The following is a 121,896-nucleotide window of genomic DNA, read 5'->3' as shown; positions in this document are numbered from 1 at the left end:
CCCTCGCTCTTGCCTAGGGGACAAGGCCCCCAAGTGCACATCCCACTTGCTCGGCAGTCTGAAGTCCAGGGCCACCTGCCCGACCAAAGGCTTGGCGCAGCTTCCTGCCCCTCATAGCTGTGTGACCCTCCCCAGGCTTCTTTACCGACCGGTGCTTCCTTTTCCTTATCCAAAAAGCGGGGCTAGTAACTGCACTTCAAGGAGTGGTGTGAGGATGAAGCCAGTGGATTCGCGTGAAGCCCTGAGCAGAGAGCCGGGGGCCTAGTCACACAGTGCGAGTGTGGCTCCGTCTGTGCCTGCGGTGTGTGTTGTGGAGTCACGGGGGGTGGGGGGTGACCCACGCCATCAGAGGAAAGAGAGGCTCCATCTGTCTCCTGTCACCCTTCCTGCCCCAGCGCCTGGCAGTCACCAGCCTGCTCCCATCTCTGTGGATTTGCCTGTTTTGGAAATTTCACATCAATGCAACGATATAATGTGTGGCCTTGTGTCTGATGCAGAGGAATTAAGTCCTCTTTGCAGTCAGTATTAAATATCAGCCATTGTTTTTCTTGTTTTGTTACCCCAACAGCTGTCTCAACTCCCTCGGCCCCAGGAAACAGTAACCACGCAAACGCACCCACAGGTAGGTCAGCGAGAGAAAGCAGCGAGGAATGGGTGTGACGAGGGAGGGCAGAGGCCACTTGGAGCACCTTAAGCCTGTGAGAAGGATAAGGTGAAGTTCAGAACTGGAGGAAACTCACTGGATAACCTGACGCCCGCCATCCCCTCCAGCCCCAGAGTTTAAGCCGCACAAGGGCAAGGGTTTCATGCCTTCCCCAACTCTGGCGCCTCTCGCTGTGCTGGGCAGTGACGGGCACCCAGCAAAAGCTGACTGAGTCAGTAAGTGGGAGGGAGGTGGTGAGGGTGTGGGCAGGCTGCTGGGTGCTCCTGGGGCAGCTTCGGTCTTGGCAAAGAACCCGCTAGACAAAGAGATAGAAGGCCGCTGTGCTCAGGGAGAGGCATCGCGCTGGAACACGCCATGCTGTACCTCCTCTGCGTGCTGCGTTGCCCGTGTGAGCAAACCAATGAAGCCAAATTCTAACAGCTATTTTTCTTTTCCAGCTTCAGCCGATCGTGAAAAGAAACCAACTGTCACGTCAGGTACAGCAATGCTCGTCGCCGTCCTGTCCACACCCAGACTTGCCTTCCAGAGGGACGCCCGGGGAAGTGGGTCATGTCACCGGTCATGTGATGTCCTTTGGGGGCTCACCCAAGATGACCGGCGTCCTTATGAATGCAGTGATCTTGAGACTTTTATCCAGTTCTTCTATGACTTATTTCACTAGTGCTGCATAGAACCTGGGGCTCATGTGGGGTTCCCACGGGGGAGGGAGTGCAGAAGCAGCAGAATCACCTTTAGGAGCCTCTGTTAGCCCCTGCGCTTGACTCAAGTCTCACGAGAAACTGGGCCATTCTGTGAGCTTGTGGCCAGTCCTGATGTTTGTGGCCACCGCAGATGTTCTGGGAAGTTGTGGAACAGCTGGTGGCTCTTCAGTTGCTGCTATCCGAGTCCTTTTCCAATGAGTTCTTGTGTCTGTTCAGGAAAAGCAGCCTCAGTGCTAACCACGGTTTCCCTGTTGTTCTAGTTTTACCCAGAGTCTTCTCAGCACTGTCCAGCCACAGAGCACAGGTGCCCCGGCCCAGCCCCTCAGGTCAGCAAACTCCCCCCGGGATGCACCACTGCTCTCCTGAACCCCAGGGGGGCATCTCAACTGGGGAGTGAACCCAGGAGATTTGCAGAGTTAGCAGCCACTGAGCACCCGGGGAAATGACAGAGGGAGGAAGAGGACCATGGCCTCCCACCAGCTGAGCCTCTGGATCCTCGTCAGGGTCCACCTCTCTCAAACATTTTGAATTCAGAAAATGCAGAGAATAAGAAAGCAGTGACCACGCCCCTTGATCTGGAGATGACCATGATTACATTTGGTTATGTTGTCTTTTCTAGTCTTGTCAAGAGATGAAACATCATGGATAAACTTGAAATTCCCCAGCCTCAGTCTCCAGTCTCTCCTCTTTTGGAGACGCTCTCTTGAGCTATATCATTATAGTTCATCTTTTTTATATTTTTACGGATATAAATTACATGATCTCTCTGCAGTTGACTATTGAATAAGTTGGGGGATTACAGAGCCCCAGTAATCAAAAGATCCTCCTAACTTTGACTCCCTAAAAACATGACTATGGGCCTCACTTGGAAACTGTGGAAGGTCACAGGACCCCCCACACCAGCGTCCACAGATGCGCAGGTCCCTTATAATCAGCCGTTCCAAGCTTAGTTCACCTGTGAATGTAAAATAATAAATCCACATACAGGTGGACTCACAGGTCAAACCCATGTGCTTCAAGGCTCAACTATATATGTATTGTGTTTTTCTTTTGCTCAAATTACATTAGTCCCTGTATGTCATTTGATACCTTTTATTCTTTACTCGATGTCACATTTTTGAGATTTACCCATGTCGATGCACATATGTGGGTGTAGTAATTCTCTGCTTTTAACTGCTGTCATGCTGTGGTTCTTTCACTAGACCATTTAATTAATGCATTTCCCCAGTGATAGAATACAGGTCTCAGTTCTTCATGTCTGCTCTGCTTGTGTCAAGTTGGAAAGCACCACTGCAAAAACCAAAAAACAAACAAGACACATATTTGCAATCTAATCTGCAAGATGCAGTGGCTGGTAAAGAGCATTTCACACTGTGGTGTCAGTATCAAGCAATTGTTCCCTAGAGTGTCTTATACCTGTAGAATAATCGAAAGGTCACTCTTAATTCACACACCAGGCAAATACAGTGAGCTTAATAGGTGTGTGACAAGACTTACCTTTGTATCTGTTTCCACAGAAGAACAGCTCCCACTGAGACTGGTGAATGGCACTGGGAGGTGCTCTGGCCGGGTGGAAGTCTTCTACCGGGACACCTGGGGGTCAGTGTGTGATGGTGGCTGGAGTCTGCAGCAAGCCCAGGTTGTGTGCAGGCAGCTTAGGTGTGGCCATGCAGTGTCTGCCCCCCAGGGCGCCCACTTTGGCCCAGGCTTTGGGAAGATTCTCCTGGACAATGTGCACTGCAGCGGGGAGGAAAGTCACCTGGCACTGTGTGCCCACAGCCCCTGGTTCACTCACAACTGTGGGCACGAGGAGGATGTTGGAGTCATCTGCTCAGGTGAGGGGTCTTTTTGTATCTAAATGACTGATGAACAGAGCGTGTCATTACAGAAAATGAGAAATGAGCCAATGATCTGGTCTGGGAGGGCTGATGTTTTCCTTTCTCAGAATTAACTGGTTCTCTAACCACAGGTCCCTGCCCTCCAGATAAGACTGATTTGGGATATTCCTAGGTCCCATTGTACTTTTCATTCTGTCTAGTTAGCATTTATTCTGTGTGATTGAAATGGAGAGAAAATGACTCAGTGAAATCAAGCTGTAAGCGGTTTGCTGAGGTTGATTAGAATGGTCCGTATTGCCTGGGCCTGAAAGGCTTTCCCAGTCTAGAATTTAACACACTGCAATAGATGGAACTCAGAACACAGAGGAGCAGTGCTGACCTTGCTTTCATGTGCTCCTGCTCCCCCTCTCCAGGAAACCTCCTAATCCTGGCCTGAATGGACCCTTCCCTGAGCAGCTTCCCCAGGGTAGATCCCAGGCAACATTTAGGATGAAGCGTCACAGATTGCTCAACACCCAAGAGCAACATCAGCTAAGAGGGATGTTGGCAATTAGCCAACAAAACCCAATCACCCAGGTACAAAAACCTTCCCAAATCAGAATTAATTACCAGGTAATTGCAGGCAAGTCAGGACTCTCCTGAGGCTATTGAGAACTGTAACTAATAGTCACTGATTAGGATAGTTTTCTATGACAATACTCATCTATCATCACAAATTACTTATTTGAGAGAAAATTGTCATTCACTTTTCAGAGTGATTAGATCAGAAAATGGTCCCTCTGGAGTACATGAAATCTGATCCTGCCTAACAGGCAAAGAAACATCAGTTGATCTATTCAGACTTAGATGATTTAGAATACTTCTGCCACCAGGAAAAGTCACAGGGTGATTTCAATCATTTTTTCATCCTAAAGCAGTGGTTTTGGAGCTTTACTATGCACCAAAATTACCTGGAGGGTTTATTAAAACACAGATTGCTAGATCCCAATCAGAATTTCTGATACAGTAAGCCTAAGGGTGAGTTTGTATTTCCAAAAAGTTTAGGTTGTTTATGCTACTGTTCTGGGGACCACATTCTCAGAAATATTTTCTTGAATTTATAAATAGAAGCCATCTTCTATTCATTAGAAAAACTGATTCCACCTTATTCATCATCATCAACACCATCTTTGTCATCTTCATCTTCACCACCATCGCCATCATCTCCATTATCACCATCTTCACCACAGTCATCATCAACAGTATCACTGTCATCATCACCATTGTTGTCATCATCATCTTCATTACCACCATCATCACCACCACCATCATCACCATTGTCATCATCAACATTATCATCATCATCACCACCACCATCATCACCATTATCAACACCATTGTCATCATCATCACCACCATCATCACCACCATTGTCATCATCATCACCACCATCATCACCACCATTATCATCACCATCTTCATCACCATTGTTATCATCAACATCATCACCACTATTATCATCATCATCACCATTGTCAGCATCAACATTATCATCATTTTCACTGTCATCAACATCATTGTCATTATCAACATTATCACCATCTTCTTCATCATCTTCATCAGCATTATCATTACCACCATCATCATCGTCATTGTCATCATCACCATCATCATCTTCATTATCATTGCCATTATCATCATCTTCATCAATATCATCACCATTGTCATCATCAACATTATCATTGTCATCATCATCATCACCATTATCATCAACATCTTCATCAACATCATCACCATTGTCAATATCAACATTATCACCATCATTATTATCATCATCATATTCAACATCATCACCATTGCTCTCATCAACAATGACATATATATCAGCATCAGTGTTACCAGAAGCATCACCATCATCACTACCAGCAAAAACAAGTCCATCTAGTAAGTTGAACTTTGTACTTATGAATCACTTCTCTGTTTTTAGATTGTGTTTTCATATATAGAGAGACAGAAAGACAGAGAGAGAGAGAGTGTACATGCAAAATATCCAAATGAAAATATTTAAATATAATTTCTAGATAGTTGTAAACATCTGGCTATCTAGCTGTATGCAAATAGATCTCTTTGGGTGAATTAATTTTCTATTTATAACTAGGAGTCTGAGGTTACATTCATGGTCTCCTCTTCATCACTGTTCCATCCAAATCTTCATCACTCTTTCTACCTACATGACCCCAGACTTCTTCTAAATGGCTTCTCTGCCTATTTATTACCTCAACTCCTTGGTATTTAAATTTGAGGTCCTCCAATACCTGTGCCACCTGAAATTAACTCCACTCCTTTCAACTGTAAAAGCACTATCATGTTTTAAGGCAGAGTTAGAGTGGGAAACAGCCCACATACAAACTGTGGGATTTTCTTGACCTTTCTTAGTCTCCATGTCTCAATCTATAAAATGCGGCACTTTTGAAGATTAAGAGAGACAATGGTTAGTGTGGTGACTCTCCGACACTGGCACCTAAGTCACAAACAACAAATGTCAGTCTCTGTCTTCAGACTAGTCTCCTTTACACAGTAACACCATAAAGGCTTCTGGAAGCCAAGTGGTTCAGCGACTAATGTAGTTCTGGGTGACAAGGGTCTCGTTAGCTCTGATCTGCCTGTTAATTGTCTAGTTTCTTATTCATCAGATATTAACTTGTTATATTTCTATCCCTGTCCAATGAACATGAAAAATATATGAACAAAATGGTTGTGTTATGAGGAGACCCATAGGAGTTCTGGATATATCTTAAAAGTATCTACTTTTTGAAAGGGGGTAAAGTTGCATCAAAAAGACTCAAAATTGCAAATTCTTCTGCTTCTGCCTTTCCTTAACCATGGGTGTGTGAGGATGATGTGACTTTAAGGGCTTGTGAAAGGGGGACAGGACAACCTACAGACATAAAAGAATGAAGGAAACCTTCAGGAGATGGTGTGCAGGCCCCCAGTGTCTCTTCCTTGTGCCTCCCAGGAGCCTGGATAGACATGAGGCTGGTGAACAGCACTGGGTGTTGCTCAGGCTGACTGGAGGTCCTCATCCAGGGCACGTGGGGGACCGTGTGTGACGCCCTCTGGGGCCTGGCTGAGGCCACTGTCATGTGCCGCCAGCTGCAGTGTGGCCAGGCTATGGTGGCCCCCACAGGGGCCCACTTTGGGGCTGGTTCTGGGAAGATCCTGCTGGACAACATGCAGTGTGTACACAGTGAGAACCACCTGGGGCAGTGTGCTCACGGGCCCAAGTCCGGGCACTACTGCGGGCACCTGGAGGACACCAACATTATCTGCACAGGTGAGGGGGAGTCACCTCGCGGCTCCCCCTGACTGTAATAAAGGTCAACTGTCAGGAGCACCATGTCACTAACAGCACCACAGAGCTGAGCCTTTGCCTTCTGTGTCCCCAGGTGCTGCCCTATCCCCAGGCCCCACTCCAGCCTTGGAGCCTGAAGCTGCCACCTCGTCACACACCCTGGCAGGTGGGTCCTCTTGTTGCCCAGCTCTCGGGCCTCATGGCCTCTTCTCCCTGCAGTGCCCCTTCCTAGCCAGGCAGCAGGCTGTTGCCTTACACAGCTTCGGGGCCCATCCCCCAGGCTGCTCTGTGGATCGCAGGTCACGCATGGAGGTGAGTGGTGCCCCCTGGACTTGCTGGTCCTACACAGCTGAGTCTGCCAGGACAGTAGGTGAACAGACCTTCTGCATCACCCCACACCCCACAGGGGTGCCCCGGGCAGCAGAGGGAAGCAGGTTTCTCTTTCCATTGCCCATATGTCTCAAATAATTCCTCACTTGTCTAAACTTATCACAACAATGATGACTAGTCAATAGTGAAAGGAATGTTATGAAAATTTCAGAGCTTGCAATTGTTGAGAACAGCATAATGTACTTGGGGGCACATTACTGGTTTCATCAGATCCTAACATTTTGTTTTCATTTTCAGATCTCTTTTAAATGAAGCAATCTAATAGCAGTAATAGATCATACAAGATCTCTCTCTATTTTACACTTAAACTTTTTGTATGTATAAGAAATCCAGTGAGTATTGGGTCTGCTTATTGCCTGTTTGTGTAGATAACTGAAACATCATCATCGGCTTAACAGAGAAACCTCATCAGTGTTGCTAGAATATTCTAGGATGAAGGATGTCATAACTATCATATCCAAGTCAGCAAACTACTAAATAAAATAATCATCACAATTGCAAACCATTTGGAACTATTCTAGACAGAATTAATCTGTGAGATTATCTCTTCTTTATTAAAAAGGACATTTGCAAAGACAATTTCATGGTGCAGAATAATATCTATTTTATTGAATCAACACTGAAAAGAGAACATTTTCCCCTGTAACTGCTGAGCTCTTTCTCCTAAGCAACAGTTAGGAGCTATTCAAATTCTTCTAGTTAGCAGAAACAGATTAAAGAAATGAAGGGAAAAAGCAAGTCTGAATAACTCAACCTACAATAAGGAATAAAATATAAAAGAAAGATTTTTGTTAAAGGAGTGTGATCATATATATTTTGCCTCTATGGAAAAAGATTTTCATCTCCAGTAAATAAAAATTCATGATCAATATTGATTTGAAGCAATTCACTAATACCTTAATAATTCCTATGTCGATGACCAACATCTCTCCCCCCATAAAAAAATTAGAATATCATTCTTTTAAGAATATGACTTTTTTTTTCACTCAGTAGGTTTGATTTTGGTCTTTTGATCTTTTCCTTTAAAGTTTTTTCTATAGGATTTTAGCTCTAGCTCAGCGTACACTCATAGTAATGTAATTTTAAAATATAAGTTGGTCATTTGTGACCTGTATGTATTTTCATTCTTACATGTTTCAGAAAAGCGTGCAACTTCATCCTAAAGATAAGAACAGAAAAATAATAGCCATAATAGTAGCCAAAATAATAGCCACTAGCCATTATTTCTTTTTTTTTTAATTTTAAGATTTATTTATTTATACAAGCACTGGGTACAGTCAGAAGCGCGGGAGGGTGAGAGAATTCACCAGAGCCAGAGCGGGGAGCAGAGCAGGCAGAAGGACCGAAGCACACTGCTGAGGGGAGCAGCGGGCGGCAGGAGAGGTCTGCGTGCCATGCGGGACCCTCCTCCGGTGGCCGGGGAGCAGCTGGGGATCGAACCGGCGCTGCAGAGGCTGCGGGCAGCTTCGCAACCCAGCGCTCAACCACTGCGCCACCGGGGAGGCCCACTAGCCATTATTTCTAAGAAATATTTTATTTTGGTTTTGTTAATAGGATTTGTCAGTGTTTCCTAAAATAGGTCGTGTGGAGTCTGAATTCTTCAAGATTGTAACATTGACAGACACTCAACAATGTTCCAAACCACTAGAAGACTTGGGTTAAACTAGTAGGACAAGTTTTGGGGTTTGTCGTAGTTTTATTCCAGGACATCTAAGGGATTTTAGTTTGTGAAAGAACTTGTGAATTTCCAAAAGGAATTAAGTATCAATCATTTCCCAAAAGTATCTAACCAGACAAAATTTTAATATATCATGAAGCATCTTTCAAGATAAATATTTAGAATGATCACATTTTGGAAAAAAATAGATGCTGAGTAACTGGGTTCCTACCGGCCACTGTGAAAAATTCTACACATGTTCTAAACCCATCCAGTCCCTTGTGAGCAGATCAACGACATATGTGAACTCACGCCACAGTGAGGGCCTGTCACCTCTCAGATGTCGCTACATTTATGACCCTTCAGGCATTTCAGCCTGAGTTTGCACCCGTCATTAAACAATTGATTAATCAAGCCTTTTATTAGAATCTTTTTATAGTCATTATAAAGAGCATTAATGATGTCTCCACCCCCAGATGCTGATGATCTGCCAGCTCTCACGGAAGCTGCTTCTTCAATGTACGCGCACTCAGGTCAGCCATCCCCACTGGCTACACCGGCTTTGATTCTTACCCTCTGTATGACTTGTTCTCCACCAATACTCTGGTGCAGATACTTAAGGGACAGCACAGTCGCCCAGTCTCTTTTTACAGGGGGGATTGATTGATTGATTGATTGATTGATTGATTTATACAAGAACCGCGGTACAGGCCAGATGCGTAGGAGGGTAAGAGGATTCACCAGAGCCAGAGCGGGGAACAGAACAGGCAGACTGACAAAATACACTGCTGAGGGGAGCAGCGGGCGGCAGGAGAGGTCTGAGCAACATGTGGGACCCTCGCTGGCCAGCCGGGATTGAACTGGCGCTGCAGAGGCTGCAGATAGCTTCACAGCGCTGCACTCAACCACCTGTGCCAACAGGGGAGGCCCAACAGGGAGGATTTTTGATTTGATTAAATGGAGCAGACTTTGCTCAACATGTTTATCCATCACCTGAACTGAAAAATATTCCTTTCCCTGCTGATCAGTAATTATTGTGGGAAATCCAAATTGTAACCAATGATTCATGAGCCCAAGCCATTGTTGTAGAATCAAGTTGAAAAGGGCCCCAGGGAGTTTAAAAGATCTGTCTACTGACATACAAACCAACAGGCTGAAATCACCATGTGTTGGACATTCGATTTCCTACACCAAGAAAAGCAGGGGAGTTAGTGATGTCAGGGGAGAGCGGACGATGCACAGTAGACTATGCACCTGCCAGATGCGGTCCTGGGGACTCCCCCACCCTGAGGCTCATGGAGCCCAGAAGGACGGGCAGGCTGATGCGGGTGTGTTCCCCATTTCCCCAACCTGGGCTGAGCTCCATCCTCTCCATCAGCAGCCAGGGCATTTGCATGTAGTTACAGGAGGTGACAGCTGCCTGTGGGCACCACATCACCCCTGCAAGTGGTTCTCCCCACTGAGAGTCCAGTTTCTGGCTTAATTGCTTGATCACTATTTTGTAACAAAGGACAGGAATCAACAGCCACATGGAAAAGAAGCTGAGGGCAAGTCGTAGGGAAAGACATGGAGTTTCTGGCCTTCTCCAGGCTCTCCATTCTCCCCCATGTCTTCAAGTGTTCACCTGCTATCGGACATTTAAAAAATTGATTTGATCACACTGGTCACACCCATAAATGGGGAAGGCTGGGAGCACCCAGGCCCATGTGAGTACAGGGAAGGGGTTGGTTTCTCCGTGCCCTGTATGGTAACCGTGAGCAAAACTAAACCGGGTTTGAACAAGGATTAACTGCTCACACCAGGACTGTTGAGATCGGATGAAGATGTCAAATGCTGAGCACAATGCTTAAGCATGCTCTGACAGAGAATTGATTATAATAAAAGATATGAAAGGTAAAACATTCTCTGTTAATTTGGAGGTCCCAGGTTCCCCTTGTGGCTTCATTGGGATAAACTGACCATCTCGGCCATATCCAGTCCTACCCATAAGCCCATAAGCTTTGCCTATAACCACTCATAGACTATTTCCCCAAATTTAACCTAGTGCCAATCTCTTCAGCCTGCATGATACTAGTGAGATGTTAGCACCTTTAGAATGGAAGAGACTGAAGCTCAGTTGTAATAAAAGTTGGTTCAGGCCAGCTGTGGATTAGAGACACCCCAACTTCATGTGGAGAGCTCAATTGTTTCTCCAGACTGAAATTTCTGGGCCATGTGCCCAGAACAAGGCTAGGTACACAGACGGAGAAGCAAACCCCCTTTCTTGCACATACTCTGGTGATTGTCCACTTGAAAATGACTTTTTATTATCACTGGGGGTGCCTCTGTGCTTGAAGCCGCTTAACTCGCGTCCCCATAATCTGGGAGTCATATCACCAGTCATCAACAAAAATCCTTTCAAAATTACAGGTGTGACCACATCAGCTCTGGAGGTCTAGACTACAGAAGGCAAGTTCTCTCAGTGAAAACAAAGAGAAAAGCCAAATAACACAGAGACACAAAGGTCGTTTTTTTACTGTAGAAGAAGGTGGTACTGCAGACACAGCTTTTCTCAGCATCTGAGACAGGCTCTCCAGCCAGGGACACAGGAATCTCCCTGGCCTTCTGGAGGTGGTCCCCAGTGTCTCTTCCTTGTGCCACCCAGGAGCCTGGATAGACATGAGGCTGGTGAATGGCACCCAGCAGTGCTCAGGCTGACTGGAGGCCCTCATCCAGGGCACGTGGGGGACCATGTGTGACGCCCTCTGGGGCCTGGCCGAGGCCATTGTCATGTGCTGCCAGCTGCAGTGTGGCCAGGCTGTGGCGGCCCCCACAGGGGCCCACTTTGGGGCTGGTTCTGGGAAGATCCTGCTGGACAACGTGTAGTGTGTGGGCAGCGAGAGCCACCAGGGGCAGTGCGCACACAGGCCCGAGACCTGGCACAACTGCAGGCACCTGGAGGACGCCAGTGTTATCTGCACAGGTGAGGGGGAGTCACCTCGCGGCTCCCCCTGATTGTAATAAAGGTCGACTGTCAGGAGCACCATGTCACTAATAGCACCACAGAGCTGAGCCTTTGCCTTCTGTGTCCCCAGGTGCTGCCCTGTCCCCCGACCCCACTCCAGCCTCGGAGCCTGAAGCTGCCATCTCATCACACACCCTGGCAGGTGGGTCCTCTCGTTGCCTGGCTCTCAGGCCTCATGGCCTCTCCTCCCTGCAGTGCCCTTTCCTAGCCAGGCAGCAGGCTGTTGCCTTGCACAGCTTCGGGGCCCATCCCCCAGGCTGCTCTGTGGATCATGGGTCATGCATGGAGGTGAGTGGTACCCCCAGACTCTCTGGTCCTGCATGGCCAAGACTCCCAGTACAGAAGGTGAACAACCCTTCTGCATTGCCCCACACCCCACAGGGGTGCCCCGGGCAACAGAGGGGAGCAGGTTTCTCTTTCCATCGCCCAGATGTCTCAAATAATTCCTCACTTGTCTAGACATTGCCTGGATCCTGGGAATGCAGAGCTATCAAATGACTCAGGGCTTGGTCAACTCAAATAAAATCAGTAAATACTTTTATCTCCCAAGGAGACTGACTGGTGGTCCTCGTCCAGAGGACTACACCCTCCTTACTCACCCCTGTGTGTGTGTCTGGTAACAAGTCAGGGGATACTTGTACCCCCAATATTTGATTATGGATATTTTCAAAATGCACAGCAAGGTTGAAGAATGTCACAGTGAACTCGGATCTAGATTCTGGGCTACGTTATCAAACCATTTATCATTCTTTATTCACCCTTCTTATTTTTCATAAAATAATATAATTAATATAAAAGATTATAAAACATATACTTTATCACTTAGGTTTGATTTGTGAACCATAGAAGCCACACATTTTAAGGTCCACCTTGATGAATTTTGGGGATCGGCTTCTGTTGTGTCCTCACCATCACGGTCAAGATTAAACAGTTCCCCGGCCCTAATACCCTCTCCTGCCATCTCCAAGTTGATGCACCTGTTTCCCACAAGGGAAGTGCTGTGTGACTTTCCTTGCTCTGTCCGGCTGAAGTCAGGACACACCTGGCGTGTGGCGGCACAGAGAGAGATGAGGCTCTCAGAGAGCTGCCATGTGGGGGAGATTGCCCGCGCACCTGCTGTTGCTGATGGTCCCGTGGCGGGTATCAGTGGGTCTGCCCCAAATGGAGGTCTTGGGGAGATGAGGTTCCTGACCTCAAATGCAGCCTCATCCTGATTCCTGCTGAACCCCAGGAGGAAGCAGCACCCCTTGGAGCTACTGTGTATTTTGTCCCTGTTCTGACTGTTCCCCAATGAGGGTCCTTCCTTTTCGCCCACCAGCAGGCTCTGAGAACCTGCTTCCCACACCACCAGAGCTCACGGTGGCTCAACGACCACCTTCTCCTGCATCTTCAGGTAAGGCTGTGCCTCTTTTGTGTTGTGTCTGTGAACAACTTCTTTCAACCACAAATGAATATTCATGAAGGATACACAGCGGTAAACAAAGCAGGCCCCTGGGTGCCGTGTCCACGGGTGGTGAGTGTGTGATGGAGGCATATGGTGTTGGGGGGCTAGAGGGGGTCTTCACCCAGACCTGGGGGGTCAGGACAGGAGGGGTAAGGACCTAAACCAGGACCTGAAGGGTGAGGAGACAGTGGGGTGGTACAGGCAGGGAAGAAACTAGATCGTTAGACCACCTGTGGGGTGTGGGATGGAAGACACTAATACGCTTCCCAGATTAGGACATGACCAAGAACCGGACAGCCTTAGTGAAGTGTAAAGTGGCTGCAGCCTCTAAAATTTTTTTTGTTTCTTTTTTTTTTTTTTGCGCTGTAATCAGGGTGAGTAGTGTTTCGGGATATTTGGTTGAGTTCGGCTTTGGTTTTTTACAGTCTGGTGTCAGAAATGGCAGGAGTAGAACATTGGGCCCAGGAGTCCCCTAATCTAGCTGCTAGACAAGAAGATCCAGGGAGGACAGAGGAGGCTCCGTCCCTTCCCTGGGGTCCACCGCCCGCCCCCTTGCGGATAGATGCAGGTGCCCCCAGGGTTCCCCGACACTGGCCAGGGTTTGGGGGGCAAGGTGATCACCAGAGGTGCCATTATCGACTCTGTGAGTTTCAAGTGCCTGAATTCAAGCTCCCTGTCCTTCTTTTTCTTCCTTTGCTAAGTATTTTTTGAGTTAAGTATCTTGCTCAGTAGTAGCTAAGTAGTATTTTTTGCTAAGTATCTTGTGAGCCTGCCATGAACAGCACTAAACAGGTCTCAGGTTTCCGTAGGGACCCTGACAAGGTCCCAAAGCCCAGGGGGTTCACAGTCTAGCAGACAGATGAGTCCTGTGCACAGAAGTCTCAGCATTAAGTATAAAGGGGCTGTACTGTGGAAGAGGCCTGTGTGCTCTCGCACCCCAAACAATGGAGGACGCCTGTGAGGGAGGCAAAATGAGAGAGGCCTGCGCCGCAGAGACGTTCTCATGGAATCCTCTGTCCTTTCTCCCTCCTTGCTCCTCTCATGCACCGTTATTCTCAGCAGCTTCTTGACTCGCCTGCCCACCCACACTTGCTTCCTCTTAGCCCCTCCAAGTGGGTGATCACACCTACCTCCCCCATGGCTTCCTCTCTCTTTCAGATTCCAAGTGGCCCAGGAGCACATGGTGGCTCCTCTGGGGTTATTTACAATTGCTCATGAGTCTGTGGGTTGGCTGGGCGGGTCTGCCCATCTGGAATAGGCTTGGCCGACCGTGGCTGACTGTGGCAGAACTTGGCAGGGTTTGCTCTTGCAGCTGAGGTTAGCTGAAGGCCTCTTGAACCTGTCTGATCTGCAAGGCCTCCCCTTCGTGTCTTGGAGCGCCGTAGCTGTGACCTGAGGTGACAGAGCCCACGCGTCTCTCATCACCCAGCAGACTTGCTCAAGCTTAGTCCCGTGATTGTCTCAGGAGTGACCTTGAGACTCCTCTCAGCACAGGCACCCCGTTACTTCTGCACGGTATATTGGCCAGAGAAAGTCCCAGGCCACCAGCCCAGAATCAAGGAGTAGGGCAATAAACTCAACCTCTAGATGGAAGAGCCACATCTTCCAGGATTTAAGGAGAACAAGCGTGGCCTTCTTTGTGAGGCAGCCGTCAGGCAAGCTGTCTTCAGAAGGGTGTGGAAAGGAAGATGTGGCAGCCTTGTTAGGGCACCCTGGGGGTTGGCCTGGGCTCCCTGTGGGAGCAGGGGTATGAGGAGCAGGTCCTGGGAAGCGACAAGCAGGCCAGGTAGACCCGAGCCCACCACCCACAGGCAGAGGGAGCAGCCTGACCCCTCGGCCTCCTGTCCCTCCCCAGGGGACTGGGCCCCAGTGCGGCTGACGGGTGGCAACGGGAGCTGTGCGGGCCGAGTGGAGCTCTTCTACCAGGGCGTCTGGGGGACAGTGTGCGATGACCTCTGGGACCTGCCAGAAGCCAACATCGTCTGCAGGCAGCTTGGGTGTGGCTGGGCCATCTGGGCCCCAGGCGAGGCCCACTTTGGGGAAGGTTCTGGGAAGATCCTCCTGGACAACGTGCACTGCATGGGAGATGAGCAGCACCTGGAGGAATGCTCCCATGTGGGCTGGTTTTCCCACAACTGCGAGCACAGTGAGGACGCTGGCGTCATCTGCTCAGGTGAGCCTCCCGACCGCGCCTGCCAATGGCAGTGGGAAGCAGCTGCGGAAAATGAGCCAGGACCTTATTGGCTCACAGATGTTTTGGCCCCTCCTTACAGATGCTGAGAACTTGCCGGTCACCCCACCAGGTAGGAAGGGGATGTCTGCCTTTGCACTTTCTCCAAATCTGGGGGAGAGGTTGTGCTGGGAATCAGATGTCCTGTTCTCCGAGTCAGCAGAGGGGCTGCGCTCGCCGAGTCGCCTGGTCGTCCTGTGGAGAGATGGAGAGTACCTTAGAAAGCGTGCACCAGCCTCACCCCCAGTCTCTCCTACCCTCTCTCCTGCTCCACTGCGGCTTTGACACACTGGAAGCAGGTTCTAAAGTTCTCAGTCTCTGTATAGCACTTTGGTTTGTCAGTTCGGAGCTTGGTAAGGGGTGGCAAATAGCTATGGGTAGGGAGTGGTCTAAGGTAAGAGAGTGGCTAAGGACACTTCTTCCTGGGGACAGTGGTTGGTTAAGGATTCTTCCTGGGGACAGTGGCTGGTGGACCACACCTGGGCACAAAGTGCCCTCTCTCCCCGCTCTGTCGTCTTCCTGGTGCAGCCTAGCCCCACAGAGCTTCCCCTACTCTTGGTTTCCCCACATGCCCCCATTACTCACACCTGGAGCTATCCAGACCAGTGCCCGTCTGCCCTCATCAGACCCCAGCACTCAGCCAGCTTGGTCACAAAGAGAGTCTTGAACAAAGTTGAGTCTGGGGTCTAGTGAGGTCTCTGCAGTCCCTTCTAAGGTTGTCAGTGCCAGCAGGTGGGAGTGATCATCCCTGGAGAGACTCTCCAGAGGCAGGTGCTGTGCCGGGTGTCACTGGAGGTGAGAAGTTGGGGACACAGAGGACACTCAGCACTCTTAGGTCCTGACTCACCATCTCTAAGCAACACAAGGTGAAAGGAATCAGTGAATCAGAGCCCTCTCCTGTTCTTACCTTGAAGCCTCATAACTCCCGAACCTTCAGTGACTGGGATTAGCTACAGGACCCAGAACGTCATAGCTTTGCTTTTCTTCAACCCCAATTTTTAAAATATCTCACTTGTGCATGTAACAAGAGAATAACGCATCAGAGTCTGGGGAGGCTCCAGATCAGTGCTTCCTGCCTCCTGCCCATTAACATCTCCTGCTTGTTCTGGCTACACTCAGAGGCTGGCTCAGCAGTTCTGGGAGAGCCCAGAACCCCACGCTCGTTAGTAGCTCCTTGGAGTCTCGTGTGCCAACAGGAGTGAGAAGCTCAGTGCCAGCTGATGGTCCCTTGTCCTCTGTGTGATTGACAGGTCGCCCATTGGCCATCCTGGCAGGGACGATGGCTGCAGGTAAGATTTTTGTGTCCTCAGAAACATCAATTCCGAAGGGCACCTGCACCCCTATGTTTATAGCAGCACTGTTTACAATAGCTAAGCTTAGGAAACAGCCCAAATGCCCAAAAATAGATGACTGGATCAAGAAGATGTGGTCCATATACACCATGGACTATTACTCAGCATTCAAAAAAGATAAACACATGCCATTTGCAGCAACATGGATGGCGCTGGAAGGGATCATGCTCAGCGAAATAAGCCAGAAAGAAAAAGAAAAATACTGGATGGTCTCACTCATAGCAGGAATCTAGAAAACTTAAATAAGGGACCAGGAAAATGAATAACTATAAGAAAATGAAAATCAAAATCAACAAAAAATATCAAGCCCTGAAAAGATTCTTCAAGGACATTGAGCAAAATACCGCTGGCCCGTCTGGGTCATCCCATCCCCTGGGAACCTGTGTTCAGAGTGGAGAGTCCACTAATGAGGTCAACGAGCTTATGGTTCCAACTCCGTTTCTATTTAGTCCAAAGAGCAAGCCACGCCAGCCTTCTTGGCCTCCCGGCATGGAGACCACATGTGCAGGACAGGCACATGGCCATTAACCGCAGCGTCGCCAGCATGCAGCCGCGTCCACCATGACAAGCACCTTGTTTTCCCCCTTTCTCTGCCAACCTCTGTCCTCCTCCATCCTCTTTTTCCTCTTCCTTTTTTTCCCTTCTGCCCTTACCCTGATCTTGGGCTCTTAGAACCTCCACTAAACTTTCTTAGCCCCACTTGGAGATAAAGGGCTAAAAAACTACTGATGCCAGAGCGCCTGGCTGGCCATTCTAGGGCTGAGCCATTGCTGGATGCCCAGGGCCAACCAGCTGTGGGCCCCATTCTGACGGCCCGGTAATCCGATGGGGAAGAGCCAATGGCACAGGTAGTCCTTTGGGACTGAATGTTGGAAAGTGGAGAGGCAGACAAGCAGGACAGACGGAAACAGATGGAGAAACAAATGGACAAAGAGATGGACCAGGGACTCGGAACTTTGTCATCGTCGGAGGGGCCGGTGATGCGGGCAACTGCTTTCTGCTTGGCGGTGGAGATTAACTGTGTGATTTAATAAACGGCAAGCAGCGATAGACGGAGCCCTGCCATCTTCACACACACACAGGCTGCACCTAGTTCAGCTGTAGGAGGGAAAGTGGAGCAGTTCACTCATTAAACTGACAAACATCAAAACTGCGGACCCCAGCGCCAGGGAGCCACCAGGGGAAATCTGCAGATAGTGGGTGACAGCTCGTTCCGGCAAGCCGCAGTTAGTGGTAGAATCTTCAAAAGAAGTGAGAGAAGTTTCCAAGTTCAGCTGCTTTCATGCCCTAAGCTTGTGAGACCTTTTAGACTCGGGGGCGTAGGCCCCCAAGACACAGCCACAAAGTAATGAAAGCTCTTGGAGAAAAAAAATAACAAAAGAAAAAAGATGTGAATTACAAAACTAGCGAACTGAGCACTGATAAAAAGTAAAATCCTAAAATATCTTTCTCATTTAGAAAACTCTCAGTGTGGCGGTGTCGTCACTAACTCATCTGGGGCGATTCGGAACCCGCCGCAGAACACGATGCATGACAACATCACCTGCGTGTGGGAAATCAGGGCAAACGCATCCGAGCACATCCTGCTGGCCTTCCCGTATCTGAAGTGAGTCCCAGCTCCGTTACTTAAGTACGTTGTGCGGTTTATGAAGCCAAGTATTTATTCCCATGGTAGATTTTCATGAGCAAGAGTCCTTTGTGTCTTTTTGAAGTTTTTATTTTGAAGTCACGGAAGACAGACAGGAAGCTACAAAAATAATGCAAAGTCCCATGTCCCCTCCACCTGGCTTCCCCTGAGGCGGCATCCCAGGGCCGTAGAACGTGGCCCAAACCAGAGGTTGACATCATATGAGGTTGTTCTCTGGCTCTAGATCCTGCATGCGTGTGTTTGCACTTCTGTGCAACTTGACCCCATGCGTAGATGAATGTGGCCATCATCACGACCCACCTACAGAACTCTCCCACTACTCTGGAGGAACTACCCGCTACCTCTCCCTGTCCTGGCAACTGCTAATCTGTTCTCTGTGTCCACAGTTTTGTCACTTCCAGAAAGTTTTGGAGTCACAGTGTATACATCATTTTGAGATTGACTACATTTTTAGCCTGACTTCAAATGGATACAGAGAGCAGCCAAGCAAGCCTATTAAAATTCCCTGCTTTTCTGTGTTAAAAATCTCCAAATACCTCTTTCACTCTCATCTGTTGACAACATGTCATTCGATGACACTGAGCTTTTTAATGTTGGTTTCCACGTTGGTTATTGTCACATAGAAATAATATTGATTTTCGTGTATTTCCACTGATTTTTAAATTAAAATGAAGTCCAATCTATGTTTTGGATCTGTGAGAGAGAGAGAGAGAGAGAGAGAGAGAGAGAGAGAGAGAGAGAGAGAGAGAGGAGAAAAGTGTGAGGATAGCCTGCTGCCTGCCTCTTGACTTGCTGGTTAAAGATGCAACTCCAGGCAACCCTCAACCTAATAAACCAGGAAAGTGTAGATTTTAATGTTCCCCAGGAACAACTTAAAGTATTTCTTACTCTTGAACGTGCTCGATCCGAATATGCCTTGGAGGACAGCTCCTTGAGCTGCGGTGTGGAAGGAAGGGACTTCCTGGCTCTAGCAGTCTCTGGACAAAACTTCCAGGGCAGAACAGCAGCCGGCAAATCAGACACTTCCCCACAGCGAGCTTCGGGCAGCTGGACTGCCAGAGCCCGGGGAAGGTTGTCTGGCGGCAGCTGGAGCTGAGCCCCTCTGGTGGGGAGGCAGCCGCCAGCCTCTTCTGGGCTTTCCATCATTGCCTTGTTGGGCCTGGCCCTGCCCTTGGCTTCAGGGTGGCCAGGGGGCCTCGGCAGTGGCGGCTCCATTCCCTTAAGGCTTGACTCCCCAGGGAGAAGGCATCCTCAGGGTGCTGGACTGTGTCAGCACAGGCCCTTACCTCTCCCCACACTCTTCACAGTAAAATATATGGGGTCTGCCTCGCAGCACACCCCTGGATCTGTTGCCGCAGAGAGTGAGACTCACCCCTCCGTGTCTGTGCCCCCAGCCTTGACTGCACCAACGAGTATTTTGAGATCCTGGATGGGCCGCCAGCCTCGGCACAGTCCCTGGGGAAGACCTGCTCCGGCTTCTACCTCACCTACTCGTCCTCCTCCAGCTCCATGACCCTCGTGTACTTCCGCAGCTTCAACAACATAGGGAAGAACTTCATTGCTTATTACTACTCCGTCGCCAAAGGTGAGAACGAAGATGGCTAGCGGACTCTGGAGCTGGCCTGTCCGCGGGAGCCAGCTATGGTCCCTCCACTCACCCTGGGACTTTGGGCAAGAGCTGACCCTCTCGGCCCCCAGCTCCCTGGGTGATGAGGACCCCGGCAGAAACTCCCTCCTCCACCTACGTGAGGGTTTCCCGGCCTGACGCAGCAGCAAAGGCCTCGGCTTGTGGTCGCTCATCCTAAATGCTCGCGGGCTGCTTAGGTTCACACCAGCACCTCACGGCAGTCAGTGAAGCAGCCATTTCGGAGGTGTCTGAATCTAATCATAGTGGTGGCTCCCAACCTCCACTCCGGCCCAGCATGTGCGATCAAGACAAACATGTGGCAAAATGCAGGGGCAGGACAAGTTACTGAGCTCAGGCCAACAAGCCGAAGCGCTGACGCGGGCAGGCCCCGCAGCAGAGACACTGGGAGAGACGCCCCGGAGGCTACGCTAGTGAGGAAGCCGCGGTGGGAGCCACCCATACAGCTGACTTGAGAGCTGGCTGGGAGGGGAGTGGAGAGATTGGGAGGGGACCCCACAGGGGAGAGGTCTGAGCAGGGGAGAGGTCTGTAAGGTGTGTGGGGAGAAGGCAGACGGAAGCTAAGCCAAGGGCTTCTGGTGAAGCGCTGTGGGCAGGGGCTTAAGTAGAATCAGTGAGCAAAATCTGATGTTTACCACATGCCTGTGATATGCCGGCGACATTTTAAGCACCCGACATGCGTTATCGCCATCATTCTCACCAACTGTGGCTCATCCCCGTTTACAGATGAGGAAAGTGAGGCTTGAGCGCATCAGTGATTGCCTTGTGGTGCCCCGGGGTGTGTCCTGCAGTGTTGACCACTGAGAGGAAAGAGCTTGGGCTGGTTGGGCTGGGGGACTCACGCAGAGTTCCCTCCAGCATGCACCGTCCAGATGCTGTGCAGAAGTCTCCTGTTCTTTTAGCAAGCTCGGAGTGACTCGCAGGGAAGCGTGAAAAAGGGCAATGAAGCAGGGGAGGGGCTGGGTCACCGAGGGGACCAGGGAAAGTCAGGGTCATGGGCGTTCGAGTTATTGACCATATGTTCGTTCCTGTACTTGCAGACGCAGGCTCACGGCCCCCACACCTGATGTGTAAGTCATGTTTAATGTTACGTAATCCTCCCTCGTCTGTGTTTCTTCTTCTGCCCCCACTCCTGTTGACTTCCCGTATGTTTCCTGGTTTCCCGCACAAATCTGCTATAGCTGAGAGATCCTGTCTGCACACTTTTTGCACAAGTCTGACACTGGGACCCAGTTACATGCACAGGCACCTTGGAGATATTGCAGGTTTTGCTTGAGACCACTGGCAATGTGGCGAGGCATGCATTCTGGGTTCCCAAAGTGTTTGCATGGGATTGTAGCCTATTCAGTAGCAAAGGCTGATGTCCAGCGTAGCAAGGAACACATCTTAATTGAATGGGACCCAAAGACACAAAGCCAGCCCATGCTGCTGGAAAAACAGTGCCAGTAGATCTGCTTTGTGCAATTGCCTCACACCTTCCATTTATAAAAATGCAATACCCGTGATGCTCAAGAAAGTAAAGCAATAGAGCAAGGTGCAGGGATCCAGGGGTGGCAGGGATCCTGGATCCCTGCATCTTCTTGATTTCCTGACTCTTTGGTTCTATCAAAGACAATCAAACACGCCACGATTTGAGAAAGTTCCCCAAACAGAAGCACCCAGCAGAACCACTGTTTGCCCCAAAGGCCACTCATTGTGAATGTTTGCACCTTGGCACAGAGGGCACAATTTAAATGCCATTGTATTTCCAGTGACAGGGCAGAAGAAGGGAATGCTATTGCTGTTGGATCCCACACAGTTTTTCCCACCTGAGAAAAAACAAAACCCACCTATAAAAATAAAGTTTGATGTGGGTGGGCTACAATGATAAAGGTGTAGGCAGAACAATTAGCAGAATCTTAATGGACACATCTCAGGGTGCTGCATCTTGATGTGCCCAGTGTCACCGAAGTGTCCCCTTGTATCCACAGCTCTCCTGACAGCAACACCCAAGGTGGTGACCTCCAGGCCAGGTAAGCCCTGGAAATGTCCCTTCACTATCAAGGGTCCTCCCACGCAGTGGCTGTATTTGTTTCTGTGTGTGGATGTTTCGAGGGCAGAAGGCAGACCAAGTCGCACAGCTCAAATGTTAGCCCTGGGCCAGCTGACTTGATGCCAACTTTAGAGGGCCACCCACAGTCTTTCTGGTTGACTCTGACCTCCCAGAGTGAACAAAGTTCATTTCTTCAGAGTCCTCAAAGCCTGGGCAGCTTACGGGTGCCTTGGAGGGGAGGACACCTGCCTTTTCTTTATGTGGCCAGTCCTGCTCAGAATCAACTTACCTGCATCACTAATAGACTTTTTTATTGATATATATTTTTACATCATTGTTCGTTCTTTCAGGTGTAATCCCCACAAAATTCTGACCACCAAGACACCCGTGACCCATCACCATAGTTTCTTTTTTTTTTAAAAAAAAGATTTATTTATTTATTCATACAAGAACTGGGGTATAGGCCAGAGGTGTGGGGGTGAGAGGATTCACCAGAGACAGAGTGGGGAGCAGAACAGGCAGATTGACTGAAATACACTGCTGAGGGGAGCAGCGGGGAGACAGGAGAGGTCTGCTGCGCCATGTGGGTAGCTCCCTGGCCAGGGATTGAACTCGTGCTGCAGTGGCTGCGGACAGCTTCATAGGTTGCGTCTTAACCCCTTGCACCACCACGGAGGCCCAATCACCATAGTTTCTTGTGCTCTTCCCGCCCCTGTTTTGATCCCTCTCCCTCCCTCTCCCCAGATGAATGTCTCTGATTTATTGTCTGCCCTGCTAGTTTTATCTTTTTTCCCCCCGATATCTTGTTTAGTTTCCCTATGTCCCTCCTATAAGTGAAACCAACCCATCTTTTTCTTTTTCCTTCTGGCTAATTTCATGGAGCATGATCCTTTCCAGCTCCATCCATGTTGCTGCCAATGGCATGAGTTTATCTTTTTTTGATTGCTGAGTAGTATTCCACCATGTATATGTGCCACCTCTTCTTGAGCCAGTCATCTGTCTTGGGGCATTTAGGTTGTTTCCATATCTTAGCTATTGTAAATGCATCAGTATTAGATGTTTGCAAAGCAAGGAGTGTGCTAGCACCATTCCAGGGACCGCGAGATGGACTAGCAAAGGAAATAATAATGAACTTTGGAGCCAGGAGACCTGAGATTAGAACTGCTACTCACCAGATGTGGGGTTGGGGTGGCTCCCTTCATGTCTCTAATATTCAGCCTGTTCACACATAAGCCCATCAGACTGGTACTCTTCTGCTCGCCTTCCCGAGTTACTATAAAGGTGAACATACACTTACACACACACACACACACACACACACACACACGCATGCACACACATACCCAAATCACTCCACAAAATAACAAATCACTGTGCAAACTATTTACAATGATTTTCTGCATTTAGTCACAGCAGATTGGCATACACATCTGGCAAAATTGTCCCCATCCAAGTATGTTTTAGCCTGAATATTATTTTGACAATCTTAGGGACTTACCAGCCTCAGCTAGGAGTCTGGCTTGTTGGCTGACCTTTTATCCAGTTCTCCATCCCTCGTGGTCATGTGGGGTTGGGGTGCTCCAACCGCTCCTGGGGTGTGAGCAGCACCCAGGGGCTTCAGTCACCCGGTCTCTGTCCACAGGAGACTGGCCGGAGCTGCGGCTGGTGGGCGGCTCGGGCCGCTGCTCCGGGCGCGTGGAGGTCCTCTACCAGGGGGCCTGGGGCACCGTGTGCGATGACCTGTGGGACCTGAACGAGGCGGAGGTCGTGTGCCGGCAGCTGGGGTGCGGCCGGGCCATGTCTGCCCTTGGCAAGGCCCACTTTGGCCCGGGCTCTGGAGACATCTTCCTGGACAACCTCCAGTGCGCGGGGGTGGAGCATCACCTGGGCCAGTGCGCCCACTCGGGCTGGCGGGAGCACAACTGTGGCCACCACGAGGACGCCAGCGCCATCTGCTCAGGTAACCTCTCCTCTTCCAGGTGGTCACTGCCAGTCCCCAGGTGCTCCAAGACCCCATGCTGGAATTCAGAGGCAGCCGGGGGCAAAGACGGGATCTGCAAACACATGGCACTAGATGTTTACTTCATCTCTTCTAACTTGGTTAATTATCTAGCAATAAAACCCACTCATTTTCTAATTGGTCGTAGGAATTGCCAAAGGTGTGGGTGCTTTACTAAAAACAGACATGTGCAAAGAGCATGCTTGGCTGTGGGGACTGGCAAGACACTTACCTTAAAGGCCAGAGGCAGACAGGCCTGAGTCTGGACCTCAGGGCCAGTGACAACCCTCAGTCTGCCTTTGGGTGACACGTAAACTCTGAGAGCCATTGCATCATCCTCTGGAAAATTAGGACATGAATTGCTTCCTTGCAGGGTTGCTGATAGCCTGACACCATCTTTGTAAAGCTCTCGGTAGTGCTGACAGAAGGGATGCCCGTCTGTGACTTCTTTCCCTGCCGTGTTTCTCACTCAATCCCAATGCCAAGGAGACCATGACTAAAAGGGCTACTCATCTTGTAACAATTCCTTTAAATGCTTTGGACTTTCTCATGTGCAAAAAGCTAGCTAGGAGTTAGTCACCTCTGGTGTGTCTATTAATAATCTTTTCCATAATGAGATGCTTATCATAAACTGACAGCTGTAACACCAGGTGTGAGTTTAAGGAATCAGTAACTATAAAATGAGGCTGCATGTGTTTCCCTGAGATGCCATATAGGGAGCAGGTCGGCAGGACATCGGCACCTGCTACCTGAGGCTTAACCTGAGGTGAGGCCTAAGGGCCCTGTTGTGTTTGTGGATCCATCCCTTTACTCTGTGACGTCTTGTTACACAGCATGTCTAACTTAGTTACAGCTTCATGGGCTGCCTGTTATTCCAGAGATTCAATGTTCTGGAGGATTGTTGTTCAAACCTGAAGTCCCCCAAAGTGAAATTCACATGGTACAAAAATGCGTAGTTCAAGTCATGTCACCCCAAATGTAGCCTTCGAATCTGGCCATTTTCTCATGACACAGTAACACCAATAACCAGAGAAAGGCGTTGTTTTGTATCCAGGGATGAGTCTGGTTCTTTTGGTTCTTTCAAGGGACTAATTTTTCTCACATCAAATGAATAATCTCTTAGAAGGATGTAATTCAAACCTTTGCTTCCAGTGATTAGAATCAGGATTTCTGAAAAATACTGACATGTTGATTCTCTACACAAACAGATGCTGAAGAGTCAATTATTAACAGTCCAGGTAGGTCACACGTTTTTTATGGGACTTAAAAAATATCAGCTGTTTTTCATTGCCTTTGGGATATTTGTTCTTATGGCTGAGTTCACTGTCCAAGCAGCAGAGTTTTCACCACTGGAGATGGCTTTGGAAAGTCTTGTTTGACTTACTCGTGGGTTTTGTCCATGTGATGATACCTCTGTGTGTGCGTGTGTGTGTGTGTGTGTGTGTGTGTTTGAGTCCCTGTTTTTAAGAGCACATGTAAATGTGTGTGTCCATCCATGCACTTTAAAAGTATGGGTAAGTCCATATACATTTTAGAGACACATGCAGAAGTGAAGGGCCATCTCAGGGCCCGCTTGTATAAGCTGTTCCCTCCTGCCCAAGGCCTCTCCCTGCCTCTCCCCTGCAGCTCCATCTGCCCCAAGAGGAGACTTTCCACCCCCACTACTAGTTTCTTTGGAGCACAGCACCTGTTCTCTTTCTTCACTGTGTTTATTACCATGTTGAGAAACCATTGTGCCGGTGTTTATATTTAACTAGTAATAGACTGTAGGTTCCCTGAGGGCAGGAGCCATATCTCTTTGGTTGATAAGTATGGCATCAGCACCTAACCTGAAAGGCAATGCTGCTGAACTGAAATTAAACTGGCTGAAGATCCCGCAGCGCTAACTCAGGAGCACACAAGAAGTGGAGGAACGAGTCCCGAGGTTCAAGACAGTGCATGTTACTTCCTGCCCACCATCTTGCTCCCAGAGGCCTGGTGGACCAGAGGCGCCTCACACACCCCACCTCTGTCCACAGGAGACTGGCCGGAGCTGCGGCTGGTGGGCGGCTCGGGCCGCTGCTCCGGGCGCGTGGAGGTCCTCTACCAGGGGGCCTGGGGCACCGTGTGTGACGACCTGTGGGACCTGAACGAGGCGGAGGTCGTGTGCCGGCAGCTGGGGTGCGGCCGGGCCATGTCTGCCCTTGGCAAGGCCCACTTTGGCCAGGGCTCTGGAGACATCTTCCTGGACAACCTCCAGTGCTCAGGGCTGGAGCACTACCTGGGCCAGTGCTCCCACTCCGGCTGGCATGAACACAACTGTGGCCACCATGAGGATGCCGGCGTCATCTGCTCAGGTAGCCGCCCCGGCCAGGGAGGCCATTTCTGATGTGGCAGAGGACATTTTGCAACTATGCAGCCCAAATGGGACTTTTGACCATCCCTCCGTGTGCCCATTCTTTCATCAAATAATCCTGGGGCACCTACCCAGCACCCCTGCCAGGGCAGCTCCAGGTTGACTGGGGAGTCTTGAAGGTTAGTGTGCACCAGCACTGCCTGGGGCACTGAAGTGCAGATTCCAGGACCCCCAACCCAGAGACTATGACTAATGAGGTCAGATTGGACTCAAGTTTGGCACAACAAGCCGTCTGGGTGGGTCAGCATGAGGGGAGGGGCCAAGGGAAATCTAGCCCTGGCCACCCTGCCATGAAGCAGAGTTGACCTAGTTCTGAGCCTCTGACCTCCCACCCCCCAGGCCAAGGACCCTAACAGAGGAGGCTGGGGTTGCCCAGGGGACAGCTCAGGTGTTCAGGGTTCCCCTTCAGCCCTCACCTGCACCCCAGGAGGCTTTGGATTTACTAAATAGAGTGAATGACTTATCGCCTTTCTTTGTACATTCAGATGCGGAAGACCTGCCCCCTCCCACACCTCCAGGTAAGTGCTTATGTTTTTCCCTAGTCCAGACAACTGTTGTAATAAAAATTAAAATAATAATAGCATTAAATGCTATTATTTCAGACGCTAAGAACCAGGCACTGCTGAGCCTTCACGTACACATCTCATTTAATCCCTACAGTGATCTTTTGAGGTAGGGACTCTGGTTTGTCCTGCCTTCCAGAGAGCCACACTGAGACCTACAAAGTTAGTCCCATGCCCAGGGCTGGCCTGGGCTCAGATGCCAGCTCGCCAGACTCTTGGCACCAACCTCACTTACCACCCTGTGCACTGGTCCCAGCTACCCACAGGCCAGGCCAAGTTAATGCAAAAATAGGGAAAGAGTCACTCCAGTTACAGCTAATGCACAAAACAGTTCTGGAAAAAGGCACTTTCTATTCTATTTTGTGAAGAGGTGCAAAAATGTTAAAGCACTTTCTTGAGCTCACTCAGCAAGTTAATGCAGAGCCAGTTTTGATGCTGACCCATCTCCCCCCAAAGTACATGCTCTCAGGGATCTTAAGACTTTTGCTATTTCAAAGATAGTTTAACTTAAGGACTGAACGGTGTTCATCTGTAATGCAAACCAAAGAATAGAGAAAGCAGAGCAGCACATGCAGTGCGACCCGGCGGGGTGCCGAGGTGAGTGGCAGGCCCCTCGTCTCGTGGCGATGCACAGAGGCAGAGCAGCAGGCCAGATGCGGGGCTTTCTGATCCCTTTCTGAATCCTCGCAGCTGAAAATTAGGGCAATCGAGAAACTTGCTCAAGGTAACTTGATTACACAGTGACAGAATGGGACTTGTAGATCTGGCCTTCTGTCTGTGAGTATCCCCATAGCACCCAGAGGCCACCCAGAGGCTCAGGTCATGGGCAGAAGCACCTCTCGGGCCCCTGCCTAGAGATACCTTGATGTGACCTGGCGTTTCTGGGGAAGGGCCAGCTTTACACGTAGGGGTCACGGGTGAGAGGGCAGGACCAGCTAAAGTTAGTGTCAATGGCGGCGACTATGCCAGTGAAGGCTCCCCTGGGAGTTCCTCATGGAACTCAGCTCAGCTGAGACCTATGCAGATGATGGGAAGTGAGGAAGACCGTGTTGATGGAGAGAAGCCATTCTGGTTACTATGGCTACTTCACAACCCACTGGTTTCCAACCAGCATTGAGGTGTATGCTCTGGTTTGGAATCAGAGATTTGAGGAGAGATTCTGCTGTCCCACGTGGTGCTGAGCAGGGCTCCTGGGGCGTCCACCTGGAGGGTCCAGGACGGCTCACTCATGTACCCCGCTCCTCCGCGGCCCCTCCTGTCCAGGTGGTCTCGGGGTGTCTTCACATGGTCTCCAGCAGGGAGTCAGAGCCTGTGAGGAGGCCCGGGGAGCCAGGAGCACCCAGTGGTCCAGGGGCAGGAAGTGAAGCTGTTGGTCTCGTGAGCACCGTGTCCTCTTGCCCCAGGCCATGGGCTAGAGCAGCCTTGGAGCTCACCCAGGTTCTGGGATGGGGACCTCGACCCCACCTCGTGACAGGAGTACGCCCCAGACCTGAGGCCTCCTTCAGTCTGCCACAAGAATGTGGAGAACACAGTAGTCTCCCCACTTTCCACAGCTTTGCCCTCCATGGTTTCAATTGCCTGCTGTTAGCTGCAGCCTGAAAATATTCTGTACAAGAAGATGTTTTGAGAGACAGAGAGAGATGAGCCCACATCCACATAATTTTTTTACAGTACATTGTTGTAATTGTTCTATTTTATATTCGTTATTGTTGCTAATCTCTTATGGTGTCTAATTTGTAAATTAAACTCTGGTGTAGATGTGCACAGGTAGGAAAAAACAGAACATGTATATTAATAGAGTGGTAGTATCTGCACCCCTGCAACTAGGAATAGGCACCCCCTGGGGACCATGGAATGTATCCCCCACAGATAAGGGGGGACATCGTGTTCCCCCAGCACCCTCAGGCTTAGTGCACTAGGTCCATTGATATTTCTAAGGAAAATCTTTCTATTTCACTGACTTGTAGATGAGACTCAGTCCTTTTCCCCTGCATGTCATCATCATCCTTCTTTTTTTTCCTTTTCAGGTCTCCCTCCAGTTTCTCAGGATCATATTCCAGGTAGTCACTTGTTTTAAGTTGGAATGGTAACTCCACACCTTTCCCGCCTCATGCCAAGCTGTGGGCATGCTGCCTTCTGGGGTGACGTGAGTGGTTTCGTGTGGACACAGGACGACGGTCTTTTTCCTGTTGTTTTAGGAGGAGACCATTCTTGTGGCGGGGTCATCTCCAGCTTCTCTGGCTCGTTTTCCAGTCCGCTGTACCCGGACAACTACCCAACAGACATGCAGTGTGTCTGGGAGATCCATGTGGATAAAAACTTCCGCATAGAACTTGTGATCCCAAGTTTGAAGTAAGAAAACTCTTTAAGGGAAGATTCTAAGAATATTGGTTTGCAAAATCATAATTAACTTGTTGCTTTTAGTGGGAAACATTGAAGGATAAAACCAGAAGAACACAAAGTTCTTTCCAAGTTGAAGTTTAGGTTATTTTATCATGCTGTCCGATGAGATATTTCTTGCTTGAAAAACACAGTAAGTGGCTTATTAATATATTTGACTTAATCTTCTTCTGATAGTTTCTCTTTTTGATTTTTTTTCTAAGAAGATCACAAAACCCTCCTTCCCAGTTTTATCCTTGCACACTGAATACCAATATTTATCCTCTTGGACCTTCTTTATCCTTTATCTAAATTGTAAACAAACAGGGAGAGACTTCACACACACACACACACACACACACACACACACGCTGACTTCACGTGATGTGGTCTCTGCGTCTTCTAAATGTTGCCACAGAGTGAAAGGAGATGGTAGAGTCATCGCCTCCCGAGACAGCAGGAGAATAAATTTCCCAATGTCACTGTCATTTTTTATCTCTGTGACATAAAGCAGTAGCCTGCATTTTTCGGTGCTGGCTGTCTGCCCAGCCTCTGTACTCCACCCTTTGTAGGCTTTGTCCTATTCCAGCACCACTCCAGTCCCAAGATAGGTGTCCTTGTTGTCCCCCGAGATGAGGACACTGAGGCTTAGCATTAGCTCAGGGTCAACCCTCTGTATCTGCCTGAAGTAGAAGACTCAGCTTTTCACCTGTACATGAGGCTACAGGCCAGGTCTACACGAAGCCCTTCTTGTACATGATACACGTCGCACTGTAAGCCCAGCAGTACCGTGGAGCACTATGATAACCTGTCTCTAGCTGAACTGTTGAATTCTGCTGAATTACTGCTGGGTCCCTGGCGTCAGACGTGCCTGTACCAAAACATACCCTAAACACTGGCTACCTTTGTTGACTAAAGCCCTAAGGACAATGAAGTGGGAACCTTGAACACATGCCCCCCAAACCTATCATATTCTCAATTATCTCCCGCTCAGAGTCACCCCACATACGCTTCCCTTGTGAATAATGCCAACACGCAAATACCTTTAATATGCTGCCATTGTTTTTATTTTTAAATCAATTTTTTTCTTCCTAAGAATTTGGATATTGACAATGTCATAAAATATAGAGGTAGGAAAATCTGTGTTGTCAATTACAAGCTGATCATTGGGTGATTTGACTGTTAAGAATGTGTTTTCAGTGGATGTTATATTTCCTAATGTTCCATGTACGTTGTGATGAAACAAAACCATTATGATTTTAAATGTCTTCATGCTAAGTTGTAACCATAAACTTCACACATTCCACACACAAATAAGAGTTCTGATAGTATGGCATCAAGTTAATAAAGGTTAATTAATATTTTATATAGATTATGTGCAATTTAAAGTGTGGAGTCCAAATCTTTAATCCTATGATTATCATACTTTTTAATAAAACTGTAAGCTTGAGGAGGTTCTAACCTGCCACCAACTCTCCACTTCGACTCCCCAGACTGGAGGACATACTCGGATGCCCCTATGACTCCGTTGAAATCTTTGATGGCCCCAGGATTGCCTCACTCTCCATGGGGAAGTTCTGTGCCTCGGTCGCCGTGATGTTTTTCTCCTCCTCAGACATCATGACAGTGGTGTTCCGGAGTGACTCTATGATCACCAACACCGGCTTCTATGCTCTGTTCAATGCTATTCCACAGAATGAAATGGAGGCAGGTAGGAAGATTCAGAAGATTTTTGGTCTTTAAGAGACAATGGATTTTTAATTTGGAAGACCCACCTATTAGCAGAGGTCTGGATTCAGTTTTAAAAGATTCTCGCAGTTAGCCTCACAAGCCATGCTTCATAACAGCTAGATTTTTCCCAACTAACAGTTGAAATAAGGCAGCAATGTCCAGCCTGTGTATGCATGGACTAGCTTCTCCTGTCTGCAGGGTATGACAAGCTCTTGCGGCTGCATCTCTTCCGTCATTGGGGAGCTGCCCAGAGCGCTGAAATCCAGAAGCCACCCTTTCATGAAGACTCAATCCACCAGCAGGCCCACATCACACCTTGCATGTAGCAGACTCTAGACTCACTCAAGTGAGAGGCTTGGACACTCCTTCAACCAGGGCCCTAGAGGCACTCATTCCTGATTCAGGTCAACTTGCAGCCAGTTAGCATACTGCCTCTCAGTTGTGACCTCTGATGCTGCAGGACATCAGAGACAATAGGAGTCCCAGTAATTCAGGTCACCAGGAAAGCAGGTAGTCCGTTCCTGGCTGCAGTTTGGGGAGGGGTTTTGGCTTTTGCATCTGAGTAAAAGAATTCCATAGATATTTTACTCTCAACAGCGTGTTTGAGACCTTGTTCTAGGGAGGCTAAATAAGGCTCAAGATTTGAAATCTATACTATTTATTGACTTAACATCACCATTCACTTATCCAACAACATTTACTGAGGTCCTACTGTGTGTCAAGACCAGTTATAAGTGCTGGGAACCCTGAACAACAGCAAAATGCTGTTCCTAAATGGAGTTTACAGTGGTATGAATGAGGACAGGGGTGGAGAGATCAAAACACAAGGAACAAATAATAAATAAGATGACTTGGGGTGGCAATAAGGGTTGGGAATTAAACTCCACGTGGATGATAGAGATTGTCTTGGCGTGAAAGAGCTTCCACTTTGGGTTGGATGGGAGTGGGTGGCCTTGTTGAAGAGGTGACACATGAATGACAGTGAGGGGCATTCTCAGCAGAGAGCAAGCAAGTGCGTAGACTCTCAGGGAAGAAAGAGTTGGACATGATGGAAAAGCAGAAAGAAGGCCAATGTGGCAGAGCCATGGGCACAGTAGAGAAAGCTGTCCCCAGGGCGTCTCCAGGACCAACAGGCCATCCCAGCTGGCCACAGTCCATCATCCCAGAAATAGCCATACCCATGAAGTTTTATGAAAACATAGAAACGCTTTTGGCCCAGGTGCCTTCAAGAAAGTAAATGCGCATTTATTCATGCATAAAACATGTCCAAAAAAGCAGCTGTGAATCCACTTCCCCAGTAACCCAGCATAGTGACACAGAAGACCACATGGCAAGACCTGCAGAAGCTACAGTGTCCTCGGTACTGAGGCTGGCTTTGTACTCACACTCTCATTGGCTCATCCCCCCAGCCTCTGGTGGTGTGCTGCTAGAGCCCCCATTTCACAGATGGGGAAACTAAGGCCCAGGAAGGTGAAGGAACTTGTCAAAGGTTACAAAACTGGGGATCAGTAGAGCTGGGATTCAAACCCACCTTTGTCTCACTCTTAAGCCCTAAGCTCAACCTGTTATGGGTATCAAGACAGCCTAAGGCTTTGCTCTTGTGTATGCTTGCTCTAGCCGCAAACATGGGAGCTAAATATCCTTCCTACTTAAAATAAGATCCTCCTCTGTTTAGATAATGGGCCAGAGCTGCGGCTGGTGGACGGTTCTGGACGGTGCTCTGGACGCGTGGAGGTCCTCTACCAGGGGACCTGGGGCACCGTGTGCGACGACCTGTGGGATATGAATGAGGCTAAGGTCGTGTGTCGACAGCTGGGGTGTGGATGGGCCATTGCTGCCCCTGGAAAAGCCCATTTTGGCTCAGGCTCTGGAGACATCCTCCTGGACAACATTCAGTGCTCAGGGAATGAGAACCACCTTGGCCAGTGCCCCAGCTCCGGCTGGTCAGACCACAACTGTGGCCACCACGAGGATGCAGGTGTCATTTGTTCAGGTAACTCTCCTATGTGGGGTTCTTTCCTACCTTGCAGCAGCATCTTAGTGATGGGTGGGAGGCGTGCCCAGCAGGCCAGGGGAGCTGATGACGGTGGGTGGCCCAGCCCATGAATATCCCTTCAGTCAGGTTGGCAGAGAGCACCAGGAGCCCAACTCCCCTCTGAGGATGGCCATAGTGGGGACACAATTGGCAGGTCCCATTCTCTGCAACCTCTCCCAGGTCTGGAGCTGCTTTTCCAAAATTTAAACCTGCCATTATTCTTGTTTGAGTGCCATGAAGTCAGACCTGCTCTTCCTATAAAATCACCACTGTGTCGTCATAGAACTTAATTTACATTTCCTAAATCGACCTTCTTTTATGCATGCAGATGCTGGAGACTGGGCTCCAGAGGTGACTTCCACACCCCCAGGTAGGTCCAACACTGAACTTCTAGGATCTCTGCAAAGGAAATAAGAAGTCCAAGCTCTGTCTGACCTGGACATTGGAGGACAGATGCCCAGGGAGTTTTAGAGATTCCTGATGCCTGGCGTGCACTTTAGGCCAGCCACAGCAGAATCTCCGGGGTCACACCTACTCGCCAGTAATGGTTAAAACTCCCCTGTGCTTCCAGCGTGCAGCCAAGGCTGAGAGTCTGTAATACTGACAATGAGCTAAGAGTCTTATTTCCCAAATGAAATAACATCTAAAACTCTCCTCTCTGATCAGCAAAGTGAGGAAGGGCAGGAAGGGAAGGAGGATGAAGTTTCCATCAGCAGGCTGAGTGGAGGCTCCATCTGGAAAGGAGAGAGGGGAAGGTGTGCCTCTGGGGACAGGGTTAGGAAGCACAAGCTCGCAGGAAACAGAGATGCGCAGCACCGAACTCCCCGTGGGGCATGAGCAGACTCGTGTGAGAAGTGAAGCCACTTGGGGCTCCTCTGTGGCCTCCTGGCTTGGCCCGCGCCCCCACAGGAGGCGGGGAGGGGTAGACCCTCTCTGTCACCCACGCCAGGTCATGAGCCGCGGTGACCTCCCAAACACAAGGCCCAGCTGACCAGAGCATGCGTGGCCCTGGTGCCTGCAGCTGGTGCCCAGGTCCCCCCAGCCTGCTCCCCGCCCTGCCCACGGGGCCCTTGAGGTCCGATGAGTCTGCGCTGTCTGTGTCTGTGACTTCCTGCTGGAGGGAGGGAGAGGCGGCACCCCAGAGGGGGAGAAAAATCCAGCGAGTGAATCCACACCATGTGTTAAGACTCAAGGGCAGTCCCAGCTTTGTTCGTGTACTTGGGTATAAGATGATTTGATGATGTGAAGCACTTCTAATTATTTCTGGTTTTGATTTTTGTAGCTGCAGTTCTGCCGGTCCCCGTGCGACAAGGTAACGCTTTCAGGGAAACTATAACTTGTGGAGGACGGACTCTCTGATCATGCATAAAAGCCAAGTAGACACGTGTCTGTCCTGGCGGCCGAGGGGCAGGGCGGGGGGTGGAGCCTCACAGCATGTGCATGGTCTGCAGCTGAGGTGGGCTGGTTTGCATGGCAGGAAACCACATGTTCAGGCCCTTCTTCAGGCTCACCTCTGCTCGAGTTTAGCGTCCTGCCCTCCAGCCTCACACCTTTCCTCCTCCCTCATCCCCTCTCAGGGGTTCAGTCACTCCCCAGCTAAGCCACAGCTGTGTCTGCACCAGCCTGGCCTTCCCCCTGTGACTCCCCTGTTGAGCGCGATGGGGTGTACATCCTACATCTGGGAAAATGCAAGGTGCATGCTTGATGCAGCCAACAGGGGTCTCTTGTCTGCCTCTACAGGAGGAAGTAATTCTTGTGGAGGGGTGATTTCAAGTCTCTCAGGCACCTTCTCCAGCCCCTGGTATCCAGCAAACTACCCCACAGACGTGGAGTGTGTCTGGGTGATCCACGTGGCTGAGAAGTTCCACATCGAACTGAAGATCCCAAGTCTGAAGTAATCAGCTTCGCCTTTCTCTGCGTCACAGGCCAGATTAGATTAGATGCTTTCCTCGAAGAGCTGGTCTTTGTCCTGTGGGACGGCTAGACCAAATGCCACAAACTTCATAAATAATAGAAGTGTAGTCCTCAAGGTGCTGAGACTGGGAAGTCCAAGATGAGCACACATGTCCACACACACACACACACACACACACACACGAGCTTTGCTTCACGGTAGATTTGTCAAAATTGTATCCGTATTTTTAGATGCCATTTCAGTCTTGCCAAGTGAAATGCGCCCTGTGTTCTAATGAAGTGACTTCTCAGAGTGTCACTCACCTGCTATTGCCACACTGTTCTCACCGTGTGCACTCGTGTTATCCCTTTTTCTTAATTTAAAAATGGGTTATTTTTAGGTGTTTGGTTCTTAACTTCACTGGAACGATGTGTCCTGCAGAATAGGTTTTAAAAATTCAGTAGTTTGAGTACAAGTGTAAGTATGTCCTTTGTGTGTGTGTAGACTATATGCGTATAGTTTGCATAGATCATGCAGTGAGGATGTATAATGTATGCGTCGGAGGCTACCTACTGTTGTTTAAATGCAGGAGTTCACAGCTCACATTTTTATCGTGTTAGATAATTAGATGTTCTTTAAATGTCTATTTGTTGAGCCCCTGGAAGGTCTAGGAATGGGCTTACAGTGACAAAGGGGACAAACTCTCTGCCCAGGGGAGTTTATATACTGGGTGTGAAGACAATAATCAACAACTCAGTGGAGGGCGTTGATGAATACTGTGAAGAAAAAAATATGTGCGCGTATGGTACAGGAAAGAGGGTGAAGACAGCGTTAGGTGGGCCAGCCAGGGCTGGCAGCTCTGATCGCCGAGGTTGGGTGAGACGAACATGAAACACGAGATTTAACCCCGGGTAGTTTTGGGTGCTGGAGATGAGAGTCCTACCCAACCCAACAGGCCCCTGGAACTTTGACAGCCACCCCTGTTTCTCCCTGCTCTGGGTCTTCTTAGCGTTTTGCCCAGTGAGACCCTGATGGACACTGTCCAGCACTTTCCCGTACCCCCGGGAGTACAGAGTTTGAATTACAGAGTAGGAGTTTCAACGTAGAGAGGGTGATGGTGGGAGAGACCAAAAGCCATCAGGCCAGTTGGCAGGTGACAGAAATGGCACAGGTGAGAGGTGATGAAAAGCCAGTGGCATGGGGCCACCCCCCTAGGGGAGGCGGGAGGGCGAGTCCCCGGGTCGTGTGTGTGGTGGTGTCCGGGGGGACGCAGGTGCTGGCTGGATACCACGGGGATGATTTTATTTAGACCCTTTCTCCAGACCCCTCCAGGAGCTTCCCCTGCTTCTTCCCCTCAGGCTGGAGGACATCTACGGGTGCCCTTACGACTTCATCGAAGTGTTCGATGGGCGACAGAGAGCCTCGCTCTCCATGGGCAGGTTCTGTGCCGGGGCAGACCTCACGTTCTTCTCCTCCTCGAACATCGTCACTGTGGTATTCAGAAGTGACGCCATGATCACCAACACGGGCTTCTATGCGCTGTACAACACGGTTCAGCAAGAAGAGCGTGAGAGCGGTGGGTATCCTGACGCATACCTGGAGGCGGCCAGACCTAGTCTGGCTCCTTTGCCTGTAGGAGTGGAGATGCTTCCTGAATGTGCCCTCCGCAGTCTGCCCCATCAGGAACATCCACGCTGACACTCACAGCACCCCAGCCCAGCCCCCACCCTGCCCGACGCTCATGTCACTTTTCTTGGGTTCTGCAGCAGGAAATGGGGAGCAGCAGTCCCAGCTTATGGTTGCAGTGACCATGTAGTTTACCTTTCAATCAGGTTGCCTTTGGGAGTTTTTGAAAGGGCCCTAAGATAAGTAACAGGCATTGATTGATACAGCGTAAACCTGGACTATTGCAGACATATCGGGACACAGGGCACCCTACTTCCAGCCCGGCAGTTTATTATGGAAAAATGCGCCAAAGGCTGGAGAACATTCTCACTTTGCAGACGGCCCTGGAGTCTGGGGACAGCCCCGTCACTCAGAAGCCAGTTTTCCCGCCCCCAGGTGTGTCGCTGAGGCTGGTGAATGGCAGCCACAGGTGTGAGGGCCGGGTGGAGGTCCTCTACAACGGCACCTGGGGCACGGTGTGTGACGACAGCTGGGACCTGACGGACGCCTGGGTGGTGTGCCAGCAGCTGGGCTGCGGCCAGGCCCTGTCAGCCCCCTCTCAGAGCTACTTTGACGGGGGCATGGGCCACATCATGCTGGACGACGTGCAGTGCACAGGGAAGGAGGCCAAGGTGTGGCAGTGCCTGCACAATGGCTGGTTCTCCCACAACTGTGGGCACCAGGAGGACGCCAGCGTCATCTGCTCCGGTGAGCACCCCAGAGGAGTCCCAGCTCCCAGCCTGCGGGATGGGAGATGTCAACCCCAGCAGGCAGTTACTCAGAATCCCGGCCTCCAGCCACCTTTTAAAGCCCATGTGCTTACGACTGTGTTTTCTTTCTCTCAAATCATCATGTCTGTAAAATGTCCAAGGATCCCCCTGCAGAGCTGTGGTGGGTAGATAGAGGTGTGGGTCATTAGACCTCCAGAACCCGGGGTAGCCCTCCACTGCATGGGTGACAGTCCCCTTTCCTGAACGGGAGTAGGAGCTGGTGTCTAAAGGGCGCTCAGCACGTGGTGGGCACTAAAACCAGCACGTCATGATCTTGGATACCCTTCACGGTCTCGAAGAACGTGAGACCCTTGACATCCTCAGAGGCTGTCCAAGGTCACACAGAAACCCGTGCTCTTGAGCCCCTGCCTCCCGGGAGGGGGAGGCCCACTGGGCTCTATTACTAAAGCTCCCTTCGTCCATAACTGACCAAACGTCAGCAAACGCCACCACTGCCCCAGGCCATGCAGAAACAGGCTGAGCTCTGACCAGCTCCCACCTGTCCAGGACAGAACATTCTCATCCCAAAAGAAAGACCTGATTTCTCTTTTGAACTCCGTGACTGCCTTACTCCATCATTCCCTCCTTCTCTCGTCCGTCTTTGACTAGGTGTGGATGGCAATGCTGACGCAGGACCCACAGGTATTGCTCTTCCCTGCATGTCAACCAGTTCTAGGTCCCTGATGTGCGAATCCTGGCTGTTCTTTAACCCGCATAGGGACACCGTCGGATAAATTCTCCATTGCTAGTCAACACCAGCAATGCGGCCCACGAGGCTTGACGAGACGGTGGGGCTGGGGGCACCGAGGATGGGGAGAGAGGTAGAAGCGAGGCGGGGCTCAGATTCGCCAGAAAAGCAGTCTCTCCGCCGCTGGGGTCCCTGAGTAGGAGTTTGCTGAGAAGAGAGAGCTACCCCCTTGCAGAGGTGAGCGAGCTGTGAGATGTCAGGGGAGAGAGGGAACCGGAGGCCCAGATTCAGGCCTCAGCCTGCCCCCACCACATGCTGTGCGCAGATGGCCGAGTTCTTCATCTCTGCCCACAGGGCACCGGGAAATCCCTGCTGAGAGAGCCACTGTTTTTTAGTATTTTAAGGGGCTGTTCTGAATAGACATCTTTCCTCCTAAAAGGTATCACTTTTCCTGTGTGTTTTCCACAGACTTGACTGGTGATAGCATCCTCACAGGAACTTCAGTTTTATTTAGATGTCACCTGTTTCATATTTGCCTTGTCTCCCCTGGAGCGCGTGCGGCAACCCACAAAGGGTCTCTGCCACTTACACGAGGGAACCCCAACAGTGGGCCGGAACCCCTCCCCAGGCCCTGTCCTCAGGGCATCAGCTGGATGTGTTTTAGGGAGCCTTGGCCTTGCTCTCAGCCAGGACTCGGCTATACTGCCACAGGGGGGCTTCCAGAAAGGGCTATTTCGTCACAGCAGGACTGAGAAAGGACGTTCTGGGCCCATGTCTTTACATTCCTCTCCCCCTTCAAGTTGGGTTGATTTACCATGTACATAACTAGATAATGTGGGGAGGGCAGTGTCACCCCGCCCACCCCAGGGCCACCTGCCGGACACCTGGGCTATCCCGCCCTTCCACACGCTCACCATCACTTTCTCGTCCCTGCACTGTCAGTCTGACGTGTGCAAATACCTCCTGAGCCAAACAGTGCTGGCAGCTCTGCCATCTGCAAAGCTAAGGTGTGCAGCTACCCACTAAGGGAGCCCTGGAGCAGGTCTCCTGCTTCTGCTCTCACCCTCCCCTCTCAGCCCCTCTAAAAACACCCGCGGGTCAGTGTCCTCTCTTCTTCGCTGTTTCTTGCAGATGAAGATTTCCAGTGTGGTGGTTTGCTCACAAATCATTCGGGCGCCTTCTCCAGCCCCTGGTATCCTAAAAAGTACCCCACAAATGTGGTGTGTGCCTGGGACATCCAGGTGGAGAGCGCGGCTCACATCAAACTGACCTTGGAAGTGGTGGAGTGAGTACTCAGTCCCGCGTTGCCCCCTCACCGTGGTGGACACGGTTATACAGACGACGCGCCCCACCCCACCCCCCCACCAAAAAGTGATCTTTTCTCCAAAAGTGAAGATCTAGGAAGCTCAGTCTGTAATATTGATTAGAACTTTTAGCACAGAGATCGTCTAGCCCAGCGATTCTGTCCGAGGAATCTGGTCTCAGGTGTGCTGAGGGGAGTCTGACAGCCCCTCGTAGCAGCCACAGGTTGGGCAGGACATCAGTGCCCATCCGTGGGGGCCACCTAAGTCCCTCCAAGGCTGGCACCCACGTAGGGTGTCCTTGGAGGCAATATTTCTGGAGTGTTGCCAGAATGAAGAGACACAGGCCCGGGTGGGGAAAAGTGCACTTAGCCCAACACACCCGTCAATACTCCTTACTCCTCTTCCTTGTATCTCTGCCCCATACTCAGAAAATGCAATGGAACGAAAGCTTTAAAAACTAAAAATCTCTAGAAACAGGAGGAAATATACTGCCTACGTCATCAACACGGTCATTTCCTCCGACCTGCAGGAAGAGAGGCAGGGTTCACGCCCGCCCTGCCTGAGCCGGTCAGGGAGGAGCCAGCGGGCTGAGCCTGACGGACACGCTTCCTTCACAGGATGGAGAACTTCTACGGCTGCCCCTACGACTTCATCGAAATCTTTGATGGGCCTCAAAGCGAATCCTTCTCACTGGGGAGGTTCTGTTCTGGCATAACCCCAATATTTACCTCCTCCTCAAATCGCTTGACGGTGATCTTCCACAGCGACAACATCATCACCAACGTCGGCTTTTATGCCTCCTATGAGTCTCTGGTGCAAGATGAGAACAACACTGGTAGGTCTTCCCTGCCCGCCGGTACTGACAGTGGATTGAATGGCTGACGCCAGACCCGAGCGCTGGGGGATTCCAAGGGGTTCCTGCTGTCCTTAGTTCACCCCCCGATCTGACTAGGGAGAGGGGTGAACACCCAGAGTGCCAGGGAGCACGCCCCCACATACATCTGATGTGGGGCGCATCCATGGGGCTGAGAACACACACCTGGTGGATGCCGCACATGGACCAGTTCCATTCACACTGCTGTGCTGTTTACAGAAAAGAGCCAGACACATTTCCTAAGGCCCAAGGGTGACAGCAGTGAGAGGATCAGTAACTGAAGCCTAACACACCGCGATTTCTGGTGCTTTCAATAACACGGGAGCATAGTAGCCTGGGGTGACTATTCCAGGAAGGAGAGGGAGGGAGCACGGGAGGGGACAGAGGGAAAAGATAGAATTAATTCCCCTCAAAAGCTCTGTTCTTTTATTCCTCAAACACAAGGAGACGTCGGGCTCAGTTCTTGGTCCTGGGAGAACAAGGCAGATGGAAGTCCCTGCCCTTCTGTGGCTCAGTCCAGAGGGGAGGGCAGTACCCCTGTCTGTGCTTTATGTCGCCTCCTCTCTGGGGCTGCAGGACCCTGCTTGGGGCCTCCCCTTGCCCAGGGCTTTGACCTCCCTCTCCTAGGCCGCCTGGGAGGGGCTTTCTAACCCCCTCCCCCCCCCCACACACACACAATCAGAGACTGAGGCCGCGGGAACTTTGTTGCCCTTCGAGGCCTGTGGCTCCCTCCCCGGGGTGAGTGGAGCCCTTGGAGCTGATGACCCGGAGGGAGCCCAGGTCCAGCTGCAGGGGCGGCCCAGCGGTGACCGCTGTCCCTCCCCCAGACGTGGCCCTCAGGCTGAGCGGCAGCGGCCACCCCTGCGAAGGCCGCGTGGAGCTGCGCCACAACGGCACCTGGGGCACCGTGTGCGACGACGGCTGGGACCTGCGGGAGGCCCAGGTGGTGTGTCGGCAGCTGGGCTGCGGGGCGGCCGTGGCAGCCCCCGGGCGCGCGAGCTTCCAGCGGGGCCTGGGCCCCATCGCCCTGGACGACGTGGAGTGTGCGGGCACCGAGGCGCGGCTGTGGCACTGCCTGCACAGCGGCTGGTTCTCCCACAACTGCGGCCACCACGAGGACGCCGGCGTCATCTGCTCAGGTGGGCCCGGCGGGGCGCGGGGGCAGCTTCCAGCCGGCTGCGCTGGCTCCCCAGGGCGCTGGTGCCTGAGCTTCAGCCCCACACCCTCCTGCTCCTGCTCTACAATTTCTCACTACTTCCTTGCCATGGGCCCGCTCCTTTTGCGTAAATGAATGTCCTGCAAGGAGGCGCCTGTCACCCCATCGCGGGCGAGCCAGGACGCCTTGCCCCACATACACAAGACGGCAGCACAGGCGCGGGGCGGGAAAACAGTGTTAAAATGGCCATGAAAGGTGAGCTCTGGTCCCGTCAGTTCCCGCCACGCGCACCTGAAACATCCTCCAGTCAGAACGGGCAGACGCGCAAGCTTTTGCAGGTTCATGCAGCGCGTGTGAAACCCGCTCGCCGAGCTGCCCCCAGAGAGCAGACTCACGTCTGAGGGGAGCTTCTCTGTGGTGCAACTTCCTTCTGTCCTGGGGGTCCCTGAAGGTTGAGGGGCCTGGCCCGGGGCTCTTCCTCTCTAGTTCCGTCCCAGAGGCGTTTCCGGCTTGCTACCCAGGCCCCAGGTCTCGCTGGCAGATGTGCCGGCCAGCTGGACCTGCCATTCTGAGCGAGGCACAGAATCGGTGCTCTGAGCAAGCAGGAGCTGAGGCCGCATGCCGAGTGGCGGCAGAGGAGGGAGGGCCTGAGAGCTGGCAGGTGGGGCCGGGGCCCTGGGCAGAGCTGCAGATGGGGGTCAGGTGACGAGACAAGGCACAGGGCAGCAGCTATAAACTTTCTTCCTGTCCTGGAGCTCCTGACCTGGCCTCATGGCTTCCAGGCCCCTCCACTCCCTCCTGTAGCCAAGTTCCAGGGCGTGTCCTTAAGATAAACCTGTGGTTCCGCCCTTTGCAAACTGACTGACTCTGGGAGGCAAGACACACCAGGAGGAATTACCAAGCCCAAGCAACCAGCAAGAGGTACTCACGCTAGGGACCATCTCGAGGGCCACAATTTGCCTCCAAAACCACAAAAATTATATTTCTGTGTGGGGCAGCTGGACAGAAATGAACCCAAACACAACCAGTGTTTGTAAGCATGGTAACTCAGGGCCATTCTAGATGCCCAGATTGGGTGCAATTTCTCCCCAGAACAAGACATGTACCTTTCTGGCTCAAATAAGCCAGTCTCCCCCCACGGGTGTAGGAAGAATGAAGGAACACAAACTACCCCTCACCTGTGATTTCTCTCTCTCTCAGCCTCCCTGCAGGATGCAACAGCCTCAGCTGCTGGAAGCTACCCAGCCTCAGGTAATGTCTGTGGTTCTTAATTGCTAAGTATAACCTGTGTTGGCAAAGACAAGTTACCCCTGGATAGACCATGCTGAAGAGCAGCGATCCCTGGAAGATGCTTTCTCTACTTTAAAATGTATCTATTTAAAAAGAAACCCGCCACCCAAGTGCTCTGACTTCCTCATGCTTCCATGGGGCTGGGGTCCCTGTGCTCACACCATAGCAGGCTGGAAAGAGGGACTCCACTGGAGCCATAAACCAGATGGTCTTTGAGGTACAGAGTCCACCAAGAGCCGACTGAGTGTGAGATCTGTTTGACACTTATCAAGATGTGTAATTGTCTCCTTTTCTATCTGTCCTCAGCATCTTTTCCAGAACCTACAGAGGTGCCCACATACACAGGTAACCTTTTCCTCATTCCTCAGTTGCCTTCCCTTTGTAGAGGGTTAGCTCAGAAAACTGCAGCATGGCTGGGGGAGACACACCCCCTCCATGGCCTCCAGCCACGGAAATGGCTGCTGCCGAGGAGGGCTGGGAACATGTAGCCTCACCTGGAAAACCTGTGATTGGAAAGTGAGAGGAAAGAAGTTGTGAGATACAAGAAAGGCTTTTGGGCATTGTGAAGTCTGAGCCCTTCCAGGCAATCCATCAACACCCTGCTTAATCCTTGCAATGTCCTCATTGCTCCAAATCAGCCAAACGGGGGACTTGCCATGACCAGCCGCATCCACCTGAAATTATGAATCCCAGAGCAGCCACATCATGGATTTGCTACCACATCCATCTTCCCCCCATTTACAGCTGAGTGTAACAAGTGATGGCGTGAGTGTGCCAGGGGCCGTCTCTAAATCACAGAGCAGCCCGAGGGCCACTTGGCAGTTCTGTCCTCAACGCTCACTTGCTCCATGTATAAACCAGGCTGTTTTCTAATCTGTGTCATCGCTAGGTCCACGTTGGTGCCAACTCTCCATTAATTTAGTAACTACATTTTAATGTACCTTTGTGCCTCAATGTCTTGAGGTGGGAGTTTTGAGGCAGAGACTTTGTCTTATTCACCACTGAACCCTCCCTTAGTACCCAAAACAATACCGAGCACATTAAAGGCAAAATAAACATAGTTAGGATTTAAAACAAAAAAAAGGTTATGGGGGCTGGTAAGAAAACCAGCCTCTGGGAAGGCTAGGGGCACCTTGCTGGCCCACATCTCCATCCGTTCCTGCTGTGAGCTCTCCAGCTGTGTTCAGAGCATATCCAGTCCCTCCTCTTGTTGTAACACTTCCCTTTGAATACGGGGTTCAGTCTTCAATGACTGTCCTGCACATTCCCTGGACAGGGAGCTGTTGTCGTCACTTGACCGACACATGCCAAGGACATGCAGGAGTTTTGCACACACCCACGGCAATTCTTGGGCACATGATGGTTTTTAGTGAACAATCCAACCAAGTGTCAACCTTGAATGTCAGAACCAAGACTTCAGAACACAGAGGGAGCAGGAAGGCCCCTTCTCTCCGCTGTGTGATACCAGCGGGCAAAGGAACAAAAGCGTTACCTAACCCATTGCAACCTCAAAAATCACTGGAAGGAGTGCCCAAGGCACACATTAATGGAATTAATAGATAATTCGTTATCAGCAAGTCAGTGTCGACTGCCAGGAGAGATGGGCTCTTCGGATGAGGCTTGATGGGGTCCTTGTTTGGACCGTCCTCCAAGGTCTGGGCCTGCGGCTGGTGAACGGGTCGAGCAGGTGTGAGGGCCGAGTGGAGGTCTACCACGCCGACACCTGGGGTACCGTGTGTGACGACAGCTGGTCCATCGAGGACGCCCACGTGGCCTGTAGGCAGCTCGGCTGTGGCCTGGCCGTGTCTGTGCTCCCGGGGGCCAGCTTCAGCCCCGGGTCAGGCAGCATGCTCCTGGGCGACATCAACTGCACGGGCAGCGAGGCGTCCCTGGACCAGTGCCCTCACGGAGACTGGTTCGCCCACAACTGCAGGCACCACGAGGACGTCGGCATCATTTGCTCAGGTGAGCATGGCCTCTCTGGACCAGTCACAGGGCTGCCCCGGCCAGGCTGGCATCTGCAGATAAAGTCTGCCACTGCCCCCATGATCTTGACCTTCCCTGGGCCCAGGACAGAGGGGTTCTGTCCTAACTCTGAAACGTCCGCCTGCTGATATGTGGGCGAGTATTCAATGGTTCATCCTTGTAAAACAAAGTAAGGGTGCCTATAAAGTTGCTGAGAGAATTAAATTAGATATACCATGTAGAGCTCTCAGCCACGCTCCAGACACACCATCCACACACAGACCTGCTAACTGGCACGGCTGTTTTAGTTACTATGGCAAATTCTGCCAGCCTGATGCCTCAGCGTGTTTGCCAGGCCATGCAACCCCTAACTGGCCATAGAAGCCCAGAAAGGGCAGCCCTAGGAGCTCAGGGGCCACTGTTCCCGTGAGTCCCCATCCTGCTCTTAGTCATGAGTCCTGTGTGTCTCCTTTATCTCACCAGATTCTGCAGCAGCTGCACAAGCAGGTATCTGTGAGTTCACGCCCGTGTGACTGCTCGTTGGTGACCAGCCATCTAGTTCAAGGCCCTCTCCCTGGGTCCCTTACCAGCCCTGGGTCCCGGCCGCTCTTATCCCCACCCCCCCAGAGCTTCGACCACTGTCCCCCTCCCCATGCAGCCCTGCTCTACAGCCAGAGGAAGGTGCTTGTGGGTGCCCACAGGTGCTATCACCCCTTCCAGGTGCAGACCTGTGCTTAGCAGCCCCCACCCAACGTAGCGGGTCAGGGCCTGGTGGCCAGAGGCCTTCTGGCAGGCCCTGCTCCTCTGCCAGCAGCATGACCTGTGACCCAGGGTGCCGCGGCTGAGCCCTGGGACCCAGACAAGACGCCCAGCCCAACAGCCACATTGGCACAGTCCCAGTGACAATTTTGCTGCTTATTGTTTTGCTCTTAGTCAGCCCAGCTGTGAGCCCGAGTCACATTTCAGGTGGTACCTGTTGACTAGAGCCTGGGGGGGTAGTTTTCAGGCATATTCGGGCACGTGACTTGGGTGAATTTGAGAAGAGCGGATCCCGCGGTCTGCAGGGAGTGTGCTCATGGTGCTCTTTTTCCCTCTCATGTGCTTAGTTTCTTCAGCTGCTGAGGAGCAGGCACCCGCTTTCCAGCCAATAGGTACTCATTCCATTCTTACATTTGATACGGTTTTTTTCTTGGGATGCACCAGCTTGCCCTGCAGGGCCCTGTGCCGCATGACCAGGCGGTGGCTGACATGGCGGGTCTCCCCAACCTCCTCCATCACCCCCCTGTAGAGACTTATCATTTCTAGGTTGAAGCAAAGAGAACTTAAATTTCTTTTGAGAACTTCCTGATAACCTTTGAAAGACCTGGGTTAGAAAAGCAATGTCTGTGCTCTACAAGCACAGCTGAACTGTCTGGAATTTTTAGAGACACACTCTGAGAAGAAAAGTGGTCAGTGATGAACATGCATGTCTTCTCTAATCCAACATGTGGCCTGAAGCCCCATAAAGAAACTATCCAGGAGGGGAAAAGCAGTTGGAAAGCAAATCATTAGTGGATATTCCTAAATGAAATGAGATGTCTGAGGTGAAGAGGTTAAGGAGGGGGACGTGGGGGTGAGGGAAGAGTTTGCACGCGCTCAGGCGCCATATGTCAGCTTAGCTGGGGGATTTGCTCTATCCCTTCTCTTGGCCATTGCAAAAAAGAAAGAAAGTAGAAGATTGTGTCAGAGCCTCTGTGACCCAGGTGGGAAAGACTTTCTTCACCAAACACCAGAGGAAGTTTAGAAACAGAAGAGGCAGGTTCCGGCTTCCTGTGTCTGGCCTGAAGCCGGCGCATTCCAGGCTAGAATCCTCCAGCTGGAAACATCCCTCGCTTGAGGTGGGAAGGGACCTCCTCAAGCTGCCCTGGCTCTCGCCTGCAGACCTGCCGGAGGTGAGGCTGGCAGACGGCAGCGGCAGGTGCAAGGGCCGCGTGGAGCTGCGCCACAACGGCACGTGGGGGACGGTGTGTGACGACCTCTGGGGCCTGCCGGCGGCGCAGGTGGTGTGCCGGCTGCTGGGCTGCGGGATCGCGCTGGCAGCCCCCAGGAGCAGCCTGTTTGGGGATGGCTCCGGCCCCATTTTCCTGGACAACGTGAGGTGCACGGGCAACGAGACCAACCTGGGGCGGTGCCAGCACCTCGGCCTGTCCGTCCATAACTGCGGGCACCACGAGGACGCCGGGGCCGTCTGCTCAGGTACTTCCCAAGCCCCAGCCCAGGGTCCTCTCCCAAGCAGCGGAGTCTCGTCTGTCAGGCAGGTCAACCTGAGAGGCTTGGGGTTGCAGATCCGGGAATGGCTTGTCCTGGTTCATCTGGAAATTTCGCAGGTGTAGCCTTGAAAGCCCCTTGTCCCAGGACCCCCCTCAGATTCAGACCCAAGCCATTGTCCCCACTAGTCCCCAGTGCACCCCATACCACAGCCTGTTCCAGGCTCAGAAGAGAAGAGAACTTCTGAACAAAATAGAGCCAGAAGGTTGGCCCCAGCCCTCAGATGGTTTTTATTTCCCAGGATGGTTTTCCTGTGTGTCTCAGTGTCACTGATTTCTCGTGAAGATACATGTCGGTGACCGGGCTGGGTGAACTCTCCCGCTCGGTCAGCTGCCTGAGCGGGGGCCTTCTCGCCAGCAGGGGTGATTTCACACACCTATTCGGAAAAACCGAGCGAACGCTTTAAAGCCTTCCTCAGCCGCCTTTTGTTGCTAAATAACATGGGACAAGCGTCTGCAGTTCCCGCCACTGCCAAGTGGTTCCTCGGAGAGTGGACCAGGGTCCAAGATGGGGTGACAATGAATGCGGGGTGAGGGTCTGCCTGTCCCCCTCTGTAGTTTGGCAAAAGAGTATTTAGTGCGGCCGGTTTCTTTTCCTCTCAAAAGAGTATATGGTGCTTCAAACAAGTCACGGGGTGTTAAAGGCTGTTCTCCTGGGGGCTCTTGACGACTCCTCCCGGGAAAATGAAACTCGTTGCTTCATCTAGGGCAGATAAGCCAGGGTCCCACCTGGCCAGGCAGGTGATCCTGAGGCTCTACCTGTTGTGACTCGGTCTCCCCTGTGACGGTGCCAGACGTTCTCACCTCCACGCTGCGCGGCGTGGAATCGTGCGCCCAGGCCGTTAGTGTCTCTTGGGTGGTTTGTCAATTCACTCATGTTCGCCTCCACTAACATCAACTCTCTCTTTTAGCAACTGACGAGGCCCCAGACTCAGTAGAGGCTGCTCCTACAGTCGGTAATCCTTCCCCGGTTTCTTTCACGGCGTCCTGGTTATTGAATCCTGGTGGTGGATGCCCTGAGTGGTGGCCGGTGGTGCCCATGCAGATCCGTGCCTCCCTGGGGCTGAGCAAACCAGGGCTGAGGCTAGGGAGGGGGCTGCAGAGCGGACGGCTGTCTCGCTCTGGGTCTCTCACACGTCTGAGACTTGGCATCTCAACCAGGCAATGGACACGCTTAGCCCAAAGGAAATCACGCAGAGTTGAGTCTGTTGTTGCTTAGAGCAGTTTGATGACTCAGCTCTAAAATAGATATTTAACCTTGTCCTCATAAACACCGTGCTTGCAATCCAGAGATGATAACGCTGGGATAAAATGTATTGTGGGAATCAGAATAGCCTGGGAGAGCCGGTCACTGCAGTAGGGCCTGGAAGAGGAAGCAAGAGTTCCTGGGGGGCTGGAATCTAGGGTTTGAGAGGGGAAGAACTAAAGAAAAGGCCCCTTAGAAACTCCTGCGGGAAGAAGGGCGGGCCGTCCGGTAATAACCAAGTCTCCCCAGATCTGCCCGTCATCAGGCTGGTGGACGGGAGGAGCCGCTGCGAGGGCCGCGTGGAGCTGCAGCATGACGGCGCGTGGGGCACCGTGTGCGACGACCTCTGGGACATCGGCGCCGCCCACGTGGTGTGCCGGCAGCTGGGCTGCGGGGAGGGCATCGGCGCCCTGGGGAACGGCCACTTCGGGGAGGGTGTGGGCAGCATCCTTCTGGACGACGTGCAGTGCCAGGGCAACGAGACCACCCTGGGCCAGTGCCAGCACCTGGGCCTGTCCATCCACAACTGCGGCCACCACGAGGACGCTGGGGTCATCTGCTCAGGTGCTCACACTTGCTTGCTCCCGAGCCTGCCAGGGCCGCGACCCTGGGGTGAGACCCGGAAATGAACCAAACTCAGGGTCCATGTCGACACGGGTCCCGGGGGCTCTTGGTGACTTTTGGGCTCTCCGTGTGCTGTTTCCCCTATGCTTGCCCCAAGACCCACATGCTCACTTGGAGCCCTCGGTCTCTGCCACCCCCCAGGAATGACCATATTTCCTCTGTTAACCACCCACGGGTGTAATTGTGGTTCCTGGTCTTTGGCTAAAGTAGGTTTGAGCTTTAAAGCTGACTTTGTAGTTCGGGGAGCGAGGGGGATTCCGTGAGCACAGCCCAGTTCCTCCCCCTACGCCCCGCGTGAAGGCTCGTCGCTGCTTCCTTCCCGGGCTCTGGGTCACCTCCTGTCACAGCCCCTCGGTGCTGGGCCATGAGCCAGGCTGTCAAGTGAAAAGGAGGAATCAGCGTTAGAAACCTGGAGTCGGAGTTGGGGTGCTTCCTGGCACCTCGCCACTCTGGAAGACCTTTCCTCTTCACTGGGGCCTTCTGGTCTGCCCGGGGAACTCACAGTCCTCCTAACTAATGAGGGTGATGAACCCCGCTTCCTCCCTCCATGCAGCCCCATCTCTGGTCAGTCTCATCCAAGAAAACAATCATTTTTAATTTCACAACTCAGAAGTCATTTTGTATCCACTTTTAGTATAGTTGAGATATAAATATTTTAATTTAAAAAGTATCTTTAAATTCCCTATTGGGGGTGGGCTATTGTTTGGACTTGATCTTATTTTGGTTTCATTTTTGTTTTCTACTTTCAGCATCAGCCACAGCAATGACCACCTCACCTGGTAATTTCATATTCTTGTTTGCTTTCTATAAACCACATACGCCTAGACTGCCTTGTATGTGGTTAGCATGGGAATTTCTGCCTGGCATGAAACTATCAATCTCATGCTAAGGAGTAGAAGGTATTCACACACCCACTGAATAAAACAGCCTTCAGGCCTCACCTTACATGCACGTCCCATGTGCCCCTCCCTGCCAGGTGTAACGGCAGATCTCTGAGATCAGGTCACAGTGCCATGAGGATGGCCAGTGAGCTCGTTTTTTTTTAACAGTCACAGGACATCAGGCATCTCAGGGAAAATACTCCTCTGATCTGCATTTTTAGAGGTGATAGAGCCACATGGCCCATGTGTGTATTGGCATGTGGCACAGTCCAGGATGGGCACATTTTTACAGGTTTAATGGCTAACTAAGCCGAGAAACACCACCTCCCTCTCTGAGCCGAGAAGCACCACCTCACACTGTGCTAGCACATTACAGTCTCAACAAGTCCTGTGGTGAGGGATCTTTTCTAAACTTTGCTTCATTTTTAGTAGACTGAGGAACCTCCAGACAACTTTCCATAGTGGTTGGACCAGTCTGCACTCCCACCAGCAATGCAGGAGCATTCCTTTTTCTCCACATCCTCACCAGCATTTGTTGTTGCTGGTTTTTTTGATTTGTGCCATTCTTACTGGTGTAAGGTGGTATCTCAGTGTGGTTTTGGTTTGCATTCCCCTGATTATAAGGATGGAATACTATTCAGCAATCAAAAAAGTAAACTAATGCCATTCACAGCAACATGGATGGAGCTAAAAGGAATTATGTTCAGTGAAATAAGTCAGAAGGAAAAAGGAAAATATCAGATGGTTTCATTTATAGGAGGAATATAGAGGAAACAAATAAGACATCAGAGGAAAAAATAATAACAGTATAAACTTGGTGGCTTCACCCAACGTTTCTCAAACTTCTGGAACCTTTCGAGTGGAAATGTGGCACCGCAGGCCTTCGAGTCAGAGATCCTGGGGCAACATCCTGACTTCAGCCTTTGCCAGCTGGCAGCAGCAGGCGGGTCCACTCACCTAACAGAGCCTGAGTGTCCAGTCTGCACAGGACACTGGAGCTCATCCTGGGATGAAGCACACACGTGCCAGCACTGGTGATGGCCACCCGGTGGTCACTCTCCAGAGGGATGTGTGCTGCCGCCTGCCCTGTAATGTCAGCAACCCATGTGTCCTTTTGTGAACTTCCCTCTTGGGACACTTTTGGGGTCATCCTAGGGCTTGTATGGTCACTTTATAGTCAGGTAGGTTGGAGAAATACCATCTCAACTCAAGTCAACTCAAGTTTCTCTGACTGTAAACAGTTATAAAAGTAGTACGGTTCAGATTTCCAAAACCCTGGGCCCCTTTTGCTAGGCTGGGTAGAAAATCACTTCCAAGAAAAGTCAGACAAGAAACAAAGGTCCCTCTTTGGGGTTGGATCTGTGGGAATCAGCCGCCAGGTCTCTCGGGATGGCACTGTCATGGAGGAACACTTCCCGGGAGGTGGAAGGGACCTTAGAGCTTAGTCCAGACCAGAAGTGTCCCACAGGCTGGTCTGAACCACAAATGGGTTTTGATTCAGTCAACAGAGTTTTGCCTTATGATATTTTATTTTCTTAGTACTACTTTTTAAAAAGGAGAGATTTCATATAAAAGTCAAGATTTCAGGCTTTGATGGGCAAACCAGAGGACATAACTAGTAGCATGAATCTTGGCAGGGCACCGTTGGCTGGGGTGGAACAGGGGCAGATCCCCTTTATAGGACACAGACTTTCTAGCTTCCTCCTGGCCAATGCCAGTTATTTCCGCGCCTTCTCAAACTTTAATGTGCAGGTAAATCACCTGGCGATCTTGTTAAAATGCAGATTCTGATTGAGTAGGTCTCCAGTGGGTCCTGAGAGTCTGCATTTCTAACAAGGCAATGCAGATACTGGAGTTCAATGGACTGGCCCTGTGGATGCAACTGTTGTGGCTCAGAGATTTCAAGGGACTTGTTCAAGGTCATGTGATCCGTTACACAAAGAGCAACAACTAGAAGCAAGGTCTCTGGGGTCTGAGACCCAAGTATTACCTCCCCTGTCATTTATTTCCCCCAGCTTAATGAGACAGAGACTAGGAAGACCCAATGTTAACAGAACATAATCAAGTATGAACACAGCTGGGGCATAATTTGTAAACATGGTGATTAAAAAAAAAATTCTTTGTGAAGGAACTTGATTGACAAGGATGGTCTCTAAATGCAATTTTCTTTAACTTTCTTAACAGCTCCTACCTCGATTTTGGCCACAGATTCAGTCCTTACAACTGGTAACAATTTTTCTGCCGATTTGTTCTTATTGTCTATCTAAGGGATATTGTTGTATAAAGTCCTACCTAGACAGTGCAATTGTATTGTTTGTCCAGGGGCCACTTGACTGATTTATTCCCTTAGAAGATAGGCTAGAACCCAGAACGAGGCAGATTAAGGTCCCAATCTTCAAGTTCAAGGGTTGAAGTACACACAGAGACGACTGTTCTTACGTTCTACACACACAGAGCAGTCTGCCTCCTGCTGACTGTCTGTTATCAGAGATGATGACTTGGGGGGTGGGGTACAGGGCCTGGGATGGCCAGACCTCATGGAGGAAGCTCCCTGGCAATACAGGAAATGCTAACAATAATCTGACAGCCACAGAAGGGCCTAGAAACCATTAAATGTCATCAAGCTTTCTGAACATCACTAGTCCTCACACCTTATTTTTTCTAAGAAAAAAGCCTGGTAAATGAGACCCCAGCGAAGGCAGAATTGTGTCTAATCAGAAAGACATTAAAGCTCTCTGATCCATTCTTTAACTTTCCTGTTTGTATTTCAGATTCAGACACACTTTCTACCTGGACAGAAGTGTTTCCTCCCGGTAATGCCCACTGCCCACTGTCCACTGCTCATTGCACATGGGCCAGCAAGCCCCCCCCCCCTATCATGCTGGGGGTTGGGGAGGCCAGGATTATACAGCTTTGGGGCCATGTGGTGTCAGCTTCAAGTTGTCTTTGGCAAGGCACAAGGTGGCAGGGGTCAGGAGAAGAGGGGACCCCCCCGGCCAGGTTGGACTACCTGTCCTGGGTTCTATAGCATCACACACCTGTCCTTCATAGCACTTGTTAATGCCACAATTTGATAGAGTAGGAACCGTGTCTGGTTTTGTTAATTGCTCTACTCCAGCATCTAACACAATGCCTGTCACAGAGTAGATGGATGACTCAAGATTTGTTGACTACATAAATGAGCCCTGTGATTTCTGTGTTAGGAAGAGAAAAGAAAACAAGTTCACTGAAAAGCAAATTGCATTTGGTAAGTTTTGACCAATCATCTTCTCTTATTTCCAGAATCTATGAGTGTTGCCGTAACCACTTCCACAGGTAATATTGATATTATTTTGGACTCCATTCATCGTGCTATAATTTTTTATTCAGTGTTTGCAATGAACTCATTAAACAACTGTGTTTTGCTTGAGTTCTTTGATTCTTTAGAGTTTTTAAATGTGTTGGTAATGACTGACCCACCAGGCCACCCCTGGTAACCAGGCGAACGAATTATGGGCAGCCCAGCCGCCGAGGTTAGTTAGTTTGGCCAATTCGGCCAACTAAACCCAAACAATGAGTCATTCAATGGACAGAGGGTGGTCTAAGGCCAAGCATCCGTGAAGCGTTCTCCTAGAGACCAGCCACCATGTTGTTTTTTGCCAGAATGGTGGGAGTGAAGCCATGGCTTTCGCTGGTTCTCCTCAGACCTTCCCCAACATTCAGGGAATGTGGCCATGAACCAGCTGTGCCCAGGGCAGAACTGTGTCCCTCTGTGAGGGGGCAGAGGTGCCCGAGGTAGCAAGTCACCACTCTTGTACATAGTTCTGAATGGTGCTGTTTGCAGTTATCTGCAATTACAGGTGTGTCTTTGGGTTCAAAAATTTTACAGATGGAGAGTTGGTGGCTAATTGAGGAAGGGGGGAGCAGAGAGTAGAGAGGGTTTCTCCCCTACTCTAAGTGCTGACGCCATTAAGAAACAAAACATCTGAGTCAACACCAAAATGGGGCCTTTATTACGGATAAAATTGGGCTGGAGGGCAACTGTTTAGTACAGGAGACACAGGCAGCTCTCACCCCCTCTTCCCCTCAGCCTGGATCTTGGGATTGCCCATCTAGAGAAAGTTCCAGTCTGCAGAGCTCTCCTGGGTCACTCCCACCCACTGAGGGGAAGGATAGACTGGGGAAAGCAAGTCCCCCATTTACAGAATCTTGGTTAGACTAGCCCCAGACAGTGGAGAAGCTTAAACCAAGAGTTGTTGTGTTATGAACAGGGGAGAAGGAAAGAGTGGTGACCTAGGGGTGGAGGGCTGGCTGGTGGCAATGGAGGACGTGGGCATGCCTGCTATGCTCCCTGTCTGGAGAGGGAGGACTGGCCCGGACAGCCACAATGACCTGACAGCCACCTTGATGTCTCCAGTATCTTCTAGAGCATGTGTGCCAGATACTGCTCTCTTATTGCTGCCTTGTTTTTGTTCATCTACAGCTTCAATCTCAACCACTGCGACTGCCCCAGCAGGTGAGACATCAACTGCTGTCCTATTAAGTGCCTCTTCTTGGAGTTTCATATATCGAACTAGAATTCTCCATGGAAAGTTTGTCCTAATGCAGCCTCAATAAAAAACAGAAATGCAGGGGCCTCCCTGGTAGCTCAGGGGCTAAAGTCTCAGCACTATCAAGCTATCACCAGCCACTGCAACATGATTTCGATCCCTGGCCAGGGAGCTGACCCACATGGCGCAGCAGACCTCTCCTGTCTCCCCACTGCTCCCCTCAGCAGTGTGTTTCAGTCAGTCTAACTACTCTGCTCCCCACTCTGTCTCTGGTGAATCCTCTCACCCCCCACACCTCTGGCCTCCACCCCATTTCTTGAATGCATAAATAAATAAAAATAAATCTTTTTTTAAAAGTCTAAAAAAATGGAAACCCAGGAGTCCTGTCCAGTGGTATTTAAGTTTCTTCTCTTTTTCTGTAGATACCTCTTCCAGTTCAGCAGAAGTGACCTCTCCGTCTGGTAAAGTCTCCCTTATGCTGCTTAAACTAAAGAGACCAGCTTCTTAGCACCACATTCTAGTTAGAAAAGAACCCACTTAATGACCATTTTGACCACAGTGTAAATCTCAGTGAAAAGACAAGAGAAGTGCTGCCTCTCGTTTCTGAGCGTCCTGCTCTCTGTCTATACACAGATGTGCCTCCAACCACAGCAGAGGAGAACACGCCCTCTGGTAATGTTTTCAACATTTCTTAAGTTAAATATGATCAGCCTTCCTAGTTGACAAATGAACATACATGTGCTGAATATCTTGTCCGCAGTCCCCCGTGTAAACAGAAGCCCGTAACCTTCCACAGCACTGAGCCTCCTGTTCCCTCACTCACCGTGCGCACAGGAGTGCCCCTCGGCTGGGGAGCTCTGGGGCCCTCCCCGGTGGTCTTCAGCAGGTCCACCCAAGGGCAGTGACAGCTGGGCCCATGCTGCCACCTGCCTGGCGGTGCTTTGGCCCATCTGGTGCTTCAGACGCAACGTGCTGGACAACTGGGCTGTGAGGACGTGGTTTTGCCCACTCGCACTTCGTTTCTTTCCACGCTGTTGTTCAAACCGAAACACTCCTTGTTCTTTTCACTGACTGAGTTGCTTTTTCTTTGTTTGCAAATACAGCTCCCACTGCATATGAAGAGACTTCCTTGCCAGGTACGCCCTCTGCTCCTGACAGCAGCCATGTGAGTGACAGTGTGGGAAGCCGGCCCAGCAAGACTCCCACAGTAGACGCTTCCTGGCCCCCAGGAGAGGTCAGGGCAGAGAAGGGAAAGGTCACGCCCCATCGCTGGTTGTGACTCTGAACACAGTGGCGGTGGACTTGGTGAACAGGGTAAAACGGTGCCAAAGCTCAGCCCTGGAGCAGATAACAGAGCTGCCGCGGGGTTCTCAGTGTCTGTGTGCCTGTGGCCCGGAGACCTTGTGTAAACGCAGGTTCTGATTCGGTAGTTCCAGTGGAGCCATCGCTCTCCAGCTCCCAGGCGCTGCCTGTGATGCTGGCCGTGGGCCATGTTCGGGCGTGAGCTACTGACCCACCGCCCACGTTCTGGAGAAAAATGAGGCCCAGGGCAGGAATCTGCCCACGGTCGTTGTCTTAGTCACCTAGAGCTGCCACAACTAGATACCACAGGCTGCATAACTGAAACAGCAGTTTCTTTCCTCACAGTTCTGGAGTCGAGAGTCCAAGATGAAGGTGCCCGTAGGGCCGGTGTCCATGAGGCTCATCCCTGGGGTTGGGACGGCTGCCCTCTTGCTGCCTGCACGGGGCCTTCCCGCAGCGTGCACAGCCGACCTCAGTTAACCTCTTCCTTAGAGGCCCCGTCTCCAAACACCCTGGGGCGCAGGATTCAAGGTCAAGGGGACACAGTTCGGTCCACAGCAGTCACAGGGCTAGAGCCTAGCAAATTCAGGCCTCTGACTCCCTTCCAGGTCCCGCCTGAGTTCAGGCTTTGCTCATGAATCCGCCTGTGGTTCCTTCTCCACCTGGTTACGCTCCTCGTAACAAGACCTGCTGCTTCTGCTGTTGAATTTACTTTTCTTTTTTTCAAGTTCTTTGAAGACATCTGGGGTAAAACTCAATGAAACCAAAGTTTAAGACTTTCTGTGCACTGCATCTAAGTCTTCCTTTCCTTCTGTCACTCAGCAATAGGGTCTTGGAGCAGATGACGGCACCCGCTGCTTGAGAAAGCAGCTGTATGTGTAAATTGACTGACAAGGAGGTAAAAGATAAAATCAAATCCACCTCCTGGTTAAGAAAGAGAATGAGTTCATGTAGGTCTAGGAGATCTGGGCTAGGAAACAAGGAATTAAATTTCATCAGCTGAAAAACAGGTCGGGACAAAGAAATGTGGACTTGGCTGGTTGTGGTTCACTGGCTGGTTGCAGCTACTGCGTCCCTGAGAGGCTTTTCCCGGCACAGCTGGGGTGGAGGGTTGCCGGGCGTGCGCCCTGCCTCTGGGTGCCCCTTTCTCCACCACATTCTCAGCCTCAGCTGGCCTGGGAGCCCAGCTCAAGGCTGGTTGCTTCACTGGCTCAGGCTGTGTCTGATGAACTGCACCTGGAAACACGCCCGTCCACAGAAGTGAGAGAAGTTTCTCTCCCTCTTGTACTTTAGGGTCTAAGGCCCATTTAACCACTTAGCCTCAATTCCTCTTCCTGCCTCCTTTCTCTTTCCTTCTTCCTCCCTGCAGCCCTTGTCTCCTCATACCCTTCTCTCCCTGCACCCACTGGGACCCCACTGTTGGCAGATGCTTCCTTCACTCATCACTTTCATGAGGTCACTGAAGCAAAAGTGTCCTTGTGGACCTGGCTGGTGGTGGCCGGCTTGCCTTTCGCCCGATTAGGTGGCACGTACACTTTCTTCCTTCCTGAAAGCTGACAGCCACAGCCACTTTCTGCTCCTGCAGGAGGTGCCTCTTGGAGTGTGAGCACCAGGTGTGGTGGCTGCTTGGCCATGACCTTCCTTCCCTCTCATCCCTGACTCACCCCACAAGCCCAGAGTGCATGAACTCCCACATCTTATGCCCCCCACAGACAGAGCGTTGTGGGAAGGGTGCGGCTGGGGGCTCACAGGTGAGATGTGGTGATCTGGGCAAGTTGTACAATCCCTCGAGTGTCCACTCCTCACCCCCAGAATAGTGACAATACCTGGCACTGTTGGAAGGATTAGAGATGTCAATTATGTGACACGCTGTGGGTGTGCAAAGTGAGAATTGCTGTTACTCTACCTCGCAAAATGCCAACCTCAACACATCGTTTCCCCCTGAATGTGTAAATTCACTAACAGTGCGGATTCTATTGCACGCAGCTTATGGAACAGGCTTGTTTGGATAAACCTATGTCTTCTACAACATAGAATGTCAATGAAGCAAAATTTTAATGTGCAAAAAAATTTTTTTTCACAGTCACAGACATGATTTCAGCAAAAGTGACACCATCACCAGGTAAATGTCATGTGTCCATTGCTAGATTGACCCTTAATTTTACAGCTACTTTCCTACCTTGCTTCCCTCTGTATTTTTTACATACAGAGGGAATACAATTTTCTCTCATCTAAAAATTTTTCTGAGGAGTCTGCCTTGATTTTCCTCATTTCATTTTCAGCCCTTGTAAATTTTTTTCTTATAAAACCTAAAACTTTTGTATACTTCCCTTCAAAAATTCAGTATATTTATACAGCTTTTCTTCTATTATCATTTAATAAATGATAACATTTTTGCAGTAAAAAACAGACAACACTACCACATGCTACATTTTGATGCCAAGAAAGTAAAACATAACAAATAGTATTTCCCAAACCAAACCAAAGCAGAAACTTAAACAAAAATACTAGTGCCCAAATTAGAGAAAACATTTGTTTCTTCTTCAATTTTGGATATAAATGTCTCTCTGAAGATATATATTTTTAAGTTTTGTTTTTCTTTCTTTTAGTTACAATTTCAGTTGGTGAAGAAAACACCCCTTTACCTGGTAATGTTTCTTTCTTTCTAAGCATTAAAATTGTCATGTCTTTATCATATTACTTTTTCACTCAGATTTCCTACTCTTTACAAAAACTTTGTATGTATATGGGCAGATACAGATTATACACACACACACATACACACACACACACACACACACCTTTGTGCGTTGGAAGCCCCCAATTCACCATCCAAGTCCTCACCCAGAAGCTACTGAGAAGCATTCACTCATATTTCAAACAAGACATGGTTATTGGCTTCCAACATCACAGCAACAAGCCAGACCAGGAGACCAGCCATGGGAGACTGGGGTGTTGAGTCACAGAGAAACTGCAGCCAGTGGTGGGTATAACACCCACTGGGCATCTTCCAGGTGCCAACCACAGCAGAAAACTGAAACATAGTCACTAGCGACCAGTTGATATAACCCAGTGACATACGTCTCTGGGCTTTGATGCATACAACCATGTAACCACCAGCACGATCAAAACATAGAGCATTTCCATCACCCTCAGAAAGCTAATCTCTCCACCTCGCTTGCCCATCACTAATCTCCATTCTGTCCCTGTGATTTGGATTTGCTTTTCTAGAATCTCATGTAAATCTCATAGAATCTCAAATAATGTGCTCTTTGTGTCTGATTTGCTCTTTTACTTGTTTTAGAGTCATGTACCATGTGTTTCCATATATTGTCATGTGTTCCTTTTCATTGCTTAGTAATAGTCCACATGTGGAGAGACCACAAATTATCCATTCTCCTGTGGATGGACATTGAGGTTATTTCCAGTTTGTGTCTATTATGGAGAGTTTTGCTCTGGGTTAATCTTCTCTGGGCAACTGTTTTCATTTATCTTGAGTGAATACTGAGGTGTAGAATAGCTAAGTTACATCACAGAGTTCTCTTCGTTGAATTATTTTGGGTTTCACTTACCAAGAGTACAAGAAATTTCGCTGGATCAGTTTTGCAGATGAGTCAGGCCTGTGCCTCATTTAGAACAGCTGTGTTGCAGAGATTTAGAGGTGTTGCCTTTTTTTTTTTACTTAGGTTTTTAATATTTTTATTTAAAATTTAAGTTCTTGGGTACCTGGGAAACTAGGCTTCCCACCAGAGCCATTCCTTGTTTTGAAGTAAGGTTTTACTGTTTATGAAAAAGTGAGTGCAACAGAGAGAATAAGGAGAGCGAGAGGGAGGGAGTGTGTGTGTGTGTGTGTGTGAAAAGACAGGATCGAGAAGGGGGGTGGGGAGGAGCAGAGAGCAACAAAACAAGACACAACTTGCTCCAGTGTTATTTTTTCCACGGCCAGTAACAAGCCTCTGCTGAGGGGTGCAGGGCACCCCCCCCCACTTCCACGCAGCTGCCCCCCCCCACTTCCACGCAGCTGACTGGCTCTCCCCCCTCAGAGCTCCCCCTGCGCCTGGCGGGCGGCAGCCGGCGCTGTGAGGGCCGCGTGGAGGTTCTGCACCAGGGCGTGTGGGGCACGGTGTGCGATGACCACTGGAACATCAAGAATGCCCGCGTCGTGTGCCGCGTCCTGGGCTGTGGTCACGCGCTCGGGGCGCCTGGACACGGCTACTTCGGCCCAGGCCGCGGCCCCATCCTGCTGGACAATGTGCGCTGCGCGGGCACCGAGGAGGCACTGGGGGACTGTGCCCACACGGGCTGGGCTCAGCACAACTGCCAGCACGAGGAGGACGCGGGCGTGGTCTGCACAGGTACCCCAGCTCCCCGCGCATGCCCCCAGCTCCCAGGCCCCCGGTTCTAGGATAGCAAGGCCATGCTGGTTAGACAACTGTGTGTAAATGTTTTCATCAGACGTGGGATTTATTCATCAGTTTTATCTAATTCCAGTTCAGCACAGGATTTGTTCCAAAATAGGAGCTACAAGATTTTGAGGTCCGAGGGAGGCATGGCTGTGTAATCAGATGATTAAGGAGGTGCACCTGCTGCTGTCCCTCAGGCTATCTGTCCCATCCCTTTGTCAGTCTCTGACAGGGCACCAAAGGTACAATCCTGGGAGGACACCCTGCTTCACCTTGATGCGCCCTTGGAAGTCAGAATCTTACAACTTCGCCCCCCCCCCCCCCCCCACCGGGCGTCTCTTTCACCCAAGGGCTGGCCTCTGCCTTTCCTGGAATATCTTTTATCGCTGATATCTGCCTTGACATGGTGTCCGCCTCTCTCTGGACTTAACACTTCTTTATATTTGTCCTAAACTTATACACATAAATCTCAAGGGGTTATGGGATGAGAAGCTTCGGGGACTAAATCTGAACCCAACCAGTCTGTTCCAGTCTTGGGTTTTTACAGGTAATTCAAAGAAATCACTGCCGTGATTTCACCACTCTGTGGGTGTTGCTGTTGTTTTGCAAAGACATGTGTCCCAAATAGGAGACCAGAGTCTCTGTGAGGCAGACGTGAACCCTGCAGAGAACCGCGGTGGAGGAATCTGCCCCAGGGAGCGGGGTCCGGTCTCCCAGACCCTCATTTCTCCTGTATCTGTTCACAGCTCTGGTCCGGCCTCACACTCTGGAGAGACCCTCACTCAACGGTAATTCATTTCCCATTCTTGAGCTGTACCCCAAGGGGGTTCCTTTTCATCAGGTACAGCATCCAAAGGACCAGTAATCTGGGGTCAAGAGCAGCTGAGTGAGTTGAGTGAGTCTGGCTGTCCCGGCGTCCCGGGTCCTGCCTTTCTCCTGGGCAGGCAGTGGGGGGCTGGGGGGCTTGTCAGTAACCACAGACTGGGAACTTCCCAGCCTGAGGGCCCAGGTGTGTGTATTTGGGAAGGGACCCCAGGGGACCACAGGCAGAGTATTTACTCTTCCCTTCTCCAACAAAGCTGGATGTTACTGCCCTCTTAACCCCCAGTATTCTCGACACCACTGCACAGGGGCCGGAACCCCGCCCTCCAGCTCTGTCAGGAGGCCCCCTCCCCTTCTGCATGGCCAGGCTGGCTACATCCATTTCTCCCCCGCTGACATTTGCTTTTCATTGCCCCCCCTTGTCCAGGTCCAGCTGGCTCTGTCATACCCAAGGACAATGGTAAAGTCTTCTCTCCTCCTGGGGTCTAAGGCTGTGAATGGGGGAGCTAACAGACTGGAGGCAGGGGGACCTTCTGTGTTTCTGCTTAGATCCCCCATGTTGCCACCCACTCCCGGGGCTTTAGGAGGTGAGGGAGGAGCCCCTCTGTGCCACGTTCCCTCTCTCTCTGAGTCCGCTCTCTTTTCCAGCCTCCCTCCCGTGAAAAGGCCCAGACAGGCGCAGGTGCAGGGCCTGGGTTCTCAGCAAATGAGATGAGCTGCCCTTCATCCTGGAAGAGGGTGGAACTCAGGCACCATGGGTGTGTGTCATGGCTGGGATTGCCATGGAAAAGGGGGAATACGAAGAGTCAATGAACATCAAGTTGAGGGTAGAGGAAGGCGCTGTCCATGTCATGTCCATAAAATAAATATGCACCCACACTGACACCCAATGAAATGGCTCTCTATGAGGACGACCCCTCCCCTGCCCCTGCAGCCCAGCTCTCCTGCTTGCCTCACCTCTTCCAAGTCATCATCGACCGAGGGTACCTCCGGAGGCTGGGCTACTCCTCCTGGGACTTCCACTTGAACGATGAGCTGTGCCGCCCCCAAGTCACGGGGCGCTACCTGATCTTCAACATCCCCTATGGCCGCTGTGGCACCGTCAGGCATGTAAGAAGCTGGTGGTACCTTCTGTGGGTGGAGGCCGAGGGGACAGGTTTGGAGGATTCGAGCACCTGGGTGGGGATAGAGAAAAGGTACAAGCCGTGACTTTGTTTCTAAGTTGATGCCACCTGGAACGGTCCACTATCTGGTCTGAAGCTTTCCTTCCTTTGAAAAATTTGCGGTGGATCTGGAATACACCGGAACCGGTTGAGGACTGAGAATTGGTGGGTGGGGGAGTGGATGAATGGGTGGGACATGCGCCAGTGTGTGCTGCTGTTCTCTTAGCTCCAAAGCCAGAGCATCTCCCACAGCAGCTTCTTCCCTCTGCGTTAGTGAGAACCTACCTCATGAAAGCTGTGGTGCTGGGGAGGGTGCAAGGGGGGGTGACAGATGATCTGTCTGCCTGACTACTGCTTCTAACCAGGTAACTAGCTGTTTCCCAGGGTAGAAAGCAGGTATCCATTTATGCACGATGTTATGCATGTGTTTATTTCACTTTCCTTGACCGCCCACTTATTTCCCAAGACAATGTCATTGGGTTGCAGGAAGCAAGTAGAGCCAAGATATAAGAAGAATGTATATTTCAGTACCTTTAACCTGTAACATGTTCCAAAACAAGGTCTGCATGCGCTTCCTCTGCTCTTTCACAACCCTGTTTACACACACACACACACACACACACACGCACACACATGCACACACAGAGAGAGAAAAACACTTGCAGTTAATTCATCCAAATGGCCTGCATGATACCAGGTAACTGCGTCAACTCCTTACCTCACATTTCATCTGTTTGGTCATGCAAACCTGGGTCCTTCTTATCCTTTTGGCTCTGAAAATTCTAATTTTTACTTCCGTGGTTTCTGCCCCAGGGGTCGTGCTGGAAGCCCCCCTAGCTGTGGGGGGAGGGTGGCCCCTGGAAGCATCTCTCAGGATGTGCTCCAGGGTCCTGCCCAGCTCTCACAGCCTCCTGTGCCAGGGCCCAAGGACACAGAAGTCAGGAGCCACCTGGGCAGTGGCCAGTCCCACCCCAAGGGCAATTACGCCCCCAGGGTGTCCTGTATCAGACTTTGGGGTCTGTGGATGAGCAGCCTTCCAGGTGTGGAGGACGCGGCCCACCCGGACTGACAGGACCCTGCTCCGAGGCTTCGAGGGATAAGAAGACAATAAAACAAGGACGGGGACAGACAATGATTTGCGGCACCAGGAAGGGTGGGTTAGGGTGGCCAAGGGGCCTGGGCCTGAGTGAGGAGCCAGAGCCCAAGGCGAATGGCTGACGTATTCAGGCAGTTCTTGGAGAGCAGGGGCTGGCGGCAGCAACTAGCCCGGAGGCTTGAGAAAGAACCCAGCACCTCCTCAGAAGCCCAAGGCCAGGTGAAAAGGGGTGGGGGCCCTGTGGCCTTGGAGCTGAGCTTTCCTTCTAAACCCGAGGTCTCAACGAGGGGGACTTCACCTTCAGGGGACGGGAGATGTTGATGCTGGGGAGAAGGGGAATGGGGAAAAATGTGCTCCTTTATGGATAAAGCACAGATACACGTACAGAAAACATACAGTGTATTTGCTCTAAAGTTTCAGAGCAGGGTTGGGGAGAGGGCAGGACAAATATGAAAGAAAAAATCTTCAGAGGACCCTCAGAAGGGCCTGAATGGAAAGGAGATTGAGAAACACTGGTCTGAGTTGACGGGGTGGTGCTTGGAGGGTCTCAAGGGACAGGGTCACTGGTCCCGAGTCGCACAGCCAAGGCGTTCTGCACCATGTCCCCGGGGAGGCTGAATCTCTGGGCTCACTCAGACAGTGGGAGGGAGGCCACCAGAGACGGGGCACCCTGCCTGAGCCCTGTCCAGTCATGTTGAATTTGAAGTAGCAAGGCAGAGAGCGGAGGCCAGCAGGGTCAGGCCCAGAGTCCATGCTCGCAGGGAGGGGCCAGGGAGAGGCCGGGGCTCCGTGGGAGTAGTCTGCAGTTGTCTGAGACCACTGTGGCCGAGGGAATGGAGTGTGGGAGGACTTTGGCATCTGAGATGGACCCCCGCCCCACCTCACACACCATCAGAGGAGGGAAGGAGTCCTGGCTCACACATCAGGGCTCCCTGCACGCACCCCGACTCCAAGGAGCACAGACACACCCATCTTGGCACTAGATACCAGAGTCAGGCCCAGGGCTCCTACCTCCCAGCTCCTCCCAGGCTGACACCAAGTAGGGGGAGGCTCAGGAAGGAAGGTGCATGTCAGGGACCCAGGGGCGCCAGCCACCAGCTCCCCTCTCGTCCTTCCAGGAAAACCCCGGCTCCCTCAGCTACTCCAACTCCATCAGAGGCCGAACGCGGGGCCACCCCGGCCGAGTGGTCGTGCGGCACAAGATGCCTCAGCTGAAGTTCGCCTGCAGTGTGGATGGCCCGGCTGCAGCTAAAACTGAGCCTGGGGCTGACGTCCCAAAGGCAGGTGCCAGCTACGACGTGTCCATATCCTTCCTGGAGTTGCCTGTGTCCCGGCATGGGGGGCGCTTTCGGCCATATTACGGCAGCCACAGGAAGGAGGTCTTCCTGCAGGCCACTCTCCACAGCGCTGACCCCAGCCTGAGGATCTTCGTGGATACCTGTGTGGCTTCTCCAGATGCCCAAGACTTCACAACTGTCAAGTACGATTTGATCCAGCAAGGGTAAGGAAAATGGAATCCCCTCTGGTCCATAGTACAGTCACATGACATTCCTTTGGGGGCTGAGGCTTCTCCCCAGTATTCCTAATTCATAACCTTGGGCAAGAGTCCTCACTATGCCCCAGGGGCAGCATCATCAGGAACCTCACCATCTCTCTGACCCCATTTGGGGGAAAAATAGCTACAGGCAGCCTCGTCGGCTACCCTGCATCCCCGACTATCCTGTCGCATTCCAGCCTCGCATACCCTGAACTCTTGCCCTTGAGTTTTGTGGCTCCTTCATTGACGAGTTGGTGGGATAACCCGGACTAATGGTGGTCAGGTGTATTCTGGCTCCTTTAGTTAAATAAAGGATTTGCCAAGTTAGAACTTCAACAAGTTATTCTTTATAGCACCCTTGTCCCCTAACAGGGACAAAATGTTTATGGGCAGGCAGTTGGCAACTGGCACAAAGACAAAAACCCATCGCTTCATGACAGCTGTATTGGGTTGGAGCCACAGCGGTCTCGTGGCCTGTTTCCAAAAACCAGCAGAGGGCAGTGCCTTCCACCAGTGGTGAGAGCCATGGCCTGGGGGGTGCACAAATGTGGCACAGAAGTGCCCTGAGTCCGAGTGAGAAAGCTCTTCCCTTTCACTTTTTACACACTCAAGGAGAGAGGTACAGTTCGGTGCCACTACTGACACTTTTTTCTTCTTGCTTTAGGTCTAATCAGCTCTTATTTCTCCAGTTTCCTATGGTAGAAACTTAGGTGATTGATTTTAGACCTTTCTGCTTTCCTACTACATGCACTTTAATGCTGTGAATTTGCCTCTCAGCACCAATTTCACTGCATCCCACACATTTGAATAAATCGTAGATTCATTTTCACACTTTGCAATATTTTTAACTTCTCTTGAGACTTAGTCTCCGACCCATGGGTTACTTACAAATGTGTTATTTAATTTCCAAATTTGGGGGAATTTTCCATCAACCTTTCTATTACCAATTTCTACCTTAATTCCACTGTCACCTGAGGATGTATTTTATGTGATTTCTAGTCTTTTAAATTTGTTAAGGTTTGTCTTATTATCCAGAATGTCCTCTGTGTCAGGGGACGTTTTATGTGGGCTTGAGAAGAATGTGTATTCTGCTGTTGGATGGAGTACTCTATAAATGTCAATTAAGTGTAGTTGATTGACAGTTGATTGACATTAAGTGTAGTTGTTTAGTTCACCTGCATCCTTCTTGGTTCTCTGCCCACTAGATTTGTCCCTTTTTGATACAGGGATGGGGACACCTCCAGCTGTAATGATGGATTGCTGCTTCTTTTTGCAGGGCTATCCGTTTTTGCCTAATGTGTTTTGATGCTATTGTTAGGTGCATACATTTTAAGGGTTGTATGTCTGCTTGGAGGATTGAACCCTTTGTCATTATGTAACGTCCCTCTTTGCCCTGGTGTTACCCTGTCTCTGAAATCTCTTTTGTCTGAAATTAATATAGCTACTCCAACTTTCTTTGGATTTCTATTAACGTGGTAAAATCTCTTCCCATCCTTTTAACTTGTCTTTATATTTAAAGTGGGTTTCTTGTGGACAACATATGGTTGGGTCTTGTGGTGTTTTTGTTTGTTTGTTTGTTTTGTTTTTTTGTGGGACCCTCGCCGGCTGCAGCCGGCTGCAGCCGGGAACGAACTGGCACTGCAGAGGCTGCAGGCAGCCTCTCAGCCCAGCGCTCAACCGCTGCGCCACCAGGGGAGGCCCCTTGTGGTGGTTTTTCAATCTACTTGGGCAATCTCTTTCTAGAGGTGGTAATTTTGATTACCCACATTAAAAGGATTTTGATATAATTGGATTAAAATCTCCCATCTTGATAACTATTTTCTATTTATTGCCCTTTTTCATTGCCCACCCCCCACCTTCTTTTGCTGCCTTCTGTGGTTTTAATTGAGAATTTGATAGGTTGACTTTAATCAAGCATTTTTCCAGTTTTGATTATTTTTAAAATTTTATTGTATTATTTTCTATTGAGGTAACACTGGTTTAAAATACTGTATATGATTCAGAGGTACAGGTGTACACCTCTTCCAATATACGTGACCATACCACCCACCAAAATGCCCATAATTCTCTACCATTGTGCCCACCCGTCCTTTGCCCCCCATCCCACCCACTCCCTCGGGTAGCCTTTAATTGAGACTTTTATATTATTTACCTCATCTTCTTTTTTGTTGTATCTTTTAAGCTTCTTTGTTTGCTATTTTTGATGGTTGTGCTAGAATTTATAATATACATTTTTTAAATAATTTAAGTTTATCTTCAAATAATATGACCCCAGCTTTACTCTCCCCTTTTGACAAAGCAGAGTAGGCCTTCTGAAGGCAACAGCTCTAACTAGATTTAATTACCTTGTTTTATTTTTTATTGTATTTATTTTACACTTCCTTTTTATATCTAGTCAGAAATAGTGGTTTTTCAGCTCATGGTGGTGTTGTAAAGGTTTTTTTTACAACAGAAAGAGTGACTAGTGAGAAGAACTCAGTTTGGAATTCAGAAGTCTAGGCCCAAGAATGACTATTTGCTTCATGTTAATTCTTTTGGCCTGGGGTTTTTCTTCCCATCAGATGCATCAAAGACAACACCTATGTCAACCTCCACTCCCATCAGAAGAACACAGCGCAGTTTAAGTTCAACGCCTTCAGCTTTCTCGACAGCTATGATGTGGTCTATGTTCAGTGTAAGATTGCTGTGTGCAAAGCGGGCGACCTCTCCTCCCGCTGCTCCCAGGGCTGTTCAGGGCGGAGTAAGAGGGGTTCAGGCCCCATGGAGCCCACAGAAGAGCCAGCGGAGCATTTACAAACAGTGGGGCCACTGGAAATCCACAAAGGAACTGGTCAGAGCAAAGGTCTTCTGTGACTTCTCCAGTTTTCACATGAATCTGCTAGACATTAGAAATAAAGTCTATTTCTCTTCAATAAAGTAATAAGTTTGAGAAAGCAGAAGTTGTCCATGTAGAGAAAGAGGAAAGAAATAACTAGAGAGTTTTTTTCTGGGGTTCATTAACTAAATAGACCTTCTCCTGATAACTAAACTCCTAAAGTAATTGTTCTTTTTGCAGACTAGAAATATTGCATTTTCTAATTCTTCACTGTCAAGACCTCAATTGCTGTTTTAAAGGGTACAAAATGTTATCAAGAGCAGTTACCTCTTTATACCACAATGCCAATTCCAAGAGTTTTTTTAATTGACTCCTTAATGTCCAGATGCTAGTTGGTGGATCTGTATGTTTCTGTTCTTCTGGTGTGTGAATTTATTTTAAGATCTTGCCAAGAGTCTTAAGAAAAATAAAGTGCCTGTTAGGAAACCATTGCTTTTTTTTTTTTTTTTAAACCCTAACTGGTCAATTGAATCAAACACTCCACTTACCCATCAAAACAAATTTTATTTCCAAGGGAATAAATTAGATCATGACTTTATCATGATTTAGATTACATCTTACAAATGACAGTCTGAAATGCAATCACAAAAGCCTCTTGTATTTGCTTTCTCAGCCACCAAGTATTCAATCTGTTTCCCAAATCCTTAAAGCATTAGAGAAAACCTGAGAAGTGCATAAGAAACCTAAAAAACATGAAGAGATGACCATTAAATGAGTTCTGAATCTAATCCAATGTGTGGGAGGGGGATTTTTCCTCTCATCAACAGATAATTACAGAAACCAATTGAGTATCCCACAGTTCAATAAATTCTAACACTACCTACTTGGAGATAGCATAGGAGTACACAGATTAAGGACTTAGTCCTACAAGACTGCCCCCTACCCCTTCAGATGCCAGTCTCAAGCCCAGATTATCACCTGTTCTTCTGACCAGTAAACCCCAGATGGGAGGTTCCAATGACCTCCCCCTTAGATTCAATTCATTTGCTGGAGCAGCTCAGGAACTCAGAGAAATATTTTATTTCACTAGATCACTGGTTTATTATAAAAGAACATGACTCAGGTACAACCAGATGGAAGAAATGCAAGACAGGGCAAAAGGACACAGTTTCCATGCCCTCTCCCCATGCCCCACCCTCCCAGCAGGTCCTCCTGCTCACCAACTCAGAATCTGTCTAATCCCATCCTTTGGGCTCTTAGAGAGGCATCATTCCACAGGATGATTGATTAACCCACTGGTGATTGATCCAAACGCCAGCTCCACTTCCCTCCCTGGAAATCAGGGGGTACCTCTATTTATGGTTGGTTCCCTGGGCATCCAGCCCCCACCCTCAGATGATTCCCCAAAAGTCACCTTCGTTATGGAACCCCAGTTGTGGTGGAAGGGGATTCGTTACAATAACAAGGCAGTCATTTTGCCTTCAAGATGAGTCATTTCAGGAACTGAGGACAAGAGACCAAACTTTATGACCAAAGATTCTCCCGTTGCTCGCATCAGTCAGGAAATTCCAAAGCCTGGGGAGCTCTGCGCCAGCACAGGGATGAAGACCAACTGCCCACTCCTCATCACAGCACAGGCATTTCCCCACCTCCTCCCAGAAAGACAGAGCTGTCCCACTTTACCTAATTTCTGTTTTTACCTTCATGTAAAGAGGCCTGGACAAGACTCAGTGCCCTCAGAATTGTCTGAAGATTTGAACACTGACTTTTTTCTTGTCAAGAAACATTCAATAGCAAAATTTAAAGTATGAGGGCTCATCTTCAGGAATTTGTTGCCATTTTTGTCAATAGCATGTGCAATGTGAGATGCTTTGCTGCCACTTTCCCCAGGGAGCAGGGCGGAGTTTGGTGGTGCCTGAGAGCTCAGCTGAAGTCCCAAGAGATGGAAATCTGACCAGTGACCCAACGAGGGGCACCGCCCCTAAAGCGGACACTCGTTTCCTTACAAACATGCCCCTCCTCGACCACTGTCTCACAAAATGTGGCGCTCGTCTTTATTTCGGTGATGCCCTCAGCTTGTTGGTGGTGGAAGTTGATGAAATGATGAAATGAAATGACGTGTGAACTTGGTGAAGGAAGCATCTTTAAATCTAAGTCTAATCATATGTCACTGAGTGGCTTTATCTTCAGTTACTTGAAACAATGATTTTCTAACCTGATCCATTTCATGCAAAAACTTCAAATGAATAAAGCTGTTTTTCCAAGTCACTGTGACGTGAGCTGCTGAAGTTACTACTTTCAGAAGCTCATCTGCTTGTTGACTGTATCTGCCCACCATGTATTGAGGAAATGGAGGCTGACAGCTTCCAAAATCTAGCATTTTGTGGTTTATAAAAATCCCCAAAATGGGGGGCATCCCTGGTGGTGCAGGGGTTCAAGTCTCAGTGCTATCAAGCTATCGGCAGCCACTGTAGCATGAGTTCAATCCCTGGCCAGGACGCTGACCCTCACGCGCAGCAGACCTCTCCTGTCTCATCTGCTGCTCCCCTCAGCAGTGTGTTTCAGTAGATCCACCTGTTCTGCTCCCCACTCTGTCTCTGGAAAATCCTCTAACCACCCCCAACCCCCGCACCCCTGGTCTACATCCCAGCTCTTGTATGCATAAAATAAATACTAAAAAACCCTAATATGAAAAAAGATTGACAGTGAAAGGCTGAATTTTAAGAGTAAATAAACCAAAGTCCAGTGAACCCCCAAGTCAGGTTCTCAGGGTGTGGCTCTGCCAGTGGGCACCCAGAAGCCACCCTTTCCAAAAGCGCTCCGGGGGATCCTAGGAACACTGCTGTTTGGAAGCTATGGCTGCTGTCAGCATCCCAGGCCCCCGGATCAAACTGCAGCCTGGAAATGCCAACAGGTGCAGATGAAAGTGCCCAGAGAGAAGCCTGCTCCCCAGCTCAAGGGTCAGCCCAGGGATGCCCAGGCAACAGAGAACTCTTCCAGAAGGCCCCTGCCCTGCTCCAAATGCTACCCACCCAGCTAGCAAAGGGGAAGTGAGGATCCTAGACTTCCTCCTGGCTCCTCTCCCACCCGTCCCCCTCCTAAGTGGTGTCAGAGAAGGCAGAGCGCGGCGTTGGGAGTCCATCAATTTGGGGCAGCACCCAGGACCTCGTCATGTGGAGACTCATAGGAGCCTGAACTTCCACCCGCACCTAGCAGGTAAGAGGCGCCCCTTTCGGTCTGCTCTGGGGGGTGTCAGAAGAGGACTCGGAGAGAGAACCTCCATTGCCACCCACAGGCAATGAGGCAACTCCACCTTCCCGGGGGCAGGGGCGAAGCCTGCGCCCCACCCTGCTCAGCGTTCCCGAGGGACCCTCTTGTTTCGCATGCCCAGACTCCTGTGGCCCGTCTTTGCTGTCTGCCTTCCTGAAACACTTCGCAAGCCCAGCTCTTAAATACGAGGTTGTGAGACATTCTAAAAGCCTGGCTTTTAAAAGCATGAGTGTAGCGACTGCTCCAGCCTGGCGCCCACACCCCCCTCGGCAGCGTCTCTCATTGCTCAGCGGCCGCAGTCTTGGTGGCTGACACCTCTCAGCAACACCGCTGTCCCCGGTCTTCCCCCGCTCACGACAGCTGCCTTGTGCAGGTGCAAGCCTCCGGCCAACAACTGGTCCATGGAGGCCGACAGATGCAGGTCAAAATGGGAGCCAGGGCTGCCCTTGAGAGGTCACCTCAGGGAGATGGAAGCAGAGGCCCCTGGCTCCAGCGTGTCCTCTCACTGAATCCTCCCAATGGCCAGCAGCTGTCATCATTCCTGTTTTAAATTATGGAGTTCAAGGCTGAGGGTGTCCTGCCATGATAACCCACCAGGGAGGAGGAAGGGCTGAACCCAGGTCCTATCTCCAGGTCAGGCCCTTTGACCTCTCCACTGTCGTTTGCCAGAAGAAAACCTGACTGACGGCATGAATCATTGTGCACTGGGAGTGCGTTGCCACAGCCCGGGACGCCACCACAGAGGGTGTTGGGTTCTTGGTGATGTGGTTTTACCCTCTCTAATGAGTCACACTATTTGGCAATTTTCTTAGTGTGAGGTAAACAATTTGGTTATGCTTTTTGTGCCCTGGCCTCTGAGGCCATCACCTGCGGCCTTGGGGGTGTTGCTGCAGAAGGCACTTGGGAGCGTGGGCGCAGGCACGTGTGCCTAACGGACACCTGAGCACGGGCATGGGCATGTGCAAGTGTGCGCACCTGAGCCTGGAGGCCGGGGGTATAAGGGCAGCGTCATTCTGAGAAGAAGACAGCTAGGGAGGGCGAGTGTCTACAGAAGAGGCGAGGCCACGAGAGAACGCCAGAGAGAACCCAGAGAAAAAGCTATAAAGATTCGCTGGGGGTTGGGAGGACTCCTAAGCCTCCCAGGCCCTGGGCCTGCCCACCCTATGCCTAGTTGCCCCACAACTTAATGACAGTATTGCCCCGTGCTTGTTTATCGCCCCCCACCAGTGCCTGGACAGCAGGGGGCGTCCATTCAGTTCCTGAGCAGGGAGGACTGAAACGCCGGTGACCAGACAGCTTTTAGGTGCTGTTTTTTAAGTATTTCGTTTGATTTGCCCATTCTCATTGAGTTCCTAAGTGTTTTCACATTAGGTTAGAAAAGAGCTTCGCAGTAGTTCCATTGGGTCATGCGGGTGGCTGGAGGCGGAGCTCCACTGCATGGTTGCTAGCGAAAGTACGTGAAAGAGACTTGGAAATGGTGAAAGGAAAATGGGGAAGGTCTCTTTTGATTTGGAGCTGGAAATCGTGTACCCCTAATTATTCTAGCCTATCCACTGCGAGCCGTCCCTCCCGCCAACATACGGTCTACCCGATTCACCTGTCAGATTCACCTCAACTGGGGGAATGGAGACCACCTGTGGCCATACAGGAAAGTGGTTGCCTGTTTGGATGCATAGAAGGACCGGAAACCAGGTGTGTCCTTAGGTGATGAGGCAGAGTTGCTTGGTTCATCAGAAATAAGGCATTAGATGTGATGTGTGCCAAGTGTGAGATGAGCTTACATGGAGGTGTTTAATGATCTCTGTTCAGCCACAGTAGATAGGAAAATGTGAGTCAGAACTGGTTACTCCTTGACAGGACTATTACTTTGAACTTGGTGTTTGATAGTAAATGAAAGAACTGCTGTTTGATCCCATTAACCCAGAAACATATTTTTTTTTTCCTTGGGGGGGATACTCGCCGGAGGCCGGGGAATGAATCGGTGCTGCAGAGGCTGTGGGCAGCCTTGCAGCCCAGCGCTCAACCGCTGCGCCACCAGGGGAGGCCCAGAAACGTCTCCTTTTATCATCAAGTTTTTCTTTCCAAAGCCCTCTAAGTCTGTCAGTACTGAGACTGCACAAAACAGGGAGGCATCTAAATAAAGGTCACCCTTCTCTGGATCACACTTGAGTTTCTGAATTTATAACTATTTGTGTGTTTCCAAAGGTACCACATTTGCATCATCTAGTGCTGAAGACTACTTAAGTAAAAAGAAACGCTTTCTTTTCACTTAATGTTTACTTAAAGTGGTTGATGTTCATGAGAAAGGGCGTGTTGGATTCACTTATACTTGGGCGGCTGGAGCTCTTTAATGTGAGCTGACTCATCCCATGCTTGTTCATCAGTCATCCTGCCAGGAAGCACACTCTGAGCACAGCGACAGGAGGACCTGGCTGCCACCTGCAGCCCTTCCTCATTTATTTATCACAAAGTGAGCCAGGAGGTAGCAACTGTGTTTTTGGCAACCAGGAGGAGCGTGTCTCGCGTGAGGCTGAACCGCTCAGCTCGCAGTCCTGCAGTTTCTGGTACTTGTGGTCTGTTCTCCGAGCCATGACATGCCTCACCGTGAGTGCAGCCACAATTATGGCGTTCAGAGCCAGCACTGTGAATGACAACAGGTGCAGGGGCTTGACAGGCTGGTCCTGAGCTTCGGCTGCCTGGTTGCGATACTGTGGTTCTGGAACTGGAAACAAGGTCAAAATCATTTATAGGTACTACTTGGCATTACAGAATGCTCATGAATTTATTTTTCTACAAAACCTATAAATCTCTTGCATGACTTATTGTATAATAGATAAGGTCAACACAACATACAGCAGCAGTTTCCAGATATTTGAATGAGCTTATATTTATGTTTCATTTCAAAGACAAGATGTCCTAACGCTTATTTGTCTAAATGGTTAACTCAATTTGGTTCCCTGGCATAAGGTAAAAAAATGAAAATGTTGGTTCATTTGTTTATGGTCACTGTTTCCCATAGTTATAAAGATATGCTTCATTGATAGGGAAAAATCAGTGTCTTCTCTTGAAAGAGGAAAAGGATACTTTCTAATATGATATTTGTGTAATGTTCATTTGTAAATTTTCAACTAATTTCAAACTTAAATCCACAGATACATCATGCAAGTCTTCATAGTGAATGTGTTTATAAAATCACCAAATTTAATTTTTGATTGTTTGTGTTCTTTTGTTTTGCCATAGTAACATTTTGCTTCAAGTCAGAATCATATCCCTTCAAAGCCCATGGAAATGATATTAAAGACAGAGATCATGGGTTCTGTTATGTCAGGATATTCTCACATAACATGAATTCTTACAAACAGCTTTTACTTAATTGCAATTTTTCCTAAGCCAGGCAACTCTGAGTTCCCCTTGAGGGTTTACCCTTGACTTTCCCAGGCAACAAGGCAGAGCTCGGGTTTCAACCCCTTAAAAAGAAGCAGGGCTGCCTTGCAAGTGCGACATCTTCTCTACTTAAAGAAACCACTTTCCAAATAGGTGATTGTGTGGGACGCTGACTCATGGTGTTATACCCATTTAGGAGTTAAAATACATTGTTTTGGATTCAGTTATCTGCTATGGTGTCTGTAATCAGGAATCAGGAAACTAAGGGAACTGATGATGTTACATTTATACTCAAAAGTCACATGAATAATGGCAAACAATCATTGTATAACATGCTTCTACCACACGTGATTTACATATTACCTACTCATGGAAATAAAAATGTATCTTGTGTGCCTGAGACGCTTATTTTTTTTAAAGATTGATTTATTTATGCATACAAGAACTGGGGTGAAAAGCAGAGGTGTGGGGTGTGTGAGGACTCACCAGAGAAAGGGAGGAGCAGAACGGGTGGATCAACTGATATACACTGCTGAGGGGAGCAGCGGGGAGACAGGAGAGGTTTGCTGTGCCATGTGGGTAGCTCCCTGGCGGGGATCGAACTTGTGCTGTAGTGGCTGGTGATAGTGTGATAGCTCTGTCTTTAACCCCTGTGCCACCAGGGAGGCCCCAAGACTCTTAACTTATTTAGGGATTTTTAAAACCCCAAATAAAATAAATAAAAATGAATCTCTAAACTCAATGTGCTTGATAAGGAATACTTTTGAGTGGCATTTTATGAATCATGAGGAATTTTTAGATCAAGTTTTTTTCTTACCGAAACTTCCACCTGCACTTGGATCCCTTTTCACACGAATGGGTCCTATGATGGAATCGGACTTCCATTTGTAGGAAGAAATGTCTCTTTTCCTTCTGGAGACACAGCCTTGGTTGCAGCGAGACTGCTGGTCGCCACTGTCACAGATGAAGACCCTGCACCGCAGATACACAGAGCCCAGATTTCTCAAGAACTTAAAGGCACTAAACTGGAATCTTCCATTGTGTCCAGATAAGGGATACACCTTACAAGTCTCATCTTGAGTACATCTGGAACAGAAATTATGACACATGCATAAAATGTACAGAAGTTCAGTCCCTTCAATATAGAAAAGCGGTGACACAAAGTTTTCTTTCAACCAATTTGCGGATCCAAAAATCTGCCTAGAAAGAGGTCTTTAGCTCAGACTACCACGAGCTAGGGTGATGGGTCGAATTCCTGAGTAAGCTAATAAAGTCCCTTCCAGCTCAAAAAGTTTGAGTCTATGTGAATTCATCAGAAAATCAATGCCAACCTACTAGAACTTGAACACCTTGCTTTACATACTTGTCATGGATGTGTCTAAATGACTGATATAGTTAAAATCCATCAGCTTTTAGGGAAAAAAAGGAAAACTATGCTTTCAAAATAGACCTTTCCTTTTAGAAAAGAATCACATATACTAATTATGTTCTGTAGGTGGAGCATAACTTCTGGGTTTTTGTAGAAAATAACGGACATGAAAAAGGAGAAACACAAAGCCATCTTGACAAAAAAGAAATGTGTGACCAGCTTGAATTTTATGCACTTAAAATTCTAGTGCATATGGACTATGGCTGGAGAACTGTTTCAATTTAAATTACTTGTAACAAGTACTCAGTAACTGTTTTGTAAAATGATTTAAATATATTGATCACATTTTATAGTAGTACTAGAAAAATTATACATATGAATTACATCTACATACACACAAAATATTACTTTATTAAAGTCATAATTCTCTCAAAAGGCTATTAGTACCTACCCACTCTTGATCAGGTCGTAGGTTGGAGATACAAAGTCAGGTGTGGGAGAGGTGGTGCAGGTGTCAAGAAACACCACCAAATTGGGGTCGGAGCTGTGTAGACTGACTTGAACAAAAAGAGTTTGGTTCAAATTCACATAGTAAGGTGACTCCAGTAAAGGCTTTTCAAATGAATCGGACTCAAAAAGACTCATGTTTGTGTTGTATTTGCCCAGTGCATTTTCATTTTGGATTATGTCGTCCTCTGTTAAATACATCATCTCCACGGTAGAATTATGTTCCATTTCACACTTGACAATAATCTGGAGATGCTTCCGACGGGTGATGACTTCAGAAATTGGAGATGCAGAAAACGTGATGATGTTGGTGTAAGTAATTGAATGATCTTCTACCTGCAGAAAAAGATGAAAGGCAAATGTTACATTTTAAGTCCAGGAATATTTCAAAGCATAGATGTGAATGACATTTGCATGTAGAGGCACAATTTCTTTAAGTCACAAGATAACAGTTTTCATGTCAATACTAAAATCCTTAAATGTGTGTTATTTAAAAAAACATTCTGGGGCCTCCCCGGTGGCGCAGCGGTAGAGCGCTGGGTTGCGAAGCTGCCCGCGGCCTCTTTGGCGCCGGTTCAATCCCCGGCTGCTCCCCGGCCACCGGAGGAGGGTCCCACATGGCGCGCAGACCTCTCCTGCCGCCCGCTGCTCCCCTCAGCAGTGTCCTTCGGTCCTTCTGCCTGCTCTGCTCCCCGCTCTGGCTCTGGTGAATTCTCTCACCCTCCCGCGCCTCTGACTGTACCCAGTGCATGTATAAACAAAACAAAAACAAACAAGCAAACAAATAAAGAAAAACATGCCTCTATTAAAAAAAAAAATAAAAAAAATAAAAAAACATTCTGGCATAGGAAGAAAAAGTGTCAGCTGACAGAGACAGTTTACATTAGAAAGACTTGACGACAGACAGGGGCAGAAGTGTTTTCAGTTATATTACAAACACTGTGAATGCAAATTTGCAGTCCTATAGACTTTGGGTCCAATAATAATATATTTTCTTCTGTAAGTAGCACTAAGTTCCTGCAACAAACTGGGGAGCTTCCAAAGTGGATACAGATAGCCTGGGACAGTTCTCGCCAGGCTGCCTGCCCTAGAAATTCACAGTGGAATAGCGCCTATGTTCATTTTTTTAAAAATTATTTATTTGTGTCCTTATCAATTCCTGTACAGTAATCTTCATTCTTTTCAATTAAGTTGTTGTCTACTATGCTGACTAAACATTTAGCATATAGGGACCCTACAAGGTTGGGAATTTCTGAGATCTACTAGAAAATGTTGAATAAGTCACAATAATGTTTTCTTATTTTATATTTTTTATATCATATTTGTACAACGTATCCATTTTCATCTTGGTTATAGTCCCCAAACAATTCCCACCCCCCTTGTTTTGATCCTTCTCCCTTCTCCCCCCCTGTAGTGTATCTCTGGTTTCTAGTTGCCTGTTTTTTGTTGTTGTTATTGTTTTTAAAGATTTATTTATTTTTATACAAGAGCTGGGGTACAGGCCAGAGGTGCAGGAGGGTGAGAGGATTCATCAGAGACAGAGTGGGGAGCAGAACAGGCAGAAGGACTGAAATACGCTGCTGAGGGGAGCAGCGGGCGAGACAGGAGAGGTCTGCTGCGCCATGTGGGAATTTCCCTGGCCAGCTGGGAATCGAACCCACACTGCAGAGGCTGCGGACAGCTTCACAGTGCTGCGCTCAATAAGCTGTGCCACCAGGGAGGCCCTATAGTTACCTGTTTATTTTGATTTTTACTTTTTTATAATTAGTCTTTTTCCTGATCCCTTATTTGGGTCTTCTAAATTCCTGCTATGAGTGAGACCATCCAGTATTTTTCTTTTTCTTTCTGGCTTATTTCATGAGCATGAGCCCTTGTTTTTGCCCTCTGTCTTTACAGGGGCAAAAGAAGAGCAGCTAGAAAACAGCTAGGAAAGGAATACAGCTGGGTTTTTACCAAAATCACTTTCTGCACAAGTATTACTGGTTAGTCATTAACCCCTACAGCCTATACGCCTTCAAACACTCTCCAGTGAGTTCTCAGAGTTCTTTACCATTTAAGAAAGATAACCACCATCCAGTTACCCTGAAAACAGGTGCTGTGATTGGCGTGTGTGGGTCAGGAGTATGTGCACATACATGTCCACACTCGCTTACCATGTACTCGGCCACTAGGATCTGGAGTTGTTTGTTAAAGCAAATGTCACGCTCTACAGCATTTGACAAATCCCAGCAACTCGTGTTCACGTTACCTTTTTTATTGTGCCACATTCGTCAAGAGAGAAAGAAAATTCCACAACATTAGTTACTTTGGGTTTGCAAGTTGGGTCTTTCAGTTGTAAGCTATATTCACCAGATTTGAACAACTCCAGGAAGGATTTATTTATGATCACTCGCATCTTGTCAGAAGAGCAAGTTAAAGATGCTGTGGGAAAAGAAAAAGAAAACAGGATGATGGTGTTTATGTCAACTGGGAACTGTGGATCCTGAAAAGCTGTGTGTGGGGGGCATGTAAACCACACAAGAACTGAGACCCACTTTGCCCTGAGCCCCATCAGAGCCCTTGACCAGTTGATCGCCTCTTACAACGTTCACCGTGACCTTGTCTGCAGCTAGAATGTCAGCCTAAGCTGTGTCTCTGCCCGAAGCGTGAAGGGAGGCAGCCCCCAATTTCTGCAGCAAACTTTTTCAGGTTAATAAAACCCTTGATTTCCTCTGGTATGGAGCAATGCCACTGATTCTCAGCTTTCAGATGATGGGTATGTGCCAAAGGCTCCTGGCAGGCTCCCAAGAGGAGGCCCACGTTAAGAAGCAGCCCCCACTCACAGCACCCCCAGAGCGCCCCGGGGACCCAGGATCCACACTTACTGTTGTTGACATTCTCTGCGTACAGCGACGAGTAGGAGGCGGAGAAGCCCCGGTAGGAGTTGGCGTAGTCTGTGGACAGCACGACGGTCAGCAAGTTCGATGAGGACTCGAAGGCGGGCGCGGTTAGGCCGCACACCTTCCCCATCAGGCCTGAGGTGGTGGAGGGACCATCGTAAACAGCCACAAAGTCGAACCTGCAGTCCTTGTCCATTTCCAGTCTGGAAAAGTAGGGCCACTGGTGGAAAATCCCTAAACCAAGTCAGTTCCATTTTCTGCCATCCCAGCAACCTGGCCTTAAATGATGAAGCTTTTCTTTACTTTGGGCTCTCAGGTTTATGATCAAGACAACCTGCGTCTTCATCGGTCACTGATGCAACCTCAGAATCTTTGCAACACTAGGCGGCTTAGTTCACAGCCATGGTATTGGGAAGTGGTTTCCTTTCTACCTCATTGCTTTGAAAAGTGCCGTCTGTTCGCATGGCAAAGAGGGTCTTGTGCTCATTTCTCTTCCCTGGGCCCCCCAGGGGAGTGCACTGCATTTGCCCCCCCAGAGAGGCGGACTCCCCTACTTACAAAATATCCTTGAAGTCTAATTTTATCTTGTAGCCTTTCTCCACCTCTATGTGCCACACGCAATAGGCCAGCTCAGGGTGTGACTTCGGGTAATAGGGGCTGGTAAAGGAACCTTCCATGCCGTCCAGGTAGCCACCGCAGTTTGGAATAGCTGAGAGGGTCGGGAGGGGGACCGAGAATGTAAATCGGGATACAGACTTTCCAAAATTTCTGGGCTGTGCCTGGAGCTTAATCTCCCGAATGGATTCCACCCCCCTTCTTTGCACCAACAGCAGCATATGTATTGCTGGACTTTGTGCCCAGTGCTGCAGGGCAGAGTGAGTCCTTGCACAGCCCCAAGTCTCACTCACGGACTGTCCCCACTGCAGAGACTCTCCATTGCCCGGATGGAGTCTTGGACAATAAAGTCACTCCCGGGACTCGCTCCACCCTGCTTTCCAGGCCCTCGGGTCGCTCCACGAGGCCACTCCCCAGCCTGCTCCTCCTTCTCCAGCCTGCGCCTTCCTCCTGTGTCTCCCGGCTGCGGGCCCAGCAGACCCGAATCCTCCTCCACCCTGGTGCCCTCAGGCCAGACTCACCTGGGCCTTGGCCCACCTGAGGCTGCCGTCCCCGCAGCAGCTGGCGCACAGCCCTGAGGGGCGGCCCAGCACGGCCGGTTTCCAGGCAGCAGGCTGGCCAGGGACAATCGGCCGCGAGTGAGCCACCCCGGGCAGCTGCCCCTTGGGGACAGCAGGCAAGGCGCAGTCCTGACCCCCCCCACCCCCCACCCAGGGACTCAGCATCACCGTGGGGGCCCCGGTCTCAGCTCCCGGCCCCGCAGCTGCCACCCGTGCGCTGGCATCAGAGGACCCCACTCTGCTGGACGGGTCTGAAGAGACAGACTCCGCACAGGGCCCGGGCCAGGCGAGTGTGACCTTCTGTGCAAAGGACGTAGAAGTGGGAACGTACAGGAGTCGGGAGAGAAGAAATAGTAGAAGACAAAGGCGGTCCTCGGAACCCTGGCAGAGTCTGTGAGGATTTGGAAGGTCAGCGAGTTGGAAGTCGACTCAAAGACAGGAACGTAGTCGGTCTGACTGCACACCCGCCCCAGCAGAGCCGACTGGGTGGAGTTTCCATCAAAAACTTGGATGTTTTCTCTTTCACAGCTTGCGTCTGGGTCGAGCCTGTGAGGAGAAGGCACCTGCAGCCAGGGACCCGACCCCAGCCCAGGGCGGGAGTGGGCGGGGTGGGGGTGTCGCGACTCAGGGATCAGCCTCCCTTGGGCACCCAGGAGCTCATCTGCCTTCACCCGACAGACCAACACCCTCCACACCATGCTCCGCCGTCACCTGAGCGACCCCAGCTGAGCAGCTCTGTCTCACGTCAGAGACATGACTCCAGGGCTCTTTGCTTCTCCCGGTTTCCACCTGTCCTGTTCCCCAGGCCCGTGTGGATTCTGGGGTACAACCTTCCGGTACACATTTTGCCCCCTCTGACCTCTGAAATGACCACCCCTCAAGGAAAAGGAAACATGGCATCTTCCTGGCTGCCCCTTCCTTACATCACCGCGGCTCCTTCTCCGGAGGCGCTAGAGAGCTGCCCTGGGCCCTCCCTCCCGCACCCCACACTGTGCAGGGGGCCCAGGACTACTGCCCATTCTGGCAGGGTCTCCTCAAATGCCTCAGGAGACATATTTCCAAGATGTACTAGGGGAGAAAACGCAAGGGTGGACAAATTTGGATCCTCCCTCCACCTGTTATCTGCTGTGTAAATTTGGAGATGTGGGTTGGCCTTTCTAGGACTGAGCTTTCTGGTATGTAACGTGGAGCCATCGCACCTGCTTCCTCAGAGGGCGTGAGAGCTGTGATACGCTGAACACGAAGAAGCAGCGCCAGCCCGCCGGCCCCCAGGAGGCGCCCACAAATGTCAGCCATGACTGTGCCCCCACCCCCGGCTCTTCCCAGGCTGCTGTTCTCTCTTCTCCTCTCTTCCTGCGCATGAAGAATGACCTGTACGTCTCCTAGCCTGCCCAAGAGAGTCCCCCTTCTCTTGCTTCTTTGAGGGGATGAGGGCAAGTCCGCTCTAACCTCCGCGGCAGAGGGCGGGTCCTCAGCACATGGCTCCTGACCAGCACCTGCCGCTGCATCCCCTGGGAACTCGCTCCCCGGGCAAACGCCCAGACCCCACCTCCCCGTGGGAATCTGAAATTGCGCGGGTCGGGTCCAGCAGTTGGGCTTTTGAGAAACCCGCCAGGTTCTCTTTTGACAGCACCTCCCTCACATGAAGGAGTTCAACCAGCCTCGCCAGGAACTCGGGCCTTTACTTACTGGAAGTAGGAGAAGATGATTCTGATGCTCTTGTTTTCGGGTCTTTCTATAGCCCAGGTGCAGTCCTCACTGGGTTTGAGTTGCAGGAGCAGGGCTTTGTGGGCCTCAGACTGGCTGGCGCCCCCCAGACTGGCTGTGCATTTGGATCTGTCTGACAGAGACCACAGGTGGTACCGAGGCATCAGCTGTCCCTCTGCCCCCGGGCCCCCAGCCCTGCACGTCCAGCGCAGGACTCTCCCTCCCACATGTACTGTCTGGACAGTTGTTGTGACAGTCCTTAGGTCACCCCAAAGCAAGCTGGCCATGACCGATTTCATCTCTAGGAGCCCTTTCTTGGGGAGAAAGTATTTATGACTTCTCTGCAAATGGTGCATAAAAGAATACAGACTAAAATAGGACCTGAAGAAAGACAGTTATGGAAAGGGGTTTTATATTTAGAATATGTGAAGACCTCATACAATCCAATAATTAAAATACAAGTTCATCCAATTAAAAATGGGCAAAGAGCCAGCATAGATAGTTCACCAAAGTCATCAATGACCAATGAACACGTGTTGGGAGACTCGCCATCAGAAAATGCAAGTCAGAGCCAGGGCGAGAGCCCACCTCCCACGGGCAGGCTGGTAAACCAGCAACAGAAAATAGCAAGAATGGCCGAGGATGGGAAGAAATTGGCACTTGTCAACACTGCTCTCGGGGATCAGAAACAGGGGAGCTACTGGGAAAACAGTCTTGCAGCTCCCCCAATGATCAAACAGTTACCCTACCCAGCAACCCTCCCCACCCCCCGGGCATGTCTCCAAAGGAAATGAAACAGGTGTCCACACAAAAACGTTCACAGAGAACGTTTACAGGAGCACAAGTGAAAATAACAAGATGTTCATCAGCTCTTAAATCGATAAATAAAACAGGCTCTCCGTGCCATGGAATGTGACTTGGCAGCAAAAAGGAGGCCACATGCCTCACGATCCACGGCTAAGCTGAGCGCAGGTGCGGCTTGGCTTCCTTGACCAGGAATGTCAGGTGGCCATGTCTATAGACGAAAGCAGACACGTGGCTGTCTCGGGCTGGGGGCGCTAGGGAAATGGAGAGCTGCCAGAGTCTCTTTTGGGGTGATGAGATGTTCTCAGGTTGGAGAGTGGTGATGGCTGCACAAGCACTAAAGGGTACATTTATGTGGTATGTGAACGCCATCCCAGTAAAGTTGTCATTAAAGAGAAGAGGAGGGCCTCCCCTGGTGGCGCAGTGTTTGAGCGCTGGGCTGTGAAGCTGCCCGCAGCCTCTGCAGCGCCCGTTTGATCCCCAGCCACCTGCAAATGTCCCACATGGTGTGCAGACCTCTCCTGCCTCCCGCTGCTCCCCTCAGCAGTGCACTTCAGTCCTTCTGCCTGTTCTGCTCCCTGCTCTGGCTCTGGTGAATCCTCTCACCCTCCCGCGCCTCTGGCCTGTACCCCAGCTATTGCAAAAATAAAAATAAATAAATCTTTTTTTAAAAAAAGTTGCCGGGCCTCCCCGGTGGCGCAGCGGTTGAGCGCTGGGTTGCGAAGCTGCCCGCAGCCTCTGCAGCACCAGTTCGATCCCCGGCTGCTCCCCGGCCACCGGAGGAGGGTCCCGCATGGCACGCAGACCTCTCCTGCCGCCCGCTGCTCCCCTCAGCAGTGTCCTTCGGTCCTTCTGCCTGCTCTGCTCCCTGCTCTGGCTCTGGTGAATTCTCTTACCCTCCCGCGCTTCTGACTGTACCCAGTGCTTGTATAAATAAATAAATAAGTAAATAATAAATCTTTAAAAAAAAAAAAGTTGCCAAAGAGCCCTGCCATATAGGATAAATGATGGAAATTTTCATTGCTTGTTATGTCACTGCCCAGTAGGAACATTTTTGTTCACCTTTAAGATTACTCCTAAATATTAATTTTTAGTAGTGAAATTACCTGCTAAAATTCTTGTCCTTTGATATTTTCATGCAGATTGCCATGTGGGTCAGAAAAAAAATTAGTATTTATTCAAAATCCTATCAAGAGTATAACCACAAGTATTCTCTGCGGGGGCAGGTCTCTCCCTTTTGATGGAAAACACTGGTCCAGTTTTCTTACCTTCAGATCCAGTTGAATGCATCTGTGCCAAGCCTGACACAATTAAAAGGGCCAAAGGGACGAGCCTCCTTGCAGCCTTCATCTTTGAGGGAACGGGCAGCCTTCGGCATGAGCAGGCTTTTATATTCTCTGTGTTCTATCACTGCATGTCTGCTTTCATAAGCTCCCTGGCAACCCCAGGGAAATGTGTCAGGTTAAGCCCCAAAAGGAGTAAATGCAGGTGAGAATACAGCAGCTGTGTGGCTGGTTTATTATCAACCTCCAAGAATAAGTGTTTCCACTCGCCAGCTCGTTCCGGAAGGCTCACAGACAGTACACCGCTGAGCCTCTCGGGACTCTCCAACAATAAAGGTTTCCACTCGCCAGCTCATTTCGAAAGTCTCATAGACAGTACCCCACTGAGGCTCTCGGGGACTCTCCAACACGGGGCAGACAGGGTCTGAGCCCTGCCTGGAGGCCTGGCTCGGAGTTGCACCTTTGACCTGTGGTTTGCTCCAGTCACAAAGGGGTTAGCATTACCACGGACATTTGAAGCCTTCACTGCTCTTCTCCTCCCAAAGTGAAAGCATGTGGGGGCCCAAAGGTCCAGCTGGGTGAGATGGGTGGTGTGGCCCCTAGGCCAGCTCTGGGTCCAGCTGGGTGACTCAGAGGCCTGCCAGGGTGTTGCCCATGAGAAGGAGGGAGCGGTAGCACAGGACAGGGGAGAAAAAAAAAAAGGGCAGGTCCAGATACAGCTTCCAGGGATTTCTGGCTGGTTATGTCCAGAAAGCCTGAAGCAGCTGAAGCAACTCCTGGTATCCAAGGCGAGGCCAGTGCTGCCATTGCAAGGTCAGCCCCTGTGGCCCGGGAGCTGTGCTCACGAGCATGTAGACGTGGGGATGCCTGCTTTTCATTCATTCACTCGTGCATTCATTCAACAAATACTCATTAACTACTATTCTAGGACCTGAGGATACAGAATAAACCTTGAGAAGCAATGGTCCTTGCCCTCGGGAAACTTATTTGTTCTAAGTGGGGGGAATAGACAAAAAAAAAATTATGAACTATGAATAGATGGGACACAGTATCTTGAGGGGAGGGAGATGCAAAATTAGGATGGGGCAAAGGGCATCTTGAGATGGAACTTGAGCAGACTTAGAAAGAGGCATTTATTGGTGACCTGGGCCTGGGAATGTGTTTTAGGCAAAAGAAGGGGCAAGTGCAAAGGCCCTGAAGCAGGAACCAGTTGGCTATGTCTGCAGAGTAGGGGAAAGTAGGCTAGTGTGTGTGTGAGACTCAAGGGGAGGTGGGAGGCAAGGATGAAAGGGAAAAGCAGGTAATGGGCCTGGAGGTCAAATGAGGAGTTTGGATTTTATTTTAAATTCAATTGGAACTGTTTGAGCAGAAAATGGTAACTAATTTTTAAGAATGTTCCTAGCAGCTCTGTGGAGGTAAAAGTAGGCATGGATCAGATCTTCTGGGTTGAAACCTTTCCTGGTTGCCTCAACCCTTCTATGTTGTTCTGTCCTGCAGCCCAGGAGCCCTCATTGGGCTCTAGACAGTGGGGTTCCCTGGAGTACCCAGGCCCGGACAGGACCAGTGGGTGGACTTTTGGTTGGGATCCTAGACCAAGTGCTGCAGCAGCCAGGGCAGTACCCGGGACCCGGGGAGCTGTGGTCATGAGGAGCCAGGACACTCTCCGAGGTGACTGCACAGCTCTGCTTGGTTCCTGTCCCTGGGAGACGTCTTCTAGGGAAGCAGGAAGTTTCCCAATCCTGCTGCTTGGGGGAGTCTGATGCTTAGTTTCTGTTCCTTTCCAAAGCCTGCTGCTTGGGGGAGTCTACCACTTAGATTCTGCTGCTTGCTGGAGTGGAGAAGTTGCTGGGTGTACTGCGCTGCTTGTTCGCAGTGGTAGCCATGGCAACCTTGACTCCCTGCCCCCCAAATAAAGAATGCTTATGCTGTGATGGAGGGGGTACCAAGTTTCCTCACACAAACTGTATAAAACCCTGCCATTTTTACTCGTGGGTGCTCAGCCCTTTGGGGAGCGATCCCACTGAGCCCACCAGTGAGATAATTAAATCTCTCTCTCCACCTCTCTGAGTGACACCTGATTTCTAGGGAAATTGCCCTAACACTAGTGCTGGCCATGAGCCAGGTATGACAGCAAGTAGGGAAGGTGGCAGGGGGAAGACAGGGAGGGCCTCCTTATGTAGGGGGACCCTCTGATTACTAAGGACTGCTCCTCCTTGGCTGTATCCACAGTCTCGCCCTTCCCGAATTTCTAGCAGCACTTCCTGGACACCGCTCCTGAGTGTGAGAGAATCATGGTCACCCCTGGGGATTAGAGGTCAGGAGAGTGTGTGGTTCAGGCCACTGGGAATTTACCAAGACAGCGTGGGGGGTCGGGGGTTGGCATACCTCATTTTTTAATCCTCACAGTCACCTATGCAAGCCCTCTATTTACATCAAGGTGACTGAGGTTCAAAGAAGTTAAGGAACTTCCCCAGCCACCTCGGGGACCAGCGATGCGGGAGTCAGGGGTATTCCCAGTGAGCCACCAGCCTGAGCAGGGCCTCAGGGATGCTGGGCATGTGACACCCACGGGAGAAAAAGAAGACATGCCCAGGAACTGTGACGACCAGGCTGGAAGCAGGAGATGCCAGGAGAGGAGAGAGTCTCCCAGAGCCCCAGAGGGACAGGTGCTTCCGCCGGGCAGACTCAGGGGGGATGTCCTCTTAGAACTCATACTGTGGCTGGGGCGCGCACCATCCCGGGAACCTCTTGACAATTCCCCTGGCCTTATCTGGGAACAGCGCCAAAATCCCACGCTCCATCTGGCAAATTTCACTGCCCCTAAAGTGCTGAATGTCCCCGTCAGCTGCAAGGACTGAAACTCAGCTGTGGGGTGGCCTTTTCCCCTCAAGAGCTTAGTTCTGTCACTGTTCATGCCACTGCCAGCCTAGAGACCGTAGCTGCTTCCTCTGGTATTCCTGTCATCTTTTCTCGTCTCTTTGACTAGATAACACCTGTTACTTGTTAATTCTTTACATAAAATATAAAAATCACAAAGCGAGGGTTATGTAAAGGGCAAAGGACAAATTGGGGGTCTGGTGGGGAGCTGTGATTTGAAAGGGCTTCCAAAAGTTTCAGTGGCCAGAGCTAGGACAGGTGGAAGCTGATGAGCAGAAGTGTCAAGGAGGCATCCTGCTGCCTGTGACTGAGATGAAGGCAATGTGGGCTTGGGGGCTCAGAGGGAGGATGCTGTCAACAGTTAAAGACACTGACAGCTAAATCAGCAAACATTTGTGTTAAAAAGATCCAAAGAGGGGGCCTCCCTGGTGGCGCAGCGGTTGAGCGCTGGGTTGCGAAGCTGCCCGCAGCCTCTGCAGCACCGGTTCGATCCCCGGCTGCTCCCCGGCCACCGGAGGAGGGTCCCACATGGCGCGCAGACCTCTCCTGCCGCCCGCTGCTCCCCTCAGCAGTGTGCTTCTGCCTGCTGCCTGCTCTGCTCCCCGCTCTGGCTCTGGTGAATTCTCTCACCCTCCCGCGCTTCTGACTGTACCCAGTGCTTGTATAAAGAAATAAAAAAAATAATAATAAATCTTTAAAATAAATAAAATTAAAACAAAAAAAGATCCAAGGAGGAAAGCTGCTTCTGAAGATCTGGGCAGTGGCAGGAGGAGGAACCTCACATTTTCTAGATATCCCTTTCACACCACCAAGCTCAACCCCATGGGCACCTTATACCCAGAGGTGTCCCACTGGCTGTCCCCACTCTCTCTGGGATGAATACAGCGCCCCCTTCAGGACAATGTACATAACCGACTGTGGGAGAGAGCAGGTGGGGAATGAATGAAGCCCTCAGAGACAGAATTGCTAGAGAAACTAGCATGGACAGTTTAGCTGGGTCCAAAATTCGAAGCACTCTGAGATCAATAAATATTTTTCTGCTGGGATTGGAGATGTCTACTCTAACCTTCTTATATTGCAGTATAGTATTACAAGCTAGTTACCCTAAATCCCATTGTGAGTATTACACAAATTTAAATAATAACAAAACCACAAAAGGAGGCAGGAGGACTCTTTCCAAGATTGCATTTATTTAAAAGTACATAAATATATAGTACATAATATAAACACTAAAACTTGATTTGAATAATCAAACACCCTACTAAGAAAGAAATATTGCTGCTGAAGATATGTGTGTCCACCTTTGTCAGAGGCCCTCGTTCACGTCACACAGGCACGGTGGCAGGGTGTCAAAGTTGCCATACAAGTTACAATCGTCACAGCACCTGGGGTTAGGGTAAGACACAGTGTGATGGCTGTGACCCCAGTGACCTTGTCCTGGGCCACGAAGCCTGGATTACTTAAGGTCAAACAGCCAGATAACTTTGGAGGTCTTAACAAAAGACAGAAATAACAGATGGTTTGAGAAGTTTTCCTCTCAGTCCATTTGCTCCCATTGGCCGGAGAAACTGGGAAGCTCAGGGCTGGAGCCCAGCAAACACGTGGCGTGGCCTGAGGTACAAGCTGTGCGCCTGCCCCATGTTCCTACCTAGTCCCTCCTCCTAGGATTGCTGGATGGGCCAGACCAGGTCACAGCAAAGGAGGGGCAGCTGCGGTGCGGGTCAGTCAGCTCAGCCCCGCGGGCCTGCCAGCTGCAGAGCACGCTGGGAAGGTGCCCCCGTGGGATGTCCCCAGGTTCTGGGTTTGACCTCCCAGCTCACAGGCTTAGCTTCCCTGCAGTGGGAACTCCACTGCTCTGACCCTCCAGCTCTCCCCTATGGGAGAGAGTGCTCCTTCCCCCAATCTAATTTTCTTGTCTGGTCTACACCCCCTTGTCAGGTGTCCCTCAGCCCTTCACTCAGCTCAGCTTCCCCAGAGATCTTGAGGCCACCTTGCTGTCCCCAAGGCCCTGGACGTGGAGGTGGGACACACTGAGAGCTCCAGGCAGGAGGGGGTAGACTCCGCCTGACCTTTGGGTGAATGTGAGGCAGGGACCTGTTCATGGAGCCCCCAAGTGTCCAGCCTGCAGGGCCTAGGACAGAGGAGGGCCCATCCCAGGCCCATTGGTGAGGTGAAGTGATGCGAACTCCTACCTGTGAGCTCACAGCCCCAGGCTGGGAGGGGAGAAGCCGGAGTCCACACTCACCTGCCTTTGCTTTTCCAACCCACCCGCCCGCCAATCTGGCCCAGCCAGGGGCAGCCACCCTGATCCAGCAGAGCACCCAGGTGTCCACTCAAGGGGGGCTAGTCCCTCTAAGCCACGCTACTCACCTTAGTGCGTAGGATACTTTGCGGTAGAGACAGATGACAACACACATGAGTATGATCATGGTTACCAGGATACCACCAGCAATGCAGAACATGAGGATTGTTTTGACCTGCGAAGCAGTATCTGGGCAGAGGAGCGAGGGAGACAGTGAACACGGCCCCCTCACCCCCACAGCCACCTGGCAACCTCAGTGAGCTTCCTCTAGTGGAGGAAGAATGAACCCCAAACCACAGACTCATCTGCATGTACGACACGAGAGAGTCTGCCCAGAGGGGCCTAGGGTCTAAGTGGCCCAGAAACAGGAGATGGGGTGGTGGTCACCCATAACAAAAGGATAAACTGCAAAATTTAAAAAGAGGACAGAAGTGGGGTGACTCCATTTCACAAGCAGTAACGTGCAGCAGTAGATAACAGATGGGCCTGTGCTTGGACTTACAAGCACTGTGTGTCACCCAAAACGTGTTCACTTTCAAAATTCAAGTTAACCCCTCTCTGGTATTAATTTAGGTCTTTATCTCTCCCTGACACTGTCTTTGTTCCTGCTAAATACTAAATCCTTCCAGAAAATCCAATTTGTCTGGGGTCTATCACTTGTTTAAATCCCTGAAACTGCAGAAAATTGAGCCAGGAAAGAAAAAATAATCAAAGCGCCAAAGGATCTTACCAGGTTCTGCATCCTGAATGCTAGATGAAAGCTGAAAGTGAAAAATAATTACAATTAAAATAAACTTCAGGGAAGAGAACATCCTATCGGGAATTTCTCAAACCTTTAATTTGAGAAAGAAAATTCTAAGAAATGAAAAGTTTAAAGAGCTGTCTTAGAGAAGTGCAGTCTCTGCCAGAGCTAGCAGAATGGACAGCCGCTGGCCAGTGCGAGCTTCTGTGTCTGCCAGGCCCCAGGCTGTGTGACATCAACTGTTTGGCCCCCCAGCCCTTCCATGGAGTTCCGAATTCCGTTCCCTGTTCTCATGTGCTTAGCACTAATGGAAATGAGTGTCCACTACTGTTTTAAGTCATTTCACCTCAGTCTCACCTTTTCAGGTTCTGTTTCCCTCAGAGAACTAAGGTTTGACTATTAATTAAAGGCAAATTTGGGATTTCAATAAGATAACAGGAATGTGGGGAGTTAACACATAATAATACTCATATCATCTAAAAGTTCAATTATAGAAGACCGAAATAATATGCTGTTGCCACCATTTAACAGGATTCAAATATGGTTCATTGACTATAGAATGTCACATTAAAATATCATAGTGTGGACTATTGTAAGAGTGAGGAGTGACCTCCAAGGCAGGAGGGAGCACCCCAGGCCTGCTGGACTGAGAAGGTGGAGCTTTTGAGACTCCACCCCTTGATGTCAACTCCATGGAAGGAGGTGGAGCTTTCTCAGGACTTTACTCCATCTGAGCAACTCTGTTTTCACTCCCCTGGGAGCACCCCCAATCCCCCAGTCACAGGGAGAGCAGGAGGGGTTATGGGAAGGCCACAAAAGAAAGCCTTCCTACAACTTCTAGAATGCCAATTTGGTGATATTAACCTCCAGCACAGCTTTCCATACATGGAAGAGTGTCCAGTTTCCCTCCTTGGTCGTGACCTCTTAAGGAAACTTAATGATTAGTTTCTCACCCTAAGACCAGAGGCCACACACTTAAAAGTACCCCCAGAACATGCCTTATGATTCCAGATGGCACTCGGGATGCCTCACCGGGAGGTGAAGTGGAAATCTGTGAAAGGGTAAGTAAAGTGGGCTCTGGAATATGCCAAAAAATGCAGATCTAGTAAGAATGGATGTGCTGGAAGGTAGCAGAGCCTAAGGAGAAAGCAATAGCTAAAAGAGGAAGCCTTTTGGGGAACCAGCTAATTTCTTAATCTGTCCTCATTGGGCCCAGCTGCTGCCCCTACAACACTGATTTTTCCGGTAAAGAAACCACACACAGATTTTTTTCTTTTCTTCTCTCAATTTCTTTTGGTTTTGCTCTCTTTTCATTTCCTTCCTCCAGCTTTCAGTGTGTTTAACTGGCTCTTTCTCTAGTTTAAGTTGGTAGTAGCAGGGCGTAGCCTAGACCCCTGATCATGTACTTGTTTGTTCCACTACATCAAATTTCTATCACCGTGCCAGGGCAAAGTGCTTCTTTACACAGCTGCTTCTGATCTGCTCCTGATTCTCAACTTCAGGGAAATCTTGTCTACATAGTGGGTAGCCCTGCTGTTGCCCTGGCGAGCGGAGTGTTGGCCAGCATTGTGACAGGGTCTTCCTAAGAGAGAGCCCCCTCCTGAGTGCCCCTAGGAGTCTCCCCTTGAGCCATCACACTCAAGGAACAAAGACCTTGATGAATAATAATGTGCCCCGAGATTTCCATTTCTTGATCACATTGTCTGTAAAACCAAACCTAAAGACACCCACTGTCGTTTTTTGTATTTTTCAGTGTCCCAGTCCAAGCAGCCGTTTAGCACAGGGAAAGGTTTTGTCTTATTGGGAGTCATGTTTTGACTTTTTTGAACAATAGCGCTGAAAAGATTTATTTGAAACTTAGTTCATCGATGCTTTTGCCAGTTCATTTCAGGCCTCTGGTACAGAGGCTGGCAGACAATAGCCCACCAACCACATAGTGACTGATAATCGACTGATGGCTGCCTATCTGACACTGGCTCTTACATATTTCATCCCCTCAGAGATTCTGTGAGGCTCTATTTGCACTTTCATGTAGTTCAGAATATTTTTTTTCAAGACTTCTTTCAATCACATGTTATTTAGAAGTGTTGCTTGATTTCCAAATACATTAGCATTTTTCAGATATCTAGTAGTTGTTTCTACCTCAATCTCATTGTGCCTGAGAGCATTCTTTGTGTATCTTACAAGAAATTTTGTTATGTGTGTTTTAGGCCCAAATAAACTGTCTTGGTAAATGTTCCATGTATTTTGAAAGGAATGTACAGTCTGCTATTACTGGATAATATGATCTATAAATACTACATCCAGTTCAATTCAGCTATACCTTTCTTTACCTGCTACATCAGCCAGCTGCCAGAAGAAGAGTGTTTCACTCTCCAACTATAATAGTGAGTCTGTCTCTGCCCCTGCACCAGAGTGGATTTTCTCCACTTTTTGCGGTAAATATCTGATGGGGCTCCTACAAGTAAAACTCACAAAAACGGGGGCCTCCTGAGTGTCCCCAGAAGTCTCTCAAAGCCAGTCCACATACGGTCTCCAGCAATTCATCAATGGTAATTTAAGTATTCCTGCCAGTTACTGCTCCAGAGAATTCTGTTGATGGTAAGTTGATCTCAGCTGTGATCTTCTGTATTCACCTCGCTCTGCAGTTTCCAGGGTGACTTGTTTAGCCAAGTCTTCAAATGTTAATATGGAATTTCATTAATTTCAAATGTGAAGGATTTCAGTTTCCTCAGTTTTTTTCTTGTTGTAAGGACAGTTGTGATAAATTCCAAGCTCATCCATGTCAGAACTGAAACCAGAAGTGTGTGTATTTTCTTTAAGGCTACGATTATAAAACCACGTAAACAAAGCTCTTTGGACTGTTCAACATTACATGAGTATTAAGGGGTCTAGAATATATACTATGACACACTAGAATTCCCACTATAAATCCTATGTTAATAATAAACTGCTCCCCATATAGGCAAGCAAATATTGACATTGTGATATTGTTGAAAGGTTTCCCTATTTCAAGTGGAAGAAATCACATTTGTGATTCAGGACAAGAGTAATTTATAGCACCTTAAAACAGAGGCACCACAACCACCCTGGCTTTGGAAAACACTGTAAGTTTGAATTTAATTTATCCTTTTTCCCCTATTACCTATTGATAAAGTTCTCAAACAGCCTCTGTTACCATCCTTATTAATTACACTCAGCAAACCCGTCCTCACCAGCTCTATCAAATGTTTGGATCTGTTTGATGTTTGATAGAAACATACCTATCAGATATGCTTCTTAATTTCCAGGCACACAGATGGTAGAGAACACAAACATGAAAATTATTTTATAAAGGCCCAAACACAAGAGACCTAGAGTACTCTGGGAAGATGGGGTTAAATCAGGCTTTTTTCTGTCTCCCCACCGCTGACCTCTATGGCTGGCATCTGCGGCCTTGCACACCTCCTAGGTTGCTCGCACGCACAAACGCCGGGCTGAGACCCGGGGATGCAGGCATGGGCACCTATGCTTATGGACACCTGTGTCGGAGAGCACAGGGCACCTGCACGTGTTGAGTGTGGACATCTGGGCCTGGAGGGAGGATAAAAGGGGCTCCTCGGCTCTGGTGCATTTGCTTTGGCGTCACTCTGAGGCTGGGGGCCAGCTAGCTGGCTCTCAGCCTGCTTGTCTGCCCCCAATTCAGCTTTAAGGGTTGAAAGCTCAGGCTCCTCTCCTTGCGGACAAGGATGGGGAGCTTTAAACAGACTTGGGGGGATTGAAGAAGATGGAGGAAATTGAAGAAGTTGCCTGGGGAGGGGTTGAAAAAGTTGGGGGGAATTGAAGTTGCCTGGGGGGGGTTGAAGTTGCGGGGAGGAATTGAAGTTGCTTGGGGAGGGGGTTGAAGAAGTTGCCTGGGGGGTTAAAGAAGTTGAGGGCAGGAATTGAAGTTGCCTGGGGAGATTGAAGTTGCCTCAGGGAAACAGCCCCAGAGGAGTCATTTTTGGGGAGCTGTTGGGCTCGGAGAGTGGGGTCCTTGGGTTAACTCTGGGAAGTTTCACCAGAACTCCCTTTTCAGCGGCACTGATGAGTTTCTCCAGGAGACAGACGTTAGTAGATGTATCCAAAAAGGCAGGTTTATTATAAAAGGGAGAGAAGAATAAAGGACACTTGCACAGACACAGGTGGGCCGAAAGGGCTGCTCCCAAAGGGGGCAGGTCTGCTAAGAGGCCTGTGCGGCCACAGGCGGGTGGCTTGGGAGGAGAGCAGCCTCTGGTACGGGAGGCCAGTGAAGTGAGCACAGGCAGGCAGGGGCTGCTGCCCTGCAAAGGGAGAGAGTTGGCACTACAAAAGGAAACGGTCCAGGGAAAAGAAGCACCTGCATAGTCACAAGCCATTGGAAGGACGGCTACTCCCTACCAGTGCAGAAACTGCACCGACGTAGTCTTTTAGAGAAGGGCTCATTCCTTTGTGGTTTTTCTTGATTTTGGAAAAACTATAGAATTTAAAAAGGACCAGAGATTCTACAATAGCCCTCAGTCTCCATGTCCTCATCTCCAGTCTGCACCCGGGACTAACAGCAGTCTGACCTGATGCTTGCTTGGGTCTGCACCCCAGAGCCTAAGGATTTTTTTCATTCCTATAGCTGATTTAATGATCATGTCAGTTGCTTTTACCCCCACTTATAACTCTTGGCATGGCGTGAGCCAGGTTTCTGGTCTTGTGGTTCCTCCTTTCCAAGCTTTTTTCTCTTAACCTCCATCACCAGGACCTCTGGCACATAAGGGAACCAACGAAATGTTACTGAACCCATAAAACCCACCTGTGGCCATTAAAGACGAATGCAGAGTCTAAAGGAATACAAGGACTAATTAGACCTGACACTTTAGATAGCAGCTAGCACAGACCTGTGGCCTAAATCTTCAGAGAGCTTGCAAACTCAGTATAAGAGCCAAAACCCCTCTCAGACGCGACACTTTTTCTTCTAATCCCTGCTCCTCTGCAGTAACTCAAACCTACCTTTTCTACTTTCATACTGTCTAGTGAATCCTTTCACCCTCATAACCTGGTGACCCTTCATGGCTGTTCCACCTACTTCGCAGGTGATGAAAATGAAGGCTAACAACCAATAAACTTAAGTGTTCAGATGTGTCTAGAAAGTTAGTGCTTGAAAACAGGCAGAGATGGAGAAAAATAGGATTAATTTCTTGAAAATAAAGACAGGATGATTTGCTGGAGCTATGGAATGAAAGAGTAGTCCAGTTTTCTGGCATGTGACCTGTTAAATAAGGAAGTCAACATTCCATCCATAACGCTGTGATTCATTAAATGGCAGACTGGTATTTCTGAAGAGCCTATTTTGCTTTGGACTGTCCTCTTAGGACCCAAGAGGCAGCAGGATATATAGGACAGAAGTACTGCTGTAGATGACTAGAGTAAGTCTTGAGCACTCATTCTGGCACTTGTTAAAAACAGCCTTTATAATTACGGACTTTATATATTCTGTACTTACCAGATAATTGGTAGGGCTTCTTTTTCAATATTGCTAAGTCCATCTAATATAGGCCCTGGATAAGGCATTACCTACACATACATTGCATTTTTTTAGCACTCTGCCTGTTATTCCACAGGTAAAGAGGGGCAAACCAGGCATTGTTTTTGTTAGGTACATAGCCTAATACAAGTCAAATAAAAACTTAAGAGTATTTTGCACTGAAACAGAACAGGAAATAATGACGACAGACTTAATGTGGGGCAGAGAAAGTCTTTTTTTCCTAAAGAGAATACCACACATTCAAACAATGCTGATTTTCCAATTTTATTGCAATCGAATTTGCAGTTCTTTCAAAATGTAAGATACAAAAAGGGGCCAGGGAGCATCCTTTGCCTTCTTATGACTTGGGTATCTAAAAAGTTTCATTTGATGGAGAATCAGGATTGAAAAAACCAGAAAGAAGATACCACAAAATCAGAAACCTGGCTCACACAATGCCAAGAGCTGGAGGGTGGGGGTAGAAGGATTAACACAGCCATTAACCCAGTTATAGGACTTAAGATCCTCAGGCGCCAATGCCCAGATCACAAAGCACAAGGCTACAGCAGGTAGCAGATGCTGTAGGGGCTGTCGGGAGCACAGATACAGAGATGGAGGGTGTAGGGCCAGGATGGGCACAGAGCAGGTTTCTTTATGATTTGAGCAGACTGGGTGTAGTGGCAGGAATGGGCACAGTGCAGGTTTTCTATGACCCGAGCAGATGGGGTAAGGAGAAGTCCTGGAGCCCTCGGTGGCTTTTGCAGGCTTTCATTGGGATTTACCAGGTACACAGCAGTCAGGGGCGCTGGGGAGCCGGCAAGCCTCCCAGTCCCCAGCAAGTCTTCACACTTTCTGGGATCTCCATGTTTTCTTGTGGCCTCTGCTTCTCTGCTCTACTTGTGGTTCTGCTGGCGTAGCCATGACACTGCCCTTGTAAGCCCAGCCCCTCAGCACAGGTGTATCCCATCTACGCATGCCCACACCCCACTCCAGGTGGCCGCCACCAGGCCTGCATTCAGGACCACAGGGATCCATCAATCCTAATGGCAGGAGGGCAGAAAAGCCTGGTACCTTTCACCTTACCCAACAGAGGGCCATTGTAGAAATCTGGCCCATTTCAAATTCTACATAGTTTATTCAAAGTCAACAACAGACAAACCACTCCATGAAGGAGGGAGCCCCTCCCCAAGAGAAGACTATCAGCGCAGTCTCTGCACTGGCAGCTGTCCCTCTGCCCGCCTGCGCCTCTGCAGGTGCTGCTTTTCACCAAGTCTGTCCCTCCGCAGGGCAGCAGCCTCCCTGCTTGCCTGTGACATGTTCCCTGCAGGTGGGGCGTCTCTTCACTGACCCTTCCTCAGCAGAGGCTTCTCTCAAAGCTGCCCCATGTTCCATGCAGCTCTCTCATCAAACCTGTTCCTTTCGGGGCAGCCCTTTCTGCCCGTTTGTCTATGCACGTGCCCTTTATTCTTCTCCCCTTTATAATAAACCTGCCCCTTGGATACAAAGAACATCTCTGTGCTGCGGAGGAACTCGCCTGGGAAACTTGCCCGGGCTGGTGAAAGGGGAGCTCTGCTGAACCCTTCCCAGAGTGACCCCAACGACTACTCTCCGCACCCAACAACCCCAAAAACATTGTTAGGGGAAAAGGATGTCCTGAGCTAATGCCCTGTAACAGCATCCCATTCACTGCTCCCCTTTTCCAGCTCGAGCTCAGTCCTTCAGGCCCCAGCTCATTTATACTGAAGCAGAGACCAAGGCCTCGTTCCACGAGCTCTGCCCAGGACGCGGGGGCCGCTCCCCAAGGGGGGGCCCGGGCCCGGGCTCGCGGGGCGCTCCAGCCCTGGACACCACGAGCCCCCAGACAATGACAGTCCACGGGACGCACGCCCAGCTCGGGGCGCGCCTCCCTCCGCACCTCGCCGGGAAGCCCGGCCGTGGACGCCCATTAACCGGCCCCGCGGCCGGGCCCCACACCCCACCCGCAGCCTGGCCCTGGGGGCCCCGACGCGCGCCCCGCGAGGGCCACCGACGGCCTTCAAGGCGCCTGCAGCGCCACGCCTCGGCCACCTGGTGGCGCTGTCGGCCCACCCGTCCTCCTCCGGCCCACAGCCCCGCGGGCGGGCCCAGGGGGCACCAGCGCGCACGCGCCGCCCCGGCGCTCGCCCACCCAGCCTGGACCCGCGCCCGGAGCGGGCTGCGCCGCGCATGCGTGCGACGGAGCCGCGCTCGCCCCGCCAGAGCCCCCGCCGCCGGGCTGGGAGTTGAGCCCCGCCGAGCCGGAAGTGCCGCCGCCGCGGCCCGCGGCCCGCTGCCCGGGCGGAAACGGCGGCCCCCGAAGAGAGGTTCCGGGCTGGCCGGGGCCGGAGGCGGCAGGATGGAGAGCGGGGCGGGGGACGAGCCGCCGACCCTGCGCCCGACGCTGGGCTCCTCCTGGGCGGCGGCCGGCGCAGGCCTGGCCCACTGCCTCCAGCTGCACCGGGCCGGCCGCGGCGCCGCGGACGCGGACTGGGAGGAGCTGCTGGCGCCGCCTGCCCCGGGGTGCGCCGGGCCGCGGGGCCGCGGGGGCGCCGCGGGGGAGGCGGCGGGGCCGGGGTCCGGGTCCTCGCGGGGCGCGGCGGCGGGGCCCCCCGCGGGGCGCGCGGTCTGCGCCCCCGGGCGCGGTGGGGTGTCGGCCGCGCCTCTCCCGCGGCGGGCGAGCGGCTGCCGGGCCGCGGAGAGGCGCCCGCGCCGGCTCTGGAGGCGCGCCCGGGGGCGCCCGCAGGCCTTCCCCGCCGAAGCGGGGTCCGCGCCGGGCCGGGCGGGGGCGGCGGGGGCGGCGGGGCCTCCTGGGCCGGGCCGGGGCGGGGCGGGCCGGGGCGCCGGCCGCGCGCTGAGCCCCTCTCCCCGCAGGCGCGGCGCGGCGGTGCTGACGCGGGGCCCGCGCGGGCCCGGGGCGGGGCCCTGCTGCCTGTTCCTGCGCTGCGGCCCGCGGGCCGGCGCGGAGGTGGCGGCCCTGGGCGTGCTGAGCTCGGCCCGGATCATGGAGGTGTACGCGGGGGACGAGTACTGCGGCACCGGCAGGGGCGAGGCGGCCCGCGCCGGCCTGGAGAGCAGGTGCGTCCCCGCGGCCTCGGGGCCCCCGGGCTCCCGCGGGGTGCGGGGCGTGGGAGCGAAGGGGAAACGTCAGCAGGTAGAAGTTCACACCGCTGAGATTTTTTTTTTTTTTTAAAGATTTATTTATACAAGCACTGGGTACAGTCAGAAGCGCCAGAGGGTGAATTCACCAGAGACAGAGCGGGGCACAGAGCAGGCAGACTGACCAAGTACACTGCTGAGGGGAGCAGCGGGTGCGGCAGGAGAGGCCTATCTCGCCATGTGAGACCCTCCCCTGTGGCTGGGGATCGAACCCGCGCTGCAGAGGCTGCGGGCAGCTTCGCAACCCAGCACTCAACCGCTGCACCACCAGGAAGGCCCATTTAAAAGATTTATTTATACATACATGAACTGGGGTACAGGCCAGAGGTGTGGAGGGTGAGAGGATTCACCAGAGACAAAGCTGGGAGCAGAACAGGCAGACTGACTGAAATACACAGCTGAGAAGAGCAGCAGGTGAGTCAGGAGAGGTCTGCTGTGCCATGTGGGTAGCTCCCTGGCCAGGGATCGAACTCGTGCTGCAGAGTCTGCAGCTAGCTAGGGTTGCATCTTAACCCCTTGAGCCACCAGGGAGGCCCCCGCTGAGATTTTCAAGATGGGCCAGATCAGCTTTCCTCTTTTCATAGGCTTGGAAAAATGCTCATAGTGAGGAAGTAACTTGGTAGAAGGTCAAGCTAATTAGACTTTATAGACGAGACTGAAGTAGAATCCTTGTCACAGCTTCTTGGCTTTCTCTGGCCTCTTCATGGTTGTTCGCCAAAAGTGAACTCGTTAGCCCACCTGGAACTCGGAACATTTTTATGGAAAGAAGCTCTTTACAAATGGTCTGGATTCTGCCACATGAGCCCATTTAACCAATAACTCATCCTGTTATGATTTAGTTTTTTTCTAGTCTCTGATACTGGAATTCTACCCTAATCTCTCCTAAATATAACTCAATATGCTGTTTTATGTATTGCACATATTGGAATAATAGCTACCTTCACTGACCTTTACAATAGTGCTTGCTCTGTGCTGCATTATATTAAATAGAATGTGTCATTTAGCTCTCACAGAGGTAGAAAGAGCAGACAGTGTCACCAAATGTCTTGTAGAACTCATTGGCTCTGTTTTATAGACCATTTGAATCTCAGGATTTAAGTAATGACCTAGAAACTTCATTTTTAATGTGACTTTTAAAAATGATAATCTGTAAAGTTAAAAAGAATGTAAATTCTCTTTACTTTTAGTAAACCCGAAATTATTTTCTACAAAAAATATTTAAAATTGGAGTCCATCATTCATGCTTGTAAAATAAAGGTAAATCATCACTAAATTTTAACTAATTTGACAACTGCAAATGTAAAATTTTGTATAGTATGAACTTATTTTCTGTTGGTTTGGTAATACTCTAATTTTGTTCCTCTTAGCACCATAGTTTTATATAAAGATAACTAGTTTTAGCTCCATTATATCAAGGAAGATGGCAGGGAATTTGAGGAGTTCTATGAAAGAGCACCTAAAAGTTAAAGGGATTTGGACTGGTGACTTGAGTTTGAAAACTCATCGGGGTGGGCTTTAGTGATGTCACTGGAGTCTGGGAAAAGGTAGTGAACTGTGAATCAATAGCCTACAGTATTAATTTTACCTTGTTTCCTACTAGCTGAGTGACCTTGAGCAAATTTCTCATATCTTTGGACCTACCTCATGGTCATGGATAAATTAGAATGTTTAAAAAAAATTCCTTGGGCCTCCCTGGTGGCGCAGTGGTTGAGTGCTGGGTTGCGAAGCTGCCTGCAGCCTCTGCAGCACCGGTTTGATCCCCAGCCACCGGAGGAGGGTCCCACATGGCGCGCAGACCTCTCCTGCCGCCCGCTGCTCCCCTCAGCAGTGTACTTCGGTCCTTCTGCCTGCTCTGCTCCCCGCTCTGGCTCTGGTGAATTCTCTCACCCTCCCGCGCTTCTGACTGTACCCAGTGCTTGTATAAATAAATAAATAAATAAATTAAAAAAAAAAAATTCCTTGCTGTGTACGTAAAAGTTCATAACATCATTCTTGGTAGCCTAAAGGTGGGAACAACCCAAATATCCATTTCCTAGTAAATGGATAAACAAGATATGGTGTCCCCAAATAGAGAATTGTTTATCACAAAGAGCAATAAATAAATGCTGCATACTACAAACTTGAATGATGATCCTTGAAAACATATCATATGAAGGAAGTCAGTCACAGAAGACCACCTGTTATATGATTCCACATGTGTGAAAAGTCCAAAGGAGGCAAGTCCATAAGGAGGAAAGCAGAGCAGTAGTTGTGTGTGGTGAGAGGGTGGTATATGGGGGGGTGGGGGGGGCTAGGAAGTGACTGCCAGTCAGTACAGGCTTGCATCTGAGGAGGATCATCTGAAATTGTGATGGTTACACAACTCTGCGTGTGCACTTTAAAGGTGTTGTTTGGCATGTAAATTATCTCAAAAAAAATCTTAAAATCTTATCTCCACTTCACTTCATATGAAGTTATAAGACATTAATACTCATGTTCAGAGCAGCCAAGTAGCCAGCATACAGAACTGATTATCCCAAGATGTTATCTTGGTATTGTGTCTTAATGGGTTCTGGAGTCGTTTCAAAAAAGTCAGTCTCCTACGTATTTTTGAGTGCCTGCTAATCTAGGCAATGCAGTAGGCACTTGGAGTTAGCAGTGATAGAATAAATTGGAAGGATTATCCTTGTTGCTTACATTCTAGTGGAGTGAGACACAAGAGTGAAATGTATACCATATTCGGAAGTGAGAAAGGCTATGGAGATTGAAAAACAGAAAAGGTATAGTTGTAGGAGCATAAATTTAATGGGACGCTTCCTTGATTATTGAGAGATACCTTTTGATGCCACATGGAGATCTTGGATCACGGTTTGACATGTCTTCAAGTTACATATAGTTTGTGTGTGTCTACAGGAGTGTTTTTTATAGTGGTTCATTGCAAGACCATTGGCATTTAAAGGTTCTATTCATCTAGGTCTAAAGCTTGTTCTGGGGCAATATTACATGAAAGATAAAAAATAATGACCCATGTTTTTGAGCGCTCGCTCAGTGGTCGGTACCGGAGATTTTGACACACAATCCTCAGCCAGCCATGTGAAATCACATTTATCACCCTCGCTTACTCCTCTTCGGGATTTTTGGCCTTTGTCCAGGGTGGCACAGGCTCTAACCAGAGAGTCATCAGTAACCTAGGTCTGACCTAGTCTACATCCTTTGCTACAGGAGTGTTCATCTCACACATGAAGCGTCTTTTAGTTCAAAATCATAGATGAAATGAGCCGCATAAAGCACTGTACAGGACCTAGATGAGCTAGGCCCCAGGCTTGGCTTTTACTGATGAGGTAATCCTTTGACAAGTTATAGAATTACCCTTGACCTCATCTTTTAGTAAGTGAGCCAGCACTGTGTTAGACCATCTTTTAACATCTTATTTTTACCTTGTAATTCGTAATTCTCAAAGACTAACTTGCAGAGAGTATATCAAGAAATACTTCGGAAGAAATACTTTGGAAGAAGTCTTATTTTGTATTAAATATTGTAACATGTTGTACGTTTAGGACTCAGATTGGTATTTTTATTCCTTAAGTAAATGAAACTTATTTTAGCCCCTTTTTATATGTGTATTTTTTTTTTTTGTATGAAAATAACCTTCTGAGCTGCATAGTAAATTAGAAGTGCTGGGCATTACTACTTTAGGGGAAAGGTAAAAATGAAAGCTGCTTAGTTTATATTTGTTTTCCTGAATACTTCACCACCGTTAATTGATAACAAAAATGTCACCTTAAATAGCAATTATTGTTTAATGTTATTCTATGGAACTTTGTTTCATAACAGCTGCTCTCCTTTGGTGACAAGCAGTGTGTGTTCGTCAGTAAAGTCGTGGTCCACATCAGGCCAGTCTCGGCAAATCCCTCCCCAAGCTCTGCAGCTCTGGGGTCGAGGATCGACCTCAAGAGTCCAAACCATCATGGAGTCCATGGGCTCCAAGTTATCCCCTGGAGCTCAGCAGCTGATGCATATGGTTAGATTTCAGCAGCAGGTACGGAATCCCTTCCAGATGCACCGCAGGGGAAAGGTGGGGAGGGAGTTTAATTTGGGGAGTACTGATTTGTAGAGGTGGATAGCAGACACACGACCTGGGAGGATGGGAGCACAGAATTGGGGGAAATAGAGTGAACCTTGAGGAGGCTTGAGAGACTGTCCCCTAGGAGATGGTAGGGAAAGGTGGAGGGAGAGACTGGGCCAATAAAGAAAGACCCATGGAGAGGATCTGAGCCTGTGAGAATATGGGGCGAGGAGAGGGACCCCGAGAATAGAAGGCAGCAGCGTGGCCGAGCAGCTGCTGATTTGAGAAGGATTTGCTGTCAGGAGACCTGAATTCACATTCTGGTGCCAACACTGTTAGTTCTTTGTATATGTTACTGATTCATCTTTTTGAGGATAAATTTCTTCATGTTCCCTTAGCCCATAGGCTCCACGAGGTCAGGGATTTTAATATGTTCTGTTCGCTGTTGTATTTTTTTCCAGTGTCTGAAGCACTTCCTCACTTCCTAAACAGTAGATAATGGCTGAATATTGAATACGGGAATGTTGGTTTGGCTTAGTCTGACCCTTTTTTAGATTATCTAGATGAAGGTATAAACTGAGTTCCTTTAGCTAATCTTGAGTAATAATCTCAGTCCCTCTCTCCCCAGCTGTTGAGCTGCAGTAGTGTGGGATGCTCGCCCCTGGCGAGACTCTAATAGACTTACATGCTTTGAATTCAGGATCGCGCTTATGCCCTGACACTGAGTTAGGCTCAAGGTGGTTACACTTCTCTCCTGGGGAAAACCTAAAGGGCATGTTTGTAACCTCTCCAAGACAGGGCATTGGGAATCACGTAGTTTCTTCAAGATAAGGCAGAATCTTCTCAGGAAATAATAGTTGCATGAGCGCTTGAGTTGAGGCCACATAACAGAACTCCTTATTATCTGGAAAGTCCTAAAGCAAACATAGCCAAGAGATGACTAATTTTAATCACTGACCGTGTCCCACGTGTACCCATGTACACTTCACCTTCAGTAATGTGACTACCTGGGTGGCCTCCGTGAGCAACGTGTGCAGGAGATACACTAGGTGGCAAGGAACAGCTTTGCTGTACATTGACATTTGGGGACTGATAGACGTGAATTGTAAGAAAGTCAACAGTTTTCGTTACTCACCTTAAACTACCACATTTTATGAGTAATTAGGAAGCTTTTGTAGTGGAAATGTTAAAATATGCTCTTGCGGTTTTAGCTGGTTCCTTGGACACCACAAAGCATAGTCCTATTACCTTTGAATGATTAAAGTAAAGCTGGTCTAAAGCCAGCCCATTTTAGTCATTAAAAATGTCACAAGGTACATTGAACATCCAGCCTTCAGTGGACAACTACCTGGTGTATCTTCCATGAAGAGCTGTCGTAGACGATCTCCCTAGACTGGCTGGCCAACCTGAAAGTTGATGGTGATATTCCATTCCGTGAAATTGTTAGTTCCCGTGCCTCAGTTGAGAGGAATGTGCTTTGTTACCATAATTAAGGAGACTCTTGTAGGGGAAACATTAAAATATGCTAATGCAGTTTTACTAAGTTTGCTAGTATCTCTTTCCAATATTTTCTTGATGAAAAACCACAGTAAAATGATTAAAAGCCCTGACAGCAAAGGTGGGTGGCCTGGGTTCAATCCTGTTCCTGCCACCTACCAGTGGTGTCACCCTAGCCAGGTTGCAGCCACTTAACATTCAGACAGTAATTATAGCCAACTGCCTGTGGGAGTTTTGAGGATCAAATGAGAGAACCATGTCGCCGGGCTCAGTGATTGCCCAGAAGTTAGCCGCCGTCATCACTAATGCTCACTGTAACCCTTACCCTTACTTCATGCCTCGCTTAGAATCGCTTGCCCATCGGAGAGCAGCTCCAGTCGGTCTTGGGAAATGCTGGGTGCAAGCACGTGATCGAAGCCTCCCCTTCGGCCTTGGACACGTCCTCCTCCACGCCCTTCCCTGTTAGAACTGGACTGACCTCTGGAAGCTTGACTGAAGACTTCAAAGCTTGCCTTGGTGGAAGCACGCAGCCCCCTGGTGGAGGGCCCAGGGCGCCGGACCTTGGCGAGCGCACAGTTGTGCCACCGCGCCACTCTCTTCTTGAGAACGATCTTCAACATGCCGTGTCTTCTCTCTTACCAAAGAAAGCAAGTGACGACTCAAATGTGCCTAGCTCTGACCTGCTGCCTCTCCTCCAGAACTTGTGTAGTCAGGTTAACCATCTCCGTGTGGGGCGTGGCACCCCGTGGCAGGAAGCCCTCACCAAGCCCCGCGAGGGCGTTGCTGCTGTTCCGTGTAAGTATTTAAGACTGTGTGGGTGCATTTGGTCGTGTGAGGGGTAACAGAAAGGAAACAGACATGTTGCAGTGAGTGCTGCTTGAGAACATGCCCAGGGTGAGTCTGGGGAGTGATTGATTACATTGTACCATTAACAGACTTGTGGGACATACTCAACAGGAAAATGGATTGCTTTGAAAGGCGTGCTAAAGGCGGAGGTGTGGAGCACCTCTACACCTCTCGGGCGTTTGTGGATGGCTGCGGCGTGAGGGAGCTGTAGGGAGATGCCAAAAGAAAAAAACCCTGCTCATAATATAGCAACTCTACAAAGACGCTGAGGAAGTCAGACTATGTAGGGCCCAGGAAGCAGATTCCTTCAGTTCCTAGTTTTCGAGAGTTTCTTTCGTCATAGCTGGATGGTGGATTTTCCTCATCGTTTTTCTGTGTCCGTTTATATGAGCATGTGACTTTTCCTCTGGAATCTGTTGATATGGTGAGTTACATTAATTTGCAAAAACTGAGCCAGCCCTGGTTACCTAGAATAAATCCCACTTAGTCATAGGGCATAGTTCTTTTTTATGTATTGCTGCTTTCAATTTGCTAGTCTTGTTGAGTATTCTTGCATCTGATTCATGAGATAGTGGCCTTTATTTCCCTTTTTGTACACATCTTTGGTTTTATGGCAGGCTAACACCTCATTAAATAAGTTTTGCATTTCAGAAGAGATTGTCTAAAAAATAGATGTTATTGCTTCTTGAAATGCTTGGTAGAAATTTCCAGTGAAACCATATGACCTGAATATTTCTTTCTTGGGAACCTTTAATTATAAATTCTATTTAAAACGTGGCAAGTTTCAGGGCCTCCCCGGTGGCGCAGTGGTTGAGCGCTGGGTTGCAAAGCTGCCCACAGCCTCTGCGGCGCTGGTTCTATCCCCGGCTGCTCCCCGGCCACCGGAGGAGGGTCCCACGTGGCGCGCAGACCTCTCCTGCCGCCCGCTGCTCCCCTCAGCAGTGTACTTCGGTCCTTCTGCCTGCTCTGCTCCCCGCTCTGGCTCTGGTGAATTCTCTCACCCTCCCGTGCTTCTGACTGTACCCAGTGCTTATATAAATAAATAAAAATAAAATAAAATAAATCTGAAAAAATGGCAAGTTTCAGTTCTCCCATTGATCGGTGGGCTTAATGTAATCACATCTTTCAGGTTCCACCAGTTTTTTGAGATTTGCACAAGATTATCTTTTACATGAAAACGTAAAAGAAGCAGAAACAACTTTGAAAAAGAAGAAAATGGGAGGAATCACTGTTCCCAATACCAGGTCTTATGTAGTGGAAGAATTCCAGGCTGTGTCGTACCAGCTGTGGGACAGACACACTGGTTGGGGTTGCAGTGGAGGCCCCACACAATAGACCTGCACGGACATGCACAGCTGATTCTTGCAAAGGTCAAAACCTTGCAAAAACCAGTTGAATAGAAACAGGTGAGCTCTTCCAAAAAATGGTGCTGGAGCAATTAGATATCCATAGGCTAAAAATGTTTGCATCTAGACGTCATACCTAATACAAAACTTAACTCTAAATGGGTCGTAGATTTAGATGTAAAGTTTGCTGGGCATAGGCCTGGGTTCTGATTCTGTCACTGCAGATGCCAGTAAGCCGAGGTGGAAGTTGAATCTGTAAGCGCTGATACTTTTCCGATCTGGCCCCTGATCTGACAGAGTGGTGGGTGTCGCACCTGGAAGAAACTCTTCTGTCAGCTCATCCTGAGCTGTCCTTTTTATAACGGGTTAGGCAAAGACAGTCATAAGCAAACAGCCCATCCGACAGCCTGTCACAGTGGATGTTTCTGGTTCATCATGTTCAGCCTCCCGATATCTTGACCCTGTACATGTGATGGCGTCAGGCATCGTTGGGGCAGGATTCTCAGTCTAAAGCAAGAGTTTTAGTTTCAAGAAATCAGATTGTTAGTCACGTAGTGTGTACGTGCAGCCCGCAATGGGTGTGTGTGTGTGCAGATTTCTGTACTAGGTGTGGGGCCCTCCCCTTCCTGCCCAGCTCCCTCTCAAAACGGAACTTTTAAGTGGAAACATAGGAAACATCTTCAGCAACAAGGAGTTGGAGGTTCTTAGACATGATGCCAAAAGCACAATCCATCAAAGAAAATCCACAGATCTGACTCCATTTAAAAGTGAAGGTATTGGGGCCTTCCTGGTGGCACAAGGGGTTAAGCATCGCACTATGAGGCAATCCGTAGCCACTACAGCTTGAGTTTGAACCGCGGCTGGTCAGAAAGCTACCCACATGGTGCAGCAGACCTCTCCTGCTGCGCCCGCTGCTCCCCTCAGCAGTGTATTTCAGTCAGTCTGCTTGTTCTGCTCCCCACTCTGTCTCTGGTGAATCCTCTCACCCCCCACACCTCTGGCCTGTGCCCCAGCTCTTGTATACATGAATAAATAAATCTTTCAAAAAAAACATAAAAAGTGAAGGTATTTGCTCTCTGAAAGACCATGTGAACAGGATGAAAAGTGAAGCTACAGACTGGGAGGAAATATTTGCAAACCAAATATCTGACCAAGGACTCTTACTAAGAATAAAGTTCTCAAATTGAGCTAACCTCTGAGAAAACACACACTTACACCCTACACCGGGACACCTGAGGAAATGTTAGGCTAGGGAATGGCTTGTGTTTCTGTCAGTCATCACATCGGTGCCCTGCAGCGGGTATCACCCTCTGGCCAGCACCACTGTACGCTCCTGAGAGAATGAGGTACAAGGGGCAGATTGTTACTGTGGAAGTGCAGTGTTCGCAGAACCTCAGGGGGTCCCTGGTTTCCTTGAGCACGGCTGTCTAGAGGCGTGAATTCTAGGTTAGAAATGTGTGCTTCTTGTTTCACATTTAATGTGTGTGTTCCAGTTAATTCTTACCTTTCTGTTAGAGAGGTTAGAAAAGTACACTCTGGCGCTAGGGGAAGGTTGCTGGTGTGAATGAAAACAAAAGTACTTGAATTGTGGGTTTACTTAGGGGAAATACATGGGAAACGTATGTGGAAACCTTAAAATATTTTGGCGAGATCAGTTTTGATTTGGAAACCAGAATAAAGATCCTCTTTAAAGACTTTGTTCTTTGAGGGATTGTTTTCACTTTTTATATTTCCATTTCAGTTACATCCACAGTAAATGTTGATGGAATTGAAATAAGAAGCGTGTTAGACACTTTGGCATTTACATACATACACATATTTAAATAAAAGTGGCATCATACAACTGAAAAACCGTTTTGGGCATTCAGTACTGGTCACCTGTTATGTGGGTATATTAGAACGTGGAAATGTGCTGTAAGGAACACAGGACAGTTGTGGAGACAAACTTCAGCAATTTAGACTACAGCGTGTGTGTTGTAACAAGAGGGATAATTGTTCTATTTTTTTTTTTTAATTTATTTTAGAACAGAAGAGAAACCCCTGTGCTCCTACTTGGAAAAGATTCTCTCTAAAAACATGGAACTAGAAACTGACAGGCTACATAGATCAGCGCCTGTGTCGGCTCCAGGAGCACCTGGATAACAAGATTGCTCTGCTGGTGGACTTGGTGCAGAACCCCAGCTCCCCGCTCTCTGAGCTGCCTCTCAGACACTGTGACTCTGGAGAAAGATGAGCCCGCAGCATGTGCAGTGTTCCCCAGGTATTTATTCTGTATTTATTACAAAGTGAATACCCCAAAAGAAGCAGAAAGCAAGTATTTAATGTCATTTGAAGATCATGTCTGACTCACACAGCGACCTCAGTGCTCACAGTGGCCGTCCTTGTCAAGGCGCCAGTCCTGTGCACGAAGAGCTGGAATGCTAGGCTCCTCGATTATTTTGTTTGCGGTGTTTTTCATTTTTATAAAAAACTACTTATACTTCGGTATTTAAAATGTTTAAGGATTTATAATCCAATTCTTTGCCTTGTATTGATTGTATGTGTGTTTGACTTTGAAGTATTATTTTAATTTATGCAAAGACCTTGTCTCATAGTTCTAGGGGTATAAAAAAGCTTAGGTATTTGATACGTTTTCATTTTCTTTTTAAGTTTTTTTTTTTTTAAAGATTTATTTATTTATTTATACAAGCACTGGGTACAGTCAGAAGCGCGGGAGGGTGAGAGAATTCACCAGAGCCAGAGCGGGGAGCAGAGCAGGCAGAAGGACCGAAGTACACTGCTGAGGGGAGCAGCGGGCGGCAGGAGAGGTCTGCGAGCCATGTGGGACCCTCTTCCGGTGGCCGGGGAGCAGCCGGGGATCGAACTGGCGCTGCAGAGGCTCCGGGCAGCTTCGCAACCCAGCGAACAACTGCTGCGCCACCGGGGAAGCCCCGTTTTCATTTTCTAATTGATGGTTGGTGGAAAACTGGGTATTAGACTTGCAACCTTTAATTTCAGTCACCAACTTGTTTTATAGTTTGGACAAAAAAGGAGATGCAGTGCATGGCACATGTAAAATTAGCTTACATCTGGGCCATCGACTTTACATTCCCAGGGATAGGAAAGTAAAAATCGGAATTGACCTAGTTCTTGTTAGGCTTTTTGCTTCAAATTCAGTTTTGATGTCAAACAAAGGCATCTTGTTTTTTCTTAATAAACCCAGAAACTTTTCTTTTCTGAACTAATCCGGATTCTTTCTAGAGCTTTTTCTGGTGTGTTTAAAGCGTGAGGGCCTGAGGCTCTGCGTTGCGGGACTAAGCACATGAACCACGGAGGCTGCGAGTCGCTGGCCGACTTAAGTTTTCAGAAGTTACTACTGTTGTCTGTGTTGAAGGGCAGTACGTTTGCATCTGAAAAATAAAAGCATCCGTTCTGGATACAGTTTGTCTTAAGTAAACAGAAATATTTCTTCTCATCTAATACTCAAGATGGAAAAGCGTGCACTACGCTCATTTTAATGAACTTAGTTCTCTGAGATGCACGTTCAGTTCCATGATCGTGACCATAGCGTGTGTGCACCCGAATCACTCTGACCTCAGTGGCACGAGCCCCGTGTATCCCAGCAACAGGCGCCCCGATCTTCTGGCAAGCGGCCCAGAGGCAGCCCTGCATTCAGCACCCCGGGGGGGGGGGGGGGGGCATACCCCTTCCCCTGCACTGTCGTCAGCGGTGACACCGCCCCTGCCAGCGCCTGTTTCACTCCCCGTTCACCTCGGCGCTGTTGTAACTGCAGCTCAGTTTATAAAATCAGTTTTATTAACTAATTATAATTTATGCAATCATGACTGTAGTGTAAGAAATAGTGATGCGCTTTCATTCCAGATCTTCCATTTCTTTTTTTTTTAATACTTATGCACACTAGAGCTGGGGCACAGGCCAGAGGTGCGGGGGGTGAGAGGATCCACCAGAGAGAGCGGGGAGCAGAACTGGCGGATCTGCTAAAACACACTGCTGAGGGGAGCAGCGGGGAGACAGGCGAGGTCTGCTGCGCCGTGTGGGTAGCTCCCTGGCTGGGGATGGAACTCATGTCGCAGTGGCTGCCAACAGCTTCATAGTGCTGCGTCTTAACCCCTTGCGCTACCTGGGAGGCCTCAGATCCTCCATTTCTTAATCTTCCAAGGCCGATGAAGGTCCCAATTGCGTTTTTTTTTATATATTAGAAATTCCTAGGTGTTTCCTTGCATTCATCAGTCGCTATCCACGTGTTTCTGCGGGGATGATGGCGTCTCTGACTGGCTTGCTAGGGGAAGGCTGCCTGACCTTGCTGAAACAGAAGTAGACCACAGATGGACCAGAATCTGTCCTGTTGGGTCCCATCTCTGCTTTCACAGGTACCACATTCATGAGTGAGTCTGGGGAGCGAGGGCTGGGAAATGTACCTTCAGAGCTGGGGGAATAACCGCTGCAGGTGACCCAGCTGCACAGCTTGTGTGGGAGACCAAGGCATGAACTGCACGTGCAGGTTATGTACCCTGAGCTCCACACTGTCCCCCTCGAGTCATTACTGCACCTCCCTCTTTCCTGTGGGTGGCACAGTGAGGTTTTCATCATCCTTGTCACTGGGTTGTCCCTCTTCCTGCTGGGGGGGTGGGGGGGACACAGGACTTCCAGGCCCTCGGGGCGCTCCGCGGGGCGCTCCCCAGCCTGCGCCTTCCTCCCTTGTCTCCGGGCTGCGCGCCCAGCGGGCCCAAATCCTCCTCCGCCCAGGCGCCCTCTCCCTGGCCCCGTGGCACTCCTGTTCCCAGCTGGGCCCCAGGGCAGCCTCGGGAAGCTGCCCTGGGGCCGCCCCCCACCCCCACCACCACCACCACCACCACCACCACCACCACCACCACCACCACCGCAGTGAGCAGCCGGACAGACTGAGCCCCGTGGGGCTGGAGCCCAGGGCGAGTCGCGGGGCGGGGCCTGCGTCCAGCCGGGAAACCGCCCCACTGCGGAGACCTGGCGGCCCCAAGGACTCCAGGGTTGAAGCGGGAGCGAGACGGGACCCCTCTGGGCTCGGGAAGAACGTGGCGGGTGCCGGCCTTGAGGGGACCCCACACTGCAAGCCCTCGCTGTGGGCTTCGGGCTGGCCGCGCCCCCCATCCCTCCGCCGCCCGCTCTCCAGGGCCTGGACGCGGGGCAGGACCTCTCTGCTCCCAGATGACCTCGGGCCGGACTCGCCTGGGCCTTGGCCCACCTGAGGCTCCGTCCCCGCGCCAGCTGCTGGCGCAGGCCTGCCCCCCACCCCCCACCCGGGGCCCCAGCATCGCCGTGGGGGCCCCGGTCTCCACTCCCGGCCCGCAGCTGCCGCCCATGCGCTCGCGTTAGCTTCCACCCGATTCCTCCCACCAACTTCCATCTCCTGAGTTTTGGCTAATGAGCCGCGAGAGGCCTGGCCCCCGAAATGGTGAGAAAAGCACACAGTGCTGACGTCTTTATTCGGGCAGCAGCCTCGGGAACCGAGCCTTCGTGCCGGTGAGTCTCTCAAGAGGTTGACCTGGGCCTGGACCCCAGGGCTGTGCCCCTCCAGCCCCCATCTCTCCCCGCGCCCCCGGGGACTTGGTGTCCCTCATTACTTAGCATTGACCCCGAGATAGCTGAAATTCAGGGCTGTGGAAAGCGCAACACCTCTGCTTCACGGACACCCCTCAAGGTAAAGCAAATGGGGCAGCTCCCCAGCCGCCCCTACCTTTCCTCACCCCATCGCTGCTGCCTCCGCGGGACAACCCCTGCCCGCGGTGCACAGGGTGGCCCAGGACTACGGCTCTGCCTGTCCCGACCGGGTCTCTCCAAATGCCTCAGAAGACGTATTTCCTAGTGACAGGCCCCACAGGGGTCGATGAACCTGCTTCTCCCCTCTCAGTCACTCCCTCAGCGTATCACTTGGGATGTGGGTTTTTGCCTCTTAATCTCGGTTTTCCCTTCTGCAAATGGAGAAGGAAATCCACTTCCTTCTCTTGTACGAGGTTTATGATCTTTTTAACATGACACCCCCAGCAGAGACCGGGTATATGAGAGATGTTCAGAAAACGTGAACTATTTTCTCCTTTCTACTCCTGTTCTGACTTTGAAACAGCAAGAATGGTGTACAAGTTCCTTCACCTTTTTACTACTCCAGTCAGTTTGAAAGTCTTCTCCATCCACCGGGAGGGCACATTCAAGGTGAATTATACTGAGTAGTGAGTGGTTCTCAAGGCTGGTGTAGGGACCAAGCGTCACCTTGGGATTCCCTTGTGACCCAGGTTCTCAGCCCCACCTGGGCCAAGCCTAGCAACCCGGGGGTGGGTCCAGGCACGTGTTTCATTCACTCCGGCTGATGTGGGTGCATGCTCAATTTGGGGACCCCTGGGCTGTGCTTAAAAACAAGTTCAGGGCCTCCCTTGGTGGCGCAGCGGTTGAGCGCTGGGCTGCGAAGCTGCCCGCAGCCTCTGCAGTGCCGGTTCAATCCCCGGCCGTCAGGGAGGGTCCCACATGGCGCGCAGCCATCTCCTGCCGTGCCCGCTGCTCCCCTCAGCAGTGTACTTCGTCAGTCTGCCTGTTCTGCTCCCTGCTCTGACTTTGGTGAATCCTCTCACCCTCCCATGCTTCTGACTGTACCCAGTGCTTGTATAAATAAATCTTTTAAAAAATAATAAAAATAAAAACAGGTTCCCAGCCGGGTAGCAAGGGTTGCTTCCTAAAACCCTAACTGACACCCTGCAAAGGCATTCTTGAACAGGCAGGAAAAAATCTAGACCTTTTTCTAGAGCTTCAAATCCCCCAAGGTGGTATCATTGACTCACTCCTCCAACTCGTCTCACCACCGCTCTGCCCTTCATGCATCTGCTCTGGCCACTTAGGCCCTTTCACTGTTCTTGAACACACCAAATCCTTGGCAACCTCAGAATTCTATTGTTAACATTTTCCTGGCCTGGAATTCGCTCCCTCACCTTGATCCCTGTCCTGTTTTCCGGGTCTCTCCTGAAATGTCACATCCTCGGTAAGGCCGCGACTCTCCTGGCTAAATACTCCCCACTGCCACGCCCATCAGCTGTTTGTCCTTTAACCATTCTTTGGGGGTGGAACAACTTCCCTTCATCTGAAACTGTCTCCCTTCCCCCTTTCATTCCTGAAAGATAATTTTGTTGGCTATGAAATTTGAAGTTGACAGACCTTTTCATTCAACACCTTAAACTATGTGTTACTTCCTTCGAGCTCCATGTTAAGATAAGTCCGTTATCATTTGAGCTGTTCTGCTATAGCGTTGTTTCTGCTTTTTAGTTTGCTTCTTTGTCTTTAGTTTTCAGAGATTTAATTATGCGTCTTGCTATGGGTTTTCTTGTTTATGCTGGTTTGGGATTTTCTTGGCTTCTTGAATCTGTCAGTTTGTGTCTTGAAGTTTTGAACTATTACTTCAAAAACCCTTTGAACCCCTTTTCTTTCTCCTAAGGCTGATGACACATGTTGGAGCTTTGGCTATAGTCCCACAGGGCCCTGAGGCTCTTCATTTGTTCAGGTTGGATAAATTGTATTGCACTGGCCTTAAGTTCCCTGATTCAGTCCTGTTACCGCCATCTGTTCCATCCAGAAAGGTTTATTTCTATTAATGTAATTTTTGAGCTCGGTCATTTCTGTTTGGCTCTTTTTGTTATAACTTCTATTTTGCTGAGATTTCTCTCTTTCACCATTTTAATTGATTGCTGAAGCCTTTTTATGACAGCAGCTTTAAACCCCTTTTTGGTAATTCCAACATTTGATGGGTCTTGCCGTCCTCATCAGTTCATGGTCTTTTCCCATTCAGGCGTTAGTTACCAGGTTCTTGGTCTGACAGGTGATTTTTCCATTGAATCTTTGATATTTTGGATATTTTGTTAGGAGAATCTACATCCTATTTGAATGTTTTATCAGCTAGTCACCCTGTCTTGCATGCAGGTTCTGGCCCATTTTTGTGGGATGAGGCACCAGTGAGAACTCAGTTAGCTTCTGTTGCTGTTGAGGTGAGGCTGACCGGCCCCAACAGCTCTGCCCAAAGGAGCAGATGAATATAGGGAGTAGAAAGGAATCTCTGGCCCACAGAGAAATGCTTGTTACTTGGGATTCCTGTCAGGCTAACAACTGGCCACCCTGCTGTCTCTCAGTGAAGGGGTCACAGGACCAGTGAGAAAAGACACTTTTCCTGGCCACGTACTGTCAGCGGGGCTTCCAAACTATTTCCCTTGGCACTGCTGCGGAGCCAGCTGGGGCTTTCGGCAGGTCTCCTGTCAAATCCAGGGGGGTGAGCCCCCCTCTGTTGCTAGATTCAGAGATGGAAACCACCAGGTCTGGGCCACCTCTCCTGTCCTGTGTGCGCCCCAAGGCCTGGGATCCCTCACCAAGTTGCTTCCCTCTTTCCAACTTTGCCTCTTATGTTTTTTCCAGGGATTACAGTTACGCTTCCCAGGAAGGAGCAGAAGGAACAAGTTTAAGCCATCTCTTCTGCACCCAGAGTCTCCTCATTTAATGTTACTAGATTGTCTGGGTATGTGAACCTTCAAATCATACACACTTGACTAGAGCAGGTATTCAGCCAGGCAGCGTGAGACCCTTCCATGGTCAATGCGCAGATGCTTGAACCTAGTAAATGGCTGTATATTATCTCACGGTGTCGCTAACATGCGGTCTAACCTCTCTCCTGTCATCGTGCTTGTAAGAAGGGTGTTTTAGTCTCCCCACATTTTTTCTTTTTCTTTTTACATGGGAAATCTTAAAACCTGCTTTTGCTTAGCAGTCATCCTGAAAACAGTGTGGGAAAAATAAGACCTAAAACAGAATCAAGTGACAAAACAGTATTTTTATTTCGTGGGGGCTAAAGTATACCTGCAGGTGGAGCAGAATTCAGAACTCCATCCGAGGGAGCGGGTGGCCAGAGAGTTGATGTCACACAGTCTGTGGCATAGAACTTGGAACTAGGCAGTGGCTGTGCTTCTAAGGGGAGCTCTTCATACTCGGGCCTCTCCTCCTGGCATGGATAAGTAGATCCCTCTTTCTCAAATTACAGGTTTGATAAAATACCCCATTCCCTAAAGGTTTTTTTGTTTGTTTTTTGGTTGGTTGGTTTTTAAAGTTGACCTTCACCTGGAACTGGATGGTTTAACTGCAGTAAGTACGCCCCTCTCCCGGCTCGCCAGCCCCGGTCTCCGAGGGTTGGATTAAACACGCGCTTATTCCAGACAAAGTGGGTTTCCTGGAAAGGGCTGGGGAGGGAAAACGGCCGAGGCCCACGGTATCCTAGCGAGGCAGAATGAGGCAGAAGGACTCCTCGGGAGACTGGTCCCTGACCTGAGCTGGCCGCTCCCCGTCTCTGGGCCTGGGAAGGCTCTGGCTGGGTGCGCTCTGGAGTCCTGACATGGCGTGACCGTTGTCGGCGGGAGAACTGCAAGCTTTCTTCCTATGACGAACCAAAAGGCAGTCTGCATGTTCAGTACCGCACAGCATGACATCATTCCCTAGGCAATCCTATAAAATATTTTTAAGCCTGATGACAAGGTGAGGGGTCAGTTCTGATTTTATCAGTGACTCTAGTTCAGTGACCAAAGTGCTGTTTGCAGTTGCACCTGTTTGTCACGTTAGGGTGCGCCTGCTGCCCATGAGGGGTCTTTCCACCTCTCTCCTATCCCATCTCTCTGGATTTTGCATCTCAGTCCCTTTCTCATCCATAAACAAACCTTTTTTATGCAACTTTGGGCCAGTCTGGGATCCTAGGCCTCTAGGCAGACTCTGTGTTTCAAATGAAGAAAGGTCCTGTGGTCAGGGATTCATTCTCCTGCAACTAGAGGGAGCATGTTGAGGTTGCTGGGGGGCTGTGGGGCCTGTGGGGGCGGGGGGCCACGTTCACTGCTGCCTGCTCTCCTGCCCAGGTATCCGAGAATGATGAATTTCAATATCATGGTCGTCATTGGTTCCACTTTACTAGTTCTCCTCTTCCTGTTGCTGTGTGCTGTCATCTGTCTCTACTGCAAAGTGGCCAACGCACTAAAGTAAGTAGCACAGGTTAGAGGGACTAGCCCCCCTCAAATGAACACCCCGGTGCTCTGCTGCCAGAATGGCAGGCGGTCGGGTGGGCTGGAAAAGCAAAGGCGGGTGAGTGAGGACTTCCAGCCTGGGGCTGTGAGCTCACAGGTAGGAGTTCACAGCTGGCGCCTCTGCTGTCACTTGACCTCCTCAAGGGGCCTGGGCCGGGCCCTCCTGTCCCAGGCCCTGCTGTCCCAGGCCCTGCAGGCTGGAAACTTGGGGGCTCCATGAACAGGTCCCTGCCTCACATTGACCCAAGGTCAGGCTGAGCCCACCCCTCCTGCCTGGGTGGGGTGCTCTCGGGGTGTCCCACCTCCACGCCCAGGGCCTTGGGGACAGCAAGGTGGCCTCGAGGTCTCTGGGGAAGCTGAGCTAAGTGAAGGGCTGAGGGACACCTGACCAGGGGGTGTAGACCAGACAAGAAAATTAGATTGGGGGAAGGAGCACCTTCCCGTGTGGGAGAGCTGGGTGGTCAGAGCAGTGGTGCTGCTGTTATAGGGCAGCCCTGATATTGAACGGGTTCCTGGCTGTGGGTCCTCACCCGCGCGCTTACAAGGGACTTATGAATACTCACTGCAGGCACACACAAAAGGTTCATAAAAGGTTTATTTACAAGGGAAAAGGAATTGAAGAAATGTACAACTCAGGGAGAAGATAGGGAAATAAAGTCTTTAATGCGTCCTACCCGTGGAAACCCAAAGGCACTCTCAGAGCTGCGAGCTGGCGGGGAGCCAAAATGGGGATCCCCAAAGTCCACGGGTCTGGCTTTATACCCACCTGGCTGCTGAACCCCACCCTCAGGTCCCAGCCACCTTCCCTTGGGTGGGGATGGGATTTGGAGTTCCCAGTGTCTTTGGCCTGGGGTGGGGGTGGAGTCCACAAAGCCTGCATGGAATTAGCTTTAGGACAGCCTTTTCCCCCTAACACTCCCACTGCAGGGAAGCTAAGCCTGTGAGCTGGGATGTCAAGCCCAGAACCTGGGGACATCCCACGGGGGCACCTTCCCAGCGTGCTCTGCAGCTGGCAGGCCCGCGGGGCTGAGCTGGCTGACCCGCACCGCAGCTGCCCCTCCTTTGCTGTGACCTGGTCTGGCCCATCCAGCAATCCTAGGAGGAGGGACTAGGTAGGAACGTGGGGCAGGCGCACAGCTTGTACCTCAGGCCGCGCCACGTGTTTGCTGGGCTCCAGCCCTGAGCTTTCCAGATCCCCCGGCCAATGGGAGCAAATGGACCAAAAAGAAAACTTCTCAAACCATCTTTTGTTTCTGTCTTCTTAAGACCTCCAAAGTTACCTGGCTGTTTGGCTTTAACAAATACTCCAGCTTTCGTCCCCGAAGACAAAGTCACCGGGACCGCCTCCATCACGGCCTGTTATCCCACCCTTCAGGCCTGTGACCAATGCAACTTGTATGCTGACGTAGACCCCCTGCTGCCGTGCATCTGTGATGTAAACGACGGCACCTGTGACGTAAATGAGGGCACCTGTGACGGCACCTGTGACGTAAATGAAGGCCTCTGACATAAGTGGGCTTAAATATCTGCACGAGCAATATTTCTTAGTAGGATGTTTGGAGAAGTCTAGTCGAGTTCCATAGTGTACTATACTAACAGATGTGCTATATAACGTGTTTAAATAAATGTGATACTCAAGACAATGGTCTCCGCCGCTGGTTTTGTTACAGGATACTTACACCCATGCTTCTAACATCATGAGGCAATAGAAGGCATTAAAGTCGAAAGGAAAAAGACACGGAAACAATAGAACAGGATTGTGCTAGGTGCTTGGGATGAAAGAATAAAAACCATCTGAAATCTAAAACTTCAGACTCGATTTTCACGGCAGCCTGGGCAGAAAGGAAAACGCTTGTCTCCAACAAAGGGAAATCGCTTCCCTAGTGCTAAATTCTGCCTGGATTTTATACACGGAGGCTTCCCTTTCATACTGAAAATAATGGACATGTTCCTTTCAGGTTTTACAAAGACCCAAATGTCCTCAAGCCTGGCCCTGTGCTGACACCTGAGGGCACACTGTATATCCAGACCTTTGTTTCCTCCAGACCCGTTGAACATGAAGTTGGCCCTGAGGGCAGAGGGTTTCTGGGAGAGCCTCGCTCCTGGGCAACCTAGGATTCCTCTCCTGGAGGTTGCGAGGGCCACATCAGGCCATCACAAGGGACTTGGCCACGCATGTCTGCAGGGGCAGCGGTGACCTGGACTGAGGACAGGGCTCTCAGCCTCACCCCGAGTGTCTAGGGCTGGCACTGCTCTCTGCCACCAGAAATGCAATTTCATAGGAACCAGGGTGTGTGCATTCACCTGCCCCAGGAGTCAGTCACAGGACGGGCGCTTGACCAAGTAACTGACCTCCGTGAAAATCCTTCTTGCTACAAAACAAGCCCCTGGAACATGATCACCCCACAAAGTGAATCCCACCAGCGGCGCTCACAGCCTTTGCCCAACCCTCCATCTTTACACCTCAGGCTCCCCCACTCTCGGCACTACTGAATTGTCTCCATGTGCAGGGTGCCGGGGAGGTCTTCGGCACGTAAAATGAAAACCCAAAACCAACAGCCTCCTTCCTAAATTGCGAGCAGCTAGATTCCCTTGAAGACCTCCCAGCTGAGGTGCACACCCGGCTCAGAAAGTAGCAGAGTGAGTGGGGGACAAGTGGGCATTGCCAGAGGTCACAAAGGTCAGTGGTGGAAGGACTGGGCTGAGGTGGTGGGAGTAGCAGGTAAAAGCGAGCAGAGCCAGGCCTGGTCTGCCAATTGGCCGTGACCACCACCAGTCCCCGTGCCCATGGGCTGGGTTTGCTGTCCTGTCAGAAAAGCGAGCCACTGTGTCCACTGAACTCAGAAAATGGGCTGAAGCACACTTAACAGGAGCAGAAGAACCTGTGTCAGGGGTTATTCCCGTGTCTGAGTTTATTGCTGTGCCTGCGTTTAGAGGATCATGTGAGATGACAAAATTAACACCAGGGACATCGCCCATGGTAGCTAGTGGGCTCCAGGCCCTGTGTTCGGCACTAATCACCGCAAAGACAAACACCTTGGAAAGCCAAGGCCCGCAAAGAGCCACCCCTCCCAGACTTACCAGACAGCAGTCAAGTGCAAGGGGCATCGCCCGGCCCAGACCATGAGGGGTTTCCTTCTGATTCCGTCCCAGGGCTGTTGTTCGCTCAGGCCACAACCTGCAGTTTAGACAGTGTGTCTGCACAACTGTCTTCTAGAATGGCGGGATGGCCTCTGGGAGCCTCAATCACGGGGCCAGCCAGGTGGCAATACTCCAGTTTTCCTTGTCAGGAGGGGGCGAGGTTCTCTGCAAGGCTTGCACACTCTGAGTCGGCACCCTGTATGTGGCACTATTTCTCCGAGAGCCAGGACTCACAAGTGCAGGATGAGGCGGTGGAAGCGGGAGTGGCGCCACTGTCACCCCGGTGACCCACTCGCAAATGTTTGCTCCTTGTGCCGGCTACCTACTCTGCTGGCTGGGAGGTCTCAGCCCCGGGGGGAGGACTACTTCCACTTGGAGACGCGATGATCCCATTAAACTGGAAGTTACCAATGCCACTTCCCAGTAGCCTTTGGTATAAACAGTCTCTCCTGCCTCCCAGAGCCTCCTCTTCACCCACCACTGAGGTTCACCAAATCTGCTGCACTCTTGAGACTGTGTTGACCCATCTGGACTTATCCCAGGAACCAAAGCACTCCACTGTGAACCCTAATAACAGTAGATGCACCCTAGGAATGGACTCAGATTGGCACCCTGTCCTGACTTCCCACATGGTCCCCCAAAGCCTATCATCTGCTTCCTTCCAACAAACTTCTCTATTCCAATTTTCCTTGTGGTTTTTGTTGAATCACCACCCACTGGTCGGTCCCTGTGCTCTACTTAACAAACTAATATAACAAAATCATAAATGCATAAAATTTTGTAGACTGTAGAAAAATCATGAATTTATCAAATTTCATGTTTCCAAACATTACTTCGTAAAATGATCATCAGCTTGACCCCCAATTACAACACTGCGTCATGCAATACATACAGAATGAACCACTCAGTTTCCAACTAACTGCATCTATTTTCAGTCAGGAATCCTTGGCCTAAATGTAGTGATTCAAAGCTAGAATCCAAGGGAGGCATTTTGTAAATCAACAAAAACGCTACAACTACCAGAAGCTTAAGGGTTCCCACAACTACCAGAAGCTTAAGGGCTCCCCTTGAAGTGAGGCGACACATTTTACTTGATGTCAAAGGAAATACTACCTTGTAGCTATAAGTCAGGAAGGCTACAAAGAGTGACATGACACGTGCAAGCGATTAGTCTAAGGCAACTGTGTTACCTCTGAAGTGTGTTAACAATGAACAATAACAATTAGCCTTCATTTTGCAAAATAAATTCACTAAAACATTAAACCTTTTCATAAAAATATTTTAAGGACTGTTTGAAAATAAAGCATTTCTATTTATTTAAGATAAATGGTTTCCAAAGACAATACATTTATTTTTTAAATGCAAACACATCACACATCAACAGAGACAATAGTTATAATTTCTGAAAATTAAGTGTACCAGAAAAAATTCCTTGCTTTGCAGCCTTAATCCTTCAGTGCAGAGCCTCAGCACTGACACTTTAAACATACTGAAAAATGGCTCCAGAAAGACCCTGTCTCAGCTCTAAAAGTAAAAAAAAAAATAGAACGAGAGTGTTCCTTATACTTTCTGGGTTTACTGAGGTAAAACAAGATGACTTCTCTCATTTTATGTCAAGCCCTGAATCTAAAATAATAATCCTAACACGGAATAGGGCAGTTCTGATTTTTACTTTTCTATCTACTGTCATGTTGTAGTGAAACAAATAAAATTAATAGTCCCAAGATAGTATTTTACACAAGCCAAACACTGCAGGTTATTCATTATCTGAGATTAAATACAAAATATAAATTAGTGATCTGAATTAAAGGTTTCAAGTCTTAACTAGCAAATTTCCTAAGAATCAATTATAAAAAGAAAAATTATCAAACATCTAACCATTATTTTTCATATTCCTAAGAATATAAAATAAGGTATTTGTATAAATAAAAAATGCACTTCTATCAAACATGTATATATAATACAAACTAATAACTTGCATTGGAAATCCTTAAAAATTTTAAACACTCAAGCAACCAAAAGTACACATATATTTCTGTTAAGAGTGAAAAATATTGCAAAACAAAAATAATCGATGACCTATCGTGTTAACTCTTAGTGTACAGTACTGGTTTACAACATCAAGTGCAGTAAAAATGAACACTGAGGTCACTTATGTAAGTAAATGGTGATCCTTCAAAGGATATTAAATATCTGCTCTTCACAAACTTTTTTGGAGTATTCACTTTGTAATAAATACGGAATAAATACCTGGGGAACACTGTACATGCTGCGGGCTCATCTTTCTCCATTGGAGAGCCTTTCTCCAGAGTCACAGTGTCTGAGAGGCAGCTCAGAGGGGGGGGAGCCGGGGTTCTGCACCAAGTCCATCAGCAGAGCAATCTTGTTATCCAGGTGCTCCTGGAGCCGACATAGGCGCTGATCTATGTAGCCTGTCAGCTTCTTCTCCATCAGTTCCATGTTTTTAGAGAGAATCTTTTCCAAGTAAGAGCACAGGGGTTTCTCTTCTGTTCTAAATTAAAAAAAAAAAATAGAACAATTATCCCTCTTGTTAGAACAAATCACCCACCTGTATGAGCAGCCTAATTGCTGAAATTTGTCTCC

The 121,896-nt window shown here is 49.8% G+C and overlaps 4 protein-coding genes across 4 annotated transcripts in view; 2 read left to right on the top strand and 2 right to left on the bottom strand.

Annotated features, from left to right (window-relative positions):
• Positions 1-6,323: 6,323 nt before the first annotated feature.
• Positions 6,324-67,406, top strand: LOC311178160 (scavenger receptor cysteine-rich domain-containing protein DMBT1-like; the record flags this gene model as incomplete). The annotated part of the gene is given in 33 exon segments (XM_084244536.1): positions 6,324-6,516; positions 6,629-6,700; positions 11,656-11,727; positions 11,822-11,873; positions 14,841-15,202; positions 15,303-15,332; positions 16,510-16,548; positions 18,070-18,217; positions 19,654-19,844; positions 23,579-23,896; positions 25,906-26,271; positions 26,816-26,848; positions 28,297-28,360; positions 29,012-29,245; positions 30,766-30,983; positions 32,679-32,996; positions 34,749-34,932; positions 36,291-36,508; positions 36,994-37,353; positions 39,187-39,340; positions 39,977-40,194; positions 41,061-41,372; positions 44,254-44,294; positions 44,296-44,784; positions 45,128-45,157; positions 45,272-45,345; positions 46,485-46,879; positions 48,446-48,760; positions 59,576-59,887; positions 61,185-61,217; positions 61,692-61,867; positions 64,135-64,517; positions 67,115-67,406. Coding segments are annotated over 33 exon segments (6,696 nt in total).
• A 5,688-nt stretch (positions 67,407-73,094) lies between these two features.
• On the bottom strand, positions 73,095-89,052 carry CUZD1 (CUB and zona pellucida like domains 1; the record flags this gene model as incomplete). Its single annotated transcript, XM_084244535.1, has 9 exons — positions 73,095-73,360; positions 74,840-75,108; positions 75,843-76,234; positions 78,147-78,319; positions 78,763-78,980; positions 79,336-79,486; positions 80,284-80,498; positions 81,642-81,788; positions 88,994-89,052. 9 exons carry the CDS (start codon positions 89,050-89,052, stop codon positions 73,095-73,097), a joined length of 1,890 nt encoding a protein of 629 aa, XP_084100661.1.
• Positions 89,053-97,553: 8,501 nt separating this feature from the next.
• Positions 97,554-108,320, top strand: LOC311178158 (ATPase PAAT-like; the record flags this gene model as incomplete). The annotated part of the gene is given in 8 exon segments (XM_084244534.1): positions 97,554-97,717; positions 98,069-98,272; positions 99,541-99,610; positions 102,167-102,282; positions 102,284-102,371; positions 104,243-104,688; positions 108,112-108,174; positions 108,176-108,320. Coding segments are annotated over 8 exon segments (1,296 nt in total).
• A 13,249-nt stretch (positions 108,321-121,569) lies between these two features.
• The window catches only part of LOC311178157 (ATPase PAAT), a gene marked incomplete at both ends in the record, with an annotated part of 9,404 nt that continues 9,077 nt past the window's right edge, over positions 121,570-121,896 (bottom strand). The window contains one exon of the mRNA XM_084244533.1: positions 121,570-121,804. Within this exon, the coding sequence (XP_084100659.1) occupies positions 121,570-121,804 (235 nt within the window). The remainder of the gene's footprint in view (positions 121,805-121,896) is intronic.

This window comes from Talpa europaea (genome assembly GCF_964194135.1).
Source record: "Talpa europaea genome assembly, chromosome: 10".
NCBI lineage: Eukaryota > Metazoa > Chordata > Mammalia > Eulipotyphla > Talpidae > Talpa > Talpa europaea.
This window is presented reverse-complemented; position numbering and strand designations above follow the sequence as displayed.